The sequence below is a fragment of the Cynocephalus volans genome, chromosome 1, assembly GCF_027409185.1.
Source record: "Cynocephalus volans isolate mCynVol1 chromosome 1, mCynVol1.pri, whole genome shotgun sequence".
Classification (NCBI taxonomy): Eukaryota; Metazoa; Chordata; class Mammalia; order Dermoptera; family Cynocephalidae; genus Cynocephalus; species Cynocephalus volans.
Window position 1 is genome coordinate 107700144 of NC_084460.1, and position 144179 is coordinate 107844322.

At 41.7% G+C, this 144179-nt stretch overlaps 2 protein-coding genes, 1 non-coding gene and 2 pseudogenes across 8 annotated transcripts in view; 4 read left to right on the top strand and 1 right to left on the bottom strand.

The window, feature by feature from the left end:
* Positions 1-4845: 4845 nt before the first annotated feature.
* Positions 4846-88622, bottom strand: ABCC5 (ATP binding cassette subfamily C member 5). 5 transcript variants are annotated; one of them, XM_063087261.1, is made up of 30 exons: positions 88536-88622; positions 84671-84860; positions 59020-59177; positions 58679-58834; positions 57873-58020; positions 52822-53055; positions 52509-52682; positions 51753-51900; positions 49176-49324; positions 48660-48767; positions 44309-44665; positions 41320-41391; positions 38936-39060; positions 38744-38816; positions 36773-36976; positions 35656-35799; positions 33113-33215; positions 30287-30471; positions 29736-29882; positions 29302-29431; positions 27609-27762; positions 27389-27517; positions 25591-25777; positions 24112-24201; positions 21389-21578; positions 17766-17925; positions 10938-11016; positions 9758-9871; positions 8920-9084; positions 4846-6371 (listed from the first exon to the last, which is right to left on the bottom strand). In XM_063087261.1, exons 2-30 carry the CDS (start codon positions 84797-84799, stop codon positions 6270-6272), a joined length of 4314 nt encoding a protein of 1437 aa, XP_062943331.1. In that variant the 5' UTR covers positions 84800-84860; positions 88536-88622; the 3' UTR covers positions 4846-6269. The 5 variants fall into 5 exon arrangements, with proteins under 5 accessions (XP_062943331.1, XP_062943324.1, XP_062943349.1 ...); XM_063087254.1 differs by lacking the exon at positions 88536-88622 and adding an exon at positions 88001-88163; XM_063087279.1 differs by lacking the exon at positions 88536-88622 and adding an exon at positions 86464-86490.
* Positions 88623-92932: 4310 nt separating this feature from the next.
* Positions 92933-99281, top strand: LOC134384233 (5-hydroxytryptamine receptor 3C-like; annotated as a pseudogene).
* Positions 99282-114618: 15337 nt separating this feature from the next.
* LOC134384340 (5-hydroxytryptamine receptor 3C-like) lies at positions 114619-121213 on the top strand (annotated as a pseudogene).
* Positions 119888-119991, top strand: LOC134365312 (U6 spliceosomal RNA). Its single transcript, XR_010022022.1, has one exon. It is a non-coding gene; the product is annotated as a U6 spliceosomal RNA (small nuclear RNA).
* A 20757-nt stretch (positions 121214-141970) lies between the features above and the next one.
* LOC134389436 (5-hydroxytryptamine receptor 3E-like) overlaps positions 141971-144179 on the top strand; it is an 8938-nt gene continuing 6729 nt past the window's right edge. For both annotated transcript variants that reach the window (XM_063113009.1, XM_063113014.1), the window contains exons 1-2: positions 141971-142037; positions 143766-143932. In XM_063113009.1, the coding sequence (XP_062969079.1) occupies positions 141971-142037; positions 143766-143932 (234 nt within the window). The remainder of the gene's footprint in view (positions 142038-143765; positions 143933-144179) is intronic.

Below are 144179 nucleotides of genomic sequence, written 5' to 3' on the forward strand. Positions count from 1 at the left end.
TTTTTGGTCTTCAGTGCCCAGCATACTGTCTGACACTTAATGGATGCTCACTAAATTTCTGGGGGTAAAAATCCTAAGGGGGCTAGAGTCCAAGTATTGGGAAGCTGTGAGGGAAGAGGCTGTTGGATCAATAAGAATGGAAGCTCAGAATGGCCCCAGGACCACAGCCCACTGGATTCTTCATCAAGGACACAAAAAATGGGTCAGAACAGTGTCCTCCAGCCCCCAGCCCTGGGAACCAGCTGTTCTAGGCAAGGTCAGTGTCTTTGCCGCAACAACTGTGTGCCTACAGTGCTATCTGGCTGGCACTGGTCCAGTCCCAGATGGGTAAGGGGGCTCCCCCTAAAGGAAGATGGCTGAGCCAGAGCTGTGGGAGACCAGTGACTAACTCTGATAGTTTCCACTTGGGCAGCAGCCGCCTTAGTCCTCCTGAGTTCACCTGAAGGGGTGGAAGTGAGCTTGCTTGAGCCAAGGAAGAATGCTGAGCCCAGGCCAGAGGCAGAAATGGGATATGGAGAAGAGTACAGGAAAAGAGGCTGTCATCCCTCAATGCATACCACCTCCCTCACGGGAGCTAGGAAGATAGGCATAGTTCTGAGCACTTTCAAATGAGGTTAGCAGGATACAGGTTTTTCAGATCATATTTATTGACTCACATTAGTCATAAAATTAGAGATGGAAGAAACCTTAGAGACCATCTGGTCCAGCACGTGCATTTATTCCTGATGAAACTGAAGTCAAGGTCATGAGATGAGAGAGGCTCAGCCTGACCTCCGGAACCAGGCTAAATTCGAATTGTGTGTGATTCGCTACGTACTGGGTGTGTGGCCTGAGACAACATACCTTCATGAAACTTTCCTCACCAGCAAAATGTGTTTAGTAAAACCTACCTTGTGAAAAAATTTAGAAAATTAAATGAGGTCATATTGAAAGTGGCTAGTACAGTGCTTAGCATTGAGGTGAACCTGAGTCCCAGCCGGTGGAATCTTTGTGCAAGCAATGTCTACTGTCTTCAGGCCTGGCCCATGAGCACTTTCTGCTCACTATGCCATGCCCTCTCTTCCCTAATCTACTAGTGGGCACAGCAGCTCTGGCTGAGAACCTTGATTCTAGAGGCTGGCAGAGTGACCAGAAGGGATGGAGCCCGGGTTCATGAAGGACTGCATGGGCAGATCCCTCACTCTATCCCTCCACAGACCAATCGCTCTGTAACAGGAGTAGCATTATTGTGGTAAACCACTGAAAGCTTGGGGTTGTTTGTTATAGCTGTTAGCTTACTCTATTTGGAAACAGATTATGAGCTGGGAGAGCACAAAATGGTGATATGGAAATTGTCTTAATAAATCAAACTTAAAGATAACATGCAAAAATAAAAAGCTGAAACAATCTAAATATCCATCAAAAGTAGATTGGTCATATAAATAGTGCACCAAAAGCTACCTTCTTAGTGAGACGTTCCCTGGCCAGCCTCTATTTTACTTTCTAGTCCTGACATTTCATACCCCTGCCCTGCTTTATTTTTTCTTCTTGGCTCTTATTACCTAATATACGAAATATTACTTACTGCCTGTTCTCCCAACAGAATGTAAATTCCATGAGGGCAGAGATGTTGTTTTATTCACTGCTGTACTATCAGTTCCCAGAACAATGCTCAATAAATATTTGTTGAATGAAACACACAGATCTCTGCAAGGAAATGTTATAAATTATTAAGTAATTTATAACATTGATTCTGACAAGTACTTAATGATATGAGAAAATGTCCATAATATGTTGAGATCATACCAATTGTATATGTAAGTTATCCCATTTTGTTTTGGGAAAGTTGTTCTATGAATAATGCTGATATGTGTTTAGAAAAATAAACCCTGAAAAAATACAGATCAAATTGTTAACAGTTTTTGCCTCCCGTGATTAAGATACATTTCCACTCTTTATATAATCTACATTTATGTACCATTGGGTTTCTAACAAAAAAGCATGCATAATGTTTTTGAAAATTAAAAAAAGCAAAACATATATGGTTAAAAAAAGCTATAAAGAATACAGCAACATAATATTGGCTATTTCTGGGTGATGGATGTTTCAGTCATACTGTGAAATGACCCCAAATGCAATGGCTTTAAAAAACACTTTTGCTCAGGGATTTGAGAAGGGCTCGGCTGGATGGCTCATCTCTAATCTATGCAGCATCAGCTGGAATGGCTGGGGCTGGAGCTTCCACTTCCAAAGTGGCTTCTTCACTCACGTATCTGAAGCCTTGGTCCTCTTTGGCTTCACTTTATTAACACATGGTATCTCAGCCTCCAGGGTCTGACTATGTGGCTCGTACTTGTCACAGCATGTGGTCTCAGGATAGGCACACTGCTTACATGGCATCTGGATTCCAAAAGGCAGGAAGTGTGAGCTGCTACACCACACAAGGGGTTTGTGCAGAACTGGCACAGTATCACTTCTACCATATTCTGTGAAAGTGGTCACAGGGCCTACCCTCATCCAAAGTGGTAGAGAGACTCTACATCCTGATATGGGACAGTAGCAAGAATACACTGCAGGAGAGCATGTGCGATGGGAGACACTATTACAGCCATCTTTGGAAAATATACCCTGCCATAATAGGGCTACAGGAAATTTTTGCTTTCTTCATTGCACTTTTCTGCATTTTCTAATTTTTGTACAATAAGCATGAATCACTTTTATAATCATAAAAAAAGCTATTAAAAGAAACATGTCACACAACAGTGCAGACAACCGTCAATGCTAGATAAGGTTCCAGTTAGCTGACCCTCTCTGTGTCCCTGTGGCTCATTACTTTCCATGCTATGCCCTGTTTCTAGGTGATCAATCAGAAAAGGAGTAGGAAATGGACTGTCATATCATTAAGCCATTCCCCAAGTGCGGGGCATTCTTGTTTTCTGGCTTTCCTGAAGTCATTCCATATAAAGAGCTCTTTGCCACAATGCCACTTTGTCTTTTTGAAGCAATTAAATTCCTTTTTGCTATGACCACACTGAAAGTCTATAGCATTGATTTATATTAACAAATATTCATTAAGCATACATGTATAAGGCACTATTCAAGAGTTGGGTGAACGGTGTGATACCTACCAAGCATGTTTATGTGTAAAACATAATACTTAAGCTAGGGATTACAAGGTATACAAAAATAAGATGACTTACTGCCTTCAAGAAACTTATACTCATGGGCAAAAACACAATCATCAACTATAATATGCAAAGCAAAATAAAGTAAACCTTAAAATAGATGTGTCAGCAAAGTGTTGTAGAAACCCAGATAAATTTGGTTTGAAGAGTAAGACTTTGTGGAGGAGATAATATTTGAACTGAGTTTTTTTAAAAAAAATCATGGCTTTGTTTGACAAGAGAGGATCAAGGAAAAGGTGTGAAAATATATGTATCGTCTGTTTTTAGGAATACTGAGTAGAAAAGAAGGGCGGGAGCCTGGTAATGGATACCCTTGACTGCCAAGATAAGGGGCATGAACCATTCTATAGGCACCTGTCCCTTGAAGATTTTTGGAGGGTGAAGTATTTAACCAACCTGCATTTTTGGTCTGTATTTTGGCAGTGGTATATACAATTGTTCAGAGGGGGACACTGAGGCAAGGAGACCAGTTAAGAGGTCTACAATATGAAAAAGAAGGGAAGTGGGGCTTAACTAGGGCAGAGGGAGAGAGAAGCAGGTGGTGGTGGTACACAGGACCCAGAAGGGGCTGAATTTGTAGAGGGAAGGGGCAGGAGAGTTATAGGCGAACTCAAGCTTCTAGCCTGAAAGACCAGGAGGTCAGTGGTGCTACTAACTATGACAGCGAGTGCTGGCTGAGGTGACTGGGAGACGCCCAGAGGAGGCACTCAGCAGGCAGCTGGAGATGCTCCTAAGGAGAGAGGCCATGCCCACAGTTGAAGGGCTGCCACTGTACTGGTGGGACTGAAAGTACCCATGCAGGGAGAGAAAAGGGCATGGGCAGAGGTGGGAGGAGAACCAAGAGATATGAGAGAAAAGAACTGAAACAGGGGATGTTAGTGTCATGTGCAACAGAGTTTGAACAGGAAGACTTTAAACGGTCTCACTATGTTGACCCCGTATTGTTCTTGGAAGATAAATCCAGTGCATCAATAAGAGTGATTACTGTTTAGATCAGTGCTGTCCAACAGAACTTTCTGCAATGATGGAACATCTGCACTGTACAATACAATACCCACGGGCCCCATGTGGCTACTGAACACTTGAAATGTGACAACTGAGGAACTTTAATTTAGAGACAAGCCCCTGGATTTTTAAGACACTAGTTTACAAAAAAGGCTGGGTTTAAGATATGAGTTCCACTGATGGTCAGCAGCACTAGTACCAAACAGTCTCAAAGCTTTCTTGGCTGCATTCAACAAAATATACTCAGACACTTTAGAATGAGTATCCTTTTGAATGGGTACTAATTCTCAAGGGGTTAATCTCAATGAATAGGCTGAAACAGCAATTATATTGTTTGAATGCCTAATCATTTAAAATATATTTCACCATGGCCACCTACCTCACTACAGCCATTCACCTTCCTGCTCCCCACCCATTTATTAGCAGCCAAGAAGCTTCATTTGATGACCATGTCCAGGGACACAGGCTGCAGGGACTAAGGCCCACTAGAGATGATTCCAGGCACTTTGGGCTCCATGCCCCTTGCAACCACCAGCTCTGCTATCTGTCCTTTCCAGATGTAACTCCACATGTAATACTCACATGAATTGGATATTCAGATCCAAGGCTCTGGTACACCAAAGCCAGTCAAGGACATCTCACTCCTTTCTCAGAGAACTATTTTATACAACAAGAGTTTTACAAAATCCAAAATAATTTTATTCACTTTTTCAGATTTTTGCTTCCACAAGGTGTTCAGCAAACATGCTAAGGCGACAATGTCTTGTTGGTCACGACATGCAACGCTGACCATTCAACTGATGACAGCAGTGACCATGCCCACCTGAGCTACCGGCCCCACAGCACAAAGAGGGTTTGCGGAAACACACCAAACCACACAGCAATCAGCAACCTGAGGTAGGTCTCTTTACAGTACAAAAACTTCTACGCCAGTGTGAGACACTGATTAGCAAGAGCTGCTTAAAGTTGCAGACTTTGGAGGGAGGGAGAGGAGGAGGGAGGGAGAGAGAGAGAGAGAGAGAGAGAGAGAGACAGAGAGAGAGAGACAGAGAGACAGAGAGACAGAGAGACTGTGTGACAACTGCGGTGAGAAAGGAAAACAGACTCACAAAATCCTGAACCCTGTCACTGAACTGTGGAGGTGTGGGAACAGGCAACCAAAAAAGTACCACTTAAAGAAGCAGCAGCTGGCTCCTGGGTTTGGAGCCAACAGGTCTAGGAGCTGGAGAGCTCTGTGCAGTGGCCAGCATTAGGAACCTGAGGCAGTGGGACACTCTGTGAATAGACTGATTCTCACTTAGAAATGACAGCAAAAAGAGGAAGGCAGGAAAGGAACTCCCCTCTCTCTGAGAAATGTCTCTGTGATTCTCATTCCTGATGGAGGGGGTGAAAAGGGGTCTGGGGCTTTGCCCACTGCTCTTCTGACAGAAACAGTGACAACAGGACAGAAAGCAGGAGCCCTGAGAATTCACGGCGCTCTGCACAGCCCCCTGCAGCCCCACCCCACCTGCCCTGGAGTGGCTGCCAGAGGCCACAGAGGGGCCGCAGGAGGGCCCGCTATTGCCACATGTGTTCCTTTGGACACCCAGAAAACCTGGTACTGTGAAACCACCAGCTAGAGAAGAACAAAATGCTACCCTTCCTACAGTCTAATAGCAAAACCAGATCTTTAGTACAGCAAACTGTACAAAAATGATAGAAAGAAATATGCACTGTTCTTAGCACAGTGCTTATTTTAATATAAAATAAACAGCTTACATTTTCACTGTAAATATAGGCTATGTACAGAATTATATATAGATATAGCTACATGTATAAAGCTTCATTATAGGCCTCTGATACATTTATAATAACGGTTCCCTGAACCTTTTAGAGTGCAATTAAGAACGAAAACTAGATTTTGTTTACATGAGTATGGAATAAATACAATAATCAAAATATGACTCTCCCTAAAAGTGAAACACACAAGCCAATCCTGAACTGCTGTGCGAAAGATAAAATCGGGAAAGGCAAGGTTTCGGCAGGAGGACGCGATGAGGGGCCCGCCCCAGGCAGGGAATGGCAATGCTCCAAAGAAAAGACATCATCAGTGGGGAGGAGTTAGCCCTTGACAGCAATCTTGTTCTCTGCGGCAGCAAACATGGCATAGAACCGGGAACTGTCATTGGACAGAAGGACTGATGGGGTGTCAAACTCCACCACCTGTAAAAGAAGGAGACGGTGTCAGGATGTGACTCTGGGACAGTCAGGGTGATTCTGAGGAGCCACTGCTCAGGAAGGGACATAATCCCAAAGCCCCTTGAGGATAGAATTCAACTAGCCTTGCTGTGCCTCCCACCTTTTTTTTTTTTTTTTTTTTTTTTTAATAACCAGGGTGTAAGAGAAAGGTCAGGGAGAAAGATCTCCAGATCTCTTTCATATAAAAAACAATTCTTTCAGCCTTGGGAATAAAGGAACCAATCAACCAGGTTCTGCAAACTGCAGAGGGAAAAACTGTACCTCAAGTCAAGGGCATACCAGACAAATGTCATTTTGTTATGCAAGCTGCTCTAACTCTATAGATGGAAGAGGAAGAGCTCAGAATGTCTAGTTGACAGGGAAAAATAGGAAGTGAGGAACTGACTCAGCCAATTATCCATTCTTATGGTGGACTTCTATACAGCCACTGAAAATCATCTTGCAGTAGAAAATTGAGTGATATGCTGGCAGAACCTGCCTCCTGTGACAGAGGCTGAAAATGCACGTATTCACTTTCCCAGCCTCCCTTGCCACAGGGCAAATGCATGGGACACACCCTTGACCAAGGAGATGTACGGGGAAGTCTCCCGGGTGCTCTGAGGAAAGGGTATCCTGTCCAATGGAGAGGGGTATGAGGAGCAAGTATCCTTCTTCTGGCCAGAGTTGTGTGAGGATGGACATGGGTGCCAGAGCAGCAGACACCCTGCACCTGGAGAGGAAGGTAAGCACTGGCTGGAGGTGACACAGAGCCTGACATTGCTGGGCTGCAGAAAAGCCAACCCACTGCCCTCCTGCCATGTGGGACAACAAAATCCTACTGTCCAAGCCTCTTGTAGCCTGGTATTCTGTGTCTATGGCAGGAAGCTTCTGTCTGTAGGAGCCTGTGTATAGATGCATGAAAAATACTGGCAGGGGATAAGATAGTCTGAGATAATACTTATTATCTCTGGGGGCTAAATGACTTGTGATCTTGTTTTTGCCTTTATTCTTTTTTTGTGTATTTTAAGTTTTCCTAAAATTACAAGGAAATTTTAATTAACATAAAAAAAAATTAAGGGAAGTGAAGGATAAAGTCCCTCATAAAGAGTCAGCCACTCCCCACTCCAAAACAACACTGAACCACCTAAAGAAACAAAGTGGTGTGGATTTGTGTCTTTAAGAAAGAATATCCCAGAAGGTGTTCTTGGTCTCTTCTGACTTATTTTATTATGTTCTACTTAACACCTATGTACAGAGTAGTAGCTCTGTGTAGCTAACATATAACAGAATCTCAGTAAACATTTAGGATAATGCAAACAAGAATAGTCACAAAAAACACTAACGTCAAAATACTTTTAAGATGGAGAAAAATCATTAACCCCTATGTTTTCTCAACTCAGCTTTGAAGCCCAGGCCTAACCTGCCACATTAAATGCTTTCTCAATATTTCTCCCCAAATAGACTGCAGTGTGGTAGTTAAAAGCACTGGTTGGGACTGGTCTGAGTTCAGTCCCAACTCTTCCACTTCCTGTGGACCTGAGATAGGCTATTTAAGTTCCTTGAGACTTAGGCTTCTCATCCGTATAGCAGAGTTAATGATATCTGTCTCTTTTTCATTATTGTGACAATTGGTTATATGTTGAGAGAGTATATGTAAAGCATTAAGCACAGTGCCTGACACGTAATAAACATTCAATACAAGTAGCTATTATGGTAGCTATTATTAACAACAGAAGACAAATCACCCATTATGAATGGCTTCTTAATTTCTGCCAAATCCTAATTTATTTCCATCCAGGGGCACACAAAAGAGGTATTTGTCCAACATAAATTTACTTAACATCTACTTGTGCAAAGAACGGTAGTTCTGAGCACTGCTGGAAACCCAAGGATGAATGAAATAAGACCCCCGCCCTTTAAGAGCTTGTAGGGAGCTCTCTAGGGAGACAGGGCATCACACATTTACCATCAGATGAGGCAGAAGAGCTACAAGAGAGGTGCAGATAAAGTTTAAGGCAGCTGAGGCAATTCGTTTCATGGAAGCCTTGGCATGTAAGCCATGTCTTTCTTCAGGGAGAGGCAGATTGTAAACATGTAGATATGGGAGCAGGAACAAGGGGAAAAGCATGTTAGGTAGATGCAACCATTTGAATAAAGACAGGTGAAAAAGCTTAAAGGAGTCAAGATTGTCTATGGCTAATGGCACCTGCAAGGGGAGAGTGGGAAATAAAGAAGGCTAGGCTAAGGCAAGGTTGTGGGAAGGGTTGGAATGACAGGATAAGAAGTTTGGCACCACTACATGATTGCAAGGAGCAAAAACGGGGTGGCTGGTCTCAACATGCCCAGGGTAATACAATTTCTTGATTGGGAAGGCTGTATCCCTCCCAACAGCAATCAGAATAGAGGTGCTACGGCTGCTTATCTGGATGCCCAGAGCCGTGTGAAGATGGCAATCAGCATATTCCTGCCAGGGGTCAGTTTTCCTCCCAGACAAGGCCACATGCCAAGCCAAGGTCCCTGGAGGGCTCAGTACCTGTCCCTGGGCCAGCACCATAATCCTATCAGAGCCTAGCACTGTATGCAGGCGATGGGCAATCGTCAGCATGGTGCAATCTGCAAATGCTTCTCGGATGGTCTCTTGTATCAGTAAGTCTGTCTCTGTGTCCATGGCAGCTGTGGCTTCATCCAAAATCAGAATCTGCCAGTGAAGCAAAGGAGAAAGGGGGGATCAATAAATTCCTTTAGCATTCTGGTTAATCTAGGACTTGCTAAATGTGTATTTCATTATTTAAATTGTATACCATACCCGTTTTTCTAAGTATGCACATATGTAAAAATACTCCTTTGCTTAGAATTAACATAACTTCAAACCTGTATGTTTGCCTTGATTTCCATAAGTAGGATATGTGTATAACACTGATCTAATCAAATATTTGCCCCTATTTGCTCTGGGACAACGAACATGAACATTAATCTTTCTGGACCTCCCTTTTGCTGTCTGTAAAATGAGGGGGCTGAATTTGGTGACCTGGAAGTCTCTTGCAGTTTTTAAATCTTCTAAGCCTATGGTTTGCAGTACAGTACTACAACTACGCACTGGCCAGAAACAGAAGTCATCCTTGGATACTGAAGGGTCAGAGAAGTTAAAAACAAAACAAAACACATCCCCTCTTCTCCCCCCACAAAATCCATATACCTAAATTGTGTCAAGGTTAGTGGAGAAACATCTCTGGTCATGCTCTTAGAAAGTGCCACTGGACTCAGAGCCAGGAATACCTTTGGACCCCAGTGCCTCAGGGCAAGGCTGAATTTCAGCAGGCCTGTTCTTTCCACTGTGTCCCCCTTCCCTGCCACCCACCAAACTGCCTTACCTTGCAGTGGCGGAGCAAGGCTCTTGCTATGCACAAGAGCTGCCTCTCCCCCACTGAGAAGTTGTCCCCATTCTCCATCACTTCAGATTCAAGTTTCAGAGGTAGCTGAGCAATCTAGGGTAAAGGAAAGTAGAGATTAAAATGGTAGAGAACTAAAGTCAATTTTTTCAAAAAATCCAGGAGCAAAAAGAAATTATTCTGGAACAGATGAAAGAATTACTAGTCAAGAACCTGGCTCATCCAAAAAGAAGGTACAGGTGTGATGGTCATGTGTACTAGGCCCCACATTTTCTAGGACAGTCCATTCTTTAAATATATTATTCTGTTAGCTTTATACCAACAAAATATCCCCCAAATTGCAATATTTCGACATCCCCCAAATCCTGCTGGATAGGGTGCCCTAATTTTTGGTTCTGAAAATATGGTCATGAATTAGGAGACTAAGTAAGCAAAATTACTCTCCTGAAGTCCAGGGCTGGCTGGCTAGCTCAGTTGGTTAGAGCACAGTGTTGACAATGCCAAGGTCAAGAGTTCGGATCCCTGTACTGGCCAGCCACCCTATCCACCCCCCAAAATGTTTGTACAAAGCTGTAGGCTCATGGCTGTCAAACTTTTTATAAGCTATAGAACTTATTCTTCAAATAAAATTGTTTGAGGAAGCCCAGTATAAAAAAGATAAAAGCAGAGCCTGACTCAACCCAGGGGTACCACAGAACCCACTCCAGGCCAGTGGTATCAATTTGTAGACTGTGGCTGCAGGTGGAGCCTGCTGAGTTACCCTAAGAGGTCTGTGACCCATATGCATACTACATGTTTTCTGTAGTCTCAATAAATTATATATATTTTGCACATATATGGATGCTTCAAAAGTATGTTATAGTGTTAAAATTAATAAAATAGAAATTAATTTAAAAGCATTACTGAATTCTGAGTAGTTGTCATTGATATCTTCTCAGTCAATGGATATAACCATGGGTGGTGGTGTGGGAGGTGGGGTCGGGAGAGATTAACTTTTACCGCAGGTCTGAAATGCCTGGGAGGCCCTGCTCTGCAGCGCTCTTTCACTCCACTGACATCCTGGAGGTGGAGAGAAAGGCCGTGGCTGGACAGAGGCAGCCAGCGCAGACTGTGCTTCCACCTGTGCACCTGCAGCACAGCACTGCCCTGACTCTTCACTTACACATTCTTTCATGTGTGTCCTTTCCAGGGCATCCCAAATCTGGTCTTCGGTGTACTGATTGAAGGGGTCCAAGTTTGACCTAGGGAGAAACATAATAGGAATTTCTCAGTGGTCCAACATTTAAGTGACCAAATCGTAGTGGCTATCTGGTAAAAGTTTAACACATACACACAGGAAAAGGGGAACTCAAAACACTGGAAGTCACAGGTGGCTCATTCCCCAGCCAGCCATGGATGGAAGTTCTGAGAATGGACTGGGTCTCCCTTTCTTCTTTACAAAGCTTAACTTTTATTATTTTTATTATATAACAGAAGCTTAGAAAAATTTTAAAAATACAGATATTCAAAACTCCCTAAAATACAAAAACCAGTACATGTTTTAATCACTTTTAATGATATCCCTATAAAGAAATATTTTTACCATTTTATGGCATATATCCTTCTAGATTTTTTCTATGCAGATACTCATATATATTAAAATACATCTCTCTATTTGTACAAACTTAGAAAAACACCTTCTTTCTTCTTGAAACACAGGCTGAGAGCCCTGTCACTGAGTGGGGGCTCAACAACAGCTAGCCTGACCAGGAGGAAGAACTGGTCCAGCAGGAGGCAGAGCAATTTATTATCCTCTAAGAAATAAAAAATAATAAAGTGGCATTTATTATTCTCTAATAAAGGGCAACTCAAGAGGAAGGAATTTTACTGGTACAGAAGACCAGTGTGGGGACTACTCTGGCTTACTGTGCCTCAAGGAAATCAAGGATGATACTAAACGATCAGGACTGGACATTTCTGGAAATGATAAAAACAATGAAAAAATCTTTGTCTTTGAGGATCACAGTGGAGAGGTGTTGGTGGAACAAATATTTGGTGGAAAATTGGGATGTTACAGTAATTTGGGGTATCTTGTCTTGATCTGAACACATTTGTAGATCTAGTCAGCTAAGAGGTATTACGTATAATTTGCTTTCCTCATAAAATTACGATTGGTATATGGGAAACAGGAAAGCCTTTGGGGGAAACAGGAACAGTAGCTCTATGCCACATCTGTCTCCATGTCGGGTTACTAATTTCAGGCATGCAAATACAGGCAGCTCATTACCACAGAACTCTGCCCGAGAGAAGGAAGAGCAGGCTGGCACCCTGCCTCGATCAAGCCATGTGGGCACCTCTGGACTCATGTGGGAGACTCCCACCAGCCCTGCTCTCCTGGGCCTCCTTTGCACACATGCTTCCCCCTGCTTGGAACATGCTCACCTCCCCTGACCCTTTTACTCAAGAGACACTGGTCCAAAGCCAGGGGCCTGGAGCCAGACAACTGGGATTGCTGTGCAGGCTCTAGCAATCACCCTGGCCTGTTCACCTAATCCTTATGCCTTGGTTTCCTCACGTATGAGAAAGGGATAAAAGAGCACCCACCTCAAAAGGTGGTTGTGAAGACTACACTTAATCAGTGTAAAGAAAGCACTTACAGCAGTACCATCTGGTGCACAGTTAACACTGTGTATTATAATCATCATGTTATTTTTATTGTTATTCCTCGGCTACGATTCCTTCTAGTCCTTCAGGTCTTGTCTTAGATATTACCTTCAGGAAGTGTCTCCTGATCCTTTCAGCCCAGACTAGGTGTCCCTTATTATGGCACTCAGCACTTGTTCACTGTCATTCCCCCTTCCCTGTCCCCGCCCCCACTGGATCAGGAGCCCTGTTTGGATCTCATTCATTATTGTATCCCATGCGCTAGCACTGTTCAGTATTTTTTGTATGAAAAAAATCCTTATTTGGCTTCTTGATAAGATGCATTAGTATGTCACAACTTATACTTTTTCTGTAATAACAGAAGCAAAGAGCAGTGTCATGGAGAGACAGTGTGTGCACACAAAGCATCAACGCAGATTGGGCTCAAATCACAGCCCTGCTTTTTACCACCTGTGTGACCTTGGACAAATTACTCCTGAATTTCCTCATCTATAAAGTGGGGATACAGTGACACTACTAAGTAGGCTGTAAACATTAAGACACTATATGTACAGTGCCTGGAACACAGCACTCAATAACTTGTAGCTGTTAAATTGACACAGTACACAGGGACACATTACATGCCTGGTTACATTGCTTGGTGATTTTCTGACTCATATACTCATTGCATTTTCCACGTGGACACAATAATCATAGGATCCTGAGTACAGGATCAGAAATAGTTGATAGAGTCGTATCTGTGAAAGCTCTGGATGGGGAAGACTGATCTCTATAGGTATGCCATCTAGGAAGAGCACCCTTAATTAAAGAAGGTGGTCCAATTTGTTGATAATCTAATGTTGTTAAATGCAGACCCTGGGCTAAGCCTAAGGAAAAGTTCACCTGTTTCCAATCAAAAAGACAAAATTGACACATGTTGAAAGTTCCTGATCTTCCTGTCCCTCTGCCACTCTGGAATCTGCCGACACATGCATCTGGGCTGATAAGATCAGTGTTTATTGCTTTCCTTTCCAACTGCCTTTTAGGAAAAGCTTCTACACTGATATACCAACAGATCCATGACAGACTGAAACTGTGTTCTCTGTCCCAAGTCTGAGGAATAAAAGGTCAGTCACATTTCTGCCTGGTTTAACAAAGACTGTTGGGAATTCCCATGGGCAAGATTAGCAAGACAATCCTTGGAGTAACATTTATCCAGGTGGCAATGCAAGTTTTCATAATAAAATACTCCCTAATATGGACCTCCTCATACTTTATAGTAAACTCTCTGACCTTTGTAGTTGCAACAGGAGGTCTCACTTTTGAGCTATAACCCTCTCAGCTTTTTTAAAAAAATCATTTTATTTATTAACTTACTATTATTATTGTTTTATTTAACAAGTTCTTCAATGCTCTTTACAAGAGTCTTTTAGAAGTCCTTATCAAACCTAGAAAGAAGGGGCAACCTATCACCACTGCACCCCAACCCATGGGAAATCATGATTGGTTCCACACAGCAGTTGAGTCCTGCTTTGCCTCGTTTCCTGCTGGAGCTGCCCTGCCGTGGTCTGTACACAGCATAGCCGCATGGCTCCATGCTAAAGAATTGCTGGCCAGCCCTCATTCAAATTCTAGCTGTGCCACTTTTATCTGTGTATCTTTGGGCAAATTACTTACTCTCTCTGGGTTTCAGTTTCTCCATTTATAAACTAGGCATAATAATAGTATCTACCTCATAGAGTTTTGAGTATTTGATCAATTAATACACTTAAAATGCTTAGGACAGCATCTGGCACATATAAGCCCTCAGTAAGCTTAGCTACTATTGATGCTCTTCATACAATTCTTCTAGACACAGCATTACTTTCTGACATAGAGACTAGAAGTTTTGGGGGATTCTCAAGTTCTACAGGGATTAAGACTGCAAAAAAAGGAAAAGGGGGTTCCCTTAAACAATAGGATAATTCAGAGACCCTCATCACATCTGGAGAAACTTCCATGCCATCTAGAGTACTAGATGCTCTGTCTGAAGGTGCTTTGGGCCCAGGATGAACCAAAACAAAACAGGTCAGTTGTGGACTCAGTTCCTTTTGCTGTGATTGTGAGTTGAGAGCCAGAGAAATTCCTCAAAAGTAAGAAAATTTAATGAGCAGATCTAGAGGGCATCTGAACAGGAAGAAATGAGAACACTGCTTCTTTCTAATGAATGGACATCAAGCAGAACTGCTCCAGGTGGTGAGAAGGTACCCATCGTCACAGGGGACTAAGACTCAGAGAGACAAGAGTGACAGCTGGGGATGACCAGTCTCACTGAGATGCAGATTAACCACCAGCCCAGCAAGGCTTCAGACAGTCTGCAGGATGGAAAGCACTCCAGCAGAAGGGTTAGGGCAGAGGCTAGGGCTAGGCTTTCTGGGACCAAGAAGCACAGGGACCTCTGGGAAAAGGGAGAAGAATGCAAAGCACTGCCAGGGCATGAGAGAGGGAGGCCAGCAAAAGCTCTTAAGGCCTGGATGAGAAGGTGCCTCTCCTCCTGGGGCCAACTATTAGGGAAAAGGCAGAGGAAAGGGACAGGCTGCAGAAACACAGGCCTAAGAGATCAAACCCAGACAGATGGATAGGGAGGGCTAGGATACAGGTCTTGGAATGGAATGAGGTTCTGGCTAATCTAGGGAGGGGTGTGGCCCTGAATTATCTAGTCTGTGATTTAGATCATATTTGCATGCAGAACAATTCAGAAATTTGTAACCTGTGACTTTTCTGAGTTTTGTTGGATTTTGGTTTTTACCTTGCTTTCCCTCTATGAGTTCAAGTTTTAATTGTGTGCTGTTATCTCAAGAAGATGTACCCACCCCCAATGCTGGTAAGAATCTCTAGGAGGAAGATGAGGAAACAGCTGGTCGCCCTTGCCTTGAGAAGCTCATCACAGGCTTTCTATCTTCTAAGAAAAGCTAAATAATGCCAGAAGCTGAATGTTCTTTGGCATCTATAAGAAACCTCCGGGAATAAAAAGAGGACAGAAGGTCTGGGATTTAACTTTTCCTCAATGTCTACTACTGACTGAAAAAGAAAAAATTAGAGCTGGCAGAAAATTAAACTTACATGACTATTTTCTCAGTTTGCATAGCTGACTCCCCAAATTGTACTCTGAGCTCAATAACTACAAACTCAGGACAGCAGCACATCAACTACCAAGCTTATTCATAAAGCAGCAAACATTTCTCTGGAGATAAAAACAAATGGTCCCAATTTCATGAAAGCTACACTTACATAATGTTTTAAAAACACCAGCTGCACATGCTCACGGTCAATTCTTAACCATTAACGCTAGAAGCCCCCAATTCACAAACCCAAGTGCAGTGCTGTAAAACTTTAAAATTAAAACAGGCTTCTTGGTGGCAGTATTTTCAAGAGAAGTCTAAAGTTTAATATGCCTTTTTTCTTGATTCTCTTCTAAACGATGACTAAAAAACAAAAAAATACATGTTTTTTTTTTTTTGTCCAGAAACAAATATTATAAGGCCAGTTTTTTTTTTTTTTTCCCCCAAAGATGTTCCTGTAGCATCTACAAGTAGAGAGATGTGTGGGAAGAGCAGATTTGGCAACACTAATTTCTTAATTTTAGAATTGAGTCTTCAATAAATACTAATCTCTGATTTTGCTTGTTGGACCTTATTACCCCAGTACCCAAAAGGAATGATTTACCACCAACAGATCTAGTATATACTGTTCAAATTCGATTAGAGAAATGCTAGAATAAACACACCCATGAGTGTTGACCCTACATGAATATACATGAGAATTCCAGTTTACTGCTATGGACTAAAATGTTTGTGTGTCCCAAAATTCCTATGTTGAATCCCTAACCCCCAATGTGGTGATACTGGAGGTGGGGTCTTAGGGAGGTAATTAGGTTTAGATGAGGTCATGAGGGTCGGGACCTCATGATGGGATTAGTGCCCTTATAAGAAAAGGAAAAGACACAAGAGCTCTCTCTGTCCTCTCTTTCTGAGTGCACACACCAAAGAAAGGCCATGTGAGAATATAACAAGATAGCCATCTGCAAACCAGGAAGAGGGCCCTCACCACACACCAATCTTGGAGTTCCCAGCCTCCCGAACTGTAAGAAATAAATTTCTGTTGTTTAAGCCACCCAGTCTACAATATTTTGTTATAGCAGTCTGAGAAGACCAAGATATCTAGCAAACCTCCTTGAATAAATTAGTTCAAATGCCATTTCTGAAAAAGAGGGGGGACCTAGCTTTAAAGACAAGTCTGAACAGTGTCTACGTCTATGGCTATTAGAAATTCAATTAGTACCATTTCTTTTTTTTTGGAAACTGCTAAAAATTAAAGAGGAAATAGGAATACCACTTTTAGAATGATTTAAAAAAATGTCCAATCTAAGTCAACTCTATAGTTATTTATTTATTTATTTATTTATTTATTTGGTGGCTGGCTGGTACAGGGATTCAAACCCTTGACCTTGGTGTTACCAGCTCTCCCAAGTGAGCTAACTGGCCAGCCCTAAGTCAGCTCTATAGTTAAAGCTGTTTTTATTTCCAAACAGAGGCAGCCTGAATAAAAATGGACACAAAGTTTAGACACCCATTGTTTTTAGGAGGCAGAAGCTTAAGCCTAAAGGTAGGATAAAGTATAGAAGAAATAATGGTACAAAATATATTTCCTTCTTAGTTACTATTTTAACAGGCCAAAAAGAGGAATTTTATCTTTGGCATGCTTGCAGATTTCAGGAAGAAACATCATCCCAGAGTAAGTATCAAAGGTGGGGAAGATACTAGAAAATGAAAACATAAGAGTTGTAATAACACCTGAAAGCCATCATTAGAATTGCAACTTTCAGCATACCTAGTAGAGATGACAGAATGGAGTGGGAGGAAAGAAAAAAAAAAAAAAATGCAACGGGAGGCAGATGGCAGATGGAGGACGACAGTGACGGGGTTAATGACAGCAACTACTATTTACTGAATGCTTACCATTTGCCAGGCTCTGTGCTTGTATAATTTGTACAAATTTATTCAGTCTTCACAACAACAGGTCTTAAAAGTATCCCCATTTTATGAGTGAGGAAACAGGCTTAGGAATGGTCACGGAGCAGGGCTCTGAGCTCAAATCACTCTGACCTCTTTGCCACCAAGCTGCTGGGCCTCCCTGCTGGCTAGTTAATAAAGTGGCTTGTGCAGTGGGGCTACGTCTCACTTCTGCAATGGGAACAACATGGTGTGGGAAAAGCACTGGGCCACAGGCCCTGAGATCTTGGTTCAGGCAGAGGCTATAGCCTCGTGTGATCCAACACACCCACCTGGCCTCTGATGAGGCCCGAACCATGCGGTGCTCAGGTCCTCACCTGACAGTGCCACTGAACAGCACTGGCTCTTGAGGAATGATGGAGAGTTTGCTTCGGAGGTCAGCAAGGCCAATATCACTGATTCTTACTCCGTCAATCTTGATGCAGCCTCCAGATAACTCCACCAGTCGGAAGAGAGCCATCCCCAAAGAGGACTTCCCTGATGAGCGAGAAGACATGAAGAAAAGTAGCTTTATTAGCAAACTCTGTGAAGACAAAACTGCTTTATCCTTAGGGCAAAATCATCTATTTTTCCTAATGCTATTCAATCATTATTTCAACTGATTAACTGAGACAATGTATAAAATGAGTCAGAAACAGAAAAAAGTCATGAGCTTTCCTGAGCTACAAAGCAGATACCTTTGAACCACACAGCTTCAGCCTGAGAAGGAATGAGAGGGACCGTTCCACTTTCATGAGAGTAAAACAGAAAAATGCCTCCCTTTCACCTTAGGAATAGGTGCACAGGATTTACTACTTCTTAGGCAAAGTTAGGAGAACAGAGATCTCACGGCAAGCAGCTGGGGGGCAAGCCAGAGGACAGGTGTCTTCTTTCTTTGTCCCCTTATTATAGCCGACAGAGAAACTAAGATAAGGTTTTCCATCAGCACAGCAGCAGCTGGGGAATGGGAGAAGTTCCATGGATAAGCATGCAAGGGAAGGAGATTTTGGCTTAAGTAACTAGGTGGCTGTGGATGACTCTCCTATGATAGGGAACTATGGCAGAGAAGAAGGTTTGGGGGAATAAAATAATGAGCTCAATATTACAGTGATAAGCAGAACAGTTTTTCTTGGTTGAATCTTCATTTAAAAAGTTACGTAATACATAACAACATTAATCTCCCATGAACTCAACTAGTGTATTTTTTTTTTTTTAAAGATGACCAGAAAGGGGATCTTAACCCCTGACTTGGTGTTATCAGCACCACACTCTCCCAAGTGAGCCAGGGATGGCCCTAATGTACTTTTTGATCCATTTCTTTCCCTTCAGTCTCTTCCTAGAGTTGAGATCACACCAGAGATACAATATTGTAAGTGCTTTTTTTCACTTAACACTGTATGATAAGCACTCAACCATATCGTTAAAAACTTTTCAAGATGAAATTTTAGTGGCTACAACATTCCATCATGTGGATATATTCCTACTTATTTAACCAGTCCTCTAATGTTGGACATTTAGTTTATAAAAAACTTATAATAATGTTGTGGCATATACCTCAGTTCTCAAATTTTACTTCTACTTCAGATGATTTCCTTGGAATAGATTCTCAGAACTGAAATTACTAAGTCAAAGGATATAAATATTTACTTATTTTATTTATTTGTTTATTTATAATCCTATATAAGATGACCAGTAAGGGGATCTTAACCCTTGACTTGGTGTTCTTAGCACCATGCTCAACCAGTGAGCCAATCGGCCATCCCTATATAGGATCTGAACCTGGGGCCCTGGTGTTCTCAGCACCACACTCTCCCAAGTGAGCCACGGGCCGGCTCTAAGGATATATATAGATATTTAAAAGGCTCGCTATATAGTGCCAAAAAAAAAAAAGGGTTTGCCATAGTCCTGTCTACTTTTCTGTGACATGGACCCATGGTTTGGATTTAGAACTACAGTGTTTTAGCTATTGAACCACTTTTCCTTGGCTGAATGCCTCGTTCTGAACTCTCCTACCCTTCTCCTGCTTCCATGTTCTGAAATACTTCTTGTGAGAGCCTCGCTGGGATCACCACGACTCTTTTCAGCAAGCACTGAGGGTTCAAATGCCTGCCTTGCCTTTGGTGTCTGCAGCCACAACCCTGCTGTCAGTATTTGTCCCCCTGTCAAACAACCTAACAGGAATCCTCAAAACCACCCATCTTCCTAATGCAGCAACCCTCATATCTATCTACCAGAAATGAGTTGGGAACCTGGTCCATGTAGCAGGACAATTCTCCTAAAAATGAATGACTCTCTTCAGGATTAGGGGACTTGGTTATCAGCCCCTTACCCAGATATAAGGAGGGGTGGCAGACACTCTCTGAGGGCCAAGGCAGTGCGTTGTTTTAAGATGTAAGCTAAAGAAGGAACAGTGCTCAAATAAATGGGTCAAGTTCTTCCACTTTAACAAAAGGTGCCTAGGTTGGACCACCTGGACTGGAAGACTATAGTTCCCCGAATCTACACCATAGGCAATAAAGTCCTCATGGTGTTGTCCTTGATTATAACCTCAGCAGGGCCAGGGCCCATGAAACTTGAAGGAAGCTATAACAGGATTAGAGTTTAGACTTTCTAAGTCAGACTATTTATTGTTGTTTTATTTTTCTTCTTTATCTCTCTGTCACTCCCTGCTGTTTAATAAAGTCTTGGTGAATATTTCTGTCTATCTTGTGTTAAAGAGAAATCATTGAAAGGGGACATTAGTCTGTTTTCAGGAGAGCAGTGTCCCCCTCGGGGCCAATGCAGAAAAGGGGGCTTGAGAGAGAGAGCGAGAGGTGCAGCATGGCCATTCTCCCTGAAGACTCTCTCCAGTGTGAAAACCTGGGGGCAGTGTTTTATCTTGACGTGAAATCTTTCCCTCAAACTGAAGGCCAGGAAGTACTTTTTCTTTTCTTCCTTAAAAGGTTCCTTAAAGTAAATTAGCCAAAAAAAAAAAAAGATATATATTTTTTCAATTGCAAGGAAAAAAGCTAGAAGAGTTTTGATGTCAAGGAAGCGAGGAAGCATGGAGTCCAGAAAGCTAATGCTAACTGAACCAAAGAGACTTTTCACACAAGGATAAACAGGTTAGTAAAAGACGACAAGATTCAGTCTTTGAAATGTTATTCAGGAAGAGAAAAGGGAAAGAAATACATTACTCAAGTCTCAAACCTAGAAATTTAAAGGGTATATTGTAACACATTTCTAAGAATAAGAGTGAGGTAAACCACCTAAAAACATAAAACAAAGGCCACTTTACTTCTTTACAACTGATGTTGGATCAAGAAAATAATTTTTGCCTTTGAAGGAATATAAGTTGCTTCTTTAGGGCTATGTTAGTTTCTGACAAATGAGGCTATATTGGTGATATTTCACAAAGTCCATAAAATTCTTCATATGTTTTGACTTCATAAAAATAGAGATGTTCACTGCAGTGCTATTCATAATTGTGAAAAATTGACAACAAACTCAATTCCTTGTCAACTGGGGATTGGCTAAATATAAATTATAGTACATTCATAAAACAGAATTCTGTATGATGCTGCACAGCAATCACTAATTGACATGGAAAAATACCGATAGTTTTAAAAGAAGGCCATGAAACAGCATGTGTAAAGTGACCACATTTCTGTAAACATACGTGTTAACATAAAAAGCCTAACAAGATATCCACCAAAATGTGACCAAGCTGGTCTCTCGGTAGTAAAGTCGTGAGTGCTCTTTCCCTTTTGTACTTTGCTATATGTTCTGCATTGAGAACGTATACTTTTGATTGGAAAAAGCTCTAAATGTCATCAAGTAAGGTTAAAAATAAACTTAGAACCTGAGACGCTAATCACTTATTTGGCAAGAATCTGGCTTGAAGGTATGAAAGTGATATTCAACACAGCTAAATTCTGATGGGTTCAAATGTTTCTCTGGAGAGGCCTTTGCATATCCTTACCTGATCCTGTCCGTCCCACAATGCCAATCTTCTCCTTAGGTTTGATGGTGAAGGACACTTTCTTCAAGACCAGAGGGAGATTCTCTCGGTATCTCATCTCTGCATTCTCAAAGGTCACCTCTCCTTCCTGGGGCCAGTCAGGGGAGGGCGCCTTGTTCTTAATTCTGGCAGGTGCTTCCAAGGAGAGAGTCTGGGGAGACAGAAGTGGCTGGTTCAGACTGACCAGATTCTTGGGGAGCTACAAGCTTTGCCATAGACAAGTAAAACCAGGATAGTCATAGCAGCCACACAGAGGCAGCTGCCACCCTGTCCCCTTGCTATGAAAGATTCCCTTGGCAGTAAATGCTTATCACTGCTGAACCAGACAGGGACAGAGTACAATGGCTACTAAGCAGCACCTTGGAGAGGGCAGTGGTTTTCAAACTGCTTTTTGTCTTCAGGAATTCTTCCACAAAACTGCCTTGGGGACTGAGGGAGAACCTAAGTCGTAAGGCATTAGGCCCTCCATCCCTCTTCAACCACATCAGTTTTTATTGAGGTTCTTTGAAAATATTAAACTTTCAAATGGATTTCACCGTTTGAAAACCACTGGCCTAAACCTGAAGAAAGGAAAGTAATATTTATTTATCTATCTATCTATTTATTTATTTATATATTTTTTTGTCGTTTTTTCGTGACCGGCACTCAGCCAGTGAGTGCACCGGCCATTCCTATATAGGATCCGAACCCGCGGTGGGAGCGTCGCCACGCTCCCAGCGCAGCACTCTACTGAGTGCGCCACGGGCTCGGCCCGGAAAGTAATATTTATTGAACATCTAACCAGATCCTGGCATTTTGACGTATCTTGGTCAATTCAGGAGACACAGATTCTAATTCCAATTTTGCCACTAATAGTTGTGTGACCCAAACATGTCACTTCTCTTCTCTGGGTCTTAGTTTCTCATCTGCAAGTTGTGGGGAATGGATTAGATGATCTCGGAAATCTATTCAAGCTTTAAAATGCTGTGAAATAACTGATTAGGTAATTTTTGTCACCAACAGTCACATTTCACAATGTTTTAAAACTCTGGCAATTAGCCATGGAGCACATAGCCTTAAAAGGTCAAAGACTATAGTGCTCTGAGAGGTAGAAACCGAAGTCTAAAACTCCAGGCTAGAAAGACTCTGTGTTGGGACAGGCTTCCAGGCTGGGGATTGGCAGTGCGAAGGCAGTCCTCATAAACATGACTAGTTTGAACAGGGTCCACTCTGTACCCCCGCTGACCATCAACCTGACCACTCTGGCATGAGATTCTCACTAATAGCAATATTGTTATGGTTTGAATGTTCCTCTAAAACTGAATGGAGCTTGAACCCCATTGTAAAAGTGTTACGAGGGTGGAGAATCAGACTATGGGTATTTGAAAGGTGGGGCCTTTGGGAGGTGATTAGATCATAAGAACTCTGTCCTCACGAATGGGTTAATCCATTCATGGATTAATGGATGAATGGTTTAATTGGTTATCAGGGACCAGACTGGAGGCTTTATAAGGAGAGGAAGAAAACATGAGGAAACATGCTCTTGCTCAGCCCTCGCCATGTAAGAAGGTCCTCACCAGATGCGCCCCTCGATCTGGACTTTCCAGCCTCCAAAACTATAAGAAATAAATTTTGTTTTCTTGTAAATTACCCAGTTTTAGGTATTCTGTTATAAACAACAGAAAACTGACTAATACAAATATCAACTCAAACACTACACATCCATATATAAACACACACTATTTTCCACAGACCAAAACATTGGGCAAAGAGGCTAATATCTAAACATAAAAAACACCTATTACCAGATACACTAGCGACCTGCCATTCTTTGGGAATAATCATTTGTAAGTTTGAGAAATATCCTACAATTAATGAGATTCATTGTTAAAAAAAAAATCAGTGAAGCATGTCTCTGCTAGAAAAGTTTACATACATTCAGTTCTCAACTGAAACTACAGTTTTTCAAGCTACCTAAGTCAATTATTTGAAACTTGGAGTGTATTCTTCTCAAGTAAATAATAACATAAATGATAGTCTCAAGGCAGTTCACAAAATAGGTAACTACAGAGAACTGAGTTAAATTTAAGAATCCTAATTACTCATGACTGCTTCTTTCTACAGAAAATTGCTTTAAGAGTTCCAACTAGGATGCCAGCGAGATGCCACCCCATGACAAGACTGAATGGGCTCCCAGGGGAAGGTGTGAAGAGCTAGATACTCTTGGTATCAATTAAATTTACTGATTTCTAAACTGTGAATGCAGTTTAGAATTAGCTATGGAGCTGTTAAAACTATGAAAGCCTGGGTCCCACCCAGACCTACTGCATCAGAATCTCCAGAGATGAGACCCTCATTTGTCTTGGCTGAAAGCTCAACAGGGGATACTGATGGCCATCCCTGGTTAAGAACAACTGAACTAAACTAAGAATTAAAACAATACATGGTTTTAAACACTGTAAGGAAAATTTTACACTAGCCAATGAACATAAGTTCTCAACTGGACATAATTCACAAATATATTTAAAAACTCTTAGGGCATTCTCTTCTCCATTCCAAGCATGCTGGAGAGACTACTGGTTCTCTTCTGTGGGATAAGTAGGCAGAGAAAACAAGCCCCTCCTCACACATCCATCTGAGGCAGTAAAGGGTAAAATGACTCTAGGAGGGGTCAGGTCACAGTAAAAAACCTGCAGCAGTCTGACCTTAATGTAGTGATCAATCCTCTCCACTGAGGTGAATCGAGCTTCTGTCTCGGATGCCAGTCTGACTGTAAACTGGAACAGCCCTGTTAACTGATAATGGAAAGCAAAAATCCAAGAGAGCATTCATTATCAATATGTACCAGGCCAATGCTAGAGAAGTTTCTTCATCTAGAAGACCAATTGTAAGAACTAACTGGGCACATGCAGCAGCTGGTTTTAGGTATCTAGCCATTCTCTTAACATTTAACACGATTTCTATTACCCCTCACTAACTGCAATGCTCAGTGAATGCAGGTGGCATTGTGGTACTGCTGGTACTATTGTCTTGTACCCAAAATCTTTCTATCCATCTTTGTATTTCCAATTACACATATCTGCAGCTGAATAACTTTTGGGTTTCCAACTTGTATCTGAACTTGTTTGTGGCAGTCATAACAAATGGAGATATCAGCCTGTGAGCAACAAATGAGAATGCTTCCAGGAAAGCAAACGAGAGATATAAGGCTGGGAAACAAGTCAATGCAGAACCTTGGGCACCTCAAACTGGGAATTCTGAAACACAGTACATCTAACTCATTATCTTCCCCAACTAGTCATCAAGTTAGTATGCACAATGTGGACAGACAATTTTTGGGTATCTGTGCAGACACACATCTCTGGGTTCCTTTGGCTACTTTTTATTTTTCTTTGTCAAAAACATACAACAGTGGAAAGAGTAGTATAATAAACTCCCACATACCAAAATTCCACCTTAAAAATGGTCAACTTACAGCCAATATTATTTCATCTTCACTCACACCCATTCCCACTCCAGACCCCGTATTATTTGGAGGCAAATCCCAGATATCCTATCATTTCATACATACATACGTCATCCATCCATACATACTTGTAGCTCTCTAAAATATAAAGACTCTTTCAAAACACAACTCCAATACCATTATTTCAAAAAATTTTAATAATAATTAACATCTTCAGTATCTGGTCAGTGCTCAAGTTCTCAATTGTTCTTTGAACTACATGAAGACCTTCAATCATCCCTAGGAACCAGAAGGTTTTATATATATAACAGTATTGGGAAAATAAGGGGCCTGAAAAGAAAATGCATATAAGAAGCATATTGAAGATATAAACTTTCTCAGAAGACTAGGAAGAGGCCAGAGATGCATGGTGGTGAACACAGAAATATACAATTAAGAAACAATTTTCAAAATCATGTTTCTTTATGAAGAAAATAGCACCTATTTCTTAAATACATGCAACAGAGTTGAATCCCTTTATTCTTAGATTCCACCTCTACCTCTCTCTCATCCCCACCTTTCTCAGTCAAATCCAGATTACTACTGTCATATCAGACCAGAAGAAGCTCTAGGGGTTCAGAAATGAAACAATGGCTTAATGTGGAACACCCACCATTCCTCTTCTACACCAACACAGGAAGGACTCAAGCAAAGACAATACCCCATCCCAGATACTGACCTGGACAGCATAAGAGATGGCAAGGCCTGCGTAGGCAGGGGGAATCTGCCCATGCATGAGAACAATCATGAGCCCAGTGGTGGTGATCAGGGCAATGCTGATGAGGTCCAGCCGCACAGCCAGCCACCTCATTGCACATGTGAACAAGAAGAAAGGAGCCTGGTTGTCATCCAGTAGCTCCTGGTACCTGAAAGTAAGACAGAACACCCAATGGTCAAATAAAGAACTACACAACCCTGCACACGGATGATGTCAAAGCTTCAGAGAATCACAGAACAGAGGGCAAGTATTTAAGTACTCCTTGTTTCTAACTGGGAGAATGACATGGGAACTTCTAAAGGGCAGGTATTCTAGGCCTCACACACAAGAGGACATGGGGTTTTCTAGTTATACCAGGACAAGGAGGTAAACCATAGCCAGAGAGTCTTGGACAACACTCAACACTGAGGGAGTGTGGCACTGCTGACACCAGGGGTCCTCGACAGCAGATCAGACCCCACGGGCAACCTGAACTCCAGAGCAGGAAGTTTCGCCGGGCAGATGTCCTCTGCTTTAAAAACTCACTTTTCCAGGGCCGGCCCGTGGCTCACTCGGGAGAGTGTGGTGCTGATAACACCAAGGCCACGGGTTCGGATCCCTATATAGGGATGGCCGGTTAGCTCACTTGGGAGAGCGTGGTGCTGACAACACCAAGTCAAGGGTTAAGATCCCCTTACCAGTCATCTTTTATATAGGGAATTTAGAAAAAAAAACCCAACAACTCACTTTTCCTTCTTACAATAAAATATTTACTCTTTAGAGAAAACGTAGAAAATGCAACAAAAATAAAAGAAAATGTAAAAATTTCTAGTCAAAACCAGAGTTAATATTCTGCTGCATTTCCTCCCAGCATTTTCTCAATGCACTTACATTTACTGTGTATGTATATACACATATACATATTCGGTAAAATTTATTTTTTTTCCACTTAAAGTTAGGAAGCATTTAACATTTTGAAAATAACTTTTTTCTACCCTTTCTATTATAAATTTCTTTTAAAAATAATTACCTAATTTTTGGAATAGGAAATATATATATGGGCTAGAAAATTGTAGTTACAAAATGTTTTACCATGAATAGTCAGTCCTTCCCTTACTTGTCCTCCAGCTACCCAGTCCCCCCTTCCAGTGGCAACTAATAGTTTCTCATATCCTTTCAGAGCTATTCTAAATATTACAGATATAACCACACACTCAGAAGGTAGCACAGGATATAAACACATCTGTACACTGCTCTTTCACTAATGTATCTTGGAGGTCATTCCATATCAGTATCTACAGAGCTGCCTCATTCTTTTTAAGGGTCACATAATATTTCACTATAGGGATATACCATACCTTATTTAACCAGTCCTCTATTGAAGGACACTTAGGTTAGTTTCAATCTCTTGTTAATACAAATCTCCACAATGACTATATATGTAAATTTCACAAATAAACTATACTCAATGGTTAAATAAAATGCTACTCTAATGTCAATGACTACCTTTTACTCTTTCCAAAAAAAAGGAAAACTCCATCAAATATAGCTTCTCAGGACAAAAAAACCAATGGACTCCAAATCTGTATTTTTGTCTTCTTATTTGCTCAGAAGGGAGTCCCACCAAGCAAGTGAATTATAATCAGAGACCTATCCATTAAATCACTAATACCTTTAGTAATGAGCTTTAATCCCCAACTCTAGTCTTGAGGGGCCTCAGACTCATGAAATGCTGGGATGCTGGCTCCTCTTTGATGCCTCTGGCCCCATCAGTACCAACCTGTGCAGAAACTCCTGCCCTTTATTGTAGGCATGGATGGTGGCAAGGCCCTGTATGCTGGACGTGATGTGTGAGAGGAAAGGTGACTGCGTGATATTGTCCAGACGCTTCAGCTCTCGAATCAGGACTCTGGAGAGAGAATGAGTCCTGTGTCATAGTGGTAGACTAGCAACTCTGGCTTTGTCCTCTGCCCAGGTGGACACGAACACTTCCTGTTTACCTGGAGACAATGTGCAGAACTGAAAAGAGGATGACAAGGGGCCCCACCGCCACCAGGAACCATGGGAAAACTCCTGCGATCATTCCAACACAGAAGAACACCAGGATAACATTCTGGATGAACATCTCAGCCTGGAACGGCAGGCGCACGTCAACTGGGGAAACCGTAAGGAACGAGTGTCAGATTGTTAGGATCCATAAATGAGGAACATAGAACTAAAAATTTTAAAAAATAAAAACAGGCTCCACAAAATCCCTATTTGAAGTTCATGATGTTGTCTTTAAACAGTCCGATCAGAGGAAAATCTACACACCTGGTTGCTTTAATTTTTTTGTTCCACGAAAATTTAAGTGGTTTTCCTACTTTAGCCCCTTCTTTTGGTTCACTATTCTGCCCAACCCCTTTAAACATTTTTCTCCTCTTACAAAGTAATATATGCTTGTTGTAAAAAGAGTTGGGAAATAAGTGTGCAAAAAACAAAAGTAATTTATATTATTATACCAATACCAGTGAACTGCTGCTAACATCTAAGAAATTTTTCAGCATGGAAATTTTTAGACATACACAAAAGTCAAAAGAAACGTATAGAACCTTCGACAGTTATCAACATTTTCTTCTTCTTGTTTTGGCTGTCTCCTCACCCCATCCCACCTCACACCCTTTTTTCTTTTGGCTAAAGTACTTTCATGCAAATCCCAGATATATTGATACCACTGATTTTTTTTTTTTTTCTTTTTTTTTTGATGGCTGGTACAGGGATCAAACCCTGGACCTTGGTGTCATCAGCCTCATGCTCTAACCAACTGAACTAAACAACCAGCCCGTCTTTTTTCCACTCATGTGTGTTTATATGTGTCTGCATATGTATGCACATGTGCACATGTGCATTTTACAGATGTGGGAACATGTTATACCTCAGTTCTGGTATCAGGAATGGTTCTGATTCCTTCTCTGGCCATGGCTTTACATTGGCCTATCAATGCCTGGAAAAATCTCCTATGGAGGCAGCCACAGTGCAGTAGTTAAAAACATTAGCCTTGGGCTTAAAAGATCTGTGCTCAATTCCTAGCTTTGTTACCCAACAGCTGAATGATCTTGGGCAAGATACTTAACTTTTGCAGACATCAGCTTTCTCATGTACACAATGGGTGCAACACCACCTCACAGGAGCTGCTGTGAGGATTAGGATAATGTGCATAAAACATTCAGCACACTGCTTGTTACACAGTAAGCCCTCAATTAATGTCAGGAGGCATCACTATTATTCTGGGCTATGGGGAGTGTTTAAGTTTTGGCACAGGCACAGCCCATGCAGCATCCAGAAAACCTGTCAGAGGTTGTAGATTCATATTATCTTTCAATTCCATTTTTATTTTTATTTTTTATTTATTTTTTTAAAAGATGACTGGTAAGGGGATCTTAATCCTTGACTTGGCGTTGTCAGCACCACACTCTCCCAACTGAGTGAACCGGCCATCCCTATATAGGGATCCAAACCCATGGCCTTGGCATTATCAGCACCACACTCTCCCAAGTGAACCATGAGCCGGCCCTTCAATTCCAGTTTTACATGAGCTTTTTGAAGTATCCGTACACAGATCTGCACATTTGCAGCATTATCGAGGGAGGCTGGAAGCACTGTAAGCCCCCGTTTGTGCTCCAGAGCATAAAAGAAAGGATCAGTGAGAAATACCTTCATCCATGTCTTTGGAAAACCTGTTGAGAATCCTCCCTGTGGGAGTAGTGTCAAAAAACTTCATAGGGCTTCGAAGGATCCTTCGGAAAAGCTCGTCATGGAGCCGAGAGGAGGCTCGCAGTGTGCCCTGAGGAGCAGAGCACAAAGTGATCAGGGTCCAGAGACCCAGGGACTCAGGATGGGCTCCATTCCTACTCGTCCAGGTCACCATCTGCAGGACATCCACTCCCAAAGCTGGGGAAGTGCAAGTGATCAGGAGGGAGGGGTAACTGACAGGAAAAGGCTGAGGCTAACGGAATACAAGTCATCCTAGCTAGGACCATCCTGCTTTAAGGCAGCTCCCCTACTCAGAACAAACCAGAGAGATGCCACAACAAAGCCTGACCAGTTGCCAGGGAGAGGAGGAGCAGAGGTCACCCACCACCGCGTACCTTGACAAAGACAATTCCACGAATGGCCTTCAGAATCAGCATGACGGCCATGGAGAGGGCATAGATGCTGGCATAGTACTGCATGAGAGGGTTGTCCTTCATGCTGTCGCTCACAGAGGTCCTATTCCCTCGAGTCACTGTGGTGTTCTGTTTGGAAGCAAGGCTCTCTTGAGGCAAGACTCCTAAAGATTGCCAAGAGCTCCTGCTCAGGACCATTTCCAGCTCAAGGGAGGGTGCAGGACAAAGACCCTGGGATGTGGTCATGGCACACACAGGCAGGCTTTGCCCACCTCCTCCTCTCTTTTCTACTAGATGAGATCAGACAGCCTGCAGGTGTCCTATTGACAAGCCCTAATGCCCCAAGGGTTGGTCAAGTTTTTTTCCTGTCTTCTAAGGCTACGTTAGAAACTCATATTTTTCATGCTGGAAAAGCCTTGTTCATTGCTTCTTTTAAATGAAAACTAGAACAGTTTCCCTAAGAATAGCCAGGGAATATAAGGAGACGGCCATGATCTTAGACGTATAACTTTCCCATTGATGAGGAACCTTACCCCACTTCCTTGCTTGATCCAGTAACTCAACCACCAGGTGCTGAAGGCTGTGCTGCCCACATTCAGCATGAAAAGGGCCATAATGACCAGGAATGCCAAGGGGCCCCCAGCTGCCTGGATGTAGACACCATATACTGACCAGGGCACCGAACCCTGCCCCTTCTCTTCCAGCTGCACAAGCTGCCCTAGGTAAGCAGAAAAGAAACATGAACTCAGAAAAGAAGAGCTACTCCCCCAAAACTAAGTCACCTATAGAGCAGCAGAATCAAAGAGAGCCTACAGTTCCCATGGCTCTAGATTAGAATTATTTTCTCTTTATCAGAAGCATCCATTCATCCATCTCACATTTACTGAGCACGTACCATGAACCAGCCCCAGCATGAGGCCCTAAAGCAGTAAAAAGGATTAAGACCAGGTCCCAGCCCTTGAGGAACTGGCTGAGGATCCTACCACAGTCTGGTAGAACAGGCAGATAAATACATAATTATAACAAAATGTGCTAAATGTGATGATAAAGCTATATGCAGGACAGCACAGGAACATCCAGGAGATGTACCTAATCTACTTGGGAGAGGTGTGGGGTGATTAGCAGGCAGGTTTCAGCAAAGACTTTCTGTGTTGTCTGTACTGCTTCTCAAAAGTAAGCCAGAGTCGACCAGGTGGGGAGACAATAGGCAGAGAAAACAACATCAGCACAGGCACAGAGGTGGGAAAACAGCAAATCAGCAAGTACAGACAACCACAGCAATTCAGTACAGCTGGAATAGATGTGCACTTAAGGAGCGGCAAGGGATAAGGTGAGGCTGATTAAGCAGAGAATAAAGGCATCTGAACTTTATACTGCAGGTAAGAACTTCTCAGGAGAATGGGTTACAGGTATGTAGAGATCTGGCTCCCCAGCCCTGTTGGGCTAGGTGGACCTGGGGTGGTCAATACTACCAGACAAGCTGCCGAGCAATCTCTTCCATGCCTCCCAGTCTTCCACACAAATATTAGCATTTCCTATGTGTGCCATATCAGGAAAAAAAAAAAAAAATCAGAAAACAATGCTTTGAAAAATGGGAGGCAGGGCCAGCCCGTGGCTCACTTGGGAGAGTGCGGTGCTGATAACACCAAGGCTATGGGTTTGGAGCCCTATATAGGGATAGCTGGTTGCTCACTGCAGAGAGCGTGGTGCTGACAACACCAAGTCAAGGGTTGAGATCCCCTTACTGGTCATCTTTTAAGAAAAATGGGAGGCTACTGAAAGACTTTATGGAGGAAAATAAATTGGTTGGTCTCCTGTTTTTAACTAGATCTCTCAGCTGTCCGTGTGGAGGACAGATTTAAAAGGAGGCAGTTGTAACTGCAAGAGATGATTAAGGCCCAAACCAGAGCCATGGCAATGGGGATGAAGTTTCAGGAGGTAAATTTAGTAGGACATGGTGACTGACTGGCTGTTGGAGATGAGAAAAAGTTCAAGGATATCTCCTAGGGTCTCCCTGGTATGGTTAGATGACTGATGCTGACATGAAAATACAGAGAAACAGCCATACGGGAAGCCTCTGCTTCTTCATCACAAATGATGTTTAATAATCTTGGAATAAGCCAGACATGACTTGAGCACTTTAAGAGTTGTGAGTAGCCCAGCTAGTGGTTTTGTAGATGAAACAAATGTTATCTAACGATATTTTGATTTATACTGCCTGTGGCAGAAACTAACAAAGGTCTCAGCCTTCTGTGCTATGTTTGTTTTGCAGGGGGTGTGTTAATAAGGTATCTTAAATTATACCTGAATTCAAAAATCTCATTTTTTCTTTTTTTCAAAGAAAGAAAAGAGGCAGAGAGTGATAAATCAGAATGATTAATCCCTAACATCACATGTCTGCTGCAGTTTTAAGGACAAGGAAGTGAAAACAGGCCCATCCTCAAAGCAGTGACAAACCCAGGAAAGTCCCTAAGTTCAAAAGGGTAAGGTGAGGAAGTGACACAACAAAACAGAGCTTTATTATTTTTTTATTTTTTATTCTTTTCCAAAAGATGACTGGTAAGGGGATCTCAACTCTTGACTTGGTGTTGTCAGCACTACGCTCTCCCAAGTGAGCTAACCGGCCATCCCTCTATAGGGATCCGAACCCGAACCCGTGGTCTTGGTGTTATCAGCACCACACTCTCCCAAGTGAGCCACCGGCTGGCCGGCCCAAAGAGATTTAAATCAAGACTGCATTTTTTGTTTTCTTGTAAATTAACATGTAGCTTAAAATTTAAAAAGGTGAAAATGCCCTCGTTATTGTGAATAGCCTAACTCCCAAGAGTTGTTTCAGTTGATAAGATAAAGGGTTTAAGAAACAGGACCAACAGCTCCAGATGGGGAAAGTCAATTAGGAAAAACCCCAAGCTCTAACTCTTCCCCAGTTCCGCTGCAAAACTGTCAGGATGGGAAAGGAGTCTTTGTTCTAATGTGGGAGCTTCTGAGGACACAGACATTCTTAGGGTTGGAACCCCTCCGCTTTGGTTGAAACTGACTTTTAAAGAGCAGAGGTGAGTCACAGGAAGGAAGGATATACCTCTATCCACCAGTCCATTTTTCCTTACTCAGGATAACTCAGCTGTAACCTACACCAGAGCCACCTTGCATAGGAAAAGAAGGCACAGGATTAAAGGTCATTCTTATTGCCCTGGTCTGTTTAAGCAAACACAAGGTGCCTCATAGTCTCCCAATATTCCAGGAATATAAGACCAGTTACTGTATAACACATAATGCTATCAAAAATCATGAGTCACTACATGACATAATTTCTGATAAACTTTAATGACAAAGCTAAAAATCTCAAAAAAGGTCATTACCTTCCTCTGGCTTCACTGCTTTCTCCTTCTTTACTGATCCTGTTTTAGGACCCTTGTCTTGTGATTTCTTCTGTGAACCACTGGCTTCCTTTTTCGAATTAATCTAGTAATATTAAAAAAAAAAAAAAAAAAGTATCTCTAGTCATGATATGGCCATCCAGACGAATGTCCACAGAATACATATTAGAGAATTATCTATCGAGCTGCCGTTACTGAAAAGAGATACATCCAACTTCTTAAAAGGGCCACCTATACTCATTTCATGTACTTCCTCAACTCCTTAAATCGTTGAGATCTAGATTCCTGCCCTGTTAGTCCATTGGCATTTGTTCTCCCCAAAGTCACTAAACTGTATGTAGCACCTTTATTTTGTTCTCATCCACTCCAACTTGTCCGAAGTATTAGGGCTGGAGTCATTTCCATTCCTCCTGTCTCTGCCACATTGCTAAATTAAATTCATAGATCTGATCATTTCCCATTGTTACCACCCAAACTTCTCAGCCTGGTTTTGCAGGACCTCCATATTCTGGCTCTAGCCTAATTCTGCAAGTTCTTCTCCCATTTCACTGTTTCCTGCAGCTCCTACTCTCTAGCCACACTGGATTTCACACCATTCCTTACACCACACTGCAATTTCCCATTGCTGTGCCTTTGTCCACATGGTTCCTCCACTTGGAATGCCCCTCCCCTCATCCCAGTCTTGGTCACAGCTGTTCCCATTCAGATGGATTCAAATTTACATCCTTCATAGACAACTTAGACTCCTCTAGAATTCAGCTCACCCTTCCCCTGTTTTCCCTGGGCACTTTGTTATGCACATTGCTACTATGTATGTGAACTGGTGTTACAGTTACCTGTCCCTCAAGGACAGAGATGATGTCTCACACATGGTTTTAAGCCACACAGGGCCTACTGAGAACTGCCAATAATAGGGTACACAGAGACTCAAGAAAAATACATCAAAGTGAACCTGAGACAATAGAAACTACTTAATGCTCTCCTTTCCAAGTTCTTCTGACATTTTTATATATGAATTCTCTTAATATAGTGCACTACACTTAATTCTGTGTCATGTTCAGCCACATGCCCTCAGCTGGCTTTCCAACTAGACTTTTTAAATTGGCAGTGAAAAAAATTAGAGAATAATATAAAATTCAGAGCCACATATGGAAGACAAGATAGGACTCTAATAAATATTATATTTACTGCAGTGTATGAATAAATGCACCGTCTAAAGAGAAAAATTACCGTTTGTTGACCACTTACTAGGGTAAGAACATTACACAGTATTTAATTTAATCAATGCAACAACTGTAAGAGGTGGATACCATCCCCATTTGTGAGATGAGGAAACTGAAGCTCAGAAAAGCAAGTGCTGTATACTGAAAGTGTGCTTCCTCTACTACGACACATCGACTCTCAGTATTCTGTGGCTCCTTGGACATTCCATATTTTAGCTTCTCTCCCTCTCATTTCCCTGCATGTCTACAGTGAGGAGGAAATAGTCTGAACAGACCAAAGTCCCCAGACAGTCATAAAGAGAGATAGTAAAATTTAAATGTGATTCAGGGTATATCTATGGAAGTTACTGATAGCACTTGGAATGTCTGAGTTATATCAAAGGCCCTAAAATACATCAGTCATGACCAGTTAACTGTACTGTACCTGAAACCAAACAGGATGAAGCCCAAAGACTGAAATAAGACTCCCAGAAAAGTTCCTAAATAACTTTCTGCTTTTATCCCTCTCAGATGACATGATGATGTGGTGGCCAAGAAAGCAGCTTTTAGCCTGGCCTGGGTGCAGGCCTTGAACCCCAGGTGAGAGAGCACATGGCAAGACGGAAAAACAACCAGTTAGGCTAGCTCTGACTAAGCGTGCCCATGTTCTGTGCTTAACATGGAGCCCAGAGTGAAGACGTGGGAAGCTGCCACAAGCTGCCCTCATTAGCAAGTTGCTTAACTTCTCTGAGCTTCAGTTTCCTCAGCTGTAAAAGTGGGGGATAATCATCTTTTGCCACATAGCTCTGTTAAAATGACTAAACGGGATGATATCTATAAGTGCCTAATCCAATAATTGGAGCACAGTAGGTTAATAATAAGTGCCAAGTCAGCAACCAAGATACCGTGGATCATCTTCAAATATATGCAATATTTAATTTCCCTTCTCTGGCACCATATTTACTTGGTTATTACAAAAGAACTTCATGATCTTCTGTCAGATTGATGGGGTTAAGGGAAGGAGGCTGTGACTGCACAGGAGCACATGTCATCGCCACCCGCACAGAGCCCATTCCTCCTCCCTGTCATTGTCTTAGTAAGTCCTCACTGACAGCAGACCTTGGCTTAGCAGCCCCACAATCCTGCTTACCTAGAATAGAATCAGCATGTGAACTAAAGCACAGTAGTCTGGTCACCGGAAAATAGGGCCCCCTGCCTATAAGACACCCACTGAATTCAGCTGAGATCTTTCTATCACTCACTATGATCATGTCTCCCTTGCATAGAGAGAAGACGACACACACTAATACCACCAAATCTTACCTCGACTGGGGGTGTCTCTCCCAGCAACAGGTTATTAAAAATGGCAGCATAATCACCATTTAAATTCATCAGTTCCTCATGGCTACCTCTTTCTGTAATACAGCCCTCTTTCATGAAGATTACTTCATCACAATCAACCAGATACTGGAGACAAAAGAAGGGACAACACAGTATTGCTGATATTTGCGCAAATACATTGACATTGAAATCCCCACACCTTAATTCAGTGGTTCTCAAAGGAGGCAATTTAGCCTCCAAGAGGACATTTGGGACATTTGGCAATATGTGGAGACATTTTTGGTTGTCACAATTGGGAGTAGAGGTACTACTGGCATCTAGTGGATAGGGGCCAGGGATGCAGAGCAGGCCCCTTCCTCTACCCCAACCAAGAACTATCTGGCCCATCTAGTGGGTAGAAGCCAGGGATGCACAAAGAAGCCCACCCCCACCACCACCACCAAGAACTATCTGGCCCTAAATGTGAGTAGTGCCAAGACTGAGAATCTTTGCTTCAGTTTATTGTGCCTTATGATATAGTTCAAAGAGCAATTCCTCCAGTTTTTGACATGAATCTGCTGAAGAAGCCATCTGAGCCTTGCATTAAACTTCACACCCTTTTACTGCACTTAGAAGTACACATAATTACAGACTTTCTGTGGCAGAATGCGGGACCAGCCCCCAACTTTGACAACATATGTGAAGCAGATGGCAACATCCTGCACTGCTCTCCAAAGTGACTGCTTGTCATGGAATGACAGAGGGAGAAGAGCTTGTTTTCCCCAAACAGTTCCCACTTGCATGTAGATATGTTAGCACAGTGCTTTCCAAACCATCTCATGCCCAGGCTCCATTTTTGGCCCACTCCTCTCAGCCCTTTTACATCCTGTTCTATATACAGAAGTTCATATGCTCCAAGGATCTCTGATTCAGATGGCCATGTGGTACACTGGTACAGTGAGATTTACTGGTATAATGGGCCAGGGGCTATTTGTTGAGGAAAGGTAAACTTGATCCCAGGAATCTCTAGTTGCCCCACAAAGACACCTGAACCAAGCCCACCTCCCTATTTCTGATTTCCCAAGCCAAGGTGGGCAGCCTAAGGAAGAGGGCACCATACCTGTAATTGGTGGGTAACAAATAGAACCGTCTTGGACTTGAGGTGCTTCCGGATAGCACTGTTGAAGATGTGGTTGCCCACATGGGCATCTAAGGCACTGAGGGGGTCATCCAGGATGTAGATGCTCCTGTCGCTATACAAGGCCCGGGCAAGGCTGATCCTCTGGCGCTGCCCCCCACTCAGGTTGGCTCCTCGCTCGCCAATCTACAGGAGCCCAAAAGCACAGTGAAGCCTCTAGCTCAAGATCTGAACAGCGCTTAGTGTACCCAGTCACCTCTCCTTTCCCCACCCAAACTGGCTCCTTCTCTAGAATTCCCCCACAGACGAACTGCCACTAATATCCTTCCAAGAACTGGGAGAGCAACCCAGGCACCTCCTCCTCTCCCACAGCCATCTGGGTACCAGTCAATCCTACATCTGGCCTTGCAACTCCCCTCCCCAATCCATTCTCCATATGGCAGAAAGATCTCTCCAAAACACAAGCTGACCATGTCCCACCCTTGCTTAAAACTCTTGCCTAAAGGACAGACTCTAAATACCCAAACATGGCACACAGTGCAGAGCCTTTGCCACCTGGCTCCCCAGCAGCTCTCAGCCTCCACTGTGCAATCCCCTTCCACACCCTGGGGTCTAAGCCATTTACAACAATGTGTATGTTATGACCACACATGACAGTTTCATGCCTTTTCCTGTACTGTGTCTGCTCAGTGCTGGCATCATCTCCTCTGTGAAATCTCCCCCAACCTCTTCTCCGCTAATACCCAAAAGAAAAGGGGATCTTTTTCATCAGATTATTTTGCACCTATTTGTTTAGTTGTCTCATCCTCTTAACTGTAAACTTCTTGAGGGTGCAGGTTATTGTCCCGTTCCTTTATATTCCCAGTATGGCACATGTCACTGGCATATAACATGTAGCTGGCACATAACATGTACCTGGTAAGTGTTACTAAATGAACAAATAAAATGTTAAAAGATTGTCATTTGTGACTTACTATTGGCAAATGGTAACTGGCTGTGTATTTTTGAAAAATCTTTTTTTAAAAAAGTTCAGCAAATCCAGAGGTTTTCAAACAACATGCATCAAAATTACCTACAGGGTTAGCTAAAACAGATTGCACCCCACACCCCAAAGTAATTTGCATTTCTAACAAGTTCCTGGTGATTCTGATGCTGCCAATCTGGGGACAATGACTTGAGAACCTCAGAAATGATTAAACCATTCACCAAATCTGGTTTTAGGGATTAACTAAAGTCAGCAGAATATAAGTGCCAGTCCCAGAGACCTCCAGGGTAGCTCATGGGAGATGAGCTTTAACACTGAAGAGCACAAACTAGTCCCAAAACACGCCTCTGGAAACTGCTCCAAAGTAGAGAACCAAAGAAAGATGGATTTGTTCTAAGGACTCTTTCTTTTTTTTTTTTTTTTGTCTTTTTGTGACCGGCCGTACCGCGCTCAGCCAGTGAGCGCACCTGCAGTCCTTATATAGGATCTGAACCCACAGCGGGAGCACTGCTGCGCTCCCAGCGCCACACTCTCCCGAGTGTGCCACGGGGTCGGCCCTCTGAGGACTCTTTCTAATGGAAGAGGGCTCTCTACAGACTGTCTCTGAGTAAGGAGGTTGGCAAAATGAAGTTCACTGAAGAAGTTCAACATGCACATTCTTGACTTGTGGTTTTAAAAATATCTGAATACAGTAAAAAACATTATCTCTGAATCAATAATGGGATATTGTTTAAAATCCACATGACATATGAAATATATTTAAAATAGTGTTAATATCCCTTCCCTAATGAACAAATGCTTTCTTAACAAAGGCCCAATGAAAGCCAAACTCCCTGTGTATGTTCTAGGTTCTTCTCCCAAGTATTTAAGGTGCACTCTCAGGAGGTGGCTCTGATACAGCCCTGCCACTCATCTCCCAGAGCCCTCTCTGCTGAGTGCACACCCTGTCAGGGGCACAAGGCTTGTACCTCAGTCAGGTCGCTGTTGGGAAGAATGGCCAGGTCAGGCCGCAGGCAGCAGCTATTGAGCACAGAGTTGTATCTGAAGGACACAAAGAGACAGCATCAGAGACACGCTTGGAGTAGAGCCTGCTGACGTGGGCTGCCTTGCATCTCACATGGCCAAGACGGAAAGCAGGACAGAAACCAAACATTCCTTGCCTTTCTTCATCAAATTCCTTCCCAAAGAGGATGTTGTCTCTCAGGGTGGCATTGAGGATCCAGGCCTGCTGGGCCACATAAGCGAAGGTTCCACTGATTGCAATGCTGCCCTCTAGAAGTGTCATCTAGGGAGACAGACACCATCCAATGGCATCATAACGCAAACCATCACCCTGAGCCAACAGAACCCCACACATCCCACAATGGAGTCTAAAGTTTTAGCAATTTCCTTGGACGCTTTTTGGATTCAAATCCAGACCTCACCTTTGTTCCAAAGACAGCTATAGCAGCAAAGAAAATCAAAGTTCTCTTTGCTTATGTGTGACAAGAGACCAGCATAACCCATAACTTGAATGGACAAATGCTTCACTTAGCAGCCATTTCACACTATTTCTTCCTAACTGCAAACCGTTTTAGCTAAGGGAAGCACAAGCAAGAAGACTCTTTCAGAACTGCCCTGGAGAGGATGCTATATGGATTTACAGCTAGTCCCTGCCTCAAGATGAGGACAGGCCAACTCATCTACAGAATTAATCCAGAATATTGGCCAGACCAGCTGCTTCTGTAAAATGAGGACTAAAGAAAAAAAATACACATTAGACATCAACTAGCTTTACACAGTATCCATATACTGATGATGGACCTTCCCTCCATCAGGAAGGGAAGACGTGAAGCACATGATGAGCCATGTACTTTGAACTGTGTTTTCAGTCGCAATGTTTGATATGAATTGATTTATCCATTTTATCCTTGTTCATGGTTCCTTTTGGGACCAACAGCAGACATTTGTCTTGGGCTGGAGATGCTACAGATTTGGAAGAAAGTTTCATTAACCAGCCTGGGTAGTGTTTGCATGTACAAGCCTATCCTCTCAAACACCACCATGCACAGTGTACACACACAGGTGTACCCGCCGGAGACCATAACACAACGCAACCTAATCAGCCATGCACTGGAAGCATTCTAACATGCACTTCCAAGCGTTCAGAAACCCACAGAGGGTCTACTGTGGAAACCCAGCTCTTAGGGCTGCTGCTGCAAAAACACTCCACACTGCAGCACTATCAACAAAAAGTTAAACTCTGAAGAAGGAGGCTGACCAGTATCACCAGCCTCCCTGTCAGGGACAGGGCTGCCAGGATCCGATCCAGAAGGAAAGCTCCACTTGGGTTTCAACCTAACTATTGCCCAGGCAACCCTTGAAAAAGAAATATCTTGCTAGATTGCTGAGTAGCACTTAGAAACTGACACCACCCCTCCACCCCCAGCTCTTATCACTGGCCCTCAAATCTGGCTCATTATCAGTAATCACCTGGGACGCTTTTTGCTTTTTACAAAGACCAGTGGCTAGGCCCAACCACTGGAGAGTGTCATAAAGCAGAAATGGGGTGGGATAGGGACCACCACTGCAGATGATTGGGATGCAGTGTTCCTCAGGCTGCCCGGGTACCACCACTCTCAAGAAGAACCACAACTCACCAACTGTGACAGTTGATGCCAAACAAGACAAGAAAATATTCCATAAACTGGAGGCTATAAAAAAACCCTTCCCCAACCCTGTCCCCATTTGTTTTTCCTCTATATGGATAAATGATTCAGAGGACCTCCTCCATCAGGAGGTAGAAATAATCCCAAGTTTATTCTCATGTCAATCATCTAAGTTAAGCTAGTTTAATTCAAATTTAAAAGCACATGGGTACCTTGGTTTTTTTCCTGATTGTTCGGTTCTAAAGCACAGTGAAGATAACTTGTCTCAGTGGGAGGACCCTTGCCCTGTCACTCTAAGTGCTGGCAGCTGTCTGCTGGGTCCCTCATGCACTGTCCACATGCTGCCTTGTGATGTGCTGTGTGTCTGGAAGGCCTAGCTCCCCACTGGACCATGAGTCCCTTGAGGGCACAACTTTTTCAGTGGTTAGGTTGAAAACCAATTGGGGCTTTGCTTCTAGATCAAATCCTGACAGTCCTGTCTTTGACAGAGAGGCTGGAGGTGCTGGTTACTTGTTTCTTTACAATTTAAACTCTGTTTAGCAGTGCTGCAGTGTGGGGTGTTTGTTCATCTCTTATCCCTGCCGTTTTCCAACACAATGTCTGGCATACTGATGGCACTCAATAAATGCATGCTGAATAAAAGAAGGCATGAGAGACAAATGACTCCAACTGGGTTATCAATCAGTCATTCATCAGGTGTCCACTGAGCCCCCTTCCAGACACAATGCTGTCAGGGGTAGAAATAGAGGTGGGAGCATGATGCAGATCAGGGGTTCATTTTGTTTCCATCTCGCTTGACTCTCTTCAGGAAATGAGTGCATTTTTCCTGAGACTTCTGCTAGGCAGAGTCCAGAGAAAGAAGCAGAAAATGCCAAGGACAGTAACAAAAATCTTACCTGGCCTAAAACCGCTGAAATGAGAGAGGTTTTTCCACTTCCCACACTGCCACAGATTCCAACCAGTTTCCCCTGGACAAAGTACAAACAGAGAGAAGACAGTCATTCAGAGACTACTAACCACTCATCTCTAAGGACTTTCAATCTCTCTGAGGAAAAACACATCAACTCTAGTTCACCAACATGGGAACTATCATCCTGATGACCCAACAAGTCATTTACTCATGTTTTCTTGCTTGGTAGCTGCCTACTTCATAGGGTTTCTGTGGGGATAAACTGAGGTAACAGAAATAGAAGCCCTTTGGAAAATTAAATATGCCACACACATTAAAGTATCTCACAATCACTTGCACAAAGGCCTAGCCCCTTTCCTACTTTGCTGGTAACCCATGTTTTTTGTTTGTTTTTGTTATTGTTTTTTGGAAGAGAGGGGAGGACTCAAAAATTACTTTATTATGATTTTTCTATAGGGTCTATACATTATTTTTAATAAAAACTATGTATACTGTTGCTTCCATTTTTCTACAAAACATTTCCAAGAATCTGAGGAATATTTGTACCATCAATCCCACAGAAAAGTGGAAAACCAAGCCTGTGGTTAACTGAATATCCTCTGCAAGATAATGAATTCTCAACAATTAGTGTTGAAGGTTTTCAAGGACAGACAGATGACTGTAAAAGGGCATGTGCTGGCTCCAGTCTCCCAGGGAAGGAAGGAATAGAGTGAGGGTGTGAAAATAGCATGGATTCTGGAGGTGACAGGTCTTGACATGTGTCTGAACTCCTCTAGCACTTGCTAATTGTGCAATCCTGGCCTTGTTATTTAAACTAATACTGTGCCTGTCTCCCTCTCTGGACTCTGAGCACCTTGAAGGAAGAAGTTTTCCTTGTAGAATCAATGTCTGGTACGTAATAAAAGTATGTTGAACAAATAAAGTTTTCAGCATGGTCTGGGAGTATGAAAGATTACTCCCTGGTGGTAATGAGGAAGTCAAGTCACGGTTTCAACCTCTGCTCATATCAGTTAGGTTTACACAGAGAAAAACGCTTTCTGATGACTGAATGGTGACTAAATGAGACACCAACAATGAAGTAAGAGCCTATGCACAGAAGACACTCAGCAAACATTCCCTTTCTTTCCCCTCCCTTGAGAAGAGGCCCAGGGAGAACCATGGTAACCTTCTTCAAACAGCTGAAGGTCTGTCATGTGTCTGTGGACTCTAAAGGGCAGAATGAGGATCAAGATATAAAGTAGGAAAGTAAATTACAGCTGAATATGAGGAATATTTCTCTAATAGAGCTGATTAACAATGTAACATAGTTGCCTCAATAATCAAGATAATAATTATTAAATAAGAAGCCTGTTGTTAAGAGTAAAGTAAAAAACTGACTTGAATGCACTTCGGTGATGAACTACACTAATAGTTTTAGGTGGTCTCAGTAAGCACTGTCTCCCTCTCTTGCTTGTAGCTTTCAAGAGCTGGTAGCTTTCTGTTCTCTCTTCAGCCTAGCTCTGGATCTGCTTAACATGCCTCCAGTCAGTTGCTAGTTTTGATAAACACTGCATTAGAACACCTATTCCCTACTTCCAGTTACACAGATAAACATTTCTGACATCTCCACCACCACCATTGGTCAAGACATCCTCATTTTTCTCTTGGGTTGCGCAGTAACACATCTTTAACTGTTCCCCTAGCTTCCTTGTCTCCCTACACTCTTCTGAATCCAGCAGTGAGAATAATTCTCTTCATACCTAAGTCAGGCCATGTCATTCTTTGGCCCCAAATCCTCCAAGGGCTTCTCTTCCCACTCAGTGAAGCCTAAGTCTCACCAGAGGCTCACACAGCCTCTCTGCCCTCAGTATCTACTGCTCTCTCCCATGCTTACTCGGCTCCAATAAGACGCACACTCCAGGGGATCCAAACCCTTGACCTCGGTGTTATAACACCACACTCTAACCAACGGAGATAACTGCTAGCCCCCTCCTTTGCACTTCTGTTCCTTCTGCCTGGGATGCTCTTCTTGCCCCAGATATCCACATGGCTCACTCCCTCACTGCCTTCAGGTCTTTGTTTAGATCTTACTTTTTACGTGAGGCCTTCCCTCAGAAAACATAAATTGCAGCCACAACTGCTCCCTGCCCCAGCACTCTCTATTCCCATTTTTCATAGCCTTTATCACCATCTGATGTGCAATATATTTTCTTGTTTACTGTCTGTCTTTGCCTAGAATGTAAGCTCTAGGAGGGCAGGGATTTTTGTCTGTTCAGGTTTTTGCTGCTATAACTCTTGACAGGCCTTACAACAGTGCCTGTCATAGAGTCGGCACTCAAAAAATGGCTGTTGGATGAATGTATATACATACATTTGGGGCCTTCTGGATGATACAGCCCTCTAAACTTGGTGCTGGCACCAGTCATATTCTGTATTTTAAAAGCTTTGAAGCTGGAGTCTCTGTTCCAGCCACTCTCTATAGGAGGGCTTTAGAGACTCTAGTCCTGTGCTATCTGGGCTGTGACATCATATTACATAATGAGCCTTTGCTTATATTAAAACAATTACAATATAATCGTTGATAAAATCAGCACTGAGAATACCTATTATGTGCCAGGTTATGTGCAATGCCCAGCCTAGTGCTAACGAGGAGCCCACATTCAGTTATAACAATCAGAAATAATTACTGCAGCTCACATATAACAACAACAACAAGAAAGCTATTCAGGGCAAAATCCTGGAAAATCCACTTGAATGCTTCATTTCCTTGCTTATGAGCATCGCATGACATCAGTTGTTATTAATTTCTGTTGTTAAATGCTTAAGTAATCCTTTCAGAGTTAGAGCTGGCCCAATTTGCTTTTTAGTTCAAAATAACTCATAGCCACAAAGTACTTTGCTAAAAGAAATGGCAACTGCCTATTCTTGCCAGATAAGAACAGGGGCAGCGTGGCAGATGGGGTGTGGGAAGGGAGGGGTGAAAGAAGATGGGTTACCTCCTCGATTTCCAAGTCGATGTTGTACAGTGTCCTCTGCAAGCGGAGGTTCCCCAGGTGGATGTGCTTGCCTTCCTCCTCCTCGGGACTGGGCCGCTCGTCACTGTCCAGGAGGAGGTGGCCTTTCTGCTCTGCCAGCACCGCCTGGTGCTCAGTGTGCTGCAGCTGCCTCGCCTTCTCTTTCTTGCCCCTGGCAGCTCTCTTGTCTTTTTTCATTTTGGGGGTCAGCTTGGGCGAGTTCTGGATACTGGAGTGGGAGGAGTCCCACGCCAAGGTGGCATTTTTCATCTCTATCTTGATGTGAGGACTGGCTGGTTTGTTCTTTATCATGTGAACCTCTTCCATTAGAAACAAACTCTGATAGGAGTTGTGAGAGAGGTGCAAAGATGAGACACTGGATCAAGACCAGGGAGACAAGCCTAGGGCGTACACTCACGTAGCAAAACACATCAGGCTATACAGTGGAAGGAAGCTGAAGGGCAAAAGGTAGCTCATTAGTGTGGCCCAGCCTCAGGCTCATCAAGGAGTCATAGGAGTGTGGGGACAACCTCAGGAGGTGTTGGGGCCCTGTCCACTGACCCAACACTCTACACTACAAATTATACGCTCAACTAACCTTTCCTTTTCTCACAGCCTAACGTGGACCTCCCCTCATTTAACTAACTGGTACGCAGCCCTAGGTGTCACTCATGAGTTGCTGAGTAGCAGGTAGTAAAAAGCAGGTAGGAAAACCAAAGGGCATGCTAACCTCCTACAGACCCTTACCTCTCTGTTTTCTTTTCAGAGCACTCCCAAAGCCTGTCTGCTTCCCTCACCCACAACACAGCACATATCTTGCAGGGAGAGGCCGAGTTGAGATTGTTACCCGGCTTAGGTTGCTAGAGTTTGAATAGAGTATCTAAGGTTTTATCTACCATAGAGTATATCTTCTTGCCAAGAAATTCTCATGTCTTCAAAGTCTTGCCTTGGAACTTGTGAGAATTCAAACAACAAATGAACGGACTTGAGTGGAAGTGAAGGGTATCTCCCTGAGAAACATCCCTTGGGAAGAGAACAAGACTCTTTCCTCCTACTCATCCCAGAGTCTCATTGAGTTATGTTAAGGGAAGAAGAATAGAACACTTGCAGAGGGAAATGTTTCTGAAATTAGATCTGAAACACTGACCATAATAAATCCCAGCCCAGGACTCTCCCATAAGCCTTTGAACCCACTTCTGACAACCGTCTTAAACCAGTGATCTTCTCCACCTAGTTCGATTCCCACTGTGGTGAAGAAAAACTCTTCATAAAAAATTTTAAAATGACATTAGAAAATCTTTAGAGAAAAGATGACTTTTAGGGTCAGGACTGTTTGCTTAGTTACTAAGAACCCCAAATATCTTAAAGTTTGAGGGTGCTATTAAACGTAAAATATATAGTCCTTTTCCCCAAAAAACAAACCCTCGTTCCTGGATTCTAAACCTCCAAGCTTATTCTCTTCCTCACTTAAGTCACCACATCTCCTATTCATTCCTAATCCCCAAACTTCCCAGAAGTGTCATGTTTCAAAGTTTCCTAGATAATCTTCACTCTTGATCAATCTCAGAACTCACAGCATTTTTATTCCCTAAAGAGTTATAAAAGGATGAAAATCTTTTGGGCCTTAATGAACTACTAAGAAGTATGCTGGTGCTGACTGGTGCACACAGCTCTCCTCACGTTTCCTTCTCCCTGCAGCCCTGCCCTCCTCCCTGGAGGATTTCAGCTTCACATCACTCTGCCCTAACACGCTGAGGCAGACAAGGGGTTCACAACACTTGAATTTATATCTACTTGGATTTGCACCTTCCAGGAAAACAGAATCTTAGAGGTACACAAACCATTAACCTCACCTTTACCATGTGACACTGACCATCAAAACATTACTCTCATTCACTAGAAGAATCAAATCAGAATCAATTTGTTGAGCAGAAGAGGGTACTACTCACAGGGTTGCCAGATAAAAATACATGACATCCAGTTAAATTTAGATTCCACATACACAATGAATAATTTTTCAGTATAAGTATGTCCCATGCAATATGTAGCTAGGCGTCCTGTGATTTTTATTTGCTAAAGATGGCCACCCTACTTTGATGATAACATGACCAGAAAGGCCACAAAGTGGCTTCTCACTGTCTTTCTACAGGTTATCACCCTCCTAGAAATTTTATATCTTTTTCTATCCTTTATCCATACTACCTGACAAGAAACAACAAGTTCTTCTGAAAGAAGCACTTCCAGGCTAGGTAAAATAGAGAAAAGACTACACTTGCACATTTATCAGATCCCAAACCCCAACTTAAAAAGAGAAAGGAGATGGTGCAAAATAGGAAGGCACAGGGTCAAAGTAGGGTTTTACACAGCTTCAATGAATTTCAAGGTCTGTAAATAAATCAAAGAGGCAAGTGCCATCCATTTTTATCCTCTTGTCCCTTGCCTAGAAAATAACGGGAGAGCAGAAGCTTTTTGGGGAGATATAATCTCAGGAACAGTTTTCTTGCTGTTGCTGTTTTCAAAAAGCTTCCTTAGATGACCCTTCTGGATTAAGGCAAATTTCCTTTAATGTCCTCAGAAGGATTTATAATAAATAGTCGCAAGACACCTAAAAACAGCCCCCCCCCGAACCCCAATGAAGTCAATATAATTCTAATTAATAAACACCTGAAGATAATAAGAAGAAAGAAACAGCTTAGAGTTGGGGAGGGATTAAGTCATAAATACTTGTTATCACAGGCCAACCATCTACTTAAAAAAAGATGAAGAAAAAAAGGCTGCCAAGAGGAATAAGGTAAAATGGGACTGAAGTCTCATGGGGCATATAATAGAGCTGAGGGTGATTTTGCTTCTATTATTAACTCTGATGCTTCCTTCAGAGTTAATAGAGGAAGGAACTACGATGTGAAAAGCTATGTGCTAATATAAGTCCTCACTAATGAGGGAAGAGAAGAGAGTCCTCAAAAAACAAGGGGAGAACTAACCTACACTATACACTCTTATTACACCCTCCAAAATGCTACCAAGCCCATTCACTAATAAGGATATAGAAACAAACAGCGGGGAGAGCTTATGGTCAAACATTTGCTTGCTTCTATGACTGAATATTGTGGGTTCAGCAAAATAAAGTTCCAATTACCATTAGACCATTTCTTTTCATGGGACTCTGGCTCTTGGCCTTCTAGCAGCCAGGCTGGGGTGGGGTAGGGGAGGGGATGGGGATGAGTTCTTGAGGACTAGCTTTCTTTCTTTTTTCTTTTTCTTTTTTTTTGCAGCTGGCCAGTACAGGGATTGAACCCTGGACCTTGGTATTATCAGCACCATGCTTTAACTGACTGGCTAACTGGTCAGAATAAAACTAGCTTTCTTGACCAAATAAAATTCACCTGGTTAACTATAAACAAGTAGAATATAAATAAATCCTGTGAAGCTATTCTCCACTCTTAAGAGGAAACCCAATTTATTTTCTCCTGAAACTCTAAGGTTATGATATTCATCCTTCAAACATCTGAGCTTCAAGCCATCATGTCACCAAAATCACTTTCACATTGCTCTCACTGGCCAAGAAAGATGAGCAGGAGCACAGGAGCTAATCTGTGCAAGTTGCACTGTGAAGGATCTCCAGCCCACACATGCTGCTTTTTTTTTTTTTTTTTTTAAATGTTTTAACCACTTTCAAATATCTATCTCCTTCCACCCTCCCAAATGTATCTCCATCTTATATCATGTATTTGTATTATTCTGAAGGCACAAAGAACACAGCCAAGGTATGATCAACTAACCACCTGCAAGAAAAAAAACTGATACTTACTTAACTGCACTCCCCACATGCTCTAGCTTTATGACTATTCTCATGTCACTGCATTCCCTGCATCATGAATGGCAACCACAGGACAGGAAGAAGAAAGTGTCAGAAAGGACTCAGCATATTGACCAATCAAAATGACAGTAGAAAGATGAAGGGGAGAAAAACCTGAAAGTCACTGGACAGCTCTGGTCATCTAGGTTTAAATCACTTAAAGGCCCAGGAAGTTACGACATAGCCATGTCAAGCACAGGTGGAAGGGGTTCGCTCTGAAGGGAACACAGAAATCCTGGGAGCCCAGAACCAGGCAGTCCACAAAAGGTAAAAATTCACATTAATTAAAAAAGGTAACTAGTCTCATCACTGAATTCAGTCTCCTCTACTGCCCCCACTTTTTAACCAACATGCCAAAAGGCTAAAGGCAAACCAAGGCCAAATGCAGCCAGCCTGTATGGCCCCTTGGAATGGAGGCAGTGGTCAGTTGTGTTGTGGATGGCTCCTGATGTGGGGGAAGGGAAAGCAGCCACTTACCTTAAATCTGTCAATGGCAACTGATGCTTCTGAGAGGGACTTTACTGAGAACGGTGTCACTTTCAAAGCAAAAGTCATGGAATTGAAAACAGTCACCACTGTGAAAGCCTGAAAATAGGAGTAGAGAAGAAACTGAGCCTGACCAGGCTATGCAACTAAAATAATATCATCAATTTCCTTTCAGGTGTTAGGAATGCTGCAACTTCACTGTCAGATACACTTTTTTTTAAAGGTAGGGTTTTTATAAGACCTTCAATTAAAATTTTCAATAAATCTGAACTGCAGGATGAAATGTATTTTCAGAATTAAACCAAACTTAGGTTGACTAAAAACAACCCGTATACTATTTGTGCATAAGGGCTGGCTCCCAACTCTTCCACTTCTTGGCTTAATCACATGAATGAAAAAATACCTCCTAATTTTTGGTGAAACCTCAAAATCAAATAAACAACAGGAACAGAGCATCTACATATATGGTGCTTGTAAAACATTTCTCAGCCCTGAGGGCTCCCTGACCTGTGCTGCTGTCAGATCGAAGCCCAGGGTCATGTGAACAGAGAACGTCACCACGCTGGCAATCACCACCACAATAGGAGCCACACCAACAGTGATGCTCTGAAAGTACCCAGCTTTTTCCAATATCCGACGCTCTTCCTCTCGGATTTCTATGAATAAAAAGCAAGCCAATTTCAAAGCAAGTCAAAAGGAATCTTGGGATATTGTTCCTTCACCACCAAATAAGACTGTAGTTCGTCAGCCACACATACTTTTAAAACGACCCTTTAACACACAGATTCAAACGCTAAGTCACTATGACTATCATTTCTACCACTAAAGTTGGCACAGAAGCCTGAGGTTTGAAATGTATCAAGTCACAGATGGGTGAAATACAATTTCTATAGGCAGAATGACTTTTCTTAAATATTTATAAAACAGAGCAACCATAGAGTACTAAAGACCATAGAGTAGGAAGTAGGACAACAAAATGGGAAAGTATTTTTAAACATAAAAGTAATTCTTCTGAGAGGCTACACACTGACCTTAAAGGTATTACTACTGCGCAAGGCATCAGGAACTATCTTCAAAGCTGGTTTGTAAGTAATATAAAAACATTGAACTCTAGGGCCGGCCCGTGGCTCACTTGGGAGAGTGTGGTGCTGATAACACCAAGGCCATGGGTTCGGATCCCTATACAGGGATGGCCGATTGGCTCACTTGGGAGAGCGTGGTGCTGACAACACCAAGTCAAGGGTTAAGATCCCCTTACCAGTCATCTTTTAAAAACAAAACAAAACAAAACACTGAACTCACTGCTTTAACATTTATCATATACCTTGGCCATGTCTATAATGAGCAAGAATGCTCTTTTCAAATTAACACACACAGGTAAAGATACTAAAGTCAAAGGCTGAAGGATGAGCATGAACCTCAGAAAGAAGACCATAAAACTATAGAATCTGAGAGCCAGAAAGTACCAACAGCAGTCATCCTGCCATCAATGTGTTTGGCAAATGTCCATTTAGAATCCATTTGTTCCACTCTAGTGGAAAGAAACTGACTTTAACAAAGCAGCCTAATCCACTGCTGGACACCTCTGAGTGGTCACCTCCTCTGGATGTTTCTTAGCTTAACTGTCCTCATAAATAAAAAGTACAGAGTCCCAAACTGGACATAATGTTCCTGAATGTTTAATCAGTGAAACTAAAACAGCTGCCTTGACTTGAACACTGTAGGTATTTCTCTTCCACCTAAAATTGCATTAACTGTTTAACAGCACTGTACTCAGTCAGCTCACTATGAAGTTATGGTCCATTAACAGCCCACATCTTTTTTATCTAAATTAAAGTTAATGTACCTATATATTCCTTTTGCCTTTAAATATATCCTTCTTAAATTTCACTTGTTTTAAGGCCCAACTTTCATTGAGATCTTTTTAAAGCCCAGTCTGTGCTAATTATTCATACCAGCTTTGTGGCATTTAAACATTAGACATGTTTATGCTGGTATTTAATTTACAGATCAGGATGGGGCCAGGCAATGAGAACCTTGGACGGAACATAAATTATTTAAAAAAACAAACAAGCCCCTAGTGAGCGGCCAAGCTAGGACGTGAGTCCAGTCGTCCTGACTCCCAGCTCACCCCTCAGGGTAACACAACTACCTCTTGTACATTTGCAATCACAGAGCAGAAGTTACAACATTGAACCTCTCAGCAGTCATTTGACATTGTCTTCTGTGATATCCTCATGGCCAGGCTGAAAAATCACAAGTAGGATAAGAGTATACCTAGGGGCTTTGAAACTGAATTATTCCCAACCAGTTGTATTATCTTGAGAAAAATCACAATTTTTGCAGTTTCTATTTCTTCATCTGTGGCATGAAGTAATGGGTTCAAATCCCTAAGACGCCCTTTGAACATAGAGATTCTATGATATTATGATCCTATGACATTAAAAGCCCTATTCTCTAATGTGCTCAGGAAACAAAAATGTGTGAATGGGCCGCAACTAGGCTAGCAGCTGTCACCACCCTGGGGCCCAGCAATGGTCCTGAGGTATGGAGCTGGGGGAAGCCAAACCCAGCTACAACCAGGTAAGGAGAACACCAAAAGCACCATTTCCATGCAGGTAGCCCACCACAGCCATCGCAATTGCCATGGCTGCCACAAAAGTAGCTAGTCTCTTTCACAGCAGTCACAGCCACCAGGCAGATGGCACACCAGACTCTCAACTGCATTGACACCAGCAGAGATAAAAAAAAAAAAAAAAATAGAAGAGGTCCTCTCTCTCCACAAAGCACATTCCAGAATAATAGATGAAGCATCTGCTTTATAATAATTGGGGAGGATTCTGACCTATGTCAGTATTGGACAGATCATCTAGACAACAAATCAACAGAGGAACAGTTAATCTATCAGATGGAGAGAACAAATCTATGGTTATGGGGCGGGGGAAGGGGAGAGATTGGATAAGGGGCATAAAGAATAAGTATGATTTGTGATAATGAATATGCTAATTTAAAAAAATGTGAATGATTAGACCCAAAGAATCCATAGTCTTCTACCACATGTATATATGAACTCTTTAAACTCACTTTGAACACTTTGAGAAAATGCTTTGACCCAGGCATACATTTTAATAAATTTAATGTAGGTGAGAACTTCATTCATCTTCTGGACACGGTCATCTGTGGCGGACACACATTTTCTCCTGAAATATGCAGTGAGCCGTGATGCAAACATCTGAAAGGGAAAGTGATGTCATGCCCAATCAGAGCTCACTCAAACTTGAGAACTGCCTAATCTGCTTAAGGTTATTCTAAACAAAATGAGCATATAATCCTGTTTTCTGGGACAGGCCAGATTTCGTGTAGTTGTACTGTTTTTAAATGAAAGTGATCTATCAAATTGTAATCAAATATTTCTTAATTCTTATCTCTTTGTAAGGGAGTGAAAACAAATATTTGTTCTCATAGTGATCACTGATAACTGATGCCACCAAAGGGGAAGCAGGAGAGCCATATCAGTTAGCATCACCTCCAGATGGAGTAACTCAAACACTCCTGGGCTACCCAGGGGCAGGATTTGCCTGCTGGCATTCTTCTTCACTCAGACTCTCTCTTTTTTGACATCATTAGGAGGCTCTGCCTTTATGCAAGTGACATCTTACTTCCTCTCAAGTCAAAATTCTGCCCATATGAACTGAGCACTGTCTATCTCCAGGCAGGTACCTGCTTTGAGGGAATTTCCATTTAGATATGTGATACCTTGATGATGCCTACTATGAACCAGTGGAAGTAACTCATCTCCTAAGGAGAAGCTGCCAAGATACAGCGAGGAGGCTTACTCACCATTGCTGGATAAAAGAGAATAAAAACAGCTGATCCCAGGAAGCCTGTTGGTCCCAGAATGATTACATTATAAACCATGCCTAAGATGGCAACAACAGGTCCTCCAGCCAATAAGCTACCAACGGCAGCTGCCTCAAACATCCTTTGCCCGTCGTTGGAGCAAATGTTGATGAGCTACAAGATACAAAAAGTAGTGAGGGGACCCTGCAAGGATCCAGGTCACTTCTCTCAGAAGGAAGATAAAGGACAAAGCAGGGCCCCAGAGGAAAGAAGCAGCCCAAGCTGGGGACTGAAGCAAACACCTCGCACTCACCTCACCCAAGGACTTCTCTTTAATGTTCTTTAACTTTAGGATCTTCTTGAATGCCATGGTTAGAATGGCCCCCCGCAAGCGGACACCAGTTCGGTAATTCAATGCCCATGTCAGTGCCAGCGACCAAGACCGCACAATTTCCGTCAAGAGGAGGCCCAGGACTAACAGCAAGCTGTACCGCAGGTTAGACTCTGTTGCCTGGGTGTACTCCAAGAGGTGTTTCACCACGAAGGCCTACAGGGAGAAACATACACCACTGTCAGCACCTCCACAGCACCAAACACAATGCCACAGCTTTATGTTAAGTTAGAAAGAGCCGGCAGCTCCACTGCACGGTGATCAACGTGCAGACAAAGAAAAAGCCTTCCTGGAGGACCAAATATTTCTAACGACCTGTCTGCAGTAATTTACTCAGGGCACTTTGCAGCAGGTAGGTCTAATTTAAACTTTCTTCCTTAAGGACACCATCAAAACCATTACTCTTTCTAATGTAACATAAACCTGTCCATGAGCTGAAATTAATTCTAAACACATGGTCATTCAAAAGTATATATTTGACTTTATTCCAGTATCTCCACACACAGATACGTTTCTTTAAATGAAAATAAGACCTTTTTTTGGATCGTTTCAAACGTGCTTATTTGATAAAAAGGAACAGTGTACCTACAGTTGTACTGGGGAAGAGTGAGAAGTGCATTTGCAAAACATTCCTGAAAATAAACATCGGCAGTTTAATAGTACAGAAGAGAGCAAACAAAGCAGACTATCAAAAATCCAGAGACCCTCCCCTGGGCCCTCCCCACTCCCCATTCCCTCCCCAAAACAAAAACATGTTACCTCAGGTAGCATATGTCTAACACCACCTGCAGAGAGGGAAGGCAGCCAGCCCCCAAGAACCACCGAGTGCCACCTCCAGCTCTGAGGTCCTGCAACGCCGGAGCACACACTCACACAAGGCACATTCAGCAACAGTATTAAATACCAGGAAGTGGGAAGTAACGTATTTTTATTGAAAATGAAAAAAATATAAAAGACCATCTTCAAAGAGCATCTCACAAACACTGTACAACAGGAGGAGCATTGCAGTAACAAACAATGGGAACATACAGAGTCGAGTTATACAGGGCTAGCCATCAGACAGGTCATCTGGCCTCTGACTCTTGTTTTAACTACACACAGTGGAAATACAGAATAGAACCAACATCTGCTTCCAGAGTCCGAAGTAGTACAGCAGGCTGACAGCACTTAATTGGTTAGGGCTCCTGAAGTTGCAACGATTCTGCAATGGAGTAGATTCTCTAGGAATAAAAACCTTGCTGCTAAGGAAAGAGAATTAAAAAACAAAAGAAAACTAAAAACTCCCCCAAAGAAGTACTCTGCCTAAAACTGCTGGTGCTATTGGTACACTAAGCTGTGAGGAATTACCTCTGCTCAGAATAGAATATAAAATTCTAGGCCTCAAGGAAAAATTGGTGGCATCCTTCAGTCTTTTCAAGTTCTGTAGCTAAAATTGACCTTGACAAAAATCAAACAAAATAAAAACCACAACAAAACAAAGCCAAACAAATCCCCCACCCTAAAGGAAGAAAAAAATTAACCTGAAACCCATCTGCCAATCTACCCCAGTTCCTCATAGCAAAGGTTACTGCAGCTGGAAGCCAGTGCTGAATAACAGACAAAAATGGAGGCCAGACACAATTTTCCTGAGGTAGCAATGCTGAATTCCAGAACCCAGACTCTCCCTGGGTTAATTTGTTTCTCTCATATTTCCCTGAGAGTAAATTAATATCAGATGTCCACTAGGTCCTAGGAGATCCCCACCAATCAGATTTATTTGAGTCCCAGTAAACAACCCAATCAAATAGGAGATTTCAGATTTCAAGATCTACTGTATTCCCCCTCTCCCCTCCCTCAGACTTTTAGGTTTATATCCATTGTTTGGGTCACCACTGCATACAGCTGAGTTGTTGGTTTACTAGCAAGAAGATTGGCTTCTTTTCCAGTATGCACTCCAAATGTGGAACTGAGTCACAGGGTCAAAGCCCCCTTTTCCTCATGTGAAGCAACTCAGTAAGATGGCAGTACAGTGAAGCATTTTCTCACACACCACGGCACTGATGGAACAGTCTCCAAAGGAAGGCGTGAAAGGACAGCAGGTTGTCGTTTTGGATTCCGTCCTTCCCATACCTTTAGAGTGCCATTTTCCAGCACCCGGTAATAGCATCAGCACCTCCCAGAAGGGAGGAGCAGGAAAGGTAAAAGACATAATGAATGTTTATACTTTGCAAAACTTTCAAAGGGGGTGGGGGGAGAGGAAACAGCAAGTTATAAGAATTTCCAACACACAGCGTTTTTAAAAAGCAATGACATTTTAAACCATTTTGTACAGGATAAAGAAAAAAAAGGTTTTCAGGAAAAATCCAACCAAAATGTAGCTTTTAAAAAGTAACGAATTTATCATTTAAATCTAAATGAACTGGGAGAAAACTCGAGACTGTCAGCATAGCCGTCTGGCTGTGGAAAGCATTCCCAGTGAATAAACATTACCTTACCTGAACTCTTGGCGAGAGATTCTGCCCAGCTTGACTCTCTCATTCTGACCGCAGAATACAGCCATCCTGAAAATTCTAAAGAACAGCTTCTGTCACTGGTTCCACTACAGAGAGACTCCCCCCAAATCCAGATCCTGACAGCACCAAGCAAGCTGCAGCTGGAGAGAGGTTGGAAGGGTGGGAAACTTACCTCTCTAAAGGCTTTTCACTGTCATTTCCCCAAAAGGCCCTTGAGCAGAGTTAGCATTCACCAAGAGATAGCACTGCAGGAGGTAGCCTTCTCTTGCAGATCTACAGGGCGGATGCTAATTCTGTACACACAGATCATAGGTCAGGCCTGGTCTTTTAAAACTGTCTTAATCCAAGTAGTCCCCAAAGCAATTCTGTAAGTTTAGCAATTTGGCTACTTATCTTGGGTCAGGACCATACCCTTATAGATTCTGATACTCCGTTAGCATTGTCATGACCCCTGGGTGATCTGCACAAAGCACTGGTCCACTGGCATCACCAAAACCTTGGATCATCTTGATGCATGAATGTCCAGCATCAGCTGGCCAGCAGTTTAAAAACAAAAACAAAAACACAACAACTTGCTTGTGTTTCATTTGTTCTGTGTATGGCTACCAAGGTTCAGTGAGACCTAACGGGGGACAAGAAATAATGATGCCATATTTGGGGAGCCTGTATTTGGGGAGTCTGTTCTTATGTACATTTCTGTAAGAATAGAGTAAGCCAGTTTGAAAGTCATGCCAGATTAGAAAATGTGCAAAAATCTAAAATGCATGTTCCTCAAAATGATTTAAGTCCACCAACAGGAGGTTTGCTCACTGCTAGTAATAATCTCAAAAACCACCTTGGTTCTTCAATTTCCAGTTAAAAAGAAACGTATTAGAACTGGAGCTCCAAAAATGAAGTTTGCATTGTTTACACTTTTAAATCTTTTTATCAATAAAGGAGACTATGAATGGGTCTGTTGCTTTCTCAGTTGTTTTAGAACAGAATCCCATGAAGTAACACTGGGCTTAAGGTGCTCTTCCCCAAGAGGGCAGAGAATCGGAAAAGCATATTGCTGTTTTCCTGTTAAAGAAAGGCTCTCGGCTTTCCCTGGCATCTAGAAAACTTTACTAGAGATCAGTGTCCCAGTGTACTGCACCATAAATGAGAGATTCAGGAATATACAGATGCTCAAGGGAGTAACTATAAAGCCACCAAGCTGAACATGCATAGGTAACTTTTTTTCCAAATAAAAAATTAAAATCCCAACAATCCATGGAATTTTCTTTTAGAAGGGAAGCAATGAAGTTCTTGCATTGGCCAAATGGAATCAAGAAAGCCCATTATCACTATCAGGAAAGCCTGCATACCATACTACACAGATGAAAGAATTCTATGGAGGATCAGAGCAGCCACCAGCCCTGTAGTGAAACAATGACAGAAGCTCTTCTTGGGGGAAGCTGGCTCTATGAAAATGTTTGCCATTTTGGAACATAATATAACATAATATGTCAGTTACACAGTCCCTCTTACTTAAAAGTTATATAAAAGTATGTTAGTTGGTCAATTGATACAGAAACCCAATACCAGAAAAGTAGTGTGTTCTCTGCTTCAGAAAAGAGATCAAAACTTTTTTAAAAAGGCACCAAACATTAGAAAAAACAAAAATGAAATTGCAAATTAGTTTTACCTAATCACCATGCATCTTAGGCACATACTTACCAAAACCATGAACCTCCAGCTTACCCACACACGGAAAATTCACAGTATAAGCAGTACTACTGCTCCGATGCCTCAAGGCAAATATGTAGAGAATAGATTTAATCGAAGTCTCCAGTGTAAGGCAGCACAGAATTTGTAAGAAACAGGTGCCCACAAAGCATTGTGAATGTCAAAGTTTCTCTCATCTACTCTGCTTCAGTACAAACAAAAAAGCCACGGCTGCCACCCCAACACTTGCCACAGTTTACACTAGAAATCAAAACTTAAATTGGACTCCAGGTCAGACTCTAAACACCTTGATAGTCCTCTAGTTTCTTCAGAGCTCATTTGCCACAGAACCATCACATGTGTGATAAATCCATCTTCAGGCATTCAGCATGTCATCAGCACTGGCTCGCCAGCCCATGCCACACAACGCTGCTCTCACCCACTCACAGCACTGCTGAGACACATCCACCCAGAATAAGACTGTCATTTCACGTCAACACGCAACCCAGATGCACAGTCCTGTGCAGACCTGGAATCAGCCCAGTTCGCCCCCGCCCCAGGAAAGCACAGTTGCCAGTTCTATTTTTCCTCTGGCAACACTGTCTCTCATCTTTTCAGCTACTGGCAAACCACCACTCACTCCAAAACCCACTGACCCTTTCAACAGACCTGGAGGCATCGCTAAGGCTGCTAACTAGCCCAAAGGTGAGCGCAACCCCTGCAACAGAACGAGAGGGTTAGAGCTGGCCATGGCCGGGCCCCTGCAGACTGTCAGGAAGGATGGTCAGGACTTACTGGTCCACTGAAGCCAGCCAGCTGCGTGATCATCAGGCACACGATGGACAGGACGAGCCTGGTGCGGCAGAAGATCCACACAACCCTTCGCAGGGAGGCGGCGTCTGGCCCAACTTCATTCAGCTCTTCTTGCCACAGTCTCTCTAGTCTTAACAAGGGCACATGTCCTCTGTTACACACCTCCCCACATGAAGAAACACCCCCTAGTTCCCCTCCTGCCACCAGTTTTTGTCTCCAGGCTTTGTCACCACTCACACGAGTTTCTCCTTTAAAATTATGTACATAGTCTTCACCTTCTGGGAAAAAACAACCTTCCTGGGTAACTGCATATTTACCCTACACAGGGAGCCTCTCAGGATACAGAATACGATGAGAGCAAAAGTCTTTCCTTCCACCCAGAAAAATTATCCCTGAATAAAATTTGTTTGAGGATAAAAACTTCCTTTCTCAAGGGTCCCCAACCCTTTCTGAAGGCTCCTGTGGTAAAACGTAAAGTTGTAAACTAGATTTTAATCATGACAATCAGCTACCACAAAAATGTATTCTGTCACAAGGCAGCAACATAATCTCCCTGCAGACTCAGGAAGACAAGCAGGGCTGAGAGAGAGAGAGAAAGCCCATGGTTAAAACAGGATTAAAGATGAAGAGCAAAGAGAAAGTCACCCCCAGTCTACCCTCCCTCCACAGGATGGCTTAGCTCCTTAAAGGACACAGAGCTGTGGACTTCACACTGCTAGACCCACACTCCTAGCTCAGGCCCTATGCATCCAGTATGGAGGAGATGAAAATGGACCAGAGACGCCTACCTTCTGCAGTTCACATCGGAAGACTCGTGCTTGGACAAAGACCACACATCCTCCATTAACAGCTCCCCCTTCTTGTGGGCCACGTGGGCCAGAGGAGAAAGCCATGAGAAAGTCATACAGGAGAAGAGCCCAGCATTGTCCACTGGGTGCTGGTGTCTAGGAGAGAAAACCCAAATCACAAAACTGTCAACACACACTGAGAGGCCAGCCAATATTTAAAATGCACCGTTTAGACCTCCTAACTAAAAACAGCCCTCCCCAACTGGTTTAAGCTTAGCCCGAATTTTCAAAAATGCTTCTGATGCTTCACTGACGAGTCACTAACCAGCAGAGCCACTTACTTAGAAGTGGTCCGGATTGGCTTCAGAGCACTCAAGCCATGATGATACTTTCCTTTGGGATGTTCCTCATCCAGGATTCTGAGCTGAGAATGCATAGAGACATCCAGGGAAAGACCCTCAGCTCGGGCTGCTGTTTCCAAGGCATCTTGGCATTCCAACTGTTCCAACAGACAGGAGAAAGGCAAGAGCACAGTTAATAAACAGGTGAGAGGCAAATCTGACAGTTCAAATTGCAAACCAGCTTCATTGCAACTGAGAAATCCCAAGTGTCAGGAGGTTAAACACTGACTTTGTATGATATGAACCCACCAAGGAACATTAACCAGATATTTAAAATTTTTAAACTAAAAGACTTTGTTGTTGTTTTGATCACTTTTAGGTTCACAGCAAAACTGACAGAGAGTACAGACAGCTCCCATATACCTCCTCACCTCCCACATCCATATTTGTTACAATTCATGAGCCAATACTAATATGTTATTATTAACTAAAGTCTACTGGTTACATTAGGGTTCACTCTTTGTGTAGTACATTCTAAAATTTATATTTTTATTGGCAAATGTTTTATGTTCTGTTTCCCAATATGGACTGAGGAGTTAATTACTTCACTATTAACTGCAAATTCTATTGCCCATTTTCTAGGACAATTTCACAGTCAGTTCCACTTAAACAGCCCTGTCATGCAGAAAGAGCCAGGATGTACACACATGCCTCCTCTCTCTCTCTCATCAACAACAGGGAGAGCAGAACATGGGTTCTCTCCCTGGCTTCATAGCAGAAAAGCTCCAATACCCATATTCCTGCAGCATGCAGCAGAGGATCTCATGAGTTGAAATACAAAGTTACTTGTATTTACTACAAAGTTTATAAATGTTAATCATATTAACAAAAGTACATGTAATTCAGGATGTGACTATGGCAGAAGACGTGGCCAAGAATCCGGACAGATCTATCCCCATTTATGCTAAAAATAACTTAAAGTTTATGTCTTCCTGTTACACAAGCAGAAGCTTCGTTTTCCTCACTTTCCTTATTTTCCTTTTCTCTCTAAGCAGTGAAATTCACATTATCACAGATATTTCCAGCAATTACTGTTAAATACCAAGAAAGAAGAGATCCCCAAATCAAGAAAAAGTTAAGTGGCACAGTACCTAACACACCTTGCCTTACACTAAGCAGATTCTCTTTTTGTACACCACCTCTTTTCCATAAAGAACAGAGGCAACTCAAATATTAGCTGAACTGAAAGTGTAGAATTCATGCATAGGGGCATGTAAGCCTGGGCAGATCAAATACAATATCTTTAGTTCACAGCATAGTCATGTATCTTCAGATAAGAAAACTGCTTAGCATCAGTTATGGGAAGCACACTCTTTTCCTTTTGTGAAACGCAAGGTACACCAGGTTTCAAGAGAATAATAGCCAACATGACAAAAGAGTCAACACCAAGAAAAGAATTCACTCTTACATAAAGTCCTTATGAATAGGATGAACAATTAATTTAGTGGTTAAGAACCACAGCACTTAATAATGAACAAAGGGTTACTGAGATTCAAGTGCAAAGCAAAGATTTTTCTTACCTTTAAGCTGCATATAACCACAAGAAGAAAACTATTGGGTTGGGAAAGGAGAAAGATACTAAAAATGCAAGCATACCTACTACATGTGAGTAGAAACAGGGAATCTGTACAGAGTAAGTACAGAATGTTACAGGGACCAGCCCTATTTGGGTATCAAAGCTTTAGAAGACAAAAATTAAAAGAATACCACTTCAAGTACATCTTGGGTATCTGCCAAAATGGACTATAGGCTGAGCTGTAAAGCAAACCTCAACAAATTTCAAAAGACTGATGTCATACAGTGTATGTTCTCTGACCAGCTTAGAATTTAATTAGAACTAAGTAACAAAGATAACAAGAAAACCCAAAAGTTAAGAAATTATACAATATACTTCTAAATATTATAAATTTAAAAAGACATCAAATGGAAAGTACAAAATATTTGAGCTAAATGGTAAGAAACTGCAACACATCAAAATTTGTGGGGCCGAGCCCGTGGCGCACTCGGGAGAGTGCGGCGCTGGGAGCGCGGCGACGCTCCCGCCGCGGGTTCGGATCCTATATAGGAATGGCCGGTGCACTCACTGGCTGAGTACCAGTCACGAAAAAGACAAAAAAAAAAAAAAAAAAAATTTGTGGGGTGCAACTAAAGCATTGCACAGAGTGAAATTCTGGTTGCTTCAAAAGCATATTTTAGAAAAGAAAAAGTGAAAAATCAATGCTTTAAGCTAGGGGGTGACAAACACTTTCTGTATTTCTTATAATACTTATTATATTGAGAAAACTAATTTCCACAAAATGCTTACTGACAAAATTTAAAATATAATAATAATTAAGTATTTTTTTCTGTAATACAGGCCTACTAATGAGAAGAATGGACTTCTTTTATGGGGAAATAACATTTTGCTTAATTGGGATTTAAAATAGTTTTCCCCTTCATGAAAATCAATTGCAAATTTTCATCTATTACTGCTGATTTGTCATGAGATTTTACAATTCCATCTTTGAAAATGTCTTTTCACAGATAGGTACTGCCAAATACTGAAATCAATCCATAAGTAAAAAATCCATGATTTTAATTGAGCATATTCATCTCTTAGAAGGCATTACAAAATTCTATTAGATTTTTCTCTTGACATTTGCCTTTATCATATCTTTACATTGCAGATTAATCATGCTGGGTGGAAGCTACTAAATGGCAGTTACATGGATTTCTTTTATTGTAGGAGAATATATACAACATAAAATTTGCCGTTTTAACTATTCTTAAATGTACAATTCAGCAGCATTAATTACATTCACAATGTTGTACAACCATCACCACTATCTATTTCCAAAATAAATGACTCTTAAAATACAGACATTTCCTTTTTCCTTCACTGATTCTGAAAAACACTGTAGAAACTATAATTTGAGCTCAGAAAATATATCTACTGCAAATTTGTATGAGAATGGAGATCTCACTTCTTGTTTTCACTTCTGACAGCACAAGAAGTATATAAAACAGCTTGACATTATTTGATTCTAACATTAGTTGTCACTGAAATTACTTTGCCACCATATCATTTTACATTCCCACTAGCAATGTACGAATGATTCAGTTTCTCCATATCCTCACTAGCACTTAGTATTATCATTGCTTTTTATTTTAGCCATTTTATTAAGTGTAGTATGGTATTTCATTGTGGTCTTAATTTGCACCATCCTAATGGCTCATGATGTTTAACATTTGTGCTTATTTGCCACCCACCCATCCTTTTTGGTGAGGTGTCTGTTCAAGTCTTTAGCCCATTATGTAAGTAGATTGTTTACTTAGTCTTGAGTTTAGAGAGTTTTTTACATATTCTGGATTCAAGTCTTTTGTCAGATACATGACTTCCAAATACTTTCTCCCATTTTATGGCTTGTTTTTTCCTCTTAACAGGGCTATTCACAGAGCAAAAGTTCATGATTTTGATGAAATCTAACTTATCAATTTTTTTCTGTTATGGACTGTGCTTTTAGTGTCATATCTAAGAACTCTTCATCTAACCCTAGGTCATGAAGATTTTATCCTGTGTTTTCTTCTAAATGTTTCATAGTTTTATATTTAGATTTATAATTCATTTTAATTTTTGTAAAAAAAATGTAAGATTGAGGTAAGGATTCATTGTTTTTGCCTACAGCTTTCTGATTATTCCAACACAATTTGTTGAAAAGACTATCATTTCTCCATTAAATTGTTTTTGCACCTGTGTCAAAAATCAGTTGGCCATACTTGTGCAGTCTGTTTCTGGAGTCTATTCCACTGATCTATTTGTCTGTCCCTCCACTGATACCACAGACTTGATTATTGTAGCTATAAATTAAGTCTTAAAATAGGGTAGTGTGATACCTCCAAGTTTAGTCTTCCTTATCAAAATTGTGTTAGCTATTCTAGTTCTTTTGTCTTTTGAGGCAAACCAAATCCAAGAGATAGGAGAGTTACATGAACATCTTTTGATATAGGAACAAGAATATGCTAATTCCTACATGTATAGCATACTAATTTCATTTTCCTCATCTCTAAAATGCCTAGTGATAGTTTTTACCAAAACCTATTAATAGAAGAGTGAACGAGCATAATAATAATAATAATAATAATAATAATAATAATAATAATAATAAATCCTCTCAGTGAGTGGGTTTCATTCCTTTGTCTATATATAATGATGTCAGGTTCCACCACCTCCTGGGTAATAAGTTACTTCCTGTATTGGAAAATGCTGAATTCAAAGGCTCTTTAAAAAGACTCAAATGAGAGTTGGCAGGCAAGCCTTCATTCTTGCAGGTTTATCATGAGTACTGTAGTGGCATTATCAAATGCCTGTGACATGGCAGAGACCAACTGCTCTTATACTGCCTTTGATTTTAGAACAACAAACTAAATACAATTTTATCCTAACAAAGACAAATCCCCTATAAAAGTGGTTTAAACAGCACTAATCCTCAAAATTTTCATGTCATGATAAAACATGGAATAGGAATTCTCACAGTAAGAGTACGGAAAAGTCTATATTGTTGATCCAAGAGAAACAAAACTTGCCACTCTAAGCAACTCACTTTCCAAGTCATATCTGATTTCTGCTTTTCTTTACTAAACGTTTTCCCAAACTGTCAATTAGCATACCTTTACTCACTGCCTGCATCAGGAAGATGAAATATCTGATGGAGATACAAGGATCTGACAAAGAATGCTGTCTTTCGAAGAAAACACAGTGCCGCTCCCCATCTGTACCCAGCTCCTTTTGAGGTAGGTCTCTCAAAACAATAAGCAAGAGATATTTAGCTGTTGGCAAGAACTCCTGAATGTTAATATTTAAACAACACAACAGCAAGAGAAAAGAATTCTCTTACTTGGACAAAACTATTTCTGTTATGGACTTAAAGTATTAATATCTCTATAGACAGAATTTTCCCATAGTTGGAAGCTATAGTGAAGTACAGTGATTTTGAACATGGATTTCAGAATACAGACACAGGCTTGAATGCTGATTCTTCAGTATGTTACCAGGCCACTTTAGGCTTCAGTTTACTCATATTTACAATGGTGCATGCCTCTACCACATATAGTTAGGAAGAATTAATGAGACTATGAAGAGTGCACAGCATTGTATTGGGTATACAATAAACATTTAAGGATTGTGGAAAGATGGCAGACTAGAGATGCCCAGGGCATGTTCCTCCTGCAGAAGACCAGAGCAAGCCCACCACCACCACTACAATCACTCGTGCCACTGTCCGGTCCCAGGATTAGTCCCTGCCTTCCCACAGAGAGGTTCATTTCACTCCCCATCACTGCCACCTGCAACATGGCTCCAACTACAGCTGGACCCCCCCATAATGCCACCACACCAGCCACCCTGGCCATGTGTGGGACCTGCTGCCACTGCCACCTACTCAACTGCATTGACACAGGAGAGTCATAAGTGGAGGCACTGGAAAGAGGTGAGTGAGCACAGATCCATGTCCCAGTGTGCCAACTCACACAGGAATTATGCTGTCCCCACAGTTGTGCACCCAGGGATGGGAGTTATGTATGTAGCCCACATTACTGCCTTGACCCAGGGGGAGACACATGCAGAGCCCCTAGAGAGTGCAGAAACCCAGGATAGCCAAATAGAGTGCAGAAGAAAATTCCCAGCCACCACCAACCCCTTCCCCAACTGGGGGAAGCAAGGACCCAGGAAGAGCCTCTGCCTGTAGGAAAGAGGAAAGAGAAACCCAACCAAGGTAACCCATTCAAACTGAGGAGCTCCAATATACCCCAGTGCACCCATCAGAGTCACAGGATGCTAGATGGGATGCCAAGCCTGCCCAGGGTTACCCAACAAAGAACAACAGGGCACCCAAATGCTTTTCCCAAGGACTAAAGATCTTGCCCACATCCTCAATGACCCAACACAGTGTCACTAACCTTAGCAAGGAAGTACTAAGCACCCCAGTGCCTAGGCCGCAGAGGTACTCACACACAATTCCAACACTGAAGACTGCTGAAGTAATCACACAGAAACTACACTATTGTGTCTACTCAACAGTAAATATAAAAAACATCTAGAAAAGGGAGTCTTTCTCCTAACAAGTGATTCCAGAGTAACTGAAGAAGCAACTGCTCTACAAAATAATGAGACATCAACATAAGGATACTAGAAATACAAAAAACAAACAAACAAAAAAACAAGGAAATGTGACACCACCAAAGGAATACAATAATTCTCAAGTACCAGACCCCATATAGCAGGAAACCCTTGAAAAGACTGAAAAAGAATTCCCAGCAACAATCTTAAGAAATCTCAGTGCAATACGTGAAGACTCAGACAACACAATGAAATAACAAAAAGTATCCAGGATACGAAGGAAGAAATTTACAAAGACATTAATATCTTAAAAAAGAATTTAGCAGAATGCCTAGAACCAAAGGATTCATTCAATGAAATAACACAACCAAGAGGTTAAGTAGCAGGCTAGAGCAACCAGAAGAAAAAAATCTCTGATTCCAAAGACTGTCTTTTTGAAATAACCCAGGTGGACAAAGAAGAGAAAAAAGAATTTTTAGAATTAAGAAAATCTCTGAGAGCTATCAGACAACCTTAAGTGCACAAACACCTGAATCATGGGTGTTCCAGAAGAGGAAGAGAAAGGAAAATGCATTAAAAACCTATTCAGCAAAATAATAGCAGAAAACTTGCCAGGTATTGGGAGAGACAGAAACTTTTAGATCCAAGAGGCTCAAAGATCCACAAAAACATTCAGTTCAAAAGGTCCTCTCTGAGACACAGTCAAACTGACAAAACTCACAGAGAGAGAATCCTAAAAATAGCAAGAGAAAAGCATCAAGTCACCTATAAGGGAGTCCTCATTAGACTAACAGCAGATTTCTCAGCAGAAACCCTACAGGCCAGAAGAGAATAGGATGATATATTCAAAACACTAAAAGAAAAAACCTGCCAGGCAAGAATACTATACCCAGCAAGGCTATCCTTCAGAAATGAAGGAGAAATAGTATATTTCCCAGATAAACAAAAACTGCAGGAGTTCATGACCACATGAAATCCTCAAGGGAGTCTTGCATCTGGAATCCAAAAAATGATGACCACCACCATGAATACACAAGAAAGAACAAAACCCACTGGCAGAACAGTTATATAAATAAGAAAGAAACTATATGTTACCACCTCAAAAAACCAACAAATATTGAAGACAAGCAATAAAAGGAAAAGAAAGCAACAAAGATATTTAAAACAACCAAACGAAAATCAAAAAAAATCACAAGTATATACACACCCAACACCAGAGCACCCATAAGTATGAAGCAAATACTACTATACTTAGAGAGAGACTCCAATACATTAATAGTGGGGGACCTCAAACCCCTCTCTCAACATTGGACAGATCATCTAGGCAACAAATCAACTGAGAAACAAAGAATTAAACTTCATGTTAGACCAACTGAATTTGGCAGACATCTACAGAATATTTCATCCAACAACTACAAAACAAACTTTCTTCTTTTCAGCACTTGAAACATTCTTCAGGATAAACTACATGTTAGGTCACAAATCAAATCTCAACAAATTTTAAAAAACTGAAATCACTTCAAGTATCTTTTCAGACCACAAAAGATTAAACCTAGAAATAAATAACAAGCGGAACTCTGGAAACTATACAAAGACGTGGAAATTAAACAACATACTCCTGAATGATCTATATTATATTAGTCCATTTCTGTTGCTTATAACAAAATACACAGAACTAGGTAATTTGTAAGAAAACAAAATTCATTGCTTATAGTTTCTGAGGCTGGGAAGTCAAACGTCCAAGGAACACATCCAGTGGTGGCGACAATGACCTAGGGATCTCACATTGCAAGATGATGGAAGCAGAGAAAGATTAACCTCCTCATATGCTGTTCTTTTGAAGCCCTCAGAACCATGTTCCTGACCACCATTATTAATCCATCCACTACGGCATGGTCCTACAATCTAATCACTTCTTCAAGTCCCAACTTTTCAATTACTATAACAGGATTTCTCACCCTCAACAGTTACAATGCGGATTTAAGCTTCAATGAGGCTGAGAGGGGCATCTAGTCTACTGCAAGGTCCAAGAAGATATTAAACAGGAAATCAAAAATGTTCTTCAAACTAATGGAAATCAAGATACATCATACCAAAACCTGTGGGATACTTCAAAAGCAGTACTGAAAGGGATGTTTATTGCAATAAATGCTTACATCAAAAGAACAGAGGGGCCGAGCCCGTGGCGCACTCGGGAGAGTGCGGTGCTGGGAGCGTGGCGACGCTCCCGCCACAGGTTCGGATCCTATATAGGAATGGCCGGTGCACTCACTGGCTGAGCACCGGTCACGAAAAAGACAAAAAAAAAAAAAAAAAAAAAGGACAGAAAGATTTCAAATAAACAACCTAATGTTACACCTCAAAGAACTAGAAAAAAGAGAACAATTCAATCCCAAATTTTGCAGCCAGAAAAATATAAGATCAGAGCAGAACTAAATGAAATAGAGACCAAACAATACAAAAGATCAATGAAACAAAAAGTTGGTTTTTTGAGAAGATAAACAAAATAGGCAAACCATTACTATACTAACTAAAAAAAAGAGAGAAGACCCAAATAACAAAAATCAGAAAGGAAAAAGGAGACACTACAATCGATATTACAGTAGTATAAAGAATCATTAGAGCCTATTATGAACAACTGTATGCCAACAAATTTGAAAACCTGGAGGGAATCATAAATTTCTGGACACATACAAACCACAAAGACTGAACCAAGAAGAAAGAGAAAACCCGAATAGACCAATCACAACCAACAAGATTTAAGCAGTAATCAGGAGTCTCCCAACAAAGAAAAGCCCAGGACTGGATGGATTTACTGCTGAATCCTATCAAACCTTTAAAGAGGAATTAATACTAATTCCCTTCTCTTCAAAATTGAAACAGAGGCCATTCTCCCAAACTCATTCTATGAGGCCAGCATCACTTTGATACCAAAATCAGACAGAGATAAAACAAAAAAATAAAGTTGCAGGCCAATATCCTTGATGAGCATAGACACAAAAATCTTCAACAACAAACTAGCAGAAAAAGAAATCAAGAAAGCCCATTTACAATAGCCACCAAACAAACAAACAAAAAAACCCTAGGAATCAGTTTAACCAAGGAGGTGAAAGATCTCTAAAATGAGAACTACAAACCACTGCTGAAAGAAATTAAAGAGGACGCAAAAAGACAGAAAGATATTCCATGTTCATGGAGTGGAAGAACTAACACTGGAAAATGTCCATACTACCCAAAGCAATCTACAGATTCAATGCAGTCCCCACCAAAATACCAATTATATTCTTCACGGAAACAGAAAAAAAAACTCTAACATTCATATGGAACAACAAAAGACCCTGAATAGTAAAAGCAATCCTGAGCAAAAAAATAAAGCTGGAGGCATTACACTATCTGACTTCAAATTATATTACAAAGCCATAGTAGCCAAAACAGCATGGTACTGGCATAAAAACAGACACTCGGACCAACGGAACAGAATAGAGATCCCAGAAATCAATCCACATACTTACAGCCAGCTGATCTTTGACACAGGCACAAGAACATACATTGGGGAAAGGATAGCCTCTTCAATAAATGGTGCTGATAAACTGGACATCCATGTGTAGAAGAATGAAACTAAATCCGTACTTCTTACCATAAAAAAACCCAACTCAAAATAGGTTAAAGAATTAAATATAAGACCTGAAACTATAAAATTCCTAAAAGAAAACATAGGGGAAACACTTCAGGATGTAGGACTGGTAAAGACTTTATGAATAAGACCCCAAAAGCACAGGCAACAAAGGAAAAAATAAACAAATGGATCAAACTAAAAAGCTTCTGAACAGCATAGGAAACAATGAACAGAGTAAAAGACAATCTACAGAAGGGGAGAAAATATTTGCAAACTATGCATCTGACAAGGGATTAATATCCAGAATATACAAGGAACTCAAAGAACTTGACAGTGTAAAAACAAGTAACCAATTTAAAAATGGGCAAAAGAGCTGAATAGACAATTCTCAAAGGAAGAAATACAAACGGCCAACAGATACATGCAAAAATGCTCAACATCACTAAGCATCAAAAATGTAAATCAAAATCACACTGAAGTTTCATCTTAACTCCAGTTAGGCTGGCTATTATCAAAAAGACAGAAAATAAATGCTGGCAAGGATGCAAAGAAAGGGGAACCTTCCTACACTGTTGGTGGGATTGTAAATTAGTGCAACCATTATGGAAAACAGTATGGAGTTTTCTCAAACAACTACAGCTAGAACTCCCATATGATCCAACAATCCCTCTACTAGGTATATATCCAAAGGAATGGAAATCATCATGTTGAAAGTATATCTACACTCCCATGTTTATCACAACTCTATTTACAATAGCCAAGAGTTGGAACCAACCTAAATGTCCATTGACAGACAACTGGATAAGGAAAATGTGGTGTATATACACACTGGAATACTACTCTGCCATAAAAAGAATGAAATTCTGCCATTCACAGCAGCATGGAGGAGCTGAGAGAAAATTACGTTAAGTGAAATAAGCCAGGCACAGAAAGATAAATTCCATATATCCCCACACATAATTGGGAGCTAAAAAGTAAATAAATAAGTAAAATAGAAAGAAAGATACAACAATCACAATAACACGTTGAACCTTCAACAGGAGAAAACAGAACTGTGTTTACTAGATGTGGGAAAGGGGGAGGGAGAGAGAGGTTAGTGAGAAACGGGTAAAAGGTGACAAAGAATGAGTACATTTTGTAATGACGAATATGCCAACTATCCTGATCTGATCATCACGTATTGTACACAAGTACTGATAGTCAACTCTGTACCCCACAAATATGTGCAATGAACTATGTTTCAATTTAAAAAACGCAATTAATGCATATTTACATTACCCCAATTTATCCATCTGATAAACGTTAGGGTCCGTCTCACTATTTCCTCTTTCCTTTAGCTTTCCCCAATTCTTTCAAGGTCAGGAAATGTATTTCCTCCATCCTATGTCTTCCCTGTATCTATATCACTGCGGTAGGATGCTTCTGGTAAAAGCTCCTGGAGGGTAGGTAAGCTGTCTTACTTCTGTTTGCATCTCTGGTCTCTAGCACAGTATGGAGCTTAGCACCTACTATTCAAATGTCAACTAAAATAACTTCATGTTGCCTCACAGTCTGCATTATTACCATTTAATGCTGCGTGATATACCACTGAGGAGATCTTCTTAGCCATTCTACTTCTGATTAGATTCTCTAGTTGATTTGCTCATTATTAATAGTACAATAAATTACTATCATTCATTTTTCTCTTTCTGGACTATTTAGGATAAATTCCACCAGTGGGATTACAGGATTAAAGACTATAGCTTCTAGCGATTAGATATCTACCCAGTTTGCCCCAATTAACTTTATTATAGAATAAGTATTCTAGTATTATTGCGAAAGATAACTATTAGCTTTAGAACTTTCATCAGTTCTACTTTGTTGACCTGAGGCTGCCTCTAGCCCACCTACCCTCGGACATTAGCAAGAAATAAAGGAAGTTAGGGCAACCTTCCTTCTTTAAAGCCAAATATCATGACTAGCATGTATCTGAAAAGGCAAACTGTTTATTTGAAGATGACAAGAAAATCTGTACAAATTAATTTATAACAAACCAGCATAGCATGTACTATGTGCCAAACACTGTTTTAAATGCTTTACAGATATTAACTCATTTAATCCTCATAACAACCCTATGAGGTACATACTATTATCCCCAGTTTACAGCTAAGGAAACTGAGGCACTAGATGTTAAGCAGCAGCAGGGTTTGAGTTCCAGGCTCAAGTTGAGGCTCTCACTCATTATGCTATGTGCCTATCAAAGAAAAAACAAACAAGTAAATCATAACTGTACAAGATGATCTCAGATATACCTTCATAAACAGCACTCCTCTCTTAACTAGGGTGAGTACCAGGTTAAAATAAACAATGATTCTCTAACTCTGACTCTTCTAACTAACATCATTATAAACAAATGGTACTTTCCAAAATCAGTCACAATTACATGATTAGAACACTAGAATGTAAGTAAACTATTCTACTGGATTGCAAAAATGCACATCTCTAATTGTTTTTAAACCAAAGATGAGCAGATGCTAGAGGACAGACACATTATAGACTTATATTAAAACATAAAACATAAAATAAAAGCATCTTTTTACTAACCTGCCAGTAACTACACAGATGTCTCACATTTGTAACTACATGCTTGGATGTCTAGCTTTTCTTCTTCTCTAAGCTTGCTAAAAAAGCTTACATGGCTGAGGATGCCAAGAAAAAAAGTGTGTCTGTTTAAAGGTAAAAATAAATATATCCTACCACATTTATCATTCTATAAAGTGAGTTACCAACATTCTAAGGCTGAATGGATTGAAAATGGAAATGTACCAAAAGAAAAGACTTATTAACATATTCAAGCTATAAGGGCTTAGGTTACTATACGAAAACACAAATAAAATAACAGGGTTGAAAATCATGAGTCAGTGAATACTTTTGGACAAATAAATACCAGATTGGAGTTAATTAATTGAGATCCAGGTTTCACAACACACATTAATCCACCTGGAATTAACCCCAAAAAGTCACATAAAAAATGATCAAATAAATAGAAGAACGTTAAATAAATAGTATATTTAGTTCAGCTATGGGAGACAGCCTCCATTTTCCCCCTAAAGTCAGATTACCAAAGGTAAGATAGATGGGTTTAAATATAAAAAGGAAAACTTTTTTGCATAATGAAATTAACATTAACAGAAGGGGATAAAGCTAAAGAAGTGACAGGTAACTAATATAAACACATATTTCAAAAATTGGGCTTTCACTGAAAAATATATGATTTTTAAATCTATTAATTCAACAAGTACTTACTGAGGGCCTACTATGTGTTAGGTACTGTTCTAGGCACTAGGGATACAGGAGCAAAAAGACCCAATGTCACCAACTGAGAAATAGAAATTAAATTTTAAGATACAAGTATATATACCTTAATAAAAATAGAGATAAAATTAAAATGGGAAGGAGAGAAGTGCAGACAAACATACACTATCTGAGCATTAAACCAATTTTTAATTTGCCACCAGCAGGTCATCAGGAGAGCAAACTGGTAATATATAACACTTTATATACTCTATGTTTCTATAATTTTACCCAATGAAGGAAAATTTTCCAAACAAAAAAGTCATTTATGCACCAATACTGAGAAAAATAAATAAATAATATAAACCCAAGGGTTTATGAGGATCTAAACACATAATACAAGATTAATGGCTGAAGTATAGTAGATCAACACTCTAGCTCAGCACTGTCCAATAGAAATATAACACAAGCCACAAATGGAAGCCCCATAATGTAATTTAAATTTTTCTAGTAGCCATTTTAAAATGTAAAAGTTGAAATGAATTTTAATAATATATTTTATTTAATCCAATATAAAAAAGTATTATCTTTTTAACATATAATCAATATAAAAATTCTTAATGGAATACTTTACAAATGAGGTATTCCTATTTTTGTACTAAGTCTTTGAAATCCACTGTGTATTTTATACTCACAGCACATCTCAATTCAGACTGGCCACATTTCAAATGCTCAATGGCCACATGTGGCTAGTAGCTTCCATATTGGACACTGTAGCCCAGCAGTTTTCAAGTGAGGATGCTTTAGGGCCAGCCCGTGGCTCACTCAAGAGTGTGGTGCTGAGCTAAGTAGGCATTTCTCTAAGGAAGATATCCAAATGGCCAACAGACATATGAAAAAATGCTCAACATCACTCAGCATCCGGGAAATGCAAATCAAAACCACATTGAGATACCATCTAACCCCAGTTAGGATGGCTAAAATCCAAAAGACTATGAACGATAAATGCTGGCGAGGCTGCGGAGAAAAAGGAACTCTCATACATTGTTGGTGGGACTGCAAAATGGTGCAGCCTCTATGGAAAATGGTATGGAGGTTCCTTAAACAATTGCAAATAGATCTACCATACGACCCAGCCATCCCACTGTTGGGAATATACCCAGAGGAATGGAAATCATCAAGTCGAAGGTATACCTGTTCCCCAATGTTCATCGCAGCACTCTTTACAATAGCCAAGAGTTGGAACCAGCCCAAATGCCCATCATCAGATGAGTGGATACGGAAAATGTGGTACATCTACACAATGGAATACTACTCAGCTATAAAAACGAATGAAATACTGCCATTTGCAACAACATGGATGGACCTTGAGAGAATTATATTAAGTGAAACAAGTCAGGCACAGAAAGAGAAATACCACATGTTCTCACTTATTGGAGGGAGCTAAACATTAATATATAAATTCACACACACACATACACACACACACACACAAATCGGGGGGGGGAGGGAAGAAGATATAACAACCACAATTACTTGAAGTTGATACAACAAGCAAACAGAAAGGACATTGTTGGGGGGGAGGGGGGGGAGGGAGAAGGGAGGGAGGTTTTGGTGATGGGGAGCATTAATCAGCTACAATGTATATCGACAAAATAAAATTTAAAAAAAAAAAAAAAAAAAAAAAGAGTGTGGTGCTGATAACACCAAGGCCATGGCTTTGGATCCTATATAGGGATGGCCGGTGAGCTCACTGGCTGAGTGTGGTGCTGACAACACTAAGTCAAGGGTTAAGATCCCCTTACCAGTCATCTTTTAAAAATAAAAATAAAAAAGTGATGCTTTTACTTGCCCAGGAAACACGGCAATACTTGGAGACATTTTTGTTTGTCACTACTTGTATTAGTCCATTTCTGTTGCTTATAACAAAATACCTGAAACTGGGTGTTTTATAAAGAAAATGAAATTTATTGCTTACAGTTTCTGAGGCTCAGAAATCCAAAGTTCAGGGAACATATCTGATGGGAGCCTTGGTGGTGGCAATAGTGACCCAGTGGTTCCACAAGATGGTGGAAGCAGAGAGAGACACAAACCTCCTCATTCACTCTCCTTTTAAAGCCCTCCAAACCATGCCCATGACCACCATTTTTAATCCATTCACTATGGCATGGTCCTACAATCTAATCACCTCTTCAAGGACCCATCTTTCAATTACCATAACAGGATTTCCCACCCTCTTAGCACTGTCACAGTGCAGGGTCAAGTTTTGGGGGGACACTCGATCCAAGATACTGCTGGAGGGATACTACTAGCTCTAGTGGGTAGAGGCCAGTGACGCTGCTGAACATCCCACAATACACAGGACAGCCCCCCCCCAACAAACAATGATCTGGTCCCCAAATGTCAATAGTACTAAGGTAGCTGATCTAGGGGAATGTACTTTATGAGGCCATTTGTATTCCACATTATGATGCTTTCAATCCTTTTTATAAGTAACTTTTTAAAGCTTCTCCTGAGATGAGATAAGGGCACTATTTCTTTTTATTGCTCTTAAGAGCCATGATAGACTGAAAGGCTCTCCGAAGCCAGACAGCCGGCCACACAGAAAAGCATCACAGCAGTTGATTTGTTGTTCCAAAGGGAAAAATACTGCTTGATCCGAGTTGAGAAAAACTTTAAACAAGGAATACCGCCATTTATATCTTCCCTGTGACTGCATGGCTAGGAGACACCCAGCTTTTTTCCTTTTTTTTTTTTTTTTTTTTTTGTGGCTGGCAGGTATGGGGAACCAAGCCCTTCACTTTAGTGTTTCAAGGCTGTGCTCTAACTGAGCTAACTGGCCAGCCCACATTTTTGTTCCTACCAAGGTGATGGCAATAGGGCAGGAGTGGGGACACTGGGGAGCTAAAAAGGGACAACGAAACCCAGATTCTGCCAAGGTTCAAACAAAGGTCAGGGTAACACATGCTCGTATACACGCCTATCTGGTGAGGGAAACAAAGAACATTCAATTGTAAGCAAATAGAGCTGTTTCCACAAGAGACTACCCCTCCTCTGTTGGCACTAACGCCATCCTCACATCTGTGACAATTAATGCACCTATCACACCACCACATGGCACCCATTTAGCTGGGTTGCCCTATCTGAATTTAACAGGCTACCAGAGCAGAATGTTTGCTGACGGGGCAACCATGGGCTTTCCCCCCACATCGAGGCTTCTGGGACAAGATACCAGGGGCCAGAAATCATTCCCAGGTCTGAACAATCCAGTCCTTTCCTGACAGCAGGACAAGAGCAGGGTGGCCTTCCTGAGCCTGGGACTGAGTTGTCACCACACTGTTCCTGAATGCAGGGATGGCAGGCATCAACTGGCAATCAGCTCTCAGAGGATTAAAGGCGGCTACAGTACTTCTGTCTGACATCCCTCAAAGAAAGCAGCATCTAGGGCCCAATCCAAATCCACAGGCCTTGGATTCTACAGCATAGTCCTTCCTCTCCTCTCCCTGACTCACAAGATCTTAACACAAACACAAAACGGCAGTCTCCTCTTATAAATCCTTCTGGCCCAAGAAAAGCTTCTCTGCAGATGTCCCAGTCTCACATCACAGCAAACACTAGGAAGACAGATTTTTAAGGGAAACTGTTGTTTCATTAGATATAGGTCCCAAGAGACTCAGAACTAAAAATTTCAAAATTAAAAATTAAATTAAAAAGAAGAAATTAAAATGTGCTTTTTAAATTAAAAGAGAAATTTAAAAGCTGATGTCCTTCCAAGATCAGCTGGCTTCAGGCTTTCCCACCCTCCCTATCTCAAACAAATTAAAGAAACCTACCAAGAACATTTCCTCTCCCAATTCCCACCACATCCTCACTCCCCAGTGGCTTGTTAACATGATTCCTACCATCTCAAGCTCTTCCCTTAAAAACTTCCAAATAGTAGCCACTTTGGTCAAGAGGGTCAATAAAATTCTAGAACTCAACTTTCCTGGGGAAGAAGCAGAATACATCAGAAAGAGCCAACTATTCAAAGCCAGAGAACCTGCTAATCTCAGCCCTATCACTCAGCAACTATGCTGTGCTAGGCTGAAACTGAATTAACTTGTACATCGGCTCACTTATTTGCAGCTCTTCTGTTACTCTCATGCCGATGATCAGCTATTAATACAATTCATAAGGGTAAATACATAAAGCCAATGGATATAACTTAACACCACCATCCTGGTAAAACTGGTATTCTTCCACAGTTCATAATCTAGCATTACCTCATAATCAGCAGGAATTTGAGGGCTTTCAGTTGTTTCATAAGCTAAACTCCACAAACTTATTAAAAGTTCCTATTACATTGGGAGTCTGAGATTAACTTTATTAATACCATGATAAGGTTTCAAAGGATTAAACTGAAAATGAATCACAGAGGGGAGGGAAAAGACTTATAGGAAACACTTAGAGTCCATTGGTTGAGGGGACAAAACAGACTTCACTCCATGAGATCTAGAGGAGAGGTTCTCAGCGCTGGCTACAGATCAGAATGACCTGGGGAGCTTTAAGACACTACTAATACCTGGGTTCTATCCCAGAGACTGATTTAATTGTCTGGGATAGGGCCCCAGTATTGGAATTTTTTTTTTAACTTTTTTAAAGTGATTTTAATGTGCAGCCTGGTCTGAAAACTACTGATTTAGATAGTGGAACTTGTGAATGTTGGTCTTTTGCATTTCACAAAACCCCTTCAACCCCTTCAAGATTTTCAGGCTTTAGCATTAAAAAAAAAAAAAAAAAAAAAAAAAAAAAAAAAAAGGCCAAAATACAATTTGCAAATAAAACTTCCTTCAGTGCCTAGAACAATGTGTGTTAAATGTTAAATGCTTAGTACAAGGCAGTCGGGGTTCCATCACCTGATCACTGAACTGCAGGGCAGGCTAGAACTGCTGACCATAGCAAGAAGCAAACAAAGATTAAAAGATGGGCAGTCTGGCCATTTTTCTACTATGAGACACAACATTTAAGAAAACTAAGTCACTGCTCAATACCATACCTGCATAATACCAACTAAAAGTAAATAGAAGATTGTAAAGTTCACGGGATTCTTAAAAGCCAAACAACTGTAACTATTTATTGTAACCCATTCTGTGTAATTTATCTCTAAAAGTCTGCATGTATCTATTTCTATGACATATAATAGACTTTATGACAACACATGAATCCTTTTTGGTAAGATTATCTTTCAAAAACAAACATATCCTGAACTGCAAGGTTTGGTACAGTTGTCAGTACTATTGGCATCTGTTAGCTGTTCCATGCTCCTTTCAGCAGTCCAATACCTTGGGCCAGGAGAGTAGGAAGCCAACAGCTCCGTTCCCAGTCATCTAACTCCAGAAATAACATCACTGGTAGGAGCACTCAGCCCTAGCCTGGTCTGCCAAGTAAATGCCTCTCTTGGGCCTCACCTACATGGAGGTGAGGCTAAATGGGAACTAAGCAAGATGGCCTTTAGGGTCCCAACCATCTTTTAAAGTACACACATTCATAAGTCAGTCTCGTTCCTGCCTCCATGAGCAGGCTTTGGTAAACAGATATTTTCATCTGATATCTAGTAACAGAATTAAGTTAACTCTTTGAACAACTAACTCAGAGAATAACCTTAAATAATTAAAACATATATAATATCTAATTATCTAAACAGACTAACTCCCTAAAAGCGGGGCTGGAAGGGATAGACAAGTTTAATTCTGCTAATTGTTGGACTTAGTACACCAAATTAACTTCACATTCGCCTGTAAGTTTGATACTGACAAGTTCGACCATTGCAAAAATTTCTGGAGGCCCTGTTTCCTGTCCCAGGCATTGACCTTTTTATTTTTGATTGAGAGAGGAAACAATGGTGAGACATTAAAGAAAGCATTAGCAAAAGGTTACCTAAAAGTGGAACGAAGATTTCATTGAAAAAGTTTTCATTAACCATTTGGAACTTCCAAGTTATCTTAACAAAATAAAGACTTAGGTATTTAAAACAGCTTTAAAAACAGGAAGCTCGTTTCATTACTGTACTTTTCTTCCCTTCTAACAGAAGGCCCCTTCAACTCATGCCAGCAGTCTATATTTATTTCCCTTAAGCAGTGTTTCCTAGGAAAGCAGCAGCAGTCTGGCTGTAGACGCGTAAGAGAGCTCATGATCAAGGCAGCAAGCCAACCCCAAGAGCCCCATCAAGCTGTTGTGCAATCACCACCATGCAGGAGAGCCACCTAGGCTCTGCACCAATAGCAGCACTGTTGTTATCTCCACCAGAGAGCTCTGGGATGCCATTGGAGAAAAACACCTGGCACCAGGCCAGATACGTATCACACCCAGCAGTACCTAAGAGACTGCTGAGCCTGATAAAGTTTTATGGATGCCTACAGGGAGGAAAGAAAAAAAAGGCAGGTGTTCTTACTCATCTTAACAATGACTGTACAGAAAATCTGCTGAGTCACTGAGTACCAATCAAGAGAAAAATAATGCAGAGCTGAAAATACTAATCTCCCTCATCCTGCTCTCCTTCCTGACAGCAAGGAGACTCACAGGTAACATTTATGAGTCTGAAAACACAAGGGCATAGACAAATTCACATACTCTTAGTCCATAAAGAAAAGCTATCAGATCAAATTCTCTAAAATTGTAATGTACTAGACAAAACTACTTCATGAAAACAATAGCTGTCTCTGGGTAGAAGGATTAAGGGTGATTTATTTTCTGCTTGCACACTTTGCACATTTTCTATAATGAGCACATATTTCTTTCATAATAATATGTCTTAGAATTATTTCTGGTAAGAGATTAGACCCATATCCTTGATCCCTAGGATATAACTTCAGCCTACCAAAATATTTCTCATCACTAATTATGAAAACTCCAACCAAGGTTGAAGGGTCAGCCTAACATGAAACTAAGAAATACTAAGTGAAGAACCCTGGATCTTATGAAAACTTGCTTTGTTACCTTTCCTAGACATAGAATATTCATTTTTTTTTTTTTTTTTTTCTGACGGGTAAGGGGATCACAACCCTTGGCACGGTGTCGTCCGCACCACGCTCTGCCAGTGAGCACACCAGCCATCCCTATAGAGGATCCGAACCCGCGGCCTCAGCGCTAACAGTACTGCACTCTCCTGAGTGAGCCACGGGGCCGGCCCGACACAGAATATTCTAACTTGGTAGGAAGAAATTCCACCAATGGTACACTTTTGAGAGAAGGGAAAAATAATGCAATAATAATGGCAAATGCACTTTAGTTGACTTCTCCTTATCTTTGTCTTCCACCTTTCCTAGATTAGACATGCTAGTGAAAAACAAGTCACTCTGAGCTTTGGCCTGAGACCACTAAGAAAACAAACCACCATCACAATAAAACAAAGCTCATAAAAGCATCTGACAGCTTTGTCTTGCTTTTTCTTAAATGTTAAAGCAATGAAAATCCAAACTCCTTATTATTCAAGAACACATGCAGTCTAAAACTCACTGGCTTATCCCTCTATAACTTCACACACTTTAGGCTTAAAGCCAATAGGGCCTAGCTGCTTCTAACTACAACTCTTTTTTCTGCCTGGCACGTTCTTCATTTCTCCAAATTCTACGTATTCCTCAAGTCTCTAGTCAAATGCTACCTCTTCCTTAAGTCTGCCCTGAGAGGAAAGCACTTTCCCCTTATTAATTTCCATAGCACCTAAATTACAATAATCTATGTACATGTCTGTAAGTTTAAGCATCTATTGGAGGGCAAGCATCAATTTATCTTTATCAGACTACTTGGCTCAGTGCTGTGCATGTACCTAGAAGAATGCTCAAATATTTGCTGAATAAAAAATGAATAAACATCACAATTCAAAAAAATAAATCAGGGCTTGTGGAGTCATATGATCTACATGTGAATATATGAACACAATTATAAGGAACTGTGTCCGAAGAATCTTGCCTCAGGCTCAATAACAGTGTTAAGGAATGGCCTAGATATAAATCTTCATGTCAATTGAAATAATGCAAGTCAAAGTTAGTACTTAGGCTCAAAGAACAAACAGCACCAGAAGGCACGACTGTTAACACTTCAGGATTAAAGGACGTCTGCTAAGCATCAAATTGTGTATGGCTACAAGCATTAACTTTACAGTCCTGAGGAAGGTTTGCAATGCATTATTTTTACCCTAATTGTATCTAACCACGTGTGGGAAAATACAAATACTTGAAAACTTGACTGATTAGAGCAATTTTCCCAAAGAGTATTCCAAAAGAAAGATTTCATCACAATACTAAGGAATGGGCAAACTGTGCACTCTGCATCTTTGCTTACAGCTTGGAGAGAAAAAAAAATATATATATTGGCCTGTTTAAAATCAGAACTTATTCCTTAGTGCTTTGCTTCTGACTTGTTTGACACAGTTTCATGCTTCCCTGTTAATTGGACCTATCAAAGGCTAGTGGTGGTAAATGAAACCCTGTTTTCCAGTTAAGAGCCACAGACATATCCTTATCTTTTGTTAAAGGTATTGTTTTTTACTTCTGATTGGTAAGAGGCATACCTGGCATCTGGGAGGTCCTGTCTCAGATTTCCTCTCTAATAACTAATATAGAAAATGATGGTTATGATGATGTGACATGAAACTGCAATCCCTACCCAATTAGCTGCTTATTAAAAAAAACAAACAAGAGGCCAGCCTGTGGCTCACTCGGGTGAGTGCGGTGCTGATAACACCAAGGCCACGGGTTTGGATCCCATATAGGGATGGTCAGTTCGCTCACTGGCTGAGCGTGGTGCTGATAACACCAAGGCCACGGGTTCGGATCCCATATAGGGATGGTCAGTTCGCTCACTGGCTGAGCGTGGTGCTGCCAACACCAAGTCTAGGGGTTAAGACCCCCTTACCGGTCATCTTTCAGGAAAAAAAAAAAAAAGACAAAAACCCTGTATATTTATATAGGCATTCTGCTTCCCAACTACTTAAATTATCCATTTTTACACCATTTCAGACTGGAAAATTTTTTGACATCTTGATGTTTCTTCTGTCAGCAAACTTGTAACATATGAAACAAGCTCAAGATAAATATATCTGAGAAATTTTGTTTTTTGACAGGTAGTATTCAAGAAGATGATTTAGAAGATTCTAGATCATATGTGAACTTTTAAAAACACTTAATAGCTATTCATTTGTTTTAATATGTATACAAAAATATTTTACTGCTTAGGTCAAGGCTAAGCAAAAAAAAAGATTAAAAGAAATATTTTAAGTAAAAAAAGTTCAGAGGATATAAGAATAAGGTAAAAATCAGGAAAACAGTACTCAAATTAAAAACTTTAGGAAATATGGAAGAATAATGAAAGTAAAATTCATGTGGACTCCTGAAACTTTATAACAGTGGTATTAGCCTGCCTGTTTCTTTACGAGAAGGCTTTGGTCACAAGGAGGAACCCTGCAGTCATGGTGGCTGACTCAATCATTTAGGGAACAAAAGGCACAACAGTGACCCTATCTGTAGTTTTTTTTCCACCTACAGAGGAAATGCTTGCTGCGGCCATTGCACGCCCTAATGCCAATTCTACTCTAACACACTGCACAGGACCCTATCCCCAGAAATTTCACAGGACCACACACTAACTTCACAGCTTCTACCTTTTCTTGCTCCAGAAACCATCCTTGAGTAAGCTTGCTCACTCCCATGGCTCCAAAATGTTTTCCCTATTCTACTTTTTGTCTATGTTCTACCTACTGATAATTTTACCTGGATGCACTTCAAATTCAACATGTTCAAAATCAAACTCGTTCTTATCTCCCAAATTTTCTCCTCTTCCTTCCTGTCCACTAAAAGTTTTAAAACCTTACCACCAATCCTAGACACCCCAGTGCCGCCTCCGTTTCCAGAGATACCCCTCAACCTTTCCCCTCCATCCTCACTTCTATGCTTTGAAAAGGACCCCTGGCCTCTCTCATGTGGACTGGCACAGCAGCCTCCTGACTGTTCCCTGTATTTTCTCTCTCTCTCCTATACCGGTTTTTTCTGCATTGCTTCAAGACTAATCTTTCTAAGATAAAAATGTAGTCTTAAAAACCCCTTGCCAGTTAAACATCTGTAGCCACTAGGGAATGCAAATTAAAACCACAATGAGATATCAGACACATTTATCAGAATGACTAAAATAAAAATAATAGTAACACCAAATACTGGCCAGAATGTAGAAAAACTGGATCATTGCTGGTGGGAATGTAGAATGGTATAACCACATTGAGAAAGAGTATTGCAGTGTCTTACAAAACTAAAGATACACATACCATATGACCCAAAGCTGCAGTCCTGGGCATTTATCCAAAAAGCTTATGTTCACCCAAAACCCTGTACACAAACATTCGGAGCACTTTTATTTGTACTTGCCAAATTGGAAATAACCCAAATGTTCTTTAACAGTTGAATGGTTAAACAAACTGTGCTATAACATGGAATACTACTCAGCAATAAAAAGGGAAGAACTATTGATGCACACAAAAAAATTACGTGATTATCAAGGGAAGTAGGCTGAGTGAAAAAAGCAATCTCAAAAAGTTACATGTTATATGATTCCATTTATACAGCATTCTTAAAATGATGAAATTACAGAGATGGTGAAAAGACTTGTGGTTGCCAGAGACTGAGAAACTGGGGGAGGTGGTTGTGGCTACAAAAGGGTAACATGAAAGATCTTTGTGATGGAACTTTTGTATCTTGACTGTGGTAGTGGTCATACAAATCTACACATGAAAAGTTGCACAGAATGTATACATACACACACACACACACACACACACACACACACACACACACATAAATGACTGCATGTAAAACTGGTGAAATTGTAATAGAGTCAATGGATTGTAACAATGTCAATCAATATCCTGTTGTGATACTGTACTATAGTTATGCAAGATTTTACTACTGGGGGAAACTGGATGAAGTATATACAGAATCTCACTACATTGCTTTTCGCAACTGCATGTAAATCTACAGTTATCTCAAAATAAAAAGTTTAAAAAAAAAAATCTCATTAACTTTCAATAGTTCCCTAATGCCTGTAGTAAGATTCTTTAGCATGGCATTTTCCCTTTACACATCCAACACTCCAGACAACTAGTTCTAAGAGCTAACATTTATTTATTGAGCATTGGTCATGCGCCAGATAACATTTTAAGTATTTTATATGTACTATCTCACTTACTCCTCAATGATCCCATGAGTTAGGCACAAATAACGTTAAGTAGCTTATCCCAGGCCCCCAACTTTTTCTATACCTCTGGGTCTTTACTTCTATTCCCTAAAAAGCCTCCCCACCTAATCGCCCTTAAGGCCATGCTCCAATGTTACCTTTGTAACTTTTTCCAGATTTAACTGCTATGATAAAGTGTCTAGCACTCAGAAGATATTCAATGAATGTTTAATTAACATAAAGTCTAGACAAAAGGACACAGAGAAGTTACAAAACTGGCACCAAAGAAGTATTAGATACTGGTAACACTGAATCTATATTTCTCCAAAGTTAAGCCTGAATGAGAAAGCATTCTATAATACACAGTGGGAGCCAGAGAAGACCCATCAGTGAGAAAGTAAAGCAGTTGATTAATAAAGCATTGGCTTTAACACCCCAAAGAGGAACAGGTAATGTCAGACTAATGAAACGCCAGTGTTGGCTGCAAAGTCCATATCTTTCTCAAGCTTTCACATAACAAATGCATGAACATAAACCTCACTTCATAAACCTAGTCACCCCCACTCTGCTTTCTTATTACTTTTGCAATTCAATGAAAGGTATGTTTTTCTTTTCTCAGAAAAAAAATAGTTCCTCCAGTCTAAAATGTATCTTCATTATTTCCATTGAAGAAAACTAGATTATCTAAAGACTGTTTTACATTAAAGAATTTACTTGAAAAACTTACTAATTATCCTATAACTCTCTAAAATTGTTCCAATCACCCTTTTCAATCTGAGTGAGTCTCTCCAAAGGATTCATATTTTAGAGGCTTTTTGTTTGTTTTTGGTGCTGGCCAGTATGGGGATTTGAATGCTTGACTCTGGTGTTACCAGGTTGCACTCTAACCAACTGAGCTAATCAGCCAGCCCCCAGGATTCGTATTTTAAACACAGACAACAAAAGCAGAAGAAAAAACCAATTTTTTTAAGTACGTGAATGGCACTTAATGGTTGATATTCCCTCTATCCTCCCCCCTCCCAATAAGTTGCCTTAAAGCCTTTTCAGAAGGCACCAAAATGGAGAAAAAGTGAAAAAGAGGAGAATGCTGAGGAAGAAACAGTGGGGAGGCTGAGATCCAATCTCACCTTCCATTTGTCGAGTGCTTACTATGAACCAGTGACTCCTTCAAAAGTTACCACAGGGCTGGCTGATTAGCTCACTGATTACAGCATGGAGCTGATAACGCCAAGGTCAAGGGTTCAGATCCCCACACCGGCCAGCAGCCAAAAAAAAAAGTAGCCATAAATTCTTAACAGTGACTGAAAGCCAATAAAGAAAAATAAATGATTTAAGTATGCATCATATGAGAAAAGGTGTGGTCTAGTACAACAAGCAGATAAGAAAAGAGACTCTTAGGAAACACTAACCGGTCGAGTTCTCTTGAACTTGGATTCCTCACGGTCTCTGTGCTGCCCAGAAGTGCTGGTTCTCTCCCTCACACTCCTATACCCAGGACTGGGGATGATATACTCCTTTCCTATGTCAATATCCTTCATCTTCTTTGAGCGGAGGTGCCAGGGCTCACAGACTCCTGGTTTCACTTCAGAATTTCTGAAACTAAAAAGTCATCAAGTTCAGTGTGGAATAGCTTGAGAGTTAAAAAAAATCCATCAAGAACAGATATTTCCTAAATTGTGCTTAATCATATGCTAAAGTGCTTTAAAATAGGGGAAAAGGGATGAAAGCATTAAAGCTGTCTACTGTTATAGCTATAAACATAATTTTTTTAAATTTTCAACTACCATTTCATTCTTTTAAAATTCAGTATACAGAATCAAGAAAAATTACCTTCTCCTACCTCCAAGGGAAAGAAAAATAGAAAAAATAAACACGCTAGTAAAGAGACATCCACCGTCTTCAACTAAGCTCAAATCCAATGTACAGAACATATAGATAGGTTTTATTTTTTAAAAAGACTTTCTGGGGACAATTTCAGTTTGTTCCAAGCATTACAAACTCCACAATTTTTAAATGGACATCATTTCTCCTACTAAATTTTACTAAGTGAAACCTTACAAAACACTTATTCTACCAATGATATATCCCATCTCTGCAATTTTATAATTTGCTAGTAGGTTAGCTGATGTTATTTGAAAGCTTCATGAAGTTCCACAGCTAAAATAAAAAACAATATTATAACTTAACTTTAAACACAAATTCCCCTTGCAGTGCTGAAAATGTTCTAAAATTAGATAGTGGTGATGATTGCACAATTCTATGAATATACTAAATCACTGAACTGTACATTCTTTTTTTTTTTTTTTAACTTCATCTTTTTTATTATTATTATTTTTTTTTTAAAGATGACCGGTAAGGGGATCTTAACCCTTGACTTGGTGTTATCAGCACCACACTCAGCCAGTGAGCGAACCGGCCATCCCTATATGGGATCCGAACCCGGGGCCTTGGTGTTATCAGCACCGCACTCTACCCAGTGAGCCACGGGCCGGCCCCTGAACTGTACATTCTAAAAGAGTGAATTTTATGGTATATAAGTTATATCTCAATAAAGATGTTATTAAAAAACAACAACCCCCCCCCCCCCAAATTTCCCACCCTGTATTGCTAAGTCTTATCTAGTTTCTACCTGAAACTCTGTTCTAAACTACTGCATGCCTGGCTAACTCTAATCAATACCCTGTGTCAACTTTGGTCACTTAAAAAAAATAAACACATAAATACCTCTCTAAAACATTTCCCCCACACTAAGATGGTTCACAACTTCCCAGATACAAGCTGAAAAAACACCTTTCACACCAGCCTCACTAGAAATTAAAGAAGTATAGCTGAGTTGTCTCTGGATTCCATAAACCCCTAGCTATCACTGTGACTTAAAAGCACTACTTTAGCACAAAACTCTGACAACTATATAATTCATTTTATAAGGTATCAGAAAAAAGGAGAACACTTAATAATCCTCTAAATAAAAAGGACTAATCTCCTCCACAGAGACATGTTTCCAGCACACAGAAAGCTTGACTCTTGCCTTTCAGAAGTCTGGGTCAAGTACCCTAAGTTGATATAGCTAAGTTACTTATATTTAAGAACAAAAAAGTCACCTTGTTCAATGACAACTGCACCATGAAGAGCACCAGCTTACCAACTAAGAGCACAGCAATCGCATCATTGAGACCTCATTAAGGCTAAACTATAAACAGACCTGGCATCTGCCTGTGTCCTAGTGTCAAGTTGTAGCTGCAGATCAGAGTAAACCTTCTCGTTGCAGGGATCGCAGAAGTCCAACCTCCCCCTCCAAAGGCTCCCTAGACTAGCTGATTATCTGCGCTTAGCTGATTATCTGGAAAAGATTAGTTCTATTTTTAAAAAGGTGGGGTGGGGGTAGGGAGACAGTTTGAAAGGGAGGAGACCAATGTAACTCATTCACAATACCAAATGCCATGTCAAGAAGAACATGAAGATCATCTCAATTATCTAAGAACCCATAATAACCAAAGATTCTTTCAATCACTTTATTTCAAAGGATAAAGCAGAATAGATCATATGAGCAGAGAGCAGCAGGGATGAAATGACTTTCCTGTTATGATACAAATAATTATTGCTTTGTGCCTATTATGACTGGTATGATAAATAGTGCTAAATTATCCCAAGGGACCCTAGTGTCCTATCCTAAGAGACCAAGTTATTCTAGGTATGAAGGGTGTGGGGAACAGTTTTCCATTATCTCTAACACCCCACATCTTTGATTTCCTGGAAAAAAAGAGGTACAACCATGAGAGTAAGGAGGTCCTAAGCAGACACAAAGTTACTATCTCTTGGCCTTCAACATAAGGAGGACACTATCTTCTGTGTATCAGGGATATAAGACAGGGCACCCCACGTGGAGGCCAGCTAGGAGGTAGGAAGTCTAGCAGGTTTTGGAAAGAAACAAGACCCCAATCTGAAGCAAACAAGACTTAAAAAAATACTATTTGTACTTCCCTATTTTCTTGTGTTCTCCTTTAAAGTTGTTAGAAAGTCTTTTCAAAATGCTAATTTGCCTCAGCTATCAAGGGAGGAAGAAAGAGAAAGGATTTTTGCTATATTTAAGTAGGAGCTGTACAAGGGCAGTAGCAGAATAATCAAAGTGGGAGAAACCCCAAAGAGGTGACCTGACTCAAAATCAACAGGACTGAGGCTAGTTGGTCAGCTGCCTTTTTAAATCAAGGCTCTCCTTCCAGTGATAAAAGTGTAGACATTCTCCCCACACAATGATAAAGACTTAACTGCATGGGGGGAGGGAAGCTGCACGAAATTACAAGAACTATAACTACCCAGGCTGGTGTTTCCAGATTGTCTTCATCACAACTTTTCTGAGTAGGTTCCCAGCACCTCAAGAACCTCATTCCATGCCCTGAAGCTGCACAAGGAAGACCTGAAGCTAATAGGATACATATTTACCATACCCCCTTGTAATCAATCCACTTGCTGTGCCTCCGAGCGTCCTCAACTTTCACTCACGCTAGAGACCCTAGTCCTCCTCCTCCTCGGAAACCTGAAACTTTCCCAATTGTTCCTGTCCCATCTGCCTCCAACCTCCCCACATCTGTGCAGAAACCAAATGACCCCCGTGTGATAAATACAAGGCCACACGCAGCTCTGTATGGTAGAAGTGAAAAGGGCACTGCATGAGAGTCAAGAGATCTGGGCTCCATTCCCGGCTCTGCCACGGGTTTGCTGTGCGTGCTTCTGTCACGTACCTCGATTTACCCGTTGGTAAAAACGAAGAGAATGATTTACTTCGAAGGTCGCTAGCAGCTCAGTCGCTGGTCTGCGGCTTGAGTGGGGTGCCCCAGGCCTCCCGCCCCGCAACCTTCAGGATAGGGGCTTCTCTCTGGCCGGCTTCGCCTGGGATGCCCTGACCGTAGGGCGTTCCCACGGCCGGCCCCGGCCTGGAGAGGCGATCGCGACGACCCACACCCACGGGCCGCGAGCGCAGCACCCCCTGGTGGCCGCAGTCAGGGATGTAGCCAGCACCCCTGACCGACCACTCATTCCAACCCTACCTGCCTGCCTTCCGACGCAAGGGCCTCACCACGAGCCCCCGGGGGTAGCAACCCAAGGACGGGGAGTAGGGAGACGAGAGGGAGGCCAGGCCCTGTTTCTCAGGTCTCCGGCTTCCTCCGGACTGCTCGTACGCCGACCACGGCCCGCCACGCCTCGAGGAAACGCAAAGGAGTGGTCCCCGTGACAACCAAGGAATACGGTACGGGTATAGCAGTAGCCGTCACTTACCTGCGCCTCAGCTCCCGGACAGCCGGGCCGGCCACTCATCAACGTTCCCGAGCATCAGCCCCGCAGCAAAACAAGCCTTTATAGCGGCATCGGCCGCCACACTGCGCAGGCGCGCTGCACAAAGCATTCCCAAGACTGAAGGGAATTGTAGTCCCCCTTCGAGGAGCCCAAGGCTCCGCACGGGGCAAAGGACTACATTTCCCAGAAGCACCGTAGACGCCCTGGAGGAGGTGTGGGCCGCTCCTTTTCCCACCGCGCTCCTGGTTCTGCCCTATCCTTCTCCGTACCTTTGCGAGCCTGTCTGGAATCTTCTCCGAGGTCGTGTGTCCGGGTGGACGGCCAGGAAGGTTGACAGTAACCCTGTGTTAGCAGGCAGCCGCGGGTTCGTAGGCAGGGACGTACTGACCTTGCGCAGCCGTTCATGTACCAGAAAATATCGTGAAGGTCATCTTAGCTTGCCTCTGCCCCTTTGGTGTCATCATGGCCTGCCACCCCCAAATCTTATCTTTTGTGGCATTTAAGATTTTACTATTGCTTGCTCGTGATTCGACCCTGCATTCTGCACAGATATCACCTTTCGCACTTATCCCAACCTCCCATTACACAATATGCTGCCTGGTTTCGAGATAATCAAATGCCAGGATCACAGTTTCAGAAGAAGCAAGAGCCTTAGAAATGGTATGCTAACTCATCCCTTTCTTTTTATAGACTAAATTGAGGCTCCCGGAGAGATTGATCCCTTTATTTCTGTTTCATCTATACCTTCAACGTCATCATAGTACTCTCTGTTGAGTGCCTACCTACTCTGTAACTGGTTCTTTACATATCATTCTTGTTTCTTTTAATCTCCATAACAACCCTGTGTAGGTACTATGATTATCTCAGAAAATTTTTTAAACAAAGGAAGGTAAAGTCACTTGTCTATATTCATACAACAAGCTAGTTAGCTAGCGTGGAGTCACTAACGTTATCATAAAGCTTAAGTTATTAACACAGTGTGTTTTTGCACACAGATGGACTAATTAATTAATCAATGCAATAAAGAGCCTAGAAGCAGACTCATGCAGATATGTAAACTCGATCTGTGACAGAGAAAACCTTAAACACATCAGTGAGGAAAGGAAGAAAACTCAATACATAGTACTGAGACAATTGGTTATCTATATGAAAAAGAACTTAGGGATTACTACTGTATACCACACAGAAAAATCAATTTGTATAGATCAAAGGCTTAAATGTGAAAGGGAAAACTTTAAAACCTTTAGAAGAAAATAGGAAGTATCTTTATGAACTTGGGAGTACAGAAGAACTTCTTAGACAAGATACAAAAACAAATAATAGAGGAAAGATTGATAATATTTTACTGTATTGAAATTAAAACTTCTGTACAAGATGCCATAAAGTGAAAAGATAAACCTCATGCCATAACTGATAAAATTTTTTGAACACAAAATATATGATGGTCTTGAAAAAGTTCATGGAAAATGTGTATTAATGAAAAATCTATGCATAGATTTCAAAAATTTTTGGCACCAAAATAAACTCATACAAACTTATTATAACATGTCTGAACAGGATCTAGTTTGAGGTATTAAGAAGGATAAGACACCAAATTGAAAAGAGCCCCTATCAGAGCAACATGAATTCTGCTAAAACTGAAGGAAGAACAAACATCAAATTTGTGGTGAAGCTTGGGTGGAAGAATGGTAAATTATTGATGCCTTCTGAAAAGTTAATGGGGACAATGCCCCAAAGAAATCAGCAGTATACCAATGGATAACTCATTTTCAGAAGGGATGAGACAATGTTAAAGATGAAGCCTGCAGTGGCAGACTATCTACATCAATTTTCAAGGAAAAAAAATAATCTTGCTCATGCCCTGATTGAAGAGGACCTATGATTAACAGCAGAAACAATAATCAACACCATAGACATCTCAATTGGTCCCTTGAAAAATTAAAGTTGAGAAAACTTTCCACTCTATGGGTGCCAAAACTGATGTGCCTAGATCAGTTACAGACAAGTGCAGAGCTTTTAGTGAAAATTTTAAACAAGTAGGATCAATATCCTGAAGCTTTTCTTCAACGAATTGTAGCAGGATATAACACATGGCTTTACCAGTACAATCTTGAAGACAAAGCACAATCAAAGCAATGGCTACCAAGAAGTGGAAGTGGTCCAGTCCAAGCAAAAGTGGACAGGTCAAGAACAAAGGTCATAGGCAACAGTTTTTTGGGATGCTCAAGATATTTTGCTTGTTGACTTTCTGGAGGGCCAAGGAATGATAACAACTGCTTATTATAAGAGTGTTTGGAGAAAGCTAGCCAAAGCTTTAGCAGAAAAACACCCAGGGAAATCTTCACCAGAAAGTTCTCTACCACAACAATGCTCCTGCTCATTCCTCTCAACAAACAAGGGCAGTTTTGCAAGAGTTTCAATGAGAAATCATTAGGTATCCACCTTATACTTGTGATTTGGTTCCTTCTGACTCTTTTTGTTTTCTGATCTTAAAAAAAATTTAAAGGGCACCCATTTTTCTTCAGTTAATAATGTAAAAAGTCTGCATTGACATGGGTAAATTCCCAGCACCCTCAGTTCTTTAGGGGTGGACTAAATGGCTTGTATCATTGCTTGCAAAAGTGTTTTGAACTAGATGGAGTTTACAATGAGAAATAAAGTTTATATTTTTTATTTTTATCTTTTAATTCCATTTTTCCATGAACTTTTTGAAGTCCCCTTATACAGCTAATTTCTACAATTCAATAAGAAATGGTGAATTACCCAATAGAAAATAGGCAAATGATGTGAACAGACAGCTCACAGAAAAGAAACCTGAGCAGCCACTCAAATACAGTAAGATACCCAATCTCACTAAAAATCAGCAAAATTCAAATTAAAATAGCAATGAGATACCATCTCACCAAAGCATACCAGTACTTCCAACCATGCCTCAAACATTGTAGCACCCAAAAGCTGCAGATCTAGTAACTTCATATAAAATAAAGCTTCTAAAATATGCCTGAAATACCTCAAATATATATATATATATATATATATATATATTTTTTTTTTTTTTTTTAAGGAATGGATTAGCACTACACAACCCTGGTGCCAGACTTCAATATGCTGTAGTACTGTCTTGGTCTGTCCAAGGATAGCCTGAGCCAAACAATTACACTTAACTTATTTATATGATATTGATTGCAAAACATCACCCCTCAGAGTGTGTTTGTGTTGTGAAATGTTTTAGGGGTTGATATTCCCCAATCCTCAGCCAAGGGGCTAGAGAATATATGTTGCAATGCAGAATTGTATGTATTTTAAAATAATATATATGTTGTGTAATATACTAAATATACTCATTCATTCAATATTTGATGGAGACACAATGGAGCTAAAACAGACAAGTTTCCTGCCCTCATCGGGCTTATAGTCCCAAATACACATTAATCAAAATTTAAATTATGACTGTGGTAAGTATTAGAAAAGGAAGGTATATGTATGTTACATCTGAAGGATAGGAGTTAGTGAAGTGAAGCCAGTGGAGGTGAGCAGAGGAAAGAACAATTCAGGCAGAGGGAACAACAAAGGCCAGGTGGTGGTAGAAGAAGGAAAGCATCTCCAAAGGCTTTGTAGACCATGTTTTTTAGAGTCTTTAGAGTAAGAGCAAAAGGCAATCATTGAAAGGTTTGAAAGTTTTCAGAATGCAAACGGAATTGTTTGTGTTCAAAGCAAAACATAACAAAACAAAAACCCTGACAAATAGACCAGGAGGGAAAGGCCATGAATTGGAGGAGGAGAGGAGGATATTCCTCATGCACATATGCCTGATGACAAGAACTATCACAAAGGACTCTGAAAACCACAACGTTGCACAAAGGCCACCCTGACTTTACACAAAAATACTTCTGCATGAACACCCAGCAATTGCCTGTCCAACCTCTGACTGGCATCAATCTTGTTACCCCTTTGGCTTCCTTTGTCTCCCTGATTATACATAGTTTACAATGGCACAGGTACTCCCATCACAATGTTCTATCCTGATTAAACTCATTATTATTTTAGGAAACTTCTGTTTGTTATTTAGGTTGACAGTTTTAAAGGATCAACAGGATAAGAGTTGAAAAATCAAATTTACATTTTGAAAACTACACTGTGGCTGGAAGACTGGAGAAGGAATTAGAGACAGCTAGAATGGGAGAGAAGAATCCAGCTAGGAGTGACTGTTGTTATCCAGGACAGAGTTGATGGTGGCTTGAATGAGGATTGTGGTGGAAAAGATGGAGAGAAGAGGATGGAGAAATATAAGAGGTAAAATCAACAGAACATGTTGATGGATTAGATACAGTGGTATGAGAGGTGTCAAGGGTAGCACTGGTTCCTGGTAGTTGAGCTGGATGGATGGTGGTACGTTCACTGACAGGAGAAGTGCTCCACTTCAATCACCTCCAGACACCCTCCTTCACTCAGCTTGTCAGGAGCTAATGTCAAATAGTAACCATCACCCCACATCTGCTGTGGCCCTCATGTTCAATTCCTCTGCCAGTTACAAAGACAAAAACTCTCTTTTGCAGGTCAACTTCAAAATGAAAGACTTTTTCATGGAATAAGTAAGACTTTTTTTTAAAGTTAGTTAATAAATCAACTTTTTTTGACATCATGGAAACAATATAGTGTGAAGAATATAATGTACCTCTTTAATGGTCTTAGGCAAACTAGAAAAGAAGAGGATTTAAGATGTAAACAATGCCAAGTGAAAGCCAAATGACATCATAACATGTTATACAGCCAAAGGGTTCATAGCATTTTTAATAGAGAACTGCAGTAGTGTAGGCATGTGATGATAAGTCATGTCACATATTCACATTATAAAGGAAAGCATTACACATGTCTCTCCTTTGTTGTAACAACTTCCCCTGTTACTTCATTGTTTCCTTACTTCATTAGCAGTTTGGGTAGCAGTTAGCATGAAATGAAGAATTGCTTTTTAAATTTTGTTAAGTGAAGTGCTGTTATATTGAGATGCACTTTCAAATTGATTAGCCCAACAAAATAACAGATAGGTGTCCAAAACCTAGCTCCTTGCTAGAGAGGAAAAAATTGACATCAATTATCTAATTTTAGCAAAACAATATTATACATCACATTAAATTAGTGTTGTGTTGATTTTTTAGTCTTGCATGTATATAACATAAACTTATTTTAATTTTATATGGTAGAAGAGCTATAAGCATAAGGACTTTTTTTTTTTTTACCGGTAAAGGGATCGCAACCCTCGGCACAGTGTGGTCAGCACCACGCTCAGCCAGTGAGCACACCGGCCATCCCTATATAGGATCCAAACACGCGGCCTTGGCGCTACCAGTGCCGCACTCTCCCGAGTGAGCCACGGGGCCGGCCCTAAGCATAAGGACTTTGCACATGGTTTTATTAACGTACCCATTTAAGTAATATAATAATGTAAATAACTTAAGTCTACATCAGGGATTTGAGAAAATTGTTTGCCTTAAGAGTTCTGTCTTAGAAGGACATTGAGTGAAGATGGAGAGATTTGTGGTGAGTTTGTTAAGAATATGGCATATAGCAGGGCACTCTGAAGTGGTGATCAGGGTTGAGTTTGCATACACATTTGGACAAATTTTCATGGGGACAAAAACAATGGAATTGAGGACAGATCCCTGACAGCCTACCTCATCAACTTCCATCATTTGCCTACCAGCCCAGCCCACCTTCCCTGACCCAGAAAGGAGGTGCTCATGTGCTTCTCCCAGAGCCCTCTGTTTTCTCTCTGTGCAGAAACAGCCCCCAGCCCTGGCACCTGACTCACATAAGAAGTCTTCATAAACACAGAAGTCTTGCTCCAACCTCAGAGTCCCTGCTCTCTACAGGAAGAGGTGACACTGTCACCATCAATTGCTCAGGATTTGACCAGCATGGGGTAGATCCCGCTGCCTTCCGAGCAGTGTTTGACAGAAAGGCCTTCCGTCCAGTCACCAACCACAGCATCCCCACTTGTGTCAACATCTTCTTCACCCTGTCTGCCATCCTGGGAGTGATGAGTTCTGGCCCAACATCGCAATGGTCTAGTGGTGAGCAGTGGGTCCTCTGACTAGATTTGGTAGAATTAGAGACTCATAACAAAAAAACCAAACAGCCCAATTTAAAAATGGGCAAAGGACTTGAATAAACATTTCTCCAAAGAAGATATATGAATAGCCAATAAGCACAGGAAAAGATGCTCAATATCATTAATCATTAAGGAAATGCAGATCAAAACTACAGTGAGATACCACCTCACATCCACTAGGATAGCTACTGTTTTTTAAAAAATAAAAAATAGCAAGTGTTGATAAGGATGAGGAGAAATTGGAACACTTGTGCACTATTGGTGGAGATGTAAAATGGTGCAGATACTATGGAAAACAGTATGGCAGTTTCTAAAAAAATTAAAAATAGAATTACCATACAACCCAGCAATTCCACATCTGGGTAAATACTCAAAAGAATTGAAAGTAGAGTCTTAAAGAAATATTTGTGTACTTATGTTCATAGCAGAATTATTCACAATAGTTGAAATGTGGGAGCAATCCAAGTGCTTATCAACAGCTGAATAAATAGAAAAAATGTGGTATGTACATATAATGGAATATTATTCAGCATGAAAAAGGAAATTTTGACACATGGAGGAACCTTGAGGACATTATGCAAGTGAAATAAGCCAGTCACAGAAAGACAAATGCAAGTACTGCATGATTCCACTTACATGATGTATTTAGAGTAGTCAAAATCATAGAGACAGAAACGGTGATTGCAAGGGACTCGGGGGAGTGAGGAATCGGAGTACAGTTTCAGTTTTGCAATATGAAAGAAGTTGTGGAGGTGGACGGTGGTGATGGCTGCACAACAATATGGATGTGTTTAATGCCAATGAACTGTACATTTAAAAATGGTTGAGATAATACATTTTATGCAAAGTGTATTTTATCACAATAAAAAATTAGAAAGAAATGATTTTAAAACTTTTTTTAAAAATTAGAGGCTCATTCTATAGGGTGGAGAGGCATGACAAGGAATGTTTGCAATGACATCATTGCAGGTAATATCTGTTCCTTTCTGGAAAAATCCACAAGAAACATGTTCCCAACGGACCCTCAATACTGGGTTTTTCACTTGCATTTTTCATGTACTCTGGAATGTTTTGATCTACATTTTCCAGTGACTTATGATTAAAAATCATAATTGCCACATGGTCAGCCTTGGCAATTAGTAAGGAGCAGGTGGTGGCATTGGATCTGCCTTCTTGGAGTTAATAATCCTGGATGAAAATTGCTTTTCCAGGATGCACACCTTCAACTGATGACATTGTTCCTGTGGCTGAATGTGGTATGACAGACTGTTTCCCCTTTTCCCACTCCTGGGTCCAATTTTGCAGATTGCACTGAGTCTGAGAATACCCACAAATTAGACAAATTCAAACAGTCAGACCAACAATGTAAACACAAAACTTCCTGATTATTCTGCCAGTTTAGGAGGGCAGAGGACACATAGGGAGAAGGTGGCATAAACCAAGGTCACAGAAGCCAGTACTTAAGTGGCTCCATCCCAGGGAATCCAGAGCCAAGCTCAAGGTCTCCCTTGAGAACACTGAGGGAAAAGTGGAAACAAGTAAGACTTTGTTAGTGACATTGTGACAGCTGTTCCCAGAGAAGGGGTGGGAGAGTTTTAAAAGGACTGCAAAAGGGCCGAGCCCGTGGCGCACTTGGTAGAGTGCAGCGCTGGGAGCACGACGACGCTCCCACCGCGGGTTCGGATCCCATAAAGGAATGGCCGGTGCACTCACTGGCTGAGTGCCGGTCAGGAAAAAACGACAAAAAAAAAAAATAAATAAAAATAAAATAAAAATAAATAAATAAAAGGACTGCAAAGTACAGGAGGCAGAGCAAGAATAAAACTAGGTCCCACCCCCTGATTATCTCATGCCATGTGTCTTCTAGGTCGGGTACAATCCATTCATCAGGTGGAACCCAGATGAATGTGGGGGCATCAAGAAGCTCAGCATGGCAACTGAGACCCTATGGCTTCCAGATATCTTCATGGAGGAGCTGTAGGTACCACAGCTGAAAAAAGCAAGAAGAAAACCATATCTGCAGGGAAGGCCATAATGTAACCAACAGGGACCACACAAAGCTCAACTTAGAAAAGAGCAGGGTCTGAGTTGAATAGCTTACAACTCCCAGAATCCAGCGAGAGGTGGAAGGGAGAAGTCATATGAGTGGGGCTGGAGCCCAGGAATGGGGTGACCTGAGAGAGAAAGGCCAAGTCAGATAGGGAACACACAGCACCTACCTCCCTGTCCTTCTCACATACAGCATGGACATGGATAAGACACTTACGGGTCTCATGGCTTATGTCAACAGTTAAGGTTGCATCAAATATGATAAGCCAGTGTGGGTGGTCAGCATCTGTAACCTGACATCTTCTACTTCCTTTTTGATCAACAGATCTGCATCCTCACCTTTATGTCTTTCCCCTACACAGGTAAGTGAGGCTCATTAACATAGGCTGTGGAGAGGCAGAGAAAGGGTTTTGAGTGAGAAGAGGACAGAAAGCTAGGAACAGTGAGGCAATCTCACCAAAAGGGGTCTGGAAGCTAAGTGGAGAGGAATCCAACAGCGTGGGTTAGGGGCTTGGAGGATCTGGGAAGGCTATTGTCTGGGTCTCCTTTGCAGCAGAGAACATGGTCCAGGGCATGGAGAAAGTGCAGGAGCTTTCAAACACACCTCAGAACCTCATTAGGAGCAAGGAGGAGAGGGTACTTCTGGGTATCCACCAAAAAGCAATGAAGATGACTGTGGACACCAACTAGTACAACCAAATCATTTTCTATGTGAGCGCAGGGGCTCTGGTGGTGATCTTCTCTTAAGATTCGTAGCTTATGTCCTCCACTAGAATGTAAGCTCTCCCCCTAGAAAGTAAGCCCCATGGAGGCAAAGATTTTTGTCAGTTGTTTTCCCTGATAAATCTACAGTACTAGAACCATACCTGGTACCCAGTAAATATTCATTAAATAAATCTTCCCTTGAGGAACACCAAAGCTCCTATGCCAGTGATTCACAGTAAGAGCAAACTTCCCATTCCCCAAGGCCTATCGGAATTTCACGGAGGGCAAGAATTTTTGTTTATTTTTAACAAGATACGGTGGGAAAAGTTATGAAACACTGTCTTAGGGAAATTATGATTCCAGATCCTGACAAGCACAAAGTAATTCTGCTTTTCCTCCCACTGGTCTTAAATGTCCACCTGCAAAGTAACCAGAGATTAGACCTTAATGAGAAAAAAGCAAGCAGAAATGAAAAGATAAAACGCACATGATACCTAAGTATCTGGTCCCACAGCCTTGCTAAGAGTAAATTGGCAGGAATAAAAATTTAAATAGAGAGGAGTGGCTGGTTAGCTCAGTTGGTCAGAGTGCAGGTTGGTAACACCAAGGTCAAGAGTTTGGATCTCCATACTGGCCAACCGCAAAAAAAAAAAAGAAAAAAAAATTCAATAGAGAAAGTTGACACCTTGGACCAAGAAAGAATGAGATCCATTTCAGTGGTAAGCAGCATGGTAAGAATCAAAGCCTGTGAGATGCAATTAGACGGAGAGACAGGACAGTGAATGCACAGTGAGGTAAGGTTTCCTTACTAGACAACCTGTTCTGAGACAAATCCCAACTCTTACTCTTACCTGGCTTGTCAGCCTCCCAGCCTGTCCCTCACTTGTGTCTCCCTCTCCTCCCCATGACGTGTCCGTCAGGCACAAGCCCACCCTCCACATCATAAACCTTCTGGTGCCCAGTAGCTTTCTGGTTGCCATCAATGCGCTCAGCTTCTACCTGCCAGCAGAAAGCGAGAACCATGCCCCATTCAAGATAACCCTTCTACTGGGCTACAACATCTTCCTGCTCATGATGAATGACTTGCTCCTCACCAATGGCACCTCCCTCAGCAGCATGCCCTCTCCCTCCATCAAGAGAACAAAAGCAAGGTGTGGTGGGGTGGGGAGAGGTACCAGCAGAACCAGATCAGAATGAAAAGGGATCCTGGAAAAAGGTCCTCTGGGAAAGAGGAAACAAGAAGCCCTGGGTGGTGCCTCTGGCCCTCACGCAGACCCACCTTCCCTCTAGGTGTCTACTTTGCCATGTGCCTGTCCCTGATGGTGATCAGCCTGCTGGAGACCGTCTTCATCACCTACCTGCTGCACCTGGCCCCCACCCAGCCCCCACCCATGCCTCGGTGGCTCCAAGCCCTGCTGCTGCACTGCACCAGACCAAGGAGATGCTGCCCAACTACACCCCAGAGGGAAACAATGGCCTGGATCCCACCCCCACCCACCTGCCTGGTAAGGGAAACCAGCACCACCCACGCTTCCTCTTCCCAACCTTCACTTCTCTGCTCCTGCCTCCTTCCCAAGCACCTTCCCTCCCTGGTGACCTTCATAGCCCACAGCTGAGTCTTTGTCCTCTCCACAGGCCTGAAGGAGCCAGTAGAGTTGGTGGGGACAGTACCAGGTCCAACAGAGTTAGGGTCAAATGGGTGCCCTGAATCAACGGGGGCCCAACAGGAATGGAAGGCACAGAAGCATCACTTGGTAGAGCTGTGGGTACAGTTCAGCCTCATGATGGACACCCTGCTCTTCTGCCTCTACTTGCTCTTGCTGGCCTCCTCCATCATGATGGTCATCATCCTCTGGAAAACCTAGGCAGATACCCACCTTAAACTCCAGTCTGGAGCTTCTCTTGACTCTAGAAACCAGCCAAGCTCTCATGCCTGTCCAAATTTCAGCCTTTCAGCCCTGGCAACCGCCTCATTTTTAACCCAGATCTCCTGTGCAATTTCAGACCAGACCTGGGTAGTTTCCTATGCCCTCCCAGGAGTCCTGCCTCCCTGGCTCCACGGAATTCAGCATCTTTCATTGAATCACCCCAATAAACCCCTTTTCAGAAAGTATTGGCTCTTCTCTGAATTATATTAAAAATCCTGGGATTGGGACAGCCTGTGGCTCACTTGGGAGAGCGTGATGCTGTCAACACCAAGTCAAGGGTTAAGATCCCCTTACCGGTCATCTTTAAAAAAAAAAAAAAAAAAATCCTGGGATTGTGAGTCTTCTTGCAGAAACTGCTCCTTACTCAAAGTAATAAGGATTTTCTTGTGTGTATTTTTTTTAAGTCTATCAGACAATATGTGAAAGTGGGAGAGAAGGGGCCAAAATCTATCAGAAGGAATTGTAATGAAATAGAGATTAATCGCCTAAATCCAGTTACCCCAGATTTAAGCTTCAGAAATTAATAATGTGCCAGAACTAGGCCTCTCTTGCTTAAAGAGTGAAGCCTTTGTCACAGCCTGACATATGACTCATTCATCTCTAAGCACTTAGAGTGTTAACATAATCCCACATTACTGTTAACAGTGTCTGTGTTATAATTTGAGTTGATCTACCCTTAATTATATTAAGAAAAGAATATTAGGCTAAGGGGGCACATTTGCAAGTGGCATCTACCTTACTTGGGAGAAATACAAATGTCCCCAGATGATCTGGAAAATTCCCCTTTCTAGCACTTGCATTATTATTTTAAAAGTTTTTGTCAGCCCATTTATCCACTGGCTGCCTTGGGCAAGTAGAGGCTCCACTGTATTGTTGTTGACCCCAAGTTCAGAAGCACAGATTCTAGAGGAATTTACAACTCAAACACGATCTTTTATTTTTAGCAATGATTTCTTTTCCTTTCTTTTGTTTATTCTACTACTTGCTATCTGAAGCTTATATTTCCCAGGCCATAACAGTCTAGGAGTAAAGATAGCATGACAAAATTGTTCACTAAACAATTTTTCTCTGGTTCCTCTTCTCCACTGCTCTTCCTCAAACTCCTCCAGCTCCCTCTGGTCACTATAGATGCCCAAAGGGTGGAAAGGTTGCCGATGTCCACTAGAGGTGCTACTGCTGCTGCTGCTGCTGCTAGTGCCTGCCACAGACCCTACCCATCATCTTGCTGTAAGAGCATCTGCTTACAGAGCCAAAGCCACTGGACGAGGGCTGAACACTGTGGCTGCAGATGCTCCCAGCTGGCTGCAGAGTCAACAGGACCAGCTGTTACTTGCTCTTTCCTTGCAGCCCCCTTTGGCTGGGACTCAGGAGGGGTCCACAGAATCTGGGGTATTGAGTAAGAAATGTCCTGTGCTTCCCTGACTCACTCTTTTTCACTATGGCCCATGGTCTTTGAACTAAATTTGTGTCCCTTCATTCTCCTTTTAGAATGTAGTTTTTGTTTTTTCAGGAAGATCTCTGGCTCCTCAGTTTCCAGAACCCTGTCAGGCACTCCCCCCACCGTCACCAATCACCAATCCTCCAGGCATGTACAAAACATGTCCAAAACCTAGTGTATATACAATCTAGGCTCAAATGGGGAGTTCTGACAGTCACCTAAATAAATTACTGTATCTGTTATTATTGTGGTACTTCGTCAATTCACAGCTTTTTACAAGGTGGGCCTTCAGAAAGCACACAATAATAGTAATGATAACAACCAATATTTAGAAAGTTACCTATATGCAGCAGGTGCTCTTCTAAGTGCTTTACATGAATTAACACATTCAATCCTTATAGTAACCCTATGAAGGAGGAACTATAGATCCAAAAACCTTTGGAGCCAAATATGCTTTGGAATGAGAATTTTTCACATTTTAAAAAGGTAATAATTGTGCATGGATTGTATATTACTAACACCCTAAGTGGGGTATGCAGCAGCACCCAATAAATATTAACCACATTAATATTTCTGCAGTGAAATCTACAAATATTCACACTAGGTAGCAAACATAAAACTATGAATAGTCTTGCATCAGTTCAGGTCAGGTTCTGGCATCAACTAATTTGTGAAAAAATCATTTGTTTTTCCAAGCCCTTTCGATTTTAGAACTGTGGTTCTGTATGATTATCCTCGTTTTGTATATGGAGAAAAGGAAGCAAAGAGAGGTGAAGTGACTGTCAGTTTTAGTGCTAGCTGAGTAACAGAGTGCGGTTTGAACTTAGGCGGGCTTGCCCTAGAGACTGGACTCCTCACCTCTCTACTACGCTGCAAATTGAGGAGGAGAACCAGATAGGTTCTCTAAGAGTCCCATATTGAGCCGTCAATACCACTTCAAGTCTTTATCAGCTAATACTTTAGGAGAATTCAAACAGAAAGAGCAAGGCACTGATCAGGGTCCCAAAGACAAACTTTCTTTTCAATTTCCTTTTACACCCTCCCTCAGACTCCCCCCACCTCGACTCCATCCCTCATCCCCCATCTTCCCACCCTCATCATAAGTCACAACACCTAAGTCTGCTACTTACGCTTTCACAGTTTTTTGTCTTAACCTTGGTGTTATAACACTGCGCTCTAACCAGCTGAGCTAACCGGCCAGCCGGATACTTATGCTTTCGTCATTCTTTTCTGGAAGGTGTATTTCCCAAAATCTAATCTGGGCAATCCATCTTTCCTCTGTGTTCCCTCTGAATTTAATATTTTGCTGCTAATATATATTCTACTGCCAGGCAATTTTGAATCTTTCACAACTGTACTCTATCTTGACATGGTCATCTCACCTGGAAATCATCCTTGACTTTTGCTGAGTAGCTCATTACCCAGCTTTTGAGGAACTCTGAAATTTAAGATCAATGTGCATCATTTTGCCTTCCCCACCCATCCTCATGTACATATTTCTCTGCTTCTTTTCTTCACATTTTTCTGCATTATCTAGCTTTAAGTTTTATTTGAATAGAAAATCTGTGGTTTATCTCCTTTGACACATGGATAAAGATTCTATATCTACTTTTAGTAAGAGAAGGCATGATATAATTACAGTGATTTCATTTTATCCAAAAGTAAAATCTGAACATGTGATCTTAACACATAACTGATAATCATACAGAACTCTTGAAACTGGAGCTCTCCCACAAAATTAACAGGTATGGGTGCCGCCTATCTGTTCTGCCTATCACAGAAGCCTGTAATGAGCACACTTTGTGCTGGTGACTTTCCTCTTGTTATCTGGCAAACGTGCTGACAGGCAACTGGCCCTGCTTATGCCACTTTGTATTTGGTGGCCTGTTTCTGCCCAACAGCTCCTCACCCTGTCCATTCACCTACAGTGCCATCCTGTGGTTCTCACACACATTTTTGTTCACTTTCATGTGCTCTCAACCATTACAAGCAGTATTTCTCCATGTTTCTACATTTTCCTTTGGTTCCATATTAACTTGACATTAGAATATTTCATCTCATTACAATCTTTGCCTCCCTCCTCCCCATCCTCCAGGTCCACTCTAGGATGTGAAGTCACAAACTTTATTTCAAGCCTTTCATTTTTCTGATTTCTCCAATTTCTGATTCTGCCTTTGATAACTCTTATTTGATCATTCCTTGGCTCTGGTTCTTCTAGACAGTATAGAAAAAATGGTACAGTCGAGAGACTTTGGAATCGGGCAGCCCTGGGTTTTAATCTGATTCCATTACTTGTTAGCTGGATAACCTTGGACAAATCACCTAATCTTACAAGTTTAAATTTTGTCATTTGTCAAGTGAACAGGTATGATGTAGTGGGGGGAAGGGGAGGAGGGGAAGAGGAACGGGTAAAGGGACACGAAAATCAACTACAATGTATACTGTGAAGTTAAAATAAAATTTTAAAAAATAAAAGATAAATTTTGTCATTTGTGAAGTGAAGCTAATAAGAGATTAAATTATGTTTGAAATATTGTTTTTGAAAATTTATAAGTTTATGGAAACTAAAAAGCTAAATGTGAAACACTAGGGAGCATCCATTTTTCATGCAAGCTGGGTGGGACCTGAAATGCAAAATAGACTTCTAGGTGGGAGGCAATAGACTAAAGAATTACAGTCTTTCTAGTTCAACCCCCTCATTTTTTAAATGAAGTGGAGAGAAGTGAAGTGACAGGTGTGGGGCTGTCATAATGCAACAGAGTCTGGGCTCAGAGCCTGGGCCTGTGAAAGTGGCAGCCACAGGTGAAGCCTTGTCCATGGACTCTTTCCAGGTGCTTCTCAGGAGTCCCAAGACACTCCAACTCTCCTGCTCCCAAGGCACTGTAGCAGCCTGCATTAGTCCCGTTTTTGTTGCTTATAACATAAATACCTGAAACTGGGTGATTTATAAAGGAAATGGAATTTATTGCTTACAGTTGGGAAGTCCAAAGTCCAGGGAACACATCTGGTAAAGGCCTTGGTGGTGGCAACAGTGACTCAGGGGCCTCACATGGCAGAATGGTGGAGCAGAGAGAGACCTCACATGCTCTCCTTTTAAAGCCTTCAGAACCACACCCACGACCACCGTTATTAATTCATTCACTATGTCACGGTCCTCACAATCTAATCATCTCTTCAAGGCCTTACCTTTCAATGACCAAGCCTTTCAATGACCGTAATAGGATTTCTTACCCTCTTAACAGTCACAGTGGGGATCAAGCTTCTAATGCATAAAGCTTGGGGAACACAATTCAATCCATATCATAGCCTGACATCAGCTAGTAACCCACCCTGTACTCCCTGGCTCCTTAGCCCTGGCCAATGGTCTCTGCGTGTGATTGCCATCCATTTGGTCTGCAAAGCACTGGCCCTCACCTCCTCCTCCACTATCGAATTTTGTCCTTGCCATGTTACAGCAATATTCCACACCTGATCTCCCAAAGTCCCAGATAAACCAGACCACCAGGGGGCCATACAGTGTGATCCCCTTGGAATAAGCTGAAGAGACGAGTGTAGCTATCCCCATGGTTCACTTTTGGATCCAAGAATTGTCTAGGCCCAGGGATTTCACTGGTGGAAACCTAGGGGGCTAATGACCCAGTCCACAGACTGTCTAGCTATGGAATAATGAAAAGAACAAGGTAAGAGCAATAGAATCAGATTGCTCTGGCTTTGAATCCAGATTCTGCCAATTTTCACTTGTGTGGATAGAACAGGTTTTTTTTTAATCTCTGCACCTCAGTTTTCTAATCTGTAAAATGGGAGTAATGATATTGACCTTTCAAAGCAGTCATGAGGATATGAATACTGTAAGTAAAGGGCCTAACACAGTATAGGGCACATGTCAAAAACGCAATAAATGGTAGCTCTGGTTAGACCATTCTGAGCCTGGCCTTTACTAGAAAGTTAGAGAGGAGGTCAGGAATGAAAGGCTGGGTCCCCTGGATCCCAGCTGCTGCCATGCTTCTGCCAATCCCCATCCCCACCACACTGCACCCAGGATGCAGGCCCGCACCTCAGCCACACCATGGGAACAGCAGTTAAGTTCTATGATATGGCCTCAAGGACTCCCATGAGGTTCCCAACCACCTTTCTTACACCTGCCAAAAGTGCCTGTGTCCCCTCTCCTCATCCACAGTGAACTGACAGTCTAGGCATTTGACAAACAAACATTTATTGACTACTTACTATTACATACCATATGCCAGGGTCGAAAGTAGAAGATCACTTCCTGCTCTCCAAGAGGGTACAGAGTAGTGGTCATGATGCACACGTAAAGAGATGTTTCCAATTTAAGGGTCATGATAGTGTTCAGGTGTGTGTGCTTGTTGATATGTGTGTGCATGTGAGAGGAAGGCTTCACAGAAGACCGGATGCTTGAGTCTAGCTGAATCTTTAAGAATTTATTTATAGAACAGGAGAACAATGGTAGAGGGTACATTTTAGATTGAGAGAAATACAGAGGAGTAAAATCACATATTGTGTGGTTGGTGGTGCTGTTTAGTATATAGTGTTTTTCCACACGTGGTCCGAGGCCCACCTGTATTAGAATCAGCTATGGACCTAGTTTAAAATTTAAAGTCCTAAGCACTACTGCCTGCAATTCTGATTTAGGGTGAAGATTCTGATTTGAGGTCAAGATTCTGAATTGGGGCCAGAAGGGTGAGGGTGGGGCTCATGAGGTAACTATATATATATTAACAATAAGAACAACTCTTTTAGAACATAAAATTCAAGGCAGAAAATGATAGGTGGGAGTTAAGCTGGGAAGCACCTGTTACATCACATTAAGGAGCCAGATTTTTGTCACAGAGGCCCATCATTCTCCTAGTGTGGTCTCAGGACCAAAAGCAGCAACCGCAGCATCACCTGGAAGCTCGCTGGAAATGCAAATTCTCAGGCCCAGCAATCTTAACATAACTGCTATAGACAATGCGAGCCACTGAAAGATTTCAAGTATAAGAAAGACCTGGTCAGATTTGCATTTCAAACAAATCACACAGGCTGCACTGTGAAGGATAATTGAGAAAATGCCAGACTAATAGACTACTAAGGAGGTGACAAGATGGGAAGCTGGAGGGTTTTGATGGTACTGCACAGTTGCCGGAGAGTTTTTGCCTTGGCTTGCTACCCTTCTGGGAAGGCTTGCTATGTTGCATACAGCCATCCTCCAAACAAGGGGCACCTAGACGATGGGGCAGCCCTAGATGGAAGGAAATGCTTTTCCAGGTAACTCAGGGATATGTATTACAGAGCTGCAACCAAGGTTTAGGGAATCCCAAGAAAAGGGAAAGGTTTCTAAAAAGACCCACACCTAATTTGATAGTATCCCCAACAGATCCAAGGCTGCCCATCAAACATGAAGGGCTTGGAAACCCCAGCCCAGCTGTGTCTTCAGCATTGACTCAAACCACCTCTGCCTCTCCTTATCCCCTGATGCCCAAGTGCTCCTGTGCCCAGCCTCTGGCCTTTCTAGAACTCCCTGATTCTGACTGTTCAGCCACCCTGGCTAACCCGCAACCAGAACCAGTTATGTGCCCCAGGCCATGAGAAGTGTCCATCTGGTGCCTCTATAGGGCTTACAAAACTGATAGGTGACACTTGCCCTCATCCCAGAGGAGAGCAAACTCTCAAGCCTACTCACACAGATCCTGCAGGCCAGCCTGGGCACTGGACTCCAGCCTCTGGGTCAGACATTGTAGCTCAGCTGGGCTCCTAAATCCAGTGTCTGTACCCCTAGCTCTTCTGAAGCCTTAGGGAATCTATTGCCCAACTTACCTATTTCTGATCCACCAGAGTACAGCCAAGTGGACACCAGATACCAGTACTAAGAAGCCTGGAAAGGAGTCTCAAGTGGCTACTCACTGTACATACTGGGAGTTCCATGGTGAGATGCCAGAAGTTGTTCTGCCATGTTGTCGACCAGTACCCCGAGGGGAGACGGTGGGAAATGAAGAGTCACACTTTATGAAATCAGGAGGACCTTACTGGCTGCTGACCTGTAAGGCATCTCAGTTTATTTTAGGTTCCTTTTTATAAGCCAGTGAAAATAACAAATTGTAGTGATTAAATCAATTATATCTGGTACCAAGCTATTTATAGAACATTTTCAGCTACCACGGCACTTGAAGATGCATAGCTAACTACGTATCCACAAAATAAGAACGTTAGTTTCTTATTTACAAAGCTTCCAGGGTCCTGGGTTCAATCAAAGGTCAGACCTCAAAGGGAAGGAGAAGGGGAAAAAGGGCAAAATGGGGAGTCAGCCTTGCTGGCTTTTTCTTTACAATGGCAAGGACCTTGTCAGCTTGCCATTCAGTTCCCCACATTGCCAGTTAGAACAGGGCATGAGAGGAGAGACCATGGTGACCACCCTACCATGATTTGGGATTTTAAGAAGTGCTAAATTCCTGGGATCCCAAGGTGCCAAGTTTCCAGATGTTCGCAACTGCAGATAATTTTATCCCCGAGAGGACCACTGGCAATGTCTGGAGACATTATTAATGGTTACAACTAGTGTGGGGGGTGCGGCTGGCATCTAGTGGGCCAGAGATGCTGCTAAACATCCTCAGATGCATGAGCCAGCTCACCAAATAAGGAATTATTCAGACCAAAATATCTACAGTGCTGAGGTTGAGAAACCCTGCTCCAGGTAACTCCAGGCTCACAGGAGTCCTATGTGGCCCCCAAATTGTCCAAGGAGGCAGTTAAAGCCTAAATTCAGAGCCTATTTCTAGATGCTGTCTTGGCTGAGTGCCCAGGAATCCTGGAGATATGTGAACGCAAGATGGAAGCCTCAAAAATGCCCGGAGAAAGAAGAGAGTCTGGAGGAAGTCCCTGAGCCCCCTGCAATGACCCCTGAGTCATCTAAGAGCTTCTAAACCATCACAAAAGCCCACAGCGTGGCTCAGGATAGACATGTGCCAAGACTTAAAATGGGAGTCTTGTGCATACGTAAAATTATTCACCACAATCAAGTGGGATTCATCCCAGGGATGCAAGGTTGGTTCAACATATGCAAATCAGTAAATGTGATACACCATCTCAATAAAATCAAACACAAAGACCATATGATCATCTCTATAGATGCTGAAAAAGCATTTGATAAAGTTCAGCACTCATTCATGACAAAGACCCTCTATAAGTTAGGTATAGAGGGAAAGTATCTCAACATAATTAAAGCCATATATGACAAACCCACTGCCAATATCATCCTGAATGGGGAAAAGCTGAAAGCTTTTCCTTTAAGAACAGGAACTAGACAAGGATGCCCACTCTCACCACTCCTATTCAACATAGTGTTGGAAGTACTAGCCAGAGCAATCAGAGAAGAGAAGGAAATAAAGGGCATCCAGATTGGAAAAGATGAAGTCAAACTGTCCCTGTTTACAGATGACATGATCCTATATATCGAACAGCCTAAAACCTCTACAAAAACACTCTTGAAGGTGATAAATGATTTCAGCACAGTAGCAGGATACAAAATCAACACACAAAAGTCAGTAGCATTTCTTTTCTCCAATAGTGAACATGCAGAAAGAGAAATCAAGAAAGCCTGCCCATTTACAATAGCCACCAAAAAAATAAAATACTTAGGAATTGAGTTAACCAAGGAGGTGAAAAATCTCTATAATGAGAACTACAAACCACTTCTGAGAGAAATTAGAGAGGATACAAGAAGATGGAAAGATATCCCATGTTCTTGGATTGGAAGAATCAACATAGTGAAAATGTCCATACTACCCAAAGTGATATACAAAGTTAATGCAATCCCCATCAAAATTTCAATGACATTTTTCTCAGAAATGGAAAAAACTATCCAGACATTTATATGGAATAACAAAAGACCATGCATAGCCAAAACAACACTGAGCAAAAAAAATAAAGCTGGAGGCATAACACTACCTGAATTTAAACTATACTACAAATCTATAATAACCAAAACAGTATGGTACTGGCATAAAAACAGACACACCGATCAATGGAATAGAATAGAGAATCCAGAAATCAACCTGCACACCTACAGCCATCTGATCTTTGACAAAGGCACCAAGCCTATACACTGGGGAAGAGACTGCCTTTTTAGCAAATGGTGCTGGGAGAACTGGATATCAATATGCAGGAGAATGAAACTAGACCCATACCTTTCACCATACACTACAGTCAACTCAAAATGGATTAAAGAATTAAACATACACCCTGAAACAATAAAACTTCTTAAAGTAAACATAGGAGAGACACTTCAGGAAATTGGACTGGATACAGACTTCATGAATACGACACCAAAAGCACAGGCAACCAAAGGAAAAATAAACAAATGGGATTATATCAAACTAAAGAGCTTCTGCACAGCAAAAGAAACAATTAACAGAGTTAAAAGACAACCAACAGAGTGGGAGAAAATATTTGCAAAATATGCATCTGACAAAGGATTAATATCCAGAATATACAAGGAACTCAAACAACTTTACAAGAAAAAAACAAGCAACCCAATTAAAAAATGGGCAAAAGAGCTAAGCAGGCATTTCTCTAAGGATGATATACAAATGGCTAACAGACATATGAAAAAATGCTCAACAACACTCAGCATCCGGGAAATGCAAATCAAAACTACACTGAGATACCATCTCACCCCAGTTAGGATGGCTAAAATCCAAAAGACTCTGAACGATAAATGCTGGAGAGGTTGCGGAGAAAAAGGAACTCTTATACATTGTTGGTGGGACTGCAAAATGGTGCAGCCTCTATGGAAAATGGTATGGAGGTTCCTCAAACAATTGCAGATAGATCTGCCATATGACCCAGCTATCCCACTGCTGGGAATATACCCAGAGGAATGGAAATCATCAAGTTGAAGGTATACCTGTTCCCCAATGTTCATCGCAGCACTCTTTACAATAGCCAAGAGTTGGAACCAGCTCAAATTTCCATCATCGGATGATTGGATACGGAAAATGTGGTACATCTACACAATGGAATACTACTCAGCTATAAAAACGAATGAAATACTGCCATTTGCAACAACATGGATGGACCTTGAGAGAATTATATTAAGTGAAACGAGTCAGGCACAGAAAGAGAAATACCACATGTTCTCACTTATTGGTGGGAGCTAAAAATAAATAAATCAATTCACACACACACAAAAAAAAAAACGTGGGGGGAAGAAGACACAACAACTACAATTCTTTGAAGTTGATACGACAAGCAAACAGAAAGGACATTGTTGGGTGTGGGGGGAGAGGGAGGAGGGAGGGGGTTTTGGTAATGGGCCATAATAATCAACCACATTGTATATCGACAAAATAAAATTAAGGAAAAAGAAAAATAAATAAAAAATAAAATGGGAGTCCTGTGGACTCAACAGGATATTCCAGAGAACGTAGTGGGAAGATATTCCTAACGGCCTCAGAAAATGATATTCCAGCTACTGGAGCACTGTCTACGTAAGCCTGACCTCCCTTTCTGAGGGCCTACTGGCAAAGAGAAGGAGGCAGCCACACCAGGAGAGACGGTCCAAGTCACATTGCAACAAGGGACTCGTTCCTGGGACAAACTCCAAATGAGAGCTCATCTAAGCGAGCATGCCTCCTAAACAAGCATTCCAAGTGCTTAGTTATTTGTCTGAGCTGGAGAAAGTCATGTGTGTCTTGTGTATCCAGTGCACCCTAAGGATTCTGAAAGTAGAAAAAGACCCAATGAAGATGTCCATGACGAAAAACTACATGTTTTTGTTCAATTTTATTTTATTGTGGTAAGAATGCTTAACATGCAATCTACCTCTTAAATTTTTCTTTTTCTTTTTCTTTTGGCAGCTGGCCAGCATGGGGAACTGAACCCTTGATCTTGGTGTTGCAAGGTGGCACTCTAACCGATGGAGCTAACCAGCCAGCCCTACCCTCTTAGCAAATTCTTAAGTGCGCAATACAGTGTTGTTAACTATAGGCACAATGTTGTAGAGTAGATTTCTAGAACTTATTCATCTCATATGACTGAAACTTGAAAAGCAACTCCCTGCTTCCCCCTTCCCACAGACTCTGGCAACTACTGTTCTTCTCTGTTTCTATGAGTTTGACTATTGGCTTATTTCACTTAGTATGTCTTCCAGGTTCATCTACGTTTTTCTGTTCGGCAGGATTTCCTTCTTTTTTAAGGCTGAGTAATAGTCTGTTGTATGTATATACCACATTTTCTTTATCCATTCATTTCTTAATGGATAATTAGGTTGGTTCCATATTTGGCTACTGTGAACAATGCTACAATGAACATGTAATGCACATATCTGTTTGAGATCCTGATTTCAATTCTTTTGAATATATACCCAGAAGTGGAATTGCTGGATCATATAGTAATTTTATTTTTAATTTTCTGAGGAACCACCATACTGTTTTCCATAGTGGCTGCACCATTTTACATTCCCAACAGTGTACAAGGCTCCAATTTCTCTATATCCTCACCAACACTCATATTTTTTTAGTGATAGCCATCCTAACAGGTGTGAGGTGATATCTGTGTTTTTGATTTACATTTCCCTAATGATTAGTGATGCTGAGCATCTTTTCATATAACTGTTTGCCATTTGTATGTCTTCTTTGGAGAAATGTCTGTTCAAGCCCTTTGTCCATTTTTTAAAAAATGGGTTATTTAGTTTTTTTGCTATTGAGGTGTAGGAGTTCCTTGTATATTTCGGATATTAATCCCATATTAGATATATTGATTGCAAATATTTTCTCACATTCTGTAGGTTGCCTTTTCACTCTGTTGTTTCCTTTGAAAAACGACATAATCTTATTGATGCCGATTTCCCAAGCAGGATCTCCCTGCTCAGTGTCGCTCAAGCCCGTGGAATGAAACAAAATTTGGTTCAGCAAAACAAAGGCTTTATGCTATGATCAGGGAATGGAGAGGTTCAAGGCCATTCTCTGGCAAGCCACACTCTCCCTGAAGTGGGATTAGGCTTGGGTTTTTAGAACTAAGCTGAAGAAGTGTCTCTGGTACAGGTGTGACTACTTGGGGTATACTCTGTCTCTCCTTGCCCTGGCATTGCTGGTTGCCTTGACAACAGGTGTCCCTTCCATACCGATCTTTGTTTCCTGTAGGCAAACACAGCTGCCCCTGACTAATGGTTGTTTTGGTGACTGTGTTTGCTCTCTCTCTTTACAGCAATGATGGGCATTTCCTATAAGCAAATACCGTGTTTGTCTTTTTTACAGTGGTTATAGAGCTGGTTATCAGCATCCAACCTTCATTTTCTGTAAGAAAATACAGCTTAAAGGAAAAAAATTAACACTTTGACATTCCTTTATAGTTTTACTGTGGGGTGTCTTGATAACATTATGGCTTCTTATAAGTATGGTAAAACCTGTAACCTAGGTTATTTTAAGTGTTATCATTTTTACTGCTTTATTTAAAAATGGTCTCTAATTCATCATTTTAGGGTATTTTTGTTAAGATGATAAATCATTTGTGGGTGTCTGATTCTTTTGGTTAATTATAAAATTTAGATTTTCCTCAAATTTACTATCTTCTAAAATATAGTTGGAAAATACAAGGTCAAATTACCTTTTCTCTATTTAGTTGGCTCAATTTCGTTTTTCTACATGCTCCTATACAACATCTGTATTGTAGGATTGTTGGGAAAATTAAATAAAATAAAGTAGGTAAGACATTTATCGCACACAGTGAAGTGCTTAATATGTTACTATCTCCACAGCAGCAGCAGTGACAGCAGCAACAGAAATAGCACCTGAGATTTCGAGATCCTAGAGCTGGAACTCTGACTCCCCAGGCAGAGTATGCACTCCTGCCTCGCTGCCTTATTCCTCCCGCCTCCATGTCTCCATCTCCTGGCAGCTGAATCTACTCTTGAGTTCAACCTATATATCTAGGTCCACTCCAATTTTTCAGCCATCCTAGACAAAAACAAGATATTCATCAACTGTGTTCAGCCACCTTTCAGCAGGGCTTGAAGTTTATCCTTCTTTCCTGGACCCAAGGTCTGGTAGCACAGCCTACCTGTGGAACTCCAGCATTGCTCCTTTGAAAGTCCTTCACTCTTCGCCAGTTCAGGAGCCCAATGTCTCAAGGGTGTGTCCATGTGGCTAGTGACCCAGTAGTATTTTGGTTCTACATGGCATAATGGGTTCAATCTAAAGAACAGCCTTTGTGCTCAGTTTCTGCCTGATTGCTCAGTCATACTCATGACTCCCCTCCCTTGAAGGAGAAATTACCCCAATTACCCCATTTTTCCAGGAATTCTGTCCCCCAAATCTCCGCCTTGCATTCTAGTCCAAAGCCAAAAGCCCTAGGATCTTATTTGCTGCAGTCTCAGCTTCCATTCACTTCTTGAATGGGTCACTGCCATCCTGGCCTTTCAGATCTGTCCCTGATCACACCCACATTTGACTTGCTTTAAAGGTACACTTTGTAAAGAACCACCTGGCTTCCTAGTTTGGGAGAGCATCTGGAGCCTGGCCAGGTGCCCCAGCCCTCATGCCAGCAGCTTCCTCCTTGTGCTAGCCAGTCCCTTATGCTTGCAGATGCTAACTTGCCTCCCAGCTAAACTCTTTCAAGTCACAAAAGAGCGCCCAAAACCTTGAGCAGGTTTTCTAACAACTCCCTTTTGCCCTTCTCTTCCTCCCTTTCTTTCTCCTTCCACCCAGTAATTCTAGCTACCTTTCTTCTTTTTCTCCTCTTCTTTCTTCTTCCTTTCTCTTAAACTTCTGCCTCTGTCTGGCCAAGTTCCTGAAGAAGAGAAGATATGACTCACAAAGCTGGTAGGGTTGAAGGATGTCAGATATGGCAAACCTCAAATGGAATATACTGCAGCCCTCTGTCCTGTACTCTCCTACTTTAGGCCTCTAAGTTATCCCTTCCTTTCTCAGCACTTTCTATTTAGGGCTGTCATGATCTTTTATTCTGAACAAAGTTTCTTTTGTATTCTAGATCTAACCCTTCACCCTTTCTGCAAGAAAAAAATTTCCAAGTCTTTCTGGAAATGTAACTAAAATGCTTAATGTAAAAATGCTCCAAATTTAATCATTTGGTCTGATTTTTTTTTTATATACAGAGATGTGACATAAGACATAATATTGACACATGCCAATAATATTAATGTTAGCTGAGGTTAGATAACATATAACACTACTGACAACACAAATGTTAAAAACAACTTTGCTAAGTTAATTTTATAACTTCTATTATCATGTAATCAATGCTTAGCATTGATGTATGGAGAACATTGGTTTGGAAGACTGAATCAGAAAGGCAGAGAGACTGGAAAGAGGAAATCTACTTAGGGGCTACTGAAAAAACATAGATAATAGATGAGGAAGGCATGAACAAATCTTTATAATTTGGTATGTGGAATAATCCCCAGTCTCAACAAAAGCTGTAAGACACTTTGCTATATATAACCAAATCACTAAATATTGCCATCTTTCCAAATCTGCAGATTCTCTGGCCTTGAAAGAACATAATTCTTATTTTCCCAGCCCACATTCTTTCATTGAGGCAAGTTATTTTGTTATTGATCTCAGCACAGAGCAGATAAATAGGATGCTTCTACTTTAGTGTCAATCCAACTTCCTGCCTGCCAGGAGCCCAGAAGGGATACCTGGACAGGGGCAAAACAGAACACTCTGCTGTGACCTCTCTGGTCATATCCTCTCACTAGGGAGTGGTCACCTGACATAAGCAGTATTCAAAACCAGGAACCAAGGTGTGGTTCAAGCTCCTTTAAGCTCAAGGATTTGGGGGCTCCTGGTGAGTCCCCAGAGAAGAACCCAGAAGAGAAGGATGGAAGGGGGATGGCCTGCTAGAGGGGAACTCCTCCACTGCCTCACTGTCAGCCTTCTGCTTCAAGCTAAGATGGGGCAAGAACAGGGAAAGACCAGAGTGCAGTTCTGAAGGACATCTAGGACTTCCCTCTAGCACTTGGAAGGCATTCAGAATTAACATGTTAAATATTTCCTCTACAATGCCTGTTTCTTGATTTCCTCTTTGTGACAGATAGGAAGATATTTCACTGATGCGTATACACAGGCTTTCTCTATTCCCGCCTGCATAGGGATATACCAAACTGCCCATTTCACCACCTCTCTAACCCCATCTTTTCTTTGACTTCAAATGTCCCTTCCACCACACCCCTTATCCCTTCCTCCTTGTCTTTTTTTCCCTTGATATGGTACCTGTGAGAGGAGTAGCCACTGACTTTGAGCATGTCCTGAAGGATTATGTAAAACACCAAGGGAGAGTGGGGATCAATCTGAGTTAAAAAGGAGTAGATACTTGATGGATTTTGGACATGGCCGGCGCCATTGTGCACACAATAAGCACCAGCACGAAGTAGCCACCGGCCTGGTCTTCCACTCCAGCACCAAGCCCCTCCCCCCTTCCCTTTACGGAAAGCCTCCTGACTTAAACAGAAACAACTTTCCAGCTTCTGCATTGGCGCAGTTCTCCACCCAGTTACGTGAACTTAATGGTCCCTCCCCCGATACATTTCACGCCCAAAAGCTAATATAAACTCTCGCAAACCCATGGTTGGGGTTGTCCACTATTTTGAGGACAGCCTGGCAGATTTCTTTCTTTAATAAAGCTTGAACGGTACTCGGCATCTTGGCTCTCTTTCAATACTTTGCTTCCATGAGGGAATATTTCTTCCCAATCTGGGTACATACCTTAAATATGGAATGAGATGGAGATACAGAGAAGGAGGTAGGGAAAAAGACTATACAAAGATGGCAATGGGGCAAAGATTCTGCTCATGTACTACCCAGATGGTGCCATGGCCTAGAGACAGTATCTGTACAGGCTTCACTTTATGGTTGGAGTATATGATATCTGCTCAGTGATATTGCCTAATGATCCTGATGCTAGAAAAACCCACAAGATATCTGAGGTCACTAAATCTGAGAAGAGCAAAATAAATGCATAGCAGCAGGGTAAGCACGCATTCAGAATACCTATTATATATTTCCCATACCTACCTAATAACTGTCAATTGTTTACTTCTCTTATCCTCTTGATAACTCTGTTCTTGACTTCAGTAGACAGAAGCCCCTAAGAGTTAGTAAGAGAATCACATTAGATCAGATATCTAAGTGACCTGGACTACAAATTTTAGGGCCATGCTAAGTAATGCTAACTGCTAGGTAGAACCAAGGGACTTGTGATAGGTACATTAAAGAACTACTTGAAGTGGTTGTCATTGCACTAAGGCCAAATTTGCATACAGATTTGGGCAGATTTTGCATGGGAACAAAACAATGGGAATGAGAATAGAGTACTGAGTCAGCTCACCACATTCGCTTCCACCATTTGCCTACCAGCCCAGCACATCCTCCCCAACCTTGGCCTTGGAGAGTCTTGGCCAGGAAGGAAGGACTCTCCTGCTCCTCCCAGTATGGCCCCTATTTTCTCTCCCTGCAGAGGCTCCATCCCTGGAAATGGAGACCCTCTCTCATAGGTTCTCTGCTCTCTACAGGAAGAAGCAACACTGTCACCATCAACTGCTCAGGATTTGAAAAACATGGGGTGGACCCCACTACCTTCCAAGCACTTTTTGACAGAAAGGCCTTCCATCCAGTCACCAACCACAGCATGCCCACTCGTGTCAACACCTCCTTCACCGTGTCTGCCATCCTGGGAGTGGTGAGACCTGGTCCCCACATCCTTTCTATAGCTTCTAATAGGGAACAATGATCCTCTGCCCTGTTGGTGCAACATTGTACTGGTCCAGTGGTGAACAATAGATACCCCAAATGGATTCTGTACAAATTAGATGGTTTTCCTATGGGGTGGGAAGGCATGAAGAAGAATGCTGCAGTGATACTTTTTCAGGAAACATTTGTCCTGGAGTCCTGTTCTTCCTGGAATGCTCCATAAAGAAGTGGTCTCTATGTCAATTAAAATCTGAATTGTCCCTTGACACAAGGGAAACAAGTAAGGAAAAGACAGTCCAGCATTTAGGACTATGCCTGGCAATAAATTAGTAAATATTGATGAAAATATGAGATAGGTGTGGGCCAAGTCTTTTTTGCACTATTAATCCTGTATGGGAATTTCTTTATCAGGATGCCCAGCTCCAGTTGCTGACATCACTCCTGTAGATGAATTTGGTAAAGCAGATTCAACTATCCCCTTCCCACCTCCAGTTATAATTTTAAATTTGAGGAGTTAGTAGTGACTTAAAGGTTTTCTAGGCCAAACCTCTACCCAAGGTCTAAATCTTTCTGGCACAAAATAACTCTTTCTAGAATTGTACTGACCCTGGAGACACAAACCTCCCCAGGTAGCTTAGGAAGATAGAAATGGCAACCCCTCAAAATGGCCAAGTGGATGCAGGTCATAGATTGGTGCGTTTACTGCTCCAAGTGGTTTTCAGTCATATTTAAGATCTGCCTGGAAAAAAGGCCATTACAGGGTACTTTGCTGATGACACCTTGTTAAATAAAGAGCAGGAGACAGGCTATGGTCATGAGGGACACCAATGGGAGTGGGAGGATCAGGTTTAAAGAAGAATGTGAAGGGCAGGAGAGGTTGGCTAGACAAGCTCACCACCCCTCAGATCCATTTCTCCCTGCCCTGGCTGCAGGTGTGGGGCAATCCTTTCATCACCTGGAACTCAGAAGAGTGTGTTGGTATCAATAAACTCACTATATCAGCTGAAAACCTGTGGCTCCCAGACATCTTCATCGTGGGCTGGGGACAGCCAGCATAATGCCCCATCTGTAAAGAACAGCCTGGGGTCAGTGCAGAGCACGAGGCCACCAAAAGATTCAGACAGGGACACAGTCTCAATTAACTGACTTCCATAAATGCTACGAGGAGTAGAAGAGACAAGACAGAGTGACGTTAGAGAAAGAGCCCAGAATGAGAGCACAGTATGGACAGAGACAAAAGCTGATTAAGGCACCCACAGCTCCCACCCCTTCCTCCCTTTCCCACACAGCAAGAGCGTGGATCAGACATCTCCAGGTCTTGTGCCTATGTCAGCAGCTAAGGTCAAATAAAGTATGATAAGCCAATGTGGGTGACCGGCATCTACAACCTGGACATCTTCTACTTTCTTTTTAACACAACTATACCTTCACCTTCCGTTCTTTCCTCTACACAGGTAAGTATGACACATTTCAGTAGCTATTTTAAATTCTGGGGAGGATATTTAAGTGGTGTAGGTATTGTTAGGGAAGGTTTTAGATCAGTGCTTCTGAACTCAGCCTGCCCACTAAAGCTTTTTAAAAATACCATAACTGTGTGTGACTCTAGATTCCAATTTAATTGTTCCAGGTGGGGCCCAGGCATCATTAGTTTTTATATCTCCCCAGGTGATGCTAATGTGCAGGCAGGGTCAAGAACTACAGCTTTCCATGTTGGATAGCCCTTGTGCCCAAAGAGGCCTACCTGACCCTGAGCTGCTGCACACTTGTAATTTTTAGCTCGAATCTTTTAACCTTAATAGCTAACACACTTGAATTAGTAAATTAATGTAACTGAATGCCACCAGGTGTCATGTGGCAGATTTGGATAAATAAATGATCATAATGGGCATGCATGTTATTATAAAAATGTTAAGCTGTTCAAGTTTGAGTCCACTGAAACAACATCATACAACTGGGGAATTGTATGATGAAGGAAAATAGGAATGACTCCAAAAGTTATTGACTCACGTTTGAATCATATCCAATATTCCCACAACAACCTTGACTCATTCTTGTTTTCAACAAGAGAAGCAATGCAGCATCCACCCCCCTACCCACCTCCCACTTCCCCACACCTGGCCATAATGAATTGCTATTCCTGTAACCCACTGTATGGAAAATATAGGAAAATGGTTAGGGTCCCTCAGATGTTCAGAATCTTGCTGAGCATTTGATGTAAATATGCACATGTGCCCAGGTGTTCCTTGGTTATTGTCTAATGTAATTGTGCATGTGTACCTGAGTGTCCTAGGTTATGGACTTAAGTATAAAGGACGAGTGGTTCTGATCCACAGTGCCCCCCACCCCCAGGATGCCCCCTCCCGGGGGGGTGCAGGGAAGCCGCTACTGCTGCTGGAGGTTGTTGCCACAAACTGTTGCTGTCAGTGCCCCCTGAATGCCCCAAGAGGCCACTGCCACTTCTGCTTCTGCTGCTACTGATAAAGACTGAGTTCGTGTCACCTGCCAATGGCTCCCAGGATCTTTCCCAATTACCTAGCGTGGACCTGCGTGTGAGGGATCTGGTGACCCAGCCTCGCACGTGAGGGGTCTGGTGACCCAGTCTGTACAATGGGGTTGTAGGGTCTGTGGGCCCTAAGCTCTAACCCTGACAATACAAATGGAAACTTAGTATAACTAAAATAATGAAATGTTTGGCTTTAGTTATGAAATTGCCATAGAATTAGCGTAGCTATTGCCTCAACCCAACAACTGGTGTAGTCATGTAGCAATATGGTTGGCTATGTCGGCAGGATTCCGACAATGGCTGTAGCTTTGCACCCACTTCTCAGAAAACCAGGATGGCCCACTTTAAAAGCACTGGGGGGGTGAGGAGGGGGATTTCATTGAAGAAGCTCAGTGGGGGAGGAATCAAATTGTGTGGGCAGGAGGCCTGGAGACACTTCTGGGTGAAGCTGACTAGACCTCACTTACAGTGGATAGCATGGTCCTGGGCACAGACAAGGAAGTGCGGGAGATAAGACACACCTCGTAACATCATTCAAACCCAGGGAGAGTGGGAGCTCCTGTGCATCAATAAGGTCACCCCAAAGATGTCCATGGGCAGCAACATATATGACAAGATCATGTTCTATGTAAGTCTGGATTCTGTGTTTGACTTCTGATCCCAGCTGCTCTGTGATTTTCCTCTTGAACTAAGGCTCCTTGGGAGGTAAAAAGTTCCAGAGGGTTAAGCACCTGCTCCCCACTCCACCCTCTACCTGACTGACCAAAAGCAGGATCACCAGGGCCTCCCCCTGCCACATATACTTGCTCTGCCCTACTTACTCCTACAATCATTGTGTTCCTGGCAGGTTGAAAATAAACAAAAATCATAGAAGGGCACGATTACATATGCATGCATTGTGCTCACTTTAGCAGCACATACACTAAAGTTGGAACGATACAGAGATTAGCAAGGCCCCTATACAAGGATGACATGCAAATTTATGAAGCATTATATATCTTGCTTTCCTAAGTTCATGGGTGGGGAAACTGAGGCCCTCATAAACAAAGTGACTTACCCAATTGAGGACCCCCGCCACTTCAAATCCCATATTCAACTCCCCCTCTTAAAAACAAATACGCAAAAAAACTACATGCGTTGCCTAAACAGATTGTCACATAGCCAGTCTAACAACACATTGGCATGAATTATATTGTCAAATATACAAGTTGAGCCCTCTGGCATCAATTTATTTGCCATCTTCTCCAATCTCTCTCCAGATGTCCATCAGGCACAGGCCCAGCCTCTACATCATAAACCTTCTGATGCCCAGTAGCTTTCTGGTTGCCATCAACGCCCTCAGCTTCTACCTGCCAGCAGAGAGCAAGAACCGTGTGCCATTCAAGATAACCCTTCTGCTGGGCTACAGCGTCTTCCTCCTCAGGGTGAATGACTTGCTCCCCACCAATGGCACCTTGCTCATCAGTATGGCCTCTCCTACTTTCTGGGAAGCAAAGGCAGCAGAAGACAGGGAGGGGGACCATGAGAACTGGCTACGGCTCCACTTAATGAGGGAATGGGTTCTGAGGAAAAACTGGATTTGGAAAGATGTTTAAAAAAATTTGGAGATTAATCTGCCCTGGTTATTTCTCATTTGCTTTGCCCTCAGGTGTCTATTTTGCTGTGTGCCTGTCCTTGATGGTGGTCAGCCTGCTGGAAAACATCTTCATTACCCACCTGCTGCACCTGGACGCCACCCAGACCCCACCCCTGCCTCAGGGGCTACACCCCCTGCTCCTCCACTACATCACACCAAAGAGATGCTGCCCCACTGCGCCTCAGAGGGAAAATAAAGACATGGGTCCTGCCCCCACCCACCTGCCTGGTAAGGGAAGCCAGCACCACTTACACTTCTTCTTCCCAACCTTTAGTTCTCAGCTCCTGCCTCCATCCTGGGCACCCTCCCTACCTAGTGACTTTTGCAGCCCATGGCTGAGTCTCTGTCTTCTCCACAGGCCTGAAGGAGCCAGCAGGGTTGGTAGGGACAGCACCAAGCCCCAAAGAGACAGGGTCATATGGGTGCCCTGAATCGGCAGTGGCTCAGATGAAAAGGGAGGCCCAGAAGCAGCACTTGGTAGAGTTGTGGGTGCAGTTCAGCCTCATGATAGACACCCTTTTCTTCCGCCTCTACCTGCTCTTGCTGGCCTCCTCTGTCATCACAGTCATCATCCTCTGGAACACCTAGATGGACATCCACCTCTCTCTGAAAACCACAGCTTGGCAGTTCTCCTGGTCTTAGGACCAGCCAGACCCTGGCCACTTTCCTAATCTTAGTCACTTATCACCAGTGACTACCATGTCTTCTACTATATTCTAAAAACTTCAACACAACAATACCAAGAAGGCTCAGAACAGTTTTGAACAATTTCCTCACTTTTTATATGCCAAGGTCCTCATATATCAGTGTCCCTGAGCCACATCTAACTCCTGACTCCATTATCAATGTAGCTCCAGGTCAGCAGAGTCTCTCTGTGATTGGTCACCCAATAAACATCTTTCCAGGAAGCACTGACTCCTTGGTATGTTTATTATAGGACCACAAACACTGGGGTGGAAAGTCCTCTTGCAGAAGCTTTAATACTTAATACTAAACAGGTGTAATCTGATTTCGTTTTTAAGTGTTTCAGACACATTCAAAATTCCATAAGAATAAAAAGCTCGAGTCTCATATGCAAGAAACCATTTCATTTGCAATAAAATATTTTAAAATGCAAAATGTTCCTTTCAATTTTTTTTTCACTTTCCTTTACCTTTCTCATTACTGAAATTGCTCTGAAATAATATATTGCGGTTTTTGGGTTTTTTTTTTTTTTTTTTTTTTGTCTTTTTCATGACCAGCACTCAGCCATTGAGTGCACCAGCCATTCCTATCATAGGATCCGAACCCGAGGCGGGAGCGTCGCTGTGCTCCCAGCGCCGCACTCGGAGTGCGCCACGGGCTCGGCCCAAGGGTTTTTTTTTTTTTTTTTTTTTTGAGTTTCCTCTGATTTCTCAACAAACAGTGTTTCTTCTGAATATGCATGCTTGGAGGAGGGCCAGGAAGGACCCTAATTAAATGGTTCAGGTTAAATAGTCATTCAGCCACACAATGGAATCCTACGCAGCCATTTAAAGTGAGGATGTAGATCTATGTTAATGTCATGGAAACAGGTTCATGATACATTATGTGGAGAAAACAAGTTACAAAACAATACGTATACATAATCTGTAAAATACATACATAGATGATACATGGGTGATAGCTACGAGAGAGAGAGAGAGAGAGAGAGAGAGAGAGAGGCAGAGAAATATGCATAGATGACTAGACACCAAAACATTAGTACACTTTGTCCTGGATAACGGGATTATGAGTAATTGCTATTTCCTTTTATATCCTTGTCTGTTTTCTGAATTGTTTTCAATGAGAATGTATTACATTTATTATCAAAAGAAAACAACTGTGCTTGTCATAGTTTGGGTTAATTAAATTTAAAGCTAAATAAATGAATAAATAAAAAAACACAAAAAAACAATAAAAGTATTTGTTTAACAAGAGTTCCCTGTTAATAGTACTTCTCACCTTCAGCAGCAGATATCGTCAGGAGGAGGATTCTAACAGGTACTGGGAGCAAGGCCCTGAGCAGAGGCAGAAATTAAAAGGGAAAGTTCACGGATACCAAAGACAAATTTCTGAGTGATATTTCAATTAGGGGACTACACTTCACGGATTTATTTAAATTTCTGCCTCCCCTAAGAGAGTGAGCTTTCCTAAATGTCAGGGACAATGTCCTGCCCATTTACATACCTTAGCCTTGCCTGACACATCACAGATGCTAAATACAGACTTGCCAAACAAAGTAATAAATGAATGCCAGCAAAGCAAGAATCCACATTTTACTAGATCTTAATCCCTTTATGCCTTCCTAGTATATTTTATTTTCCATAGCTAATGTGGAAAATTAGCAACCCATCTTCACGTGTCAGCTATCACTGAGTTCTTAGACACATTACTTAGACGCTGGCAAGGGCATTTCTGTGATCAGGTTCTCTTATGTTTTCTTCTCCTTTCCATTATTTGTAACACATTTCTTACTCAGAAACTTATCCTTGGCTTTTGCCAATAACTTAAACTGAAGTGTCTACCAAATATCTGAGGAATTTCAAATTTCTTAAGATCACCTTTCTATCATTTCTTTTTTCCCCCCTTCTCCACATTTATACTTTTCTGGATGTCATCTTGCAATTTTTTTCTACTTTACATATATCAGTATACCAAGGAGTCAATGCGTCCTGGAAAGTTGTTTATTGGGGCGACCAATCAAGAAGAGACTCCACTGACTGGGACTTCCATTGATACAGGAGTCAGGAGTTAGGTGTGGCTCAGGGACATGGACAGTGTGCAGGAATGAGGACACTGGTATATAAGTCAGGCAACATGTGCTGGCAGGTTAGCTCAGTTGGTTAGAGCACAGCCTTATAACACCAAGGTCCCAGGTTTGGATCCTTGTATTAGCCAGATTGCCAAAAAGAAAAAACAAAAAAAAGTAAGAATCCTCTCTCTGCACTAAAAATAAAATCACAATGACCCTTTCCTGCAACTCACCTGGTGTTCATTCCTCTTTTCCAAGTTCCAAACACAAAGGAAAGGAAAGTTTGGAAGAGAACAACCTTGTTCCAAATTATCAGCCCTTGCCTTCTGTCAGGCTAGGGCCCAGACTCTTCAAACCCATTCTACAGACTGGGTCACCAACCCCTTATGTGCCGGGCTGGGTCACCGAACCCTCACAGGTAAGTCGCGAGCTAGGTAATTGGAAAAGATTCCAGGAGCTGTTTGCAGATGACACAACCTCAGTCCTCTTCTTCCTCAACAGCAGCAGCAGCAGCTTATGGCAGGAGTCTCCAGCAGCAGTAGCAGTGACCTCCTGGAGCATCCCGATGGCCTTGGCAGAAACAGCTTGCAGCAACAGCCTCCAGCAGCAGTAGCAGCCTCCCCCTGGCCCCACCGGGGCATTCCAGGAGTGGAAAGCACTGTGGATCACAGCCATTAGTCCTTTATACTCAAGTCCAATAACCCAGGACACGTGGATGTCAGTCTGACAAGCCAGGAACACCTGGATGCCCATGTGCGTCTTCAAACAATAGCTAAGAAACACCTGGGTGCACGTGCACAGTTATCACTTACATCAAATGCTCAGCAAGATTCCAAACCCCCTGAGGGAGCCTGACCATTTACCTTCACTTTCCTGATATCTTGTCCCCTTCATCTGCAGGGTCTCCAGCTGAAACACAAGTTTCAGGATTAAGGAGCTGCTTCAAATTCTCTCATGGCTACTCCCTCCTGCCCTTTCTATCACCTGGCTGTCCACAAATGGAAGGCTGTAACTCTTTAGACATACGACTTGGAAGTAGAGGTACTTGGCCTACCTTTCCCAGGTCATTTGATGCCACCGTGCATCAGTCAATTCCAAAGGTTAGCACTGTGTTAGCAGGGGGTTGAAAATGTGCACAGGTCACCAGCTTATGCATCCTTCCACAACAATCTGCAGCATCACCTCAGCCCAGAAGCTGGAAATAAACACCCCAAGGCCCAAACACAGAGAGAACTCCATACCTCTGCACTCAACACCATGCAGCTGAGCACAGGCTTGAACTGGAGCTTCAGTGAAGACACCACCTTGTAGTAGAAAAGCCTTATTTTCCTTCAACCCACCACGAGTATGAGGGAAGAAAACTCTCAGGTTCCTTTCAACATGTCTGTGAGCCTGGCAGGATCAGTAGAGATGACACTACCCATCTTTCAGCTTGATTTGTTATTAATCATCCAAAGCATGAGTGGATGAGTTAATACTTTTTTATCAGGAAAGACTGTCAGGGAATGGATATTTTGTTTTCCTGGAGCTCTATGCTCCCAGGACAGCTTCCTGAGGATCCCCTGCGATGGTGAGTTGTGCCAGAAGTGGCGAGAAGCAGGTGGGCATGGCCACCCAGCAGCAGAAGTTGGTGCCTGGGTTGCTCAGACTCTGCCATGTTCACTGAGAAACGGCCCCACTGGGGTCCCCCGGCACTTCCTCGTCAGGGACAGGACTCTCTTCACTGGGCCCAGCCTCCTGGCTTCCAGCACATGGCTTGGGCCCAGGTGGACTGAGGCTTGGCTATGGCCTGAGGCCTCATACACTGGCTTCACCAGGACCTCCTGGCCACCAGTGGGAGGTGTCCCTCTGCCACAGTCTATTTCATTAGTGCCCAAATGATGGTGGGTTTTGTCCAGTTATTACAAGCCATACTGTAACAAATAATCTTGTAAAAACCATATTTCTTCATTATGTAGATAAGAAAATTCTGAGAAGTGTGATGCTGGGTCAAAGATTATACATTTGTAGCTGTAGGGAAAATACAGGAAAATAGTCAGGATCCCTTAGGGGTTCAGAATCTTGCCGAGCATTTGATGTAAATATGATAACTGTGCACACGTGCCCAGGTGTTTCTTGACTATTGTTTGGTGTGAATGTGCATGGGCACCCAGGTGTTCCTGGGCTGTCTGACTCACACCCTGGTGTCCTGGGTTATCAGACTTAAGTATAAAAGACAAGTGGCTCTGATCCCCAGTGCCCCTTGTCCCTGGGATGCCCCTGGTGGGCCATGGGGAGGCCACTATTGCTATGGGAAGTTGTTGTTGCAAGCTGTTACTGCCACTATCCCTGGGATGCCCTGGGAGGCCACCACCGTTCCTGCTGGAGGCTGCTGTGAGCTGCTGCTACTGAAGAAGCTGAGGACTGAGCTCACATTGGAATGAACCTGTCTACTGTACCAACAGTTCCTGGGATCTTTCCCAATTACCTAGTTCACTATCTTCATGTGAGGAGTCTGTGACCCAGTCTGTACAATGGGTTTGAAGAGTCTGGGCCCTAGCCTGACAACTGGTGTCGTTGAAAGGATTCTGAGCAGGTAAGGGAGGCAGTTGCCCTTCGAGAGGGGAAGGAAATGTGGCTACCCTCGGGTATGTGGTACCTGGTGGCCACTTTCCTGTTGGCCAGGGTCTGGCTGTTGCTCACTATACTGTGAGCCAGCATGGACCGGGTGCTGCATGAAGCAGCACAGCTTCGAGATTTGGAACAGAAAGCAGACAGGTTGGAAACACGAGTACATGCCCTGGAGACTGAAGTGAAGCAACAGGTCATCCCTGCTTCTGACGCTGGGGACAATGATGATCCTGATGGTGAGTTGGGGGAGACTCTGAGTCTCCTGTCATTCATCAGAAAGTGAAGCACAAGCAGCCTATGGACCGGGAGGACTGGTAGGCAACCCACTGGTGACCCAATTCACTACCTGTGACCCATAAACCCACGTTGAATTGGTTGGCTTGGAGGAACAGTTTCAGCAGAAACAGGGAGAGCCCCTAGGTACCTAGCTGCTGCAGCTATGGGACCTAGGTGTGGATGGTGTAATGTGCTTTGGAGAAGATGTTGTAAACACACGTTGCATTTGTCCAACATGCAGGTGCTGCATAAATCCGATGGCCCGCCAGCTGTCACTTAAACCCAAGAAAAGAGTCCTGCATGCAGATGGGCAGATGACCCAAGGACAGGTGCCCCCGCAGAATTTAAAGTATGTTTTCATCTGTTGAAAACGTAGAGAAGTTAGCTCCCATTACCACACACCTGTCTCTGTGGCAGTGGTTGCAGAATGGCTACAGATATACACAGGGGCAGGGTGGTCACTCCTTGATGGAATGAGTGAATACAGCTGTTTGAAGTGGGTGGGCGAATGCTGGAGAACTGCTTGAGACTGTGAGTAAATAGCAAATGTATGCCGAGCTGATTCAAATGATTTGGGAGCTAGGGATTGGGGCAGCTAGATGCTAACAGCCAAGACAATGGGAGAGAGGCTCTGAAGGCATTTCAGAAGTTTGGAAGAGTGCCCCTCCCATCACAGACCTGGAGGCCTAGGAGAACTGAGTTTTTCCGGAGGGCAGACCTGGGGCACTGCTGCCCTCAGGAAACTGCTCCCTGCATTTCAGCTGCTCTGGCTGGAGCAGCCCTGCCTCGGGCAGCCCTGAGTGTGGTTTGTGCAGCAGCTCTGGAGAGTATAAAGCCAAGAACCCTGGTGGCGTCAGCGTCATGTTGAGTCTGCAGGCCAGCAGAGTATGAGAGTTGTGAAGGCATAGCAGCTGCCACCCAGATTTCAGAAGACATATGGAAAAGCCTGGGGACCCAGAGACCTGCTGCAGGGGCAGAGCCGCTGCAGAGGTCATCTACTGGGGAAATGTCTAGTGGATCCAGGACAGCAGAGCTGCCACCAGGAGCCCAGAACTGTGGGGCTGCTGGCAATGTGCAATGTGTGTGGAAAAACCACAGGCACCAGGGCAGCTCAATGGGCTGCACCTGGCAGAGCTGTAGAAGTGGGGTTGCCCAGTGCTGTGGGGGCCCAGATACCCTGTTGTGCTTAATGTTTGCCCTATTGGGTTTCGGATTTGTCTGGGATGTGTTTTTCCTTTCTTCTGGTTTATTCCTCCCTTTTGGAATTGGAATGTGTCCCCAATGTCTGTCCCACCACTGTATCTTGGAAGTAGGTAAAATTTTTGATTTTTACAGGTTCATAGCTGGAAGGAGTTTTGCTTTTAGTCTCAGATAAGACTTTGGACTTTTGAGTTGGTGTTGCAACAAGCTAAAGATTTTTAGGACTGTTGGGATGGAATGTCACTAAATGTAGCTGAAAAGGTAGAGCTATGGGGAAAGGCCTCAAGGTCCATGGAATGAATAATAGGTACAGAGATTATATGGATGCAAGGATCAGCTATCCTTCTTAAGGGAACATGGTGGAAGATTCCAAATGCATGGATTGTATGGCGAGAGACCCCAAAGGGGTGGATTGTAGGGAAAATATAGGAAAATGGTCAGGATCCCTCAGGGGTTCGAAATCTTGCCAAGCATTTGATATAAATATGATAACTGTGCATGTGCACCCAGGTGTTCCTTGGCTATTGTTTGATGTGGATGTGTGTAGGCACCCAAGTGTTCCTGGGTTGTCTGACTCACACCCAGGTATCCTGAGTTATTGAACTTAAGTATAAAGGACAAGTGGCTCTGATCCACAGAACCTCCCACCCCTGGGATGCCCCCAGGGAGGCCACAGGGAGGCTACTACTGCTGTGGGAGACTGTTGCTGCCAGTGCCCATAGGATGCCCCAGGAGGCCACTGCCACTGCTGTGGCTGCTGAGGTAGCTGAGGACTGAGCTCACGTTGGAATGAACCTGTCAACTGTGCCAACAGCTCCTGGGATCTTTCCCAATTACCTAGCTTGTGACGTGCATGTGAGGTCTATGACCCAGCAGGCACATGAGGGGTCTGTGGCCCAGCCTGGAACATGAGGGGTCTGGTGACCCAGTCTGTACAACAGGTTCGAAGGGTCTGTGAGCCCTAGCCTGACAGTAGCATTGAATGATACTGCCAAATTGTCCAGCAAAGGGCAGGCTCGGTGGGAAAGTGCCTATTTTTCCCATAGCCTCTCCAGCAGGATGTGTGGTCACACTTTTGGATTTTTGCTAATTAGGATGGTAAAATAACGATATTAGCACAGTTTTAATTTGTATTTCTCTGATTATGGTTTTCTATGGTTTGAATGGTTGCCCTTCCGTATACCCATATTAAAATTTATCTGCCATGGTAATGGTGTTAAGAGGTGGTACCTTACAGAGGTGATCAGGCCATGAGGGCTCTGCTCTCATGAATGGATTAATGCCATTGTCATGGGAGTAGGTTCACTATAAAAGGATGAGTTTGGCCCCCTTTTGTCTCTCTCTCACCCTCTCTGTCCCTTCTTCCATGGCATGACACAGCAAGAAGACACTTGCAAGATCCCGGCCCCTTGATCTTGGACTTCTCATCCTCTAGCATGATAAATTGCTGTTTATTATAAATAAACATGATAAATTGCTATTTATCATACATTATGCAGTCTCAGGTATTCTGTTATAGCAGCACAAAATGGACTAAGACATAGTTGAAGTTAAATTGGTATATTGAAGAGCCATCTATTCTTTTTTCTCCTAAGCTAATTGTATTTGGACTCTGCCCATTTTTCTGTAAAGTCTCTTCTTTCTCAATTTGTAGGAGCTCATTATATCAGGAAGATTACCCTGTTGCTAGAATGTGAATTGCAAATGCTCTTTCCCGGTTTGTCATTCATGTTTAAAAAATTTTTTTTTTATTTTTTAATTTAATTTTATTTTGTCAATATACAATGTGGTTGATTATTGTGGCCCATTATCGAAAACTCCCTCCCTCCTCCTTTTCCCCCCTCCCTCCCAACAACCTCATATATGTTTTCTTGTCGTATCAACTTCAAGGAATTGTAATGGTTGTGTCTTCTTCCCTCCCCCCAGTTTATTTGTATATTTATTTATTTTTAGCTCCCACCAATAAGTGAGAACATGTAATATTTCTCTTTCTGTGCCTGACTTGTTTCACTTAATATAATTCTCTCTAGGTCCATCCATGTTGTTGCAAATGGCAGTATTTCATTCTTTTTTATAGCTGAGTAGTATTACATTGTGTAGATATACCACATTTTCTGTGTCCACTCATCTGATGAGGGACATGTGGGATGGTTCCAACTCTTAGCTATTGTAAAGAGTGCTGCAGTGAACGTTGCAGAGCAAATATACCTTCACCTTGATGATCTTCATTCCTCTGGGTATATTCCCAGCAGTAGGATAGCTGGGTCATATGGTAGATCTACCTGCAATTGTCTGAGGAACCTCCATACCATTTTCCATAGAGGCTGCACCATTTTGCAGTCCCACCGACAGTGTATGAAAGTTCCTTTTTCTCCGCAACCTCGCCAGCATTTATCATTCAGAATCTTTTGGACATTAGACATCCTAACTGGGGCGAGATGGTATCTCAGTGTGGTTTTGATTTGTATTTCCTAAATGCTGAGTGATGTCGAGCATTTTTCATGTGTCTGTTGGCCATTCATATATCTTCCTTTGAGAAATGCTTATTTAGCTCTTTTGCCCATTTTTTAATTGGTTTACTTTTTTTTTGTTGTAAAGTTGTTTCAGTTCCTTGTATATTCTGGATATTAATCCTTTGTCAGATGTATACTTTGCAAATATTTTCTCCCACTCTGTTGGTTGTCTTTCAGCTCTGTTAATTGTTTCTTTCGCTGTGCAGAAGCTTTTTAGTTTGATATAATCCCATGTTTATTTTTCCTTTGGTTGCCTGTGCTTTTGGGGTCATTCTCCTGTTTTCTTTAAGAAGTTTTGTTGTTTCAGGGTGTATATTTAATTCTTTAATCCATTTTGAGTTGATTTTAGTATATGGTGAGCGGTATGGGTCTAGTTTCATTCTCCTGCATATGGATATCAAGCTATCCCAGCACTATTTGCTGAAGAGGCAATCTCTTCCCTAGTGTATAGGCTTGGTGCCATTGTCAAAGATCAGATGGCTGTAGGTGTATAGGTTGATTTCTGGATTCTCTATTCTATTCCATCAATCAGTGTGTCTGTTTTTATGCAGTACCATGCTGTTTTGGTTATTATAGCTTTGTAGTATAGTTTTAAGTCAGCTGGTGTTATGCCTCCAGCTTTATTTTTTTTTTTATCAGAATTGCTTTGGCTATGCATGGTCTTTTGTTATTCCATATAAATGTCTGGATAGTTTTTTCCATTTTAGAGAAAAATGTCATTGGAATTTTGATGGGGATTGCATTGAATTTGTATATCACTTTGGGTAGTATAGACATTATCACAATGTTGATTCTTCCAATCCAATAGTATGGGATATCTTTCCATCTTCTTGTGTCCTCTCTAATTTCTCTCAGCAGTAATTTGTGTTTCTCATTATAGAGATTTTTCACATCCTTGGTTAACTCTATTCCTAAGTATTTTATTTTTTTGGTGGCTATTGTAAATGGGCACGCTTTCTTGATTTTTCTTTCTGCATGTTCACTATCGGAGAATAGAAATGCTACCAATTTTTGTGTGTTGATTTTGTATCCTGCTACTGTGCTGAAATCATTTATCAACTCTAAGAGTTTTTTTGTAGCAGCTTTAGCCTGTTCAATATATAGGATCATGTCATCTGCAAACAGGGACAGTTTGACTTCATCTTTTCCAATCTGGATGCCCTTTATTTCCTTCTCTTCTCTGATTGCTCTGGCTAGTACTTCCAACACTATGTTGAATAGGAGTGGTGAGAGTGGGCATCCTTGTCTAGTTCCTGTTCTTAAAGGAAAAGCTTTCAGCTTTTCCCCATTCAGGATGATATTGGCAGTGGGTCTGTCATATATGGCTTTAATTATGTTGAGATAATTTCCCTCTATACCTAACTTATAGAGGGTCTTTGTCATGAATGAGTGCTGAACTTTATCAAATGCTTTTTCAGCATCTATAGAGATGATCATATGGTCCTTGTGTTTGATTTTATTGAGATGGAGTATCACATTTATTGATTTGCATATGTTGAACCAACCTTGCATCCCTGGGATGAAACCCACATGATCAGGGTGTATAACTTTGCGTATTTGTTGCTGTATTCTGTTAGCCAGTATTTTATTGAGGATTTTTGCATCTATATTCATCAAGGATATTGGCCTGTACTTTTCTTTTTTAGTTGTAAATTTACCTGGTTTTCGTATCAAGGTGATGTTTACTTCATAGAATAAGTTTGGGAGAATTGCCTCTGTGTCAATCTTTTGGAACAGTTTGTAGAGAATTGGTGTCAATCCCTCTTTGAATGTTTGGTAGAATTCTGCTGTAAATCCATGTGGTCCTGGACTTTTCTTTGTTGGGAGCCTTCTGATAACAGCTTCAATCTCTTTTATTGTTATTGGGCTGTTCAGACTTTCTACATCATCTTGGCCCAGTTTTGGGAGCTTGTGTGTGTCCAGAAATTTATCCATTTCCTCCAGATTTTCAAATTTGTTGGCATATAGTTGTTTATAATAGTCTCGAATGATTCTTTGTATTTCAGGGGTATCAGTTCTAATATCACCTTTTTCATTTCTAATTTTTGTTATTTGAGTCTTCTCTCTTCTTTTTTTAGTTAGCCATGCTAATGGTCTGTCAATTTTATCTATCTTCTCAAAAAAACAACTTTTTGATTCATTGATCTTTTGTATTGTTTTTTGGGTTTCAATTTCATTAAGTTCTGCTCTGATCTTACTGATTTCTTTCCGTCTGCTAACTTTGGGGTTGGATTGTTCTTGTTTTTCTAGTTCTTTCTGGTGAAATATTAGGTTGTTCACTTGCCATCTTTCCATTCTTCTGAAGTAAGCATTTAATGTGATAAATTTCCCCCTTAGAACTGCTTTTGCAGTATCCCAGTTTTGGTATGATGTATCGTTGTTTTCATTAGTTTCAATAAATTTTTTGATTTCCTGTTTGATTTCTTCTTGGACCCATATGTCATTAAATAGAATGCTGTTTAATTTCCATGTGTTTGTATAGTTTCCAGAATTTCATTTGTTATTGATTTCTAATTTTAATCTATTGTGGTCTGAAAAAATACATGGGATAATTCCAATTTTTTTGAATTTGTCGAGGCTTGATTTGTGACCTAACATGTGATCTATCCTGGAGAATGATCCATGTGTTGATGAGAAGAATGAATATTCTGAGGTTGTTGGATGGAATGTTCTGTAGATATCTGCCAAGTCCAATTGGTGTAGAGTGTTGTTTAGATCTTGTGTTTCTCTGCTGATTCTTTGCCTAGATGATCTGTCCAATATTGATAGTGGGGTTTTCAGGTCCCCTGCTATTATGGTATTAATGTCTATTTCCTTCTTTAGGTCTAATAGAGTTTGCTTTATAAATCTGGCTGCTCCAACATTGGGTGCATATATATTTATGATTGTTATGTCTTCTTGATGGATGAATCCTTTTATCATTATGTAGTGGCCCTCATTATCTCTATTTATGGTTTTTAGTTTAAAGTCTATTTTGTTAGATATAAGAATAGCTACTCCAGCTCGTTTTTCTTTTCTGTTTGCATGGTAAATCTTTTTCCATCCTTTCACTCTTAGTCTATGTGACTCTTTATAGGTGAGGTGGGTCTCTTGAAGGTAGCATATAGTTTGGTCCTCCTTTCTAATCCAGTCAGCCAGTCTGTGTCTTTTGATTTGGGAATTTAATCCTTTTACATTAAGAGTTGTTATTGAAAAGTGTTGATTTACTCCTAGCATTTTATTGATTTTTGTTTGGTTGTCTTCAGTGTCTTTTGTTCCTTTCTCTCTGATTTACTTTTGTTTTCTGTATTTGTTGGTTCCTTGGGTTGTAGATAGCCTTTTTGTTTGTTTGTTTTCTCTTCATGAGTGCCATTTTTATTTTACTAGTGGGTTTTGATTTTTGGGGGGTTTTTATGGCAGTGGTAGTTATTTTTCAGGTACCAAACCCAGTACTCCTTTGAGAATTTCTTGTAAGGGTGGTTGTGTGGTGGTGAACTCCAGCAGTTTTTGTTTGTCTGAGAAATATACTATTTGCCCTTCATTTCAGAAGGATAGCTTTGGTGGGTAGAGTATTCTTGGCTGGCAATGTCCGTCTTTTAGTATTTTGAATATATCATCCCATTCCTTTCTGGCTTTTAGGGTTCGTAATGAAAAGTCTGATGTTAGTCTGATTGGGGCTCCCTTACAGGTGATTTGATGCTTCTCTCTTGCAGCTTTCAAGATTCTCTCTTTGTCTTTGAGTTTTGCCAATTTGACTATAACATGTCTTGGAGAAGACCTTTTTGGGTTGAATATAGTTGGGGATCTTTGAGCTTCCTGAATCTGAAGATCTGTGCCTTTTCCTATGCCTGGGAAGTTTTCTGCCACTATTTTGTTGAATATGTTTTCAATGCAATCTCCTTTTCCCTCCCCTTCTGGAATACCCATGACTTAGATATTTGAGTGCTTAAGGTTGTCTGATATCTCTCTTAGATTTTCTTCAACGTTTTTAATTCTTTTTTCTTTTTCTTTTTCTTTTTTTTGTCTGCCTGTGTTATTTCAAACAGCCCATTTTCAAGGTCAGAAGTTCTCTCTTCTGCTCCTGCAAGCCTGCTGATTAAGCTCTCTGTTGTGTTTTTTATTTCATTGAATGAATTCTTCAGCTCAGCAAGCTCTGCTACATTCTTTTTCAGGGCATTGATTTCCTTGTACATTTCTTCTTTCAAGTCCTGTATAATTTTCCTCATTTCATCATGTTGTCTAGCTGAGGTTTCTTCTATTTCGTTTAGTTTCCTTAGAATTATCACTTGAAATTCCTTGTCAGACATTTCAAGGGCTTCTTATTCTATAGGACCTAGAGCTTGAGAGTTATTATCCTGTGGTGGTGTACTGTCTTGATTTTTCATATTTCTGGTATCTTTTCTTTGATGTTTAGTCATTGTGGCAAGGGATTTCATGGTCCACTGGTTCGACACTATTGTCTGGCTAGGATGCTGCTGGGGCCACTGCCTCAGTGTCTGGTTGGTCACCTGCTGGCACCTTGGGTACATGGTTGCCTCGGGTCTTGGGCCTCTCTGGGAAGGCGCCTCTCTGGTCAGCGCGCACTCAGCTGGGCTGGGGATGGAATATGGCAGCAGCGAGGCTTACCTGCTCAGTCATGTGCTGGTGCCACTGGGCATGTGGTCTTCACGAATCTCGGGCCTCTCTGGTGGGGAACCTCTCTGGTTGGCGCACACTCGGATGGGCTTGGGATGGGGTCTGGCAGCAGTAAGGCCTATCTGCTTGGTAGCGCACTAGTGCTGCGGGGTGCGTCTTGTCATTCACTTTTGACTTAATTAACAGATTTTTTTGCCATGCAACCATTAGCTTTTAAAATTTAATTGGATTTATTAATGCTTTCTTTTGTGAATTCTGGATTTTTGGATTTACTTAGAAAGAATATAATATTTTTGATTGGAAATTTGGCCCTACATGCCAAAATTAAAGTTGAGTTAGCAATTCCATTGGTAGTAATTTATCTTATGTTTATACTTGAATACACACACACACAGTTGAATGTTCATTGCAGTACTGCTTTCAATATGGAAAAAAATGGGAAATCTCCATGAATAATACACTGGCTAATAAATCATGGTACATCTGTACAATAAATGCTCTGCAACAGTTATAAAATAATGGAAGGATCTGTGCTTCGAGCAATGTGGTGAATTAGGAATTCACAAGTCTTTTGTCAGTGCAAAGTACTAAGTTATTGGATAAATTATAAACAAATATGCTTTTAAAAGCATTCTTGACACCAATAGAGGAATGGGCCAATAGAGTGTGGTATATACATACAATGGAATAGTATTCAGTCTTAAAAAGGAAGGAAATTCTGACACATGCTACACCATGAATGAAACTTGTGGATATTATGCTGAGTGAAATAAGCCAATAATGAAAAACAAATACTGATTCCATTCATAAGTGGTACCTAGAGTAGTCAAATTCACAGAAACAGAAAGTAGAATGATGGTAGCCAGGGGCTGGGAGGAAGGTGGAAGGGGGATGTCTTAGTCTGTTTTCAGCTGCTATAATACTACAGGTTGGATAATGTATGAAGAAAATGTTATTTCCTACAGTTCTGGACACTGGGAAGTCCAAGGTTGAGGGGTCCACATCTGGTGAGGTCCTTCTTGTGGAATAAATACTTATAACTATCGCGGTTCTCTTTGTAGTAACTGGTTATGTGGTTGTAACTGATATTTATAACTACCTTCTTCCACTGTCTATTCCATATTTCCTTTTCTTTTGACAAGCTCCATGGTTGGTCATGGTTCCTCGCCTGATGGGGTGACCCAAATCTTCATCCCTGAAGGGACTGGGCATGTAGCAGTCCTGCCTGTTTTAGGTTGTTTTAGTTTTCCCTGACTTTAATCACAGGACCTGAGAGTGTAAGAGGCACCTCAGGGGATCTTCTATACTCCAATCATACTCCTCCTTACCACCATCATAGAGTAGTAGAATTCCAGTTTCCCCTTGATAATCAGGATCAATCATCTTCTTTTTACCTGTTCATTCAATGACACTTGGAGTCCAAATTGGTCAAGTGGCAGTTTCAACTTCCAGTTTAGTGGAACCATTGCTGTATCACCTGGTGGAAGAATTCTTCTAATGGGAACTAAGACTTCTGGAACAGCAGAGCCCAAAGTTGTGGGAATGAGATGCAAATACTTCACTGATGTAACTTCACCAGGAGTAACAGTGAGAGAAATCTTTCCATTTCCCTCCCGTGATTTCCAGACCCCTACATCCTACCTATATACTAACTTAGCACATACACTGTATTTTGGAAGATTTTACTCTAGGCCCCCCAATATGTTGCCACTCAGCTGCCAGCACAGGTGAGTCTTCAAAAGGACATTCTATTGTTTGACCCACCCAGCTGCTTCATGTTAATGAGGTGTGTGATAAGACCAGTGAATCTTAGCTTAGTGCCTAATGCCATACTTCATTTGCTATAAAATGACTTCTTTGGTCAAAAGTAATGTTGTGTGGATTCATGATGGAATAAGGCATTCTGTAAATTCACAGATAGTAGTTTTGGCAGAAGCACTGAGTGCAGGGAAGGTAAATCATATTCAGAATGAGGGTCTATTCCAGTGAGAACAAAACTCTGCCCCTTTCACAATGAAATTGGTCCTGTGTATGTGTAATCAGCTACCACTGGACAGCAGACTGACCATTCCCTGGGACATCTCAATACTATGCTGTGGAGTGTGAATAAAGCAAATGTACTTCACAGGGCCTAGTTTTCCAAAGCCTTGAAGTTTCAAATATTGACCTTGCAAAGGACAGGAAATTCTCACCAGGCTATAGTCTCCGTTGTAAGATAAAGAATTGTAATGCAGCAAGGTTGCTGGCTCAAAGACAGACAGGTTACTGATTGATATGTAAAGATACTGGGAAATTGCTGTAAGAAGAGAATGTTTGCTAAAATCAAGCTTTTGTTGCAAATTGCATTATGGAATGTCACCTTGCTTGTCTTTCTGAATGTTACCAGCTTCTATTGTTAAACTTGTTAAACTATACTTAGCAAAAACCCCACCTATGTTCTCTTCCTGAACCTTCTTGGTCTGGAGAATAAATGCGGGAAGATAACCCCAATTCGGGGTTAATTTCCCAAATGGAAGGAATGCCTCTATCTTGAGGGTTCCAGGAGATTAACCCCTTTTCAGGGCTTCTCACTGCTCAGAAGAGATGGGCTTTGAGTAATCTTCGGTAGCTCCATCACCCTGGGGAAAAGGGATGACAAATCCATGGGAGGCAAAGCAACACTATGCAAAGCAGAAAACAGATTCAATGCAATCCCTACTAAAATTCTACTGACAATTTTTTCAGAAATAAAAAAGCCCATCCTAAAATTCATATGGAATCTCAGGACTCCAAAGAGCAAAACAATCTTTGGAAAGAAAAATAAAGCTAGAGGACTCACAGTTCCTGCTTTCAAAACCTACAACAAAACTCCAGTAATCATAACAATGTGGTATTGGCTTAAAGATAGACATATTGACAATCAAATAGAATAGAGAATCCAGAATGAACCCCTCATGTAGGTGGTCAAATGATTTTTGACAAGGGTGCCAAGACCGTTCAATGGAGAAAGGCCAGTCTCTTCAATAAATGGTGTTGGAAAAACCAGATATCCACATGCAAAAGAAAGAAGCTGGACCATTACCTAATACCATATACAAAAATTAACTCAAATGGATCAAAGATCCAAACATAAACCTAGAACAATAAAACTCTTGGAAGAAAACATAGGGCAAAAGCTTCACAACATTGGATTTGGCAATGATTTCTTGGATATGACACCAAAGACCTGGCAACAAAAGAAATATACACACGTTTGACTTGACTTCATGAAAATGTCTAAAAGTTTTGCATCAAAAGACATGATCAAGAGAATAAAAAGGCAACCAACAGGATAGGAGAAAATATTTGCAAGTCATATGTCTGATTAAAGAGTAATATCCAGAATATACAGAGGATTTCTAAAACTGAACAACAGTAACAAAAAAAAATCATACAATTTAACTCAAAAATGGGCAAAGTGGGGGCTGGCCAGTTAGCTCACTTGGGACAGCATGGGGCTGGTAACACCAGTGTCAAGGGTTTGGATACCCTTACTTGCCAGCCACCTAAAAAAAATAATAAAAATGGGCAAAGGACTTGAATCAACATTTCTCCAGAGAAGATATACAAATGGCCAAAAAGCACATGAAAAGACAATCAACACCAGTATGCATTAGGAAAATGCAAATCAAAACAACAGTGAAACACAAACTCATCCCCATTAGAATGGCTACTATCAAACAACAACAAAAATCCCAGAAAATAAACAGTGTTCAGGACGATGTGGAGAAGCTGGAACCTTTGTGTACTGTTGGTGAGAATGTAAAATGGTAGAGCTTCTGTGGAAAACAGTATGGTGGTTTCTCAAAAAGTTAAAAATATGATTACCTTATGATTCACCAATTCGACTTCTTGTATATACCCAAAAGAATTGAAAGCAGTGTCTGGAAGAGATATTTGCATACCTGTGTTCATAGCAGCATTATTTACAGTAGCCAAAATGTGGAAGCAACCCAAGTGTCCATCAACAGATAAACAAAATGTGGTACATACATACAATGGATTATCTTTTAGACTTAGAAAGGAAGGAAATTCTGCAACATGCCACAACATGAATAAACCTTGAGGACATTGTGCTAAGTGAAATAAGCTAGTCACAAAAAGACAAATACTTCATGAGGTGTGAGGTGCTTGGAGTACTAAAAATCATAGAAATAGAAAGTAAAATGGTGGTTGCCAAGGGCTGGGGAGAGGGGGGATGGGGAGTTATCGTTTAATGGGTGTAGAGTTTCAGTTTAACAAAATGAAAAGAGTTATGGAGATGGATGGTGGTGATGGTTGCAGAACATTATGACTGTATTTAATGCCACTGACTGTACACTTAAAATGGTTAAGATGGTACATTTATGCATATTTTACCACAATTAAGAAAAATGGGGGGAAACTTAATGTTTACACTTTTCACCCTTTAGGATGGCTATTGAAAAAAATGAAAAATAACAAGCGTTAGTAAGAATTTGGAGAAATTGGAAACCTTGTGCACTGCTGGTGGGAATGTAAAATTGGATAGCTGCTATGGAAAAGGGTTATGAGAAAACAGTTTGAGGCCGTTCCTTTAAAAGTTTAAAAGAATTACCACATTACCCAGCAATTCCACTTCTAAGGATATACTCAAAGCATTAAATAAGCAGGATTCAAAGAGCTACTTGTGTACCAATGCTCGTCATAGCACTATTAATAAAAGTCAAAAGTTAAAAAAAAAACCAAATGTCTATCAAGAGATGAATGGATAAACAAAATGTAGTATATACAAGAGAATATACTCAGTCTTAAAAAGGAATGAAATTCTGCATGAACTTTGAAAACATAATGCTAAGTTGAAAAACAAAAAACAAAAACAAACAAAACCAGGCACGATAGGACAAATATTGTATGATTCCACTTATAAGAGGTACCTACAGTAGTTAAATTCATAGGGACAGAAAGTAGAATAGAGGTAAAGGACCTAGGTGGTGGAAGGAATGGGGAATATTAAATATAATGGGTGCCAAGTTTCTGCTTGGGATAATGAAAAAGCTCTGGAAACAGATAGTGGTGATGGTTGCACAACACTGTAAATGTGTCACTGAAGTGAACAGTTGAGAATGGGTGAGGCTCAGAGTTTTACATTATGTAGAGCTTACTGCAACAAAAAAAGTTAATATCAAAAAACGTCCAGGAATTGATCCCTACACCAGTCAGCCACCAAGAGAGAAAAAAGAGAACAAATGGATTTTTTAAAAGAACCACATAAAACTTCTAGATATGAAAATATAGTCATTGAAATTAAAAACTCATTGGACAAATTAGATGGCAGTTGAAACACAGCTGAAAGAAGAATTTGTTGCCTGGAAACCAGACCTGAGAATATCACTAGGTGATAAAGAGGTGAAAAATAGGAAAGAGAAGCGTGCTGGGAAGAACAGTGGCCCCTCAAAGGCGCCCACATCCTAGTCTCTGGAACCTGTGCATATGTTCAGTTTTATGGGGAAGAGGGAATGAAGGTTGCAGATGGAATTAATGTTGCTAATTAGCTGACCTCGAGGTGGGAGACTAGCCTGGATTATCCAGCTGGACCTGTCTGTAGAGTTCGGACTAGGGTCTGGAGCTCACTGACTCCTCGAGCCCATTCACAAACCCTTCACACGCAGGTCTATGAGCTAGGTAACCAGCAAAAAGGTCCTCGGAGCCTTGGCTGAAGTAGGAATAGTCTTTATTCAGCACACACACACATCTAGGAGCTAGGCACTACAAAGGAGAAACTCAGAAACTCAACTGCTAGGGAAAGGTCCAAAGAAAAGCTGAAACTGAGCAGCTGCCAGCAGAGTAAACATGCTCTATTTTTAGATGCTTAGAGGCCAGCTCTGCAGGCCAGCACTGCCTCACAAACTCAAGAACACACAAAAGCAATTAACTAGAAAGATATATGGGTGCACATGCACACTAACTCCACCCACACACAACTTGTTTACAAGAAATGTGGAGGGAGCCTCACTAAATTATCCTATTTTCCCCACAGGACCCAGTATAATCACAAGGTCCTTATGAGTGAAGGAGAGAGAGAAGAGAATAGGAACCAGAGAGATGAAATGGCAGTGTGAGAAGATTGGCCCGATGTTGCTGTTTTGAAGGTGGAGGAACAGGATAATGAACCCAGAAATTCAGGTAGTCCTCAAAAGCTGAAAAAAGCAAGGAAATGGATTCTCCCTGTATTGCTACAGACAATTGTACTGCTACGCTAGTTGTCTGGCTAGGCGACTACGCCAATTGTATTGCTAGGGCAATTCATAACTAAAGAATGTTTCATTATTTTAGTTACACTAACATTGTCAGGACTACAGCCCATATACCCTTCAAACCCATTGTACAGACTGGATCACAGACCCCTCACATGCCAGGCTGGGTCACCAGACACCTCACATGCAGTTCCACTAGCTAGGTAATTGGGAAAGGTCCTGGGAGCCGTTGGCAGATGAAGGAGCTCAGTCCTCAGCTTCCCTAGCAGCAGCAGCAGGTGCAGCAGCAGTGGCGGCGGCCTCTTGGAGGGTCCCAGGGGCCCTGGCAGCAACAGCTTGCAGCAGCAGTAGCAGCCTCCCCAGACCCCCTGGTACTTCCCGGGGGGTTGTGGAGGGGGGCACAGTGGATCAGAGCTGCTTGTCCTTTATACTTAAGTCCAATAACCCAGGACACCTAGGTGCACATTGGCAACTACATTAGACAATAACCAAGGAACAACTGGGCACATGTGCATATTTACATCAAACACTTGACAAGATCCCGAATCCCTCGAGGGTCCCTGACCATTTATATTCACTTTCCCTACACTTCCCTAGAAACTCCAGAAGAAACACAGCCCTGCCAACACACTGATTCTAGCCCAGTGAGACCTATTCCAGAGTTGTGGCCTACAGAGCTCTAAAATAATAAATTATGTTTCTTTCAGCCACTAAGTTTGTGATTTCTTACAACAGCAATAGGTAACTAATAAAAGAGATTAAAAGCTATGTAAGATAGAAGGAAAGCATCCAACATATGTCTAATCAGAGAAAAATAGAGGAAATACAGTATTTTTAAACATCTGAGAAGTTTCCAGAAGTGAAGAGATGAATCTTCAGACACCAAGGTCTGAACACCATCAATATAGTCTACAACTATATACGTCGTAGTGAAATATCTAAACTAAGAGAGTCCTAAAAGCAAACTAAACCTCAAGGCATAGGCAAGAACAAGACAACAGACGTTCTGTCCAGGAAGGTTACAAATGTCAGTGGTCAACCAATGCTATCAGTATTCAAAGTTAGACACCAGGTGTGGCCTTTGCTCCTTTAATCTCAGAATTCCTGGGACCTGGTACACACTCACAGAAGAATTTAGACAACGAAGATGGAAGGAAGCAAGCTCCACAGGGAGAGATCTCCCTTCTACCTGGTTCTCGCTCTTCTGCTTCAAGGTAAGAAAGGGCACAACGGGGGAAGAAAGAGGAGCCCTCTCCGGTAGAACACCTAGCAACTTCTCTCACACTTCCAGTGCCTAGAGATTCTCTAAAATGGACATAGTTATTTCATAACTATACTTCCATGATGTCCAAATAGACTCTCGTTCTCTGAAATAGAGGAAATCCCCTTCCAGTTACATGCCATGTATTTCTATTTTTCTTCCCTCAAATCACCCACAACTGTCTTCTCCTTCATTTAGCCTCTATGTTCTCTCACCTTCCTCCCCACAGGCATAGTTCCTTCTCTCTGCAGGTATGAAACCCATCCCCCTGTAGCAAAGTGCCCACCTGCTTTAGCCATAACTTCCCCATTCACCTTTTGGATCCAAGTGCTCTAGGTTAAGTAAGGTGTCAGAGGGCAGTAGGTGCGGGGTGAAAACAGAGTGCGCTTCTCTTCCAGGAAGGGAGCATGGTTTACTGGAAAGAACATGGGATTTGGAGACAGATAGACCTGGGTTTGGATCTTGGTCCTTCACTTTGCTATTCGTGTAACTTTGAATGAGTTGCTTAACTTCTCTGAGTTTCAGTTTCTTTATCTGCAAAATAGGACCTATCTTGCATGATGGTGAGGATTCAGTGAGAGAAAGCGTGTAGCACATTGCCTGGAATTTGGTAGGTGCCAATAAATGTCATGCCTCCGCCTTACGTTGTCACATGATTTCTGGATAAGGGGGCACAGGAGAGGACTGAAGCAGAGGTGGCTGTAGAGGCCAGTACAGGGAAGAGATACAAACTGCACACCTGGTCTAGGTGGTAGAAAACATTCTACAAGCTCCTCTGGGCACCTGCAGACCGGGATTGACAAGTAACTATTCACTGCTCATAGAATGATTCAAGGATTTGCCTGGAAAACACTGTGACTTGGGAATAGATAAGGCTTGATGTCCTTGGCACAGAGGTCATCAGCCATCTTTCTCATTCTAGGTTGTTGCTCCTCCAACAAATTTCCACCAGTAGAAAATTGGAATCTTTATTAGTCAGAAGAGAGGGGAGGGAACACCTCAAAAGCCTGGAACTAGAGAGCTGATAATAGGGTTGAGCAGCAAAGTAAGGAGAAGGAAGGTTGGGGCAGTCAAGGTGAAAATAGGTGTGTTCTCTTTGGGGCTCTGGGACTGCAATCCTATCAGATGGACAGCACTGTCCTGGGGCCCAGTTTGCATACACATTTGGGCATCCTTTGCATGAAGACAGAAATATTAGAAAGGAAGCCGGAGCCCTCACTCAGCTTACCACATCAGCTCCCATCATTTGCCTTCCAGCCCAGCCCTTCCTCCTTGGCCCTGGCAGGAAGCGCCCAGCATCTGCACCCTCTCAGTGTCCCGTCCCCCTGTCTCCATCGCATCCCGGGAGGCATACAGAACAGCAACAGTAGACAAACCCAGGTTCAGACTAAGTCCACCTTCTGCCTCTCACTGTCTGTCTGACTTTGGGAAGCTACTTCCCCTATCACACTTTAGCTAACCCCTTTATGACATGAAGATAAAAACAGTATCAACCTGATGGGGGACTGGGAGGATTAAATGTGGTCATCTATTTAAAGGGCTTAGAATATACCTGACACATACTCAACGCTCTACAAATGCTAGCTGTCATCACAGACTATCCCAGTCCCCGCCCTAGGGCCCCTCTCATAAGGGAACAGGGGAGTTCTCTCCTTATCTCATGCGTTGATGTCCACTACAGGAAGGGGCAGTACTTTCACCATCAATTGCTCAGGGTTTGGCCACTATGGGGTGGATCCCTCTATTCTGAACCCGGTGTTTGAGAGAAAGGCCTTCCGTCCAGTCACCAACATCAGCCTCCCTACAAGAGTCAACATCTCCTTCACGATGTCTGTCATCCTAGATGTGGTGAGTGTTGACTCCTCTAGGGCTCCTTGGTGTCCTTAACTTTCTCCCAGCCCCAGGCAAGGCGACCCCCAAGCCCTTAACCACATTGCAGCTTCCTCCACCATTGCTATGTGGCATTTGCCTGGTGATTCTCAGAGAAGCTCTGTCCAGTGCAGTAGGTGAGGTATGACAGCATGTGAAGGAGAATTTTCTTTCTTCTCACCCTGTGATTCTCTACCCTGGCTGCATGCCAGTGCCCAGGATCCAC

What these genes read in the sequence shown, in the direction of transcription:
- ABCC5 (XM_063087261.1), bottom strand. Translation starts at nt 84,799, where the DNA reads ATGAAGGATATTGACATAGGAAAGGAGTATATCATCCCCAGTCCTGGG. An exon ending in TCCGATGTGAACTGCAGAAG is followed by an intron (nt 58,021 to 58,678) that starts GTAGGCGTCTCT and finishes GCCCTTGTTAAG; the next exon opens with ACTAGAGAGACTGTGGCAAG. An exon ending in AAGAGAAGTCCTTGGGTGAG is followed by an intron (nt 52,683 to 52,821) that starts GTGAGTGCGAGG and finishes TGTATCTTGTAG; the next exon opens with CTCATCAACATTTGCTCCAA.